This window comes from Dermacentor andersoni, chromosome 1 (assembly GCF_023375885.2).
Source record: "Dermacentor andersoni chromosome 1, qqDerAnde1_hic_scaffold, whole genome shotgun sequence".
NCBI classification, from domain to species: domain Eukaryota; kingdom Metazoa; phylum Arthropoda; class Arachnida; order Ixodida; family Ixodidae; genus Dermacentor; species Dermacentor andersoni.
The window spans coordinates 30,450,689-30,594,867 of record NC_092814.1 but is presented as its reverse complement, the minus strand read 5'-3'; the positions used below and the strand labels follow the sequence as shown (position 1 = coordinate 30,594,867).

The 144,179-nt window shown below is 44.8% G+C and overlaps 2 protein-coding genes across 3 annotated transcripts; both read right to left on the bottom strand.

Moving 5' to 3' along the window:
• Nucleotides 1-8,568: 8,568 nt before the first annotated feature.
• On the bottom strand, nt 8,569-11,577 carry LOC140215360 (uncharacterized). Its single transcript, XM_072285957.1, has 2 exons — nt 11,551-11,577; nt 8,569-10,061 (listed from the first exon to the last, which is right to left on the bottom strand). Exons 1-2 carry the CDS (start codon nt 11,575-11,577, stop codon nt 9,036-9,038), a joined length of 1,053 nt encoding a protein of 350 aa, XP_072142058.1. The 3' UTR covers nt 8,569-9,035.
• A 15,045-nt stretch (nt 11,578-26,622) lies between these two features.
• LOC126546127 (tyrosine-protein phosphatase non-receptor type 23-like) lies at nt 26,623-111,585 on the bottom strand. Of its 2 annotated transcripts, XM_050194226.3 has the most exons (26): nt 111,443-111,585; nt 108,484-108,558; nt 108,287-108,414; nt 106,497-106,623; nt 106,284-106,415; nt 105,345-105,527; nt 104,752-104,910; nt 104,616-104,677; nt 100,133-100,327; nt 96,265-96,330; nt 94,402-94,541; nt 91,192-91,488; nt 81,113-81,276; nt 80,883-81,034; nt 67,970-68,163; nt 66,425-67,836; nt 63,390-63,413; nt 59,589-59,792; nt 59,382-59,478; nt 59,146-59,210; nt 56,278-56,406; nt 56,086-56,217; nt 55,957-56,012; nt 45,722-45,826; nt 34,580-34,779; nt 26,623-27,550 (listed from the first exon to the last, which is right to left on the bottom strand). In XM_050194226.3, the coding sequence occupies exons 1-26, from the start codon at nt 111,527-111,529 to the stop codon at nt 26,967-26,969; spliced, it is 5,169 nt and encodes a 1,722-aa protein (XP_050050183.1). In that variant the 5' UTR covers nt 111,530-111,585; the 3' UTR covers nt 26,623-26,966. The 2 variants fall into 2 exon arrangements, with proteins under 2 accessions (XP_050050183.1, XP_050050184.1); XM_050194227.3 differs by lacking the exon at nt 63,390-63,413.
• Between the last annotated feature and the right edge of the window lie 32,594 nt (nt 111,586-144,179).

The following is a 144,179-nucleotide window of genomic DNA, read 5'->3' as shown; positions in this document are numbered from 1 at the left end:
ATTCAAATAATTTAGTGGACATTGCACTTGTTCTACCCTTATCAACACACCTAAGAGATCGTAACATGTTTTAGTTGGTAAGTAACCTTATCAATACGTCCCCATTCATGTGCATTCTACTGAAAGTGTGGCAAATGTATTCATCTCGAAGTATGAGAAAAGAGACATTGCACACTGTTCTAAGCGGAAATAAATTGCAATTCTTAACGTGATTGTTCATAACTGCAGTCACTATACTGAGCATGTTCGTTCGGCACGGGCATATTGCATTAACACCTGAAAAATGTGCACAGTCCAGCCGGGTATCTTTGTTTCAACAATTATTATTATAGGAATCGTCTGGGATTCTCGCATTTCTTTTATTTTTATAAGTACACTGCGTGTCACATGAACCTGTCTTGAAACGAAACGTACCGTTGCTGGCACCGGCGACCATTACGGTTGTCTAACTGCTTATCATACTGTAGTATAACGAAACGTCATAATGGTACTGATTCATAATGCCAAGTAGTCTTTAGTCAGAGGTAAACAAAGTTAACTAGAGGCAAAAGTGATGAGAGCAAATTATATTGAAAACTACTATTGAACCGTAAAAATAACTCATTGAATAGTTTTCCCTCACCTTGTTGCATTTGCTTTACGTGTGTGTCTCTGTGTCCTTGTCTTCCGTAGTGTTCCTGTAGTCTTCCGTGCTGTACTCGTGTGGCCATCAATTACGAACTTGCCCAAGCCCTTGTCAGCTTTATTAAACAAGGGACTCAAGTCAGTTGGATCTAATACTGCATGTCAAGTGACTAACGTGTTATTCGTTTTATCTAAATATTATGGACTGGCAGTACTTGGCAAGCATTAAACCACAATATTTTTTTATTGCACTTAAGCTGCGGGCCTCATAGACTGCCAGAAAATTTTCATGAAAACAGCCAGGGAAGGCTTGGAAAAAGATCGGGAAATATTAAAATGACCACATAGGTATGCTGTCTTGTTATATGCCATACAAAGTTTCCAGAGAATCTCTCCGGTAAATATATTTTTAAAACGTTTCACCTCATAAAAAGCTCAGAAAAATTTGCCCATTTATTGAAAAAAAAAATGATAGTCAACCATACTGACATGGCATTTCTTACTGAATTTATCTTTTTTTTGCGTTAACTAAAAGTCCTGAACCTCGAAACCCGAGAAGAAGTTTTCATCTTTGAAAGCACCTTAAATAATTTACTGTGATAGAATTCATTCGAACTATAGTATCAGTTCTGTTTCCTAGGAGGTGCATGTCTGTCGTGCCATGTCACAAAGTGCTCGCGTGGTATTTCGGGTGCTCATGTGATATACCTAACATGGAAACCTGTTAGCATGATGCCCAAGAGGCCTCATTACCTGTAAGAAACTAAGTGACCATATCAATACAATCGATCCATCGGCCTTCTGTTGAAGTTATAGCCAATGACCCACTCATTTAAGAGTAGGAGAAAGACATAAATGTGTATTAAGCAAAATAAATTACAATCTTTGGCATGATACTGTGAATACTCCAGTCACGTCTTCTGAGCATATCCCTCTGCACGGGCATACATAACTACCAGCCAAAAAAATGTACAGACAGTCCAACTGGGTAACGTTTCAGCAACAATGATACAGATAATTTGTGATAAGTACATTAATGCATCATATATGAACTTGTCATAAAAAGGAACATACTGTTGCTGGCACGAGCAGCAGTTGTGACTGTTTAGTTGTTCACGATACCATAAAATAAAACATTGTATAATGGTACTGATTTGTATTGACAAGCAGCCAGTAGTCATAGCTAAACCGCATTAGTATTGACTTAGATGGTTTGAGCAAATATATTAAGCTGCTTAATGAACATACAAAGAATACACACTTGTTATTTTTGTCTCATATTGCTGCATCTACTTATTTGCAGCATACACCTGCATCACTTTTGGGTCTAATGACACAAAGGTCAAGGCCAGCCTGGCGACCATGCTTGCCAAGGGGAAGTAGTGCAAATATTTAGTCTCTTTCCATAATAGCATAAGACATGTATTTTAAGAAATTCATCTATTATATCGTGCAATAAAAACAGTTAATTCATTGCCGGTGCAATTGTTTTCTTTTTTGCACTGCATGATTCAGCACTCAATTCTTTCTGTTTGAGCAACATATATGAAAGTACAGCTGGTTCAGGAGCATTATTAATCTACTAACGTTAATGCATAAGTGCAGATGAAAAGCAACAGGTGCACATACATAAATACATTCAAAATTTTTTGCTACCACATGTAAACAAAAATGTAAGCGATCTTGTAGATAGCATACAGCTATGGGCTTATGGCCTTATACACTCTTTGTAGACGTCTATAAAATGTCTGTCGATAGACTGCCTATAGATTAAGGAAAATTCATGTTTGTTGACAAATGTCTGCAGAATGTCATAGAAAGAAGTGTATAGGATTATAAAGTTCTGTTTTTGCAGACTGAAGTCTATAGAATGTCTGTAGACTATATATAGACATTTGTCTATAGACATTCCATAGAGTTCAGTCTGCAAAAGTAGAACTGTATATATAGTTCTACTTTTGTAGACTGAAGTGTTTAAAATGTCTATAGATAGTCTATAGACATTTGTCTATAGACATTCTATAAACTTTAGTCTACAAAAATAGAACTGTATAACTCTATACACTTTTGTCTATAAACATTCTGCGGGCATTTGTCTACAAACGTGAATTTTCATTGATCTATAGACAATCTATAGACTCAGACTTTTAATAGACTAGTCTATAAGAAGTGTATGGCCATAAGTCTATAGACAGTCTATAGACTGGTCTATAGGAATTGTCTATAGATAGTCTGTAGACATTTGTCTATATACATTCTATAGACTTCAGTCTACAAAAGTATAACTATAAGCCTATACACTTGTCTCTAGACTTGCTGCAGACAATTGTCTACAAACATGAATTTTCATTAATCTATAGACAGTCTGTAGACTGACTTTTTATAGACTAGTCTATAAAATGTGTATGGTCATAAGTCTATTGAAAGTCTATAGACTCAGACTTTTTATAGACGAGGCTATAAAAAGTGTATGGCCATAAGTCTATAGACTAGTCTAAAGAAATGTCTATAGACAGTCTATAGACTTCATAGACAACTGTCTATAGACTTTCTATAAAAATTTTTGTAAGGGCGATCTCGTTCAGGTTGGCCATGGAGGCCAAATGTGATGCGAGGTGAGCCAGAAACCAGCTGATTGTGTGAAGAGAAATATCCTTATGACCTAAAATGCGAGTTACTCTAGTTGATACCGATCCGGACGCAAGGCCCTGACCCCTGCTCGTGAGTCTGTGTAGATGTGTCTTAATTAGAATCGTCAAGGAGAACGAGGGCGATAGCTACCTGCTCAGCCTTAGCGGGAGTGGCGTTCCTGATAGAAGCGGAGTGGAGAACAGAACCTGTGTGGTCAATTGTAACGGTCGAGAAGTTGGCCGATCGACCGTACTGCGCCGCGTCTACGAAGCATGCAGACTCCGGGTTTGCACGAACGTTTTTGAGCAGGGCTTCAGCCCTGGCCCTCCGCCTCCCCGCATTGTGCTGTGGGCGCATGTTGCGGGGAGTAGGAGAGACCGTAATGTAAGCCATTTGCTCCTTATTGAGATTATGTCTGCGTTCCTCTTCTAGCATCGAAAAAAAAAGTGAAATGCAGTTAAAAGAATTTTTTTATTTTTTATTCTTTTCCGCTAAAAGTAAGAAATTCTGCGTATAAATGAACTTATACTTCGCGACTTATTTTTCTTGCGTCACCTAGCAACAAGCTAACGGCACGCCACAAGCGCCAGATGCATGCATCATGCGCCAGACACGCCACCGAAGCGAGCCAGGCTGGCTGCGCTTGTGAATCCTAGTTTTTTCCTAGATGTTCCTTACTAACGCAAGCTAGTCCTCTACTTGAAAAGCTGAATTTGCTATCCATGCCTAAAATTTACAAAAAAAAACAAACAAACACAGTGACCTTCCACTTTCTGAAGAAGGATGACCAGCGAAGCTGTGTATGTGGGCCCCTTAATGGCGACCCTCCACCGCAGGTCGGCCCGGCATTTCACTACCTTCGGGATCGGCCCACGTATGGGGAGTGCTTAACGCCTGATTCACCTCTGCCGCGGGTCGGCCCGGCATTGCACTATCTTTAGAATCCGCCCAGGTAAGGAGAGTGCTTAACGCCTGATCCACCTCTGCCGCGGGTCGGCCCGGCATTGCACTATCTTTGGGATCGGCCCACGTATGTGCAGTGCTTAACGCCTGCTTCACCTCCGCCGCAAGTCGGCCTGGCACTGCACTATATTCGGTATCGGCCCAGGTATGGGGAGTGCTTAACGCCTGATTCACCTCTGCCGCGGGTCGGTATATACATACATATATATATATATATATATATATATATATATATATATATATATATATATATATATATATATATATAATTTCTGATTAACATAATAGATAGCTTTAGTATAGCCTAAAGCAGCAAACGCAAAGAGTTAGTGTTGCGTGCACCACACTGCGCATGCGCTGTACGTAAACGGTGCTGGAGCTCTTACGTACGTATGCTATTTTCTAGATTTAGCGGTGAACGCTAACGCACGCAAGGGGAGCCTTACATGCGGCAACATGGCGGAGCCAGTCGAACTGAGAGCTGCCTGCTTCAAATGTACCGAGCCCCCGTCGACCTGCACTGTCTGGCTCATTCGTTCCCCACTAATGCTCGTGTTTGCTTTAGATTTGTGTGATGATGCTTCGACAGCGGAGTACAGGTGACAAACGGGCGTTGTTTACGATATACGTTCTCGATTAGCGGTGCAGTAGGTTTAACGAGAAGGTTTGCTTATGTTTGCTCATGTTTGCTGTATCCGCCTGCAGATGGCGCCCAAGTGTATTTCGCTCGTTTGCTTGGTTTACTGTAAAGCCGCATGTCAAGCCGATGCATGTCACGTTTTCCGCGGCAAAAGAAAGTATTGTGGTCGGTGCTGTGGTCACAATGCGTGTGCGCTTAACTAACGACGACGACATGAACCTCCTTCAGGAGGTTTTTGCCTTGAACCCATTCGGACGGACGTCAAGATGGGCGCCTATTGCAAAAAAAGTGGAAAGAAGTGGGAGATCCGCTTTTTGGAAGCGAAATAGCTGGCGAAACGTCCCCTCCGGAATAACCTCGATGTTGAGCAGGCCGCTTTTTGAGGACACGTACAACCTGCGCGGTCACTCTCGTTCCCGAAGCATGAGGGCGTCTATGTCATCCCAACTTAAAACGGACAGGTAATATGGGTCCCACAGAACACTCGATCGCGACATGCTAAGCACAATCGGTGTGTTTCGCGACTCTCGACAAAACAACACTGAAACCAAACACCTACATGCGTAATTAACGCAGCAACTGTGGCTTTGGGTAAGCTTGACTTAGGGACACACTTGCGGATTCGGCATTGAATCAGCTCGACATTTCGTGTGGATTTGGCTTCCCAGCGCTTCGTGATTTTAAATCTAGATGGCGCCGTATATGTTTGCGTTAACGTTAGCGCTTTTCTCCGTTCCGCTATTCTAAAGCTACCCTGTGCCATGCAGTGCAGCTTTTCTTTGCGTTAGCGTTGCGTCGCACGCTAACGCTAACGTTTTACGCTATACTGTAACTGTCTATTGCAGCGAAGCTGTTAAGGGCTACTTTCCCCACTATTGTGTCCGCGTGTAGAAAAAAAATCCCGAAGATAGTGCAATACCGGGCCGACTCGCGGCGGTGGTGACGCTGGCGTTAACCCTTTGAGGGTCGAATTATTTTGAAAAAAACTTTCCCAGGTGGTCAAATTATTTTTTTGCGGATCTTGAATGTCCAAAATGTATTAAGTCGGGAATAAATAGTCAAAAATAATTAGGAACAGTATTTTGGTGTCGGCATCACTCAGAATTGCAAAATGTTCAATAGTATTTCCGAGCGTGGTACTCCTTGTAACACGGGTCTACGCACAGCGCCTTATCGCAGTCTGCACACCTAAAATGCGTGTCTGTTCTCTTGAAGCGAGGAGTTGTGTTGGCGCACACATGCCATCTCTGCGTGCGGCTGCCTTGGGCAGAGGTCTGAGGCACCCTCTTGCGTAAGCGCGTTGCCGCGGAGAGCGAGAATACCTCGCGAACGGCGCTGATAAGCAAGTGGTGATAACCAAGCTAAGAGAAGTGCCAATCAAGATAGAAATCAACTTCCGCCGCCCCTGCGAGAGCGTGCCGACAAAGAGAAAAACAACGTTTCGCGCGCCTCCGTTGCGATCACGCGGCGGAACCGAAACCGCGAAAGCGCGTTACCACTGAGAGCGGGAATACCTCGCGAACGCCGCTATAAGCAAGCTAAGAGCAGCGCCAATCGAGATAGAAATCAACTTCCACCGCCCTGCAAGAGAGTGCCGACAAAGAAAAAAATGACGTTTCGCGCGCCTCCGTTGGGATCACGCGGCGAAACCGAAACCGCCAAAGGGGCGTTGCCGCAGTCTGAGCGACGCGCTGAAGCTAGCAATCAGCTCTGTTTATCTCCCCAAGAAGGTAGCACCAAGTTCAAACGCATCTTGTAAGTTCTAAGAGGTGGCAGCACCTCCCGATGAGCGCTCATCGTCATTATGGCGCGAAATTTCGAACGGTGGGTCGGAACCGTACCCGTACGGCAAAGACCTTGCGGGACAGAAAACCGCCGCCGTACATGTACGGCAAAAACCTTCAAAGGGTTAAGCACTCCCCCCCCCATACGTGTGGCGATACCGAAGATTATATATATATAAACGACACCCTAGAACGTATCTCCTACTTAATACCAAAGCATAAGGCGGTCAATACATGGAGCTCCGAAATATGGGAATTTAAAATTATGGTGTTTTACGTGCCAAACCCACTTTCTGATTATGAGGTACGCCGTATGGTGGAGGACTCCGACAATTTCGACAACCTGGTGTTCTTTAACGTGCACTTAAGTCAAAGTACCCACGGGTGTTTTCGCATTTCGCCCCCACCGAAATGCGGCCGCCGTGGCCGGGATTCGATCGCGCGACCTCCATGCTCAGCAGCCCAACACCGTAGCCACTGAGCAACCACGACGGCTGAATATGGGAATTATAATTCCCGTTAAACACTTGCACCCTTTGGAGTGTTTATTTGTCCCACAACGATAATCCTCATCTGCCTTGCTTGCGTTTCCTTCAAAACACTGCGCTAGCTACTTTGCTGTCGAGAATGCTGTCACGCTGATAACGCGCGCATGACTTGGAAGTACCGGGCTTGCAACCTTAAAGAAAGGAAATGCGGACACGACAGATAACGATTATCGTTGTGGGACAAGATACGCCCCAAAATGTGCGAACTTTTTCAAGAGTCTACCATTTAAACAAGACAGACATACATAACGTAATGCTTATTTCTGTGCTAGAATAAACATACATCTAGCTGCAAGTGCGTATATAAACGCTTGAAGGTTCTTTGACGAGGTGAAGTTCTTGTATAATGATTTGTCGTACTATGCGTATCAAGTCCGTCTGTATAGCTTCTATATGAAATATTCCATATATTGTGTCTAATAATATATATATATATATATATATATATATATATATATATATATATATATATATATATATATATACTGCAGAATTTTTGTTATTATTTCTTGAGTTCTTTTGTAATGTACTGATGACTAGCTGTATCTATACTCACCATGTAAGGTTTCCTATTTTCTAATACTTCCTCATAGTCATCCTTATTGATAATGGTCTCACGGTTTTATTGTGGAAATCCTAATCTTTTCTATGCTCTTGTGTTAAACTGTGTTCAGCCTTCGTTGTTTTGTTGCTGCCTGTAAAACGGGGCCGCGGACCACGTCAAGGCTTTTTTGTCCACGGTGTTCAACATCACTTGTATGTTAACATAAATTTGATTTGAAGCTCGCCTGTGCGGCGACCCGTCCCTCTCTCTCTTTTCGGATGCAGCCTGGTTTGTTGGGTTCCCGGCGTATTCTTGCGTTCCTTCTGCATTTCGGCCTGGTAGCACTGCACTACTGGCCCACGGCAAGGTGAGCAATCTTGTTCGACAGTCTCCGACGCATTTCAGGCAGGCTTACGGCACGGTACCGAGGCTTGTGACGCAGTTAGTTTCGCGTGTAATTTAAAATTAAATTATGGGGTTTTACGTGCCAAAACCACTTTCTGATTATGAGGCACGCCGTAGTGGAGGACTCCGGAAATTTCGACCACCTGGGGTTCAAAACGTGCACCTAAACCTAAGTACACAGGTGTTTTCGCATTTCGCCCCCATCGAAATGCGGCCGCCGTGGCCGGGATTCGATCCCGCGACCTCGTGCTCAGCAGCCCAACACCATAGCCACTGAGCAACCACGGCGGGTCGTTTCGCGTGTACTGAATCTTACTGGGACAAGTTCGTGACGTTTTCTCTGACCCCCAACATTATTGTAATTAATTTCGTTCCTTTTTGGAATACTTTTGAGGTACGCTCGCCACGCCTGGCGTTGTGATGAAGTTACGAAATGCAGATCGGCCGTGATTAAGTTTGGCGTGTACTGAATCTCAATGGGACAAGTTTGTGACGCTTTTTATGGCCCCGCAACAACATATACCCTCTTCAGGTACTCGCGCTTGTCGAAAACGCGACGAGCGATTGCGAAGAGTGATAACACGGGAGTGTGTCGATTGCGCTGGCATAACGCGCAAAAGATAACGCCGGGGAGCTCAAAAACCAGGAACTTGTTCAGAAGCCAGAATTTTCTACTTACGACTGAAAACAGGCCTTGTACCCAGTATTTGTCTTGAGCATGGAGTAAAGAAAATTACCGACGATTACGTTACTTCCTAATGCGAAATTTGAGCGCAGCAAATAAGCTGTTTCACCTTTTCGATAGATTGAGGCAAAGAAATCGAGCAACACATGTATGCGCTATCACAGAATTTTTTTTTTTATTTTTCACACGTATTCCTTTAACAAAGACTCCACTAACAGTTCTTGACAGTCATGAAGGAAGCTTTGTGGTCGGAGAAATAGACTGATATATGTTCGACTTGGTACACCAATGCTTGATTCTCAAAGACGAGATCTATACAAGTGCCTCGCGAGGTTGTCACAGCCGTGGGACGCGTTACGAGCGAGAGGAACGGGATGTTCTCCCGCATAAGTGTTAGGAAATTGCTGTTTGTCTTTATGTCAACATTAAAGTCCCCCACTACTAACATCGGTGTGGATCGATGGACGGTTAATGCGAGTTGCAGGAAGTGCACGACGTCTTTCGTGAGTGCGGTAGAGGCGAAGTAGGCAGCTACTACCAGCAAGCCGTTGGGCAACTTTGCGGCGCACAGTTCGCCAACTTCATGTGACGTGCCAAACATTTCGACTGGTATTGCAGAGAGACCTGTGCGCAAGTAGATAGCGACTCCCGCCGCTCTGTTGTGGTCTCTGCGAGCACCACAGCAGTATAGGAAATCTATGATTTCGAGAGGCTCTTCGGGATCCATCCAGGTTTCAGCAAAGCAAAGTACAGAGGAATGGCGCAGAATGTGATCGTGGTGTACGTCCTTGGCATGTGCGGCAAGGGAGCGTACGTTAAGAGCGGAGATCAACAAGTAGTGCGGCTGTTCAGTCATGGCGAGGCACTTGGCGGTGATGGTGTCAAGTTTGTGGGACTGCAACCGACGAAATTCATCGGCTAGCTTTCTGTTCGGATTGGCTTTTCCGTGGTAGAATGTGAAGTCGAAGAAAGGAATTAAGTTCGAGCCGGCGCTTTGACAACCGGAGACTCGCAGGAAGAGGGGGGAGGGGGGCGGCGTGTACACCCAGCGGCAAACGATGGGGGCAGAAGCGCGCGCAGCAAGCGGACAACACGATAAAGGGAGGAGGGAAGAGATAGCAGCGACTGACTGATGCCGCTGACGCCGATAGTGAGTCAACCCCAGCTGCGGAGTTGGTTTCAGGGACAACGCCGCCGATGCCGACACAAACAATATGATACCCTCGCTTCCGCAGCGCTAAGAACCAGGTCTAGCCGTGGGAAGGTGGTCACGTATTCGTCGACGTGCCGGGGCCTACGTGAAATAACCGGCGCGTCGGCAACTGAAGAGCACCCTATCCGCCACACAAGAACAGGGGGTGGGGGACCCTTTCCTCCTCTTTCTGCATGGCGGCGACGGTGTTCTATGCAGTCACGTTATCTTGACTCTCTAGCGGCGTCAGCGGCATCCAGCGGTATCAGTCGGTCGCTGCTAGCGCTGGGGGGATGAAAGGGGGGCGGAGCTGGTTACGAGGCCGACGACAACGCCGACGACGACGCGAAACCCAGGAACGGATGCCAAAGAGCTGCGCTCTAAAAATATAGAAGGGAGCATTACGCCACGTAGCCAGCCTTGGCAAGCGAACGCTCCGTGAAGCCGCAGTGGTGGCCCAACACGTGACTTCTTGCGTCGAGATCACGGAGCAAGAATCGAGATTTGCTGAGATGTTCGGCTCCCAGTAGCTATGCCAGTAGTTTTTAGTCGGCGCGCGTTTGTTCGGCTGCCCTGCCGTGGCTCTGCCTGCAGAGCGGGAACACTAAAACCATTGCAGGCAATCGCGCACTTTGATGTGTGATGTAAGGATTGCGGTCGGGCATGAAATAAGTGGTAGCTGGCCCATGCCGTCGTCCGACTCATCCACGCTGAGGACGTTGTTGAAGGGAGGGAATTGTTCTCATTGAAAACGAGGATTATGAGATTTATTTACAATATCTACATTAAGGGTGGAGAACGTTACATTTCATCAGTCTAGCACGACTCAAAGAGAAAGCTCACCAAGCAGCCCGAAACGGCTGCTTAAAAACCCTCTGTCCTCCCTAGATCCCTAGGTAAGGGAAAACTGCCGTTCAACCTTCGTCCAATGGGAGCGTCCAAAGTAATCGTATTCGACCCGCCTTTGAAGGGGAGGGTTCACACACTCACTTCCGCACTTTGGTTTCACTGAACACACTGCGGGGAGTGGGTTGTCGTAGACAGGGGTTGATACGCTTGACTGAAGCAGGCGCCTCTTGATTCCAGAGCTGACCCCGCAGCTAGTCGTCGCGTCTGTCAATTGACTGTGACGATTTCTGGGGCCCGTGAGAAAGCACCGCAAAACCCCCTTTTCCCGGAGTTCCCTTGCTCCAAGTAGTCCGTGAAGGCGACAGCGAATCAACCAACAATACACGGTCCGCCGGACGTGGCTAGACTCGCTGGCGCCAGGAAAGGTTCGAAAGTCGCTTCTTCGAAGATCGCTACTACCGCAGGTCGATCGAAACAATTGCAGCGGGCCGTGAAAGGTTTGCAGTTCAGTACCCCTGCAGGCCTATCGTAACAGTGACCACGTGTTGGGCAACCAGGTTTGGCTTCAATCGCGTTGCGGTATGCTCCGTCCTATCTTTTTTCTTCCTCCATGGTCTTCAGTGCGAGTAGGAGGCATTCTGCGAGCGTCTAGCATACTTTGGCTGAGAGCCTGTGTTGTGGTCACGTCTGTGTACACTCGGCCACAAAACATTGCGGGGAACGAGATCTGAGAAAAAGCTGAATATCTGCGCAGCCTCACAACTCAGCCTAGCTATTTGCATTTACAGTCTCTACAAGTATTTGTGAAGCTTGTGATGTTCGGTTTCATTGACTGCTGTTACAGGCTGATCGGAAATTGAACGTTTTCTGAGATCCAATGGTCCGTAAGCTTTTGTCGTTGAATGCACGTACGTAGTGTACCAAGTTGTTCTGGAAACGCGCAGGAAATAATGCCCGGGAATGGAGAAATGCTTGAAAATCTTATGTTTTTTTCATATTTTATGTTGTTTGGGATGAATCGGGTATTGTCTGTCCCATATGTATGTAAAACCTAATTGCTTTTGTTTGTAATGCCGCGCATTCATCACTTTCGCACGTTTCGCCTCTACACGCAGTGCTCCTATAATGTCTAAATACCAAAGTGACGCATGCTTGTAATTTACTTTTTTCAGCTGATGCCGCCAGGTGGAGCTTCGTACAGGAACTACTGCTGCTTACCTTGTGCCTCAACGTTGGATGAACGCACAAAAAGCCCGGAACGAGCATTTATATAGTGCAAAATAAACACTTCACAAGGCGTCTTGTGTCTGCTTTAGAAATTGCACGTGGCGCATATTCGATGAAAGCTTGTAAAGATCGTTGGCAATCATTTTTGCTGAATAAACGATTCCGCACCAAGACCGCGCGCAGTTGAGCAGTAGAAGCAAAACTAATGCCGCGCCGATCAGTGCAGCCAGCGTGACGCGTTCCAGCTTGTGTTCAAAACGCGCGCGTCCAGATCCGAAACCGGAAATGTGATTCAGGTATTAATACCGTCGGCTTGGTGCGCTACGATTCGGCCGCTGGGCTTTATGGGAGTGTCCGCGGTGTCCACTCTGGTTATTCGTAAGCGACAAGCGAACACGACAGCCATCTCCGTCGCGTCGCTGTCGCGTGCAAGATCGCTTGCATGGGGCGCGGCCGCTAAGACACCTCAAATAGCAGCTGGAAAAGGGGTTTGTGTTAACGGAATTATGTTTTCTCGTATATCCAAATTACAACCCGACGCTATCATGTTTGTAGGTTGTGTACTTTACGAAATTTCTTAGATATCTTACTTTAAGAAATTCAGTGTTCGTTCAGTAACGCGCCTTTGCGCCACGCGGATGGCTTGCGTGGTTCGGGACGCGATTCGGGATGGTGTTATTGCGATAGCAATTATATGCCCACTCCAGGCGCACTGCTGTCGTCGCCGTGATGTTCCGTATAAAATCCAAGGGCGATAAGACCGTCGCCGCGGGCCCTACGCTTTATGTGCGAGGGGAGCAAACGATCGGCGGCTCAATCTCGCCCGCTCGAAACAGGAAAGCTGGGAGAAAGCGCCCCGCTTTCGTCGCGCGTGAGGCACCCGTACGTTGCGAAGGCCAGGGAGAAGGGACGGCGTTCTACGCCGGCTGCAACTGCGTATGTGGCGGCTGCGCGCGGTCGTAGCGATCTGCGTTGGGGGCAGAGTCTAGGTGCGTCGACGGCTCGTAGCTTTGTGGGTGCTGTGTTCTCAGCGCTGTTTTCGTTGGAGCGATAGACAGCACGGAGGTCAGTTCGCTCGTTGCTGCTGCTGCGCTTTTTCACGCCAGCGTTTTCAGTTTCCGCGGTCATCGAGTGAGTCCATGTTTGCTGTGCGCGCTGACACCATGCTTAATTTAATTAGCAAGCGAATGTTTACAAGTTGATACGGGCGATAAAAGTACCATCGTTACTTTGTGTGGCTGTCTGCTAATTCGCTATTGCATCGACGCTTCGCCTTTCGGGCAAAACCACTTTTTCTTTCCCTTTTCCCTCCCGAGAAGTCAGGTAGAATAATTACGTCCGACTGGAACCACAGCCAATCGCACACCGTACCGAACGAATGACTAAGCAGTTTAGTAGCGTAATGGCAGGTAAGTGAAAAAGCGCCACCGTTCCGCAAGCGAACTATGCAGGAAGCAAGTCTTAGTATAGCTCGATAGCGCAAATTTTTGTTCGGGCGCTATTTAACTGCTTTAAGTTTCCCATACAGAATGCACATAAGGGATTTTATCTGTTCGCCAAGCCTTGCGTGCGCGTCCGAAAAGTGCGAGCGGCAGCAAAATGACAGCCGGGAGCACATTATATTTGCACTTCCATGTCTGCCAATCCGTAGCGAAATCACTAAGCCTGTCACCTGCGGCCTCCGAGAACTCCAAATATCAGAGGCAATATGCCGCCGCGCCTATTTCTCGACTTCGGCGATAGGTGGCGCAGCCATCGACGAGAATCGTCGCGGCAATGGAACGTAGTCCCCCGACGTGACAGGAGGGAGTGCCAACAAAGTACGTGGAATGCGTGCAACGCGGTGAGGGGTTAGCTGGCAAGAGCGGCACCTACCTTGAGTCTGCCACGCCGAAAAAGCAGGAGCGTATGGGTCAATGCCCCTTGTCAAGTCCGAATCACGCGGAAAAGGACAAAGGGAAGCAGCGAGAGGTAGGAGTGAAATGGTGATTATCGCCGGCGACTCAAGCCTGGCTGGGTGCTCAAAAGCAATTGTGGAGAGGGTGAAAGGCGACAAGAGTGGCGGTAGGGACATTTCCAGGGCGGACACTGGGTTCTGTCATGGAGCGAGCAAAAGAAAAGCTCGCGGAAAATGCCCACGTGCGCAACCTCGTCATAGTAGCAGGTGGGCTAAATGACGTCCTAAACAGGAAAGGGCCAGGACTAGCCCAGCGCTTGGCGAAGGGGGTGGACGACTTGCATGAACTATCCCCTCAGGTGCAGATCGTGGCGTGCACGGTGCCGGAGGTGCCTGTACGTGACAGTCATGTGCAAAGAGCCGTAGTGGCTGCTAATGAGGCAATATGGAAAATGAGCCGAGGGAAAGGCTTCGAGGTTGTTGAAGTAAACAGGGAAGTGAGAAGTTGTGGTGGTTTTAAACGAGACGAGATCCACTTCAATTACAGGCTAGCATGAGAAGTGGGCTGGCGACTTGGTGGTCGTGCTGTTGCTTCTTTAGGGGGCCCGCGGGCGCTGAGGAGGTCAGAGTAGATAGTAATGAAGAAGGTCCCCTAGGGGTACATCAGAAGAGCATCGCTGTAAATAACAGAAAAAGGAAGAAAGCAAGAGAGCTCGCCATGCAATAGGCTACATAAACATGCAGGGCGGCAGAAGAAAGGAAAAGGGGGCAGAGATTGAGGAGCAGTTACATAGAGAACAAATAGGGGTGTACGCGGTTACAGAAACACACCTTAGAGACTCAGAAGAGCCGCCAGTGATTGAGAATTATGTTTAGGAAGGGTGCAACAGAACTAAATCCGAAAGAAAGGGAGAGGGAGTCGGAATGCTCATCCGTCAGGGAGCCAAATGGCAAAGAGTAAATTCAAAATGTCAAGAGCACCTTTGGTTATCCGATGCAATGAGTGGGAAAAAAACTTGGCTGGGCGTTACGTATTTGTGGACGGGAAATAATTGCACAGAGAATAAAGAGTTAGTGGAATGCATAAGCGCTGATATTAAGGGTTTCAGGAATGGTGCTGAAATTATCCTATTAGGTGACATGAATGTCCACATACAGGATTTATATGGCTAAACCGACAACAATGCGAAGTCAGTGCTACAAAGCAACATAACCTCGTTATTGTGAATACAGGGCCTAAGTGTGAAGGGCAGATCATGTGAGAAGTGGGAAACCGGCAATCAACCATTGATTACTGTCTGATGACAGAAGGAATTCATGATAAGCTGAGAGAAATGGTCAATGATGACGAAGGGTGTAGCAGCATAGGGAGTGACCATAAACTCATCATTTTGAAAATGAGATTTGTAGTTCGGAAAGAGAGCAAGCAATGCAAAATGGCCAGTCCAAATTTGAACGCTGAACACATAACAAATATAGTCACTAGAGTCGAGGAACAATTTGGCAAATGGCCAAATAAGGAGTGGGAATATAATGAGTTTCTAAGTGTAATAACGACAGAAATACAAAAAGAGAAACAACATGTTCGTTGGAAAGGAAAAAAGAAACCGAAAAGCTGGTGGAACAGGGAGATACGAGAAGCGATCGCCAAACGACAGAAAGCATCCCGAGAGCACAGGCAGACAAAGAAGGCGCAGCTACCACAGGATGAAGTAGCCAGTAAATGGGAAATATACCGGGAGAAAATGTCTATGGTTCAAATACTGGTGCAAGCAAAGATAAAAGGTGAAAGTGAACGTTGGTTGTCAGAAATACGTGAGAAACAGAAGGCCGCACCTAGAATATTTTAGACCACATAAAATTATCAGGCAGGAAGTCAATAACAATACAAAAACATATCGTAGACGAAGATGGAAACAAACTGGAAGGGGAAAGTGGCTTTAAATTACATCCGAAAAATAACAACCGAATCTTTCCCAGGCAATGACGAGGTTGTACTTGAAGAAAAAAAAAAGAGCGTGAAAGAGAACCAGATGGAAAAGGAGCTGGTGCTGACAAATTTTCAACTGGAAGAAAGCCGAAGAGAAAATTCCTAAGCGCACAGCCACAGGGCTAGACGAGGTTTCCGTTAGGCTGATTAATGAACTAGGACCAATAAGTAAGGAAGCTCTGGTGAAAACAGTGGAAAAAAACGTTAAAAGATAGACGAATATCAGACAGTTGGCGACAAAGTAGAATGAATTTTATTTATAAAGGTAAGGGGGAGAAAGATAGAATTCACTCGTATAGACCGTTGACCATTACATCGGTAACATAAAGGCTAGCAATGCAGGCAATCAAATTAAAGCTGCAAGCATGGGCAGAGAATAATGGCATTTTGGGAGAACTTCAGAATAGCTTCAGAATAGGTAGGCGTATGGATAACTTATTTGTTCTTACTCAGTGTATTGAAATATCAAGAATAGAAAGCAGACCGTTATATGTGGCCTTTTTAGACATTACAGGAGCGTATGACAATGTAGACCGCAACATTTTGTGGGATATTTTGGAAGGGGAAGGCCTAGGTGACGATTGTCTGCAGCTTTTGAGAGATTTACCTAGAAGATACCGTTTGCGTTGAATGGGAAAGGATGAGGAGCGAGGAGAAAGCTCATATCAACAAGGGACTGAGGCAGGGGTGCCCTTTATCCCCACTGCTATTTATGACACGTACATGGTGAGGATGGAGAGGGTGCTAGAAGGAAGTAATATCGGGTTTAATCTCTCATAAAAACAGGCGTGTTCAGTAGTTGAGCAGCAGCTTCCACGTTTATTTTATGTGGACGACACTGTGTTGCTAGCTAACAAGCAAAGTGATTTGCAACGTCTGGTTAATATCTGAGGACAGGAAGGCAAGAATTTAGGTTTGAAATTTAGTGTTAGAAAAATCAGGTGTTATGGTATTCAATGAAAACAGTTAACAGGCAGTGGCAATACAGGGCCAGGAAATACCTCGGGTAAGAGAATATAAATACCTTGGCATATGGATGAATGAAGGCAATAGATATATGGAAACGCAAGAAAAAACAATAATTGTAAAGGGGAAGGGAAATGTAGCCATAACAAAGCACAGAGCGCTATGAGGATACAATAGGTACGAGGTGCTCTGGGGTATGTGGAAAGGTGTAATGGTTCCAGGGCTTACTTTTGGAAATGCGGTTGTGTGCTTGAAATCAGAGGTACAATCAGGACTTGATGGGAACCAAAGTTCAGTGGGATGCCTCGCATGCTCACGGGAAGACTACAAATGAAGTTGTACAGGGTGATATGGGCTTGACTAGTTTTGAAGTGAGAGAAGCTCACAGTAAAATTGATTATGGAGAACGACTGAGGTTATGGAAGAAAGTAAATGGGCTGGGAGAGTGTTAAGGTATCTGTACAGGAAAAACATTGATTCACAGTGGAGGAATGAAACTAGGAAGCTTACCAGCAAGTATGCGGCTTGTAGGGTGGGCAACACAGCAACAAAGAAGGTCAAGCGGAAAGTCAGAGAGGCTGAAATAATCTTATGGGTGGTGGCAATGCAAAAAAAAAAAAAAAACCGGCCATGAGTAACTACTTAAAAGGAAAAAACGAAATCAGGAAAGAAACAATTTATGATAACCCAAAGGGAAGCTCATTACTTCTTGAAGAGAGATCGGGACGTCTTAGAACACACACCTATAAAGCGTGACATATGAAGGAAGAAGCAGGATGTGCTTGCTGCGGTAAAGCTAGGGAAACGATGGAGCATGTTTTATTAGAATGTGAAGACATCTGCCCAGTGGTCGATTTAGGCACCACTGGCCTCCTTTAAGCCCTTGGGTTCAGCGAGAGCAGGGGAAAAGTAAACATGTCCGCAATAGAGATTAGTAAGAGGCGATTGGAAGATTGGTGGAAGTAGGGAAACGACAGAAAACGGAGACGCACAAAAGCAAAGTTCGCAATAGGTGGTCAGAAAATTTGGTTGTGGGAGTTCATATTGTTTTTTTTTCTTTATTTATTTTTTAACCTAGGTAGGACATTAGGCAGTATAATAGCAAGAGCTTGGGGGTGCAACCCACCGCCCCGTTCCAAAGGGGACGCTCTTAACATCCATCCATCCTAGAATGAAAAGCATGTATAGCGTACCAGTGCCTCCTGTATACTTGTCTCCTCTATAAGCATAAAGGAGGCACTGAGTGTACCTGTACATGCATTATTCATACACACAGTAAACCAAGCAGGCTTGGCGACTATTTGTCCCTACCCCGTTTCAAAAAGGATGCCAACAAATCATCATCACCACTTATCTTCTGAAGTGGCTTGAGGCTAAGCGAAAGCCGTTCACACAGTCATTTCCTATGAATGAAGCAAATTCTAGAAAAGCAATGCCAAATTCAGTTTGAAACGGGCGGCCGGGACTGCCGCCATGTACCACGCAAAGATGGTAACGTTAAATATGAGAAATAGCATGCGTACGCTAAACGCCATAGGTCATTTAGTGTTCTGCACATGCACATTTTGATTCCCGTAAGCCTGCTATTACGCTCCATCTGGTCCATTCGTTGCTGCCATTCCGTACCTGACAACCACTCCTCCCCCACTTCACCTCTCTCTCTCGATATATATATATATATATGTATGTATATATACAGGGTGTTTCAGCGAACACTTTCAAAAATCGTTACAAGTTGCCTGTGGCAGGTATCCCAATTCTAGTTCATGAGCTGGTCTACTCGAAGTGACGGACAATACTTGCACAAAAAATTGAGATGCACAATCGATTAATTAATGAAATTCACTAATTAAGTTTCCAACTAATTACATTATGGCCCATATTACAATTTACAAATTATAGCCGTGGAGTTCGCAAAGCGGATCCACTTGGAACAAATTTTTAAGACTACACCAGGTCCGAGATATAAATTCCCGAACTTTACGGAGAAATGCATTGGCGTTCCACTTAATTAGTTAACAAAACGTCGTTTCATGCAATGAAGCACACGAGTAACTGGAACGCCAATGCATTTCTCCACAAAATTCGGGAATTTATATCTCGAAACTGGCGTCGTCTTGAGAATTCGTTCCAAGTGGCTCCACCTTGCAAAGTCCACAGCCAGAATTTGTAAATTGCAATATGGGTCATAAAATAATTAGCTAAAAAGTTAATGAGTGAATCCTTGTTAATTAGACAACTTTGCATTTCAATTTCTTGTGCAAGTAGTGTCCACCGCTTCGAGTAGACCAGCTCATAAACTAGAATTGAGCTATCTGCCACAGGCAACCTCTAACAAATTGTGAAAGTGTTCGCTGAAACACCCTGTATGTATATGTGTGTATATATATATATATATATATATATATATATATATATATATATATATATATATATATATATATATATATATATATATATATATATGGAGGCTGTAAACCACGCAATGACAATCTACTAGCTATATAAAGGCAGCTTGGGTTTGTTGGTTTTCCAACCTGGTGTTAATAGCGCAATTAGATGGGGACAAGAGACAAGACGACGACACCGTGGGTGATGTGTTGTCGTCTTCTTGTCTCTTGTCCCGGTCTAATTCCACTGTTCACACCAGGATGAAACTCCCAGCACTCCCAGGACAATAATGCTTTAACGAGGATGCACATGTTTGCATTACCAAAACAACTTTGCTTAACTTTTATGAAAAGTTTTTTATTGCTAAGGCATGCAGCCACTTCGCATGATATGATTCTATTAAAGAAAACTAAAATTTTATTGATGCATTTATATGATGTATGTCGATGACTTAGCTGGTACATGACTTGGAAAAACAAGCAGCGCTAAAATCAGGGCCAAACAAAAACAAGACAGCACACTATTGTGCGTTTTCTTGTTTGCAGGCTAGGTAGCAGTGGAGATAACCATTGTTTTCCAGCCAGATCTTCTAGTGAGTGGTACGGCCACGGCTACTTACAGAAGAGAGCGGGCACTATTTTGCAAGTGCCCTATCACTCAATCATGCTTTTGGCATTGTGGGCATGCTTTATTATACTAGATATAAAAATACAAGAATGAAGCTTTGTGCAAGAACTTCAATACAGTAGTATCGTATGATGCAAGTTTCACTCACTTTTGGTGACCTGCCATCCGACTTGTTTGAAGAGATGTTTGGAAGTAACTTGTGATTATGGTATTGTAGTCATCATGCGACACATATTATTTGATCGCACTCGGGAATTGATGAGGCAGAAAATCCAAAGCAGGGCTACTTCCCATTTGGAAGCCTTTGTGATAATTACAGCATTCATAGTTCGCATTACAATAAGGGCCAGTGGCTCCGAGAGATTTGAAAGTGTCGCATCACCTAACACCCATCTATTCTGAAAATTGCCAAGACTTTGAGTTAGGATTGGCTCTCCGCAACAAGCAGCACATGTTACGACGGGGTAGGTGAGCCTCAGCTACAAGACTAGCCACCACCATCTGGAGTTGAGCGATCGGGCAGTGACGCTCTCCCTATGTCCTTAACTATCCGCCAACTTCGTACTTGACGCATTTTATGCTCCCCCCCCACCTCCCCTCTTCGTATCTATCACCCCACTCCCCTTCCTAAAATTGTTTTCCGTTAGTCATTGTCGCACTCTTCAACATTAACCGGGTTGTTGAACGGCGTGGCGGACTCTAACATTCCTATATTCTGTTTCTGCATGGACTTCGAGGCCATACACCTACCTGCCCTCCCACCTGTTTGTTGTGGCGGTTTTTTTAGTGCTGTGTATGTTTAACGGCGCCCCTATAAGATGGCACCGGACCACCAGTGCGACTGCGCACCCACTGAGCTCAAATATCTGGGGCTCAAGTGTGTGCGTCGCTTGGGTGTCCGCGCGCCAAGTGAGAGACACATTCCAACCGTAGAAACCGGTGCACGGCTGATGGTGATTCTGTACCTATACGTGAATAAATGGTTGTATCCCAGTATAAAATATACACAACTGGTGACGAGCGTATGGATCGTGGACGCAGAACCAGCCTGGTGAAGACATCAATCCCCGATGCAAGCAGGTGAGTGATTCTGCTCCCACAAAACAATACCGGAACTATACGGCCTTCCCACACAAATGTGGATATGGCAACGTTCAGCAAGGTGGAGGAATACAGTAACAAAGAGTCCTGGCTCTCATACACAAAATGGCTTGATGCGTTCTTTAGTGCAAACGGCATCGAACGGGGAGGGGGGGGGGGGGAAGAAAAATAAAAGAAAAAGAGAAAAGAAGGAGTGGATATTTTTGTCCAGTGTCAGATCCAGTACATACTCCACCTTCCGCAGCTTGTTGGCACTGGCAAAGCCAAAAGAAAACAAGTACATGGAGCTAATGGCGACCTTCAACAGCCACTTCAGCCTGCCGTCGTCAGAAATAGCCGAGAGCTTTCGACTGAACTTGAAAATGAAAGTGTCATAGTTTTCGTTGCTGAACTTTGGCAGACGGCAGAAAACTGCAACTTCAGCATAGCTCTCAACTGCATGCCGAGGGATTTCCTTGTGTGTGGAATACGGGACAAGACCGTGCAGCAGAGGCTTTTGGTGGAAAAGAACCTTACCTTGGAAAAGGCAATTGACATTGTGAGAACAGCGGAAGCAACGAAGCGAAACGCAAGGGAACCTCAGAAAGGTCTTGCGGAATCACCCACTTCTCAAACACAAGAAGGCGCCACCAATTACATCAAGTACCACCATAAAAAGCGTTCTGTATCAAGTGGACAGAAAAATCTAGCAATAAAGCCAAAGGGGAAACACAAGTCTCGATCCCAAGGAAAATGAGACCCTGCATTCGCTGTGGAAGACTATGACCACAAACCACCAGATTGCAAGCATATCAACACAAAGTGCTACAAGCGTAGCAAGGTGAGACATCTGACAAGCTGCTGTCTTTCCAACACTGACAAGGCAAGAAACCAGTCAGGTCAAGTCAACAGTCTCGAACTAGGTAACAATCTAACCAAGTACTTTCTGCATTCACAGGAAACAAATTCAACTGTAAACCCCATCAGAGTAACCTTCAAGGTGAATGGAGCCTCACTGGAGATGGAGTTGGACTCTGGGTCACTGGTATCCATCATCTCAGAAGACACATACTAACTGAACCAGCGTTCGCTATCCCGGCTAATTGCAATAGACGTCAAGCTAAAATGCATCCGTGGGGCCATCCCTGTGCTTGGTTCCCTACGTGTAGATGTATGCCTAGGCGAGACTACGAGTCAACAGACACTCTTGGTAGTTGGTTGCAAGAGCCCACACTTGTGTGGCCGGGACTGGTTGTCAACATTCAACCTCCTACAAGGGCAGGTGCACACAACACAGCTGCTAAAGAATGCAACAGAGCTCGTGGTGCAAAACATGCTGCGAGAGTTTGAAGACATAAACGTTTAGGCCAAGTTGTGGAGTGCTCAAGGGACCTACAGTTCATGTAGAGCTTTGACCTGATGATCAGCTGCAGTGCTACTGAGCCCGCTCTACACCTCATGTACTGTGAGAGAAAGAAGAGCATGAACTTAAATGACAGGAAGACAAAGGCATCATCACTGCGGTACTGCGGTTGATCACTCAGTTTGGGCATCTCCCATAGCACCAGTGCTGAACGCAGATGGAAGAAGTGTCCGGATTTACAGAGACTACAAGTTAGGCGTGAATCCTGCAGTGATTACAACCCAGTACCCACATCCAAAGGTTGCAGACATTTTCGCATCGTTGCAAGGTGGAGCCAAGTTCACTAAGCTAGACTTCAAGGAAGCCTACAATCAGGTGCCTGTGGATGAGGAGACAAGCAAACTCCTGGTCATTAATACACGCAGAGTTCTCTTCACATGCAACTGCTTAGCCGTTGGTGTGTCATCAGCTCTGGCACTCTTCCAAAGAAGAACAGAACAAACTCTGCAAGGAATCCCAGGAATCTCCATCTATCTAGATGATGTCCTCGTGACTAGCAGGACGTCTGCGGAGTCTCCAAAAAGTCCTGCAAAGGATCAAAGAATCAGGTCTGAAGCTGAGACGGGAGAAGTGCGAGTTCTTTAAGCCATCACTTGGGCGTAGTTTGGTCATGATATCAGTGCAGCTGGACTTCAGCCTGCTAAAAAAAAAACAAAACACAGAAGCCATCATCGAAGCACCAGAACCCAAAGATGAGGGGGAACTAAGATCCTATATTGGACTTTTTTCGTACTACGGAAAGTTCCTACCCGACATGTCGACGCTACTAGTACCTTTGTATGCACTGTTACAGAACAACACCCATTGGAGATGGACAGATGTAGAACAAGACGCGTTTACCGAGAGCAAACAAGCCATTATGGAAGCAAAGATTCCAGCCCACTACGATCCATCAAAGGAGCTTGTGCTAGCTTGTGATGCCTCACCCTACGGTGTAAGTGCAGTACTGTCGCATCGACAAGATGGGGTGGAGTCACCACTAGCATTTAGATCTCGCATCCTCACGCGAGCAGAACAAAACTATTCACATCTAGAAAGGAAAGCCCTTGCCGCAATATTTGGCGTCACACACTTCAGAGACTACCTTATGTGCCGTCGTATTGTGCTAATGACTGATCACAAACTATTGGTGGGGATCTTACAAGCAGACAAGGCAACTCCAGCCATGACTGCATCAAGAATTCAACGTTGGGCTCTTATCCTTGGAGCTTACAACTATAGCATCGAGCACTGTCCGGGACACCTCAATGGGAATGCAGACACTATGAGCAGGCTGCCGCTGAAGACGTTGTACCAAGATCCAACGTAGAACCACCAAAGCTGGTAAATTCAATCTACAACCTCGAAACGCTGACAATATCAGTGAAGCAACTGCAAGATCTCACAAACAGTGACCAGAACCTAAGTCAGGTTCTACAGTGGTACAAAGAAAGTTTGGCCACAAGGCCCATGCCAGACAAGTTGCTACAAACATTCTGGAACAGGGGTGATGAACTGATTGTGTATTGGAATCTTCGCTACTGGGGAAACTGCATGATTGTGCCACATCCTGCCCACCAGTGGTATTCTTCAGCTGCTCCATGGAGCTTACTAGGGTATGGCCGTCATGAAAGGCATGGCAAGATCCCTTGTATAGTGGCCTGGCATAGATGCTGAAATGCAGTACTGCTCTCGACGGTGCTCAGAGTGCCTTCAGATTCTCCAGTGCCACCTAAAGCAGAACCAGTGTCCTGGAGAGAACCACAGGAATTCTGGGAATGTTTGCAATTGGACTATGCTGGACCTTTCGAGGGGAAAATGTTTCTTGCAGTAATTGATGCAGTCATAGTGGCTCAAAGTGCTCATTGTGTCAAATGCCACTTCTGAGAAAACGGTGGAACACTTACATGAAATTTTTGCAAGCTTTGGGTTACCAAGGTGTATTGTCACAGACAATGGAACACCATTTACTGGTCAGCCCTTCCAAGAATTTGTTGAAGGAAATGGAATCAAGCATCTCCGAACTGCTCCTTTCCATCTGGCATCAAATGGCTTGGCAGAACGAGCGGTACAATGAAGGACGGCCTCAAAAAGATGGAAGGAGACCTCAAGCTCCGGCTCGCTCAGTGGCTGCTCATGTACCGCAGAGTGCCTCGTCCAAATGGAACATCCCCAGCAGACCAGATGCTCAGTTATCCTATCAAGGCAAGGCTCGACCTTGTTATTCCCAAGAAGGGTGATGAGGAGGCTATTTATTGCACACTCCGAGCTGTGGCCTAGTTCTAAGAAATGCAGACCATGCTACAAGAAGGGCGATAAGATAGTTGTTTCCAACTTTGGCAGAGGACCAAAATGGCGGCTTGGTGACATTGACGACTCCAGTGGATCGACCATGGTAAAAGTGTCAACTCCACAAGGACACGTACGCTGCCACTATGACCAAATCAAGTGACAGTCGACAAGGGCTCCAAACCAAGTGGGACAACGCCATGCAGTCGCAACAAATTGTGACCACGCACAAAGTGACGTGCCCGCAGTGGAGACTGGAAGGACAGTGCAAATAGCAAGATGTCCCGCTCGAACTATCTGAAAGCCTCCGAATTATACATAGCCTGCTTTCATTAAGAAAGGAGGAGTGCTGTATATGTTTATCAGCGGACCTATAAGATGGTGCCACACCACCAGTGCAACTGCGCTCCCGCTGAGCTTAATTAAATGTCCGGGGCTCAAGTGTCTGCACTCCTCGGGTGTCTGCGTGCCCAGTGCTGATCATGATTCTGTACCTATACGGGAATAGATAGTTATATCCCAGTATAAAATATACAACACTTAGCTTCACTGGCCTAGCACCCCCGTCTGATATATTTTGCCGTGCACAAATCAGCATTCTCAAGGTTTTTCTTTCTTGTCCCAGTTTTTGTCCTCTTTTCATTCTTAACTGCAAGCTCTTCTCAAGTTTATTAAAATAATGAAAGTCAGAGACGAGAGAAAGAAAAAGAAGAAAAAAGAAAGGGGGGGGGGAGGTGCTTATTATGCGTTTCCTAGACAAGCTAGTCGCAATATTTTTGGAAGTTGAGTACCATAAATGAGAAGCTCTTCGATGACACGAAGGCCTGGTCGGAGAGCAACAATGTCTGGAAGTTTTATGCACGTGCTCGCCCCATCTTAATCTGTGTGGAATTTTTAGCGCTGATCCTCCCTCAGCAGTCATGGTTAACACAACCTGGAATGAGGTAGAGGCCTGCCATGAGTGGGCCCGCAATGTTCTGTGCATGGGAAAGGAGATCGCTGCCATGACACTTTGTGCAGCAGCATTGTCCTGTTGCTGCGGCCGTCATTTCGACATGGTTCGAACAAAGCGCAGCAATTCTATTTTACAAAGGCACAGCTTAGTCCAGGATTGGCTGGCAAATGCACGTCTGCATGGAGAATACATGCTCTAAGAGAATGGAAGTTAAGCCAATGTTCGTGATACTGGTGACATCATGCAAGCTATGTAGTTGTCCACTCCTACTGCTGCTATGAATTGGTTACGCAAAGCATGCTACAGAACATGCAACAGCTAAAGCATACAATTCTCGAGACTCTGAGGAAGTGCTTCCTGGAAAGCGAATCTGGCGTTTCAATTGTTCCAGTTGGGAAGAAACCTTAAAACACAAATCACTTCAAGCCCAAAAAAGTTAATTATGCTTTAAGGGCCATATACTAGTCATACCAAATGATGTATCCATGAAGGCAATAACCAAGGCCTTTTGTGAAATGCAGAGCACCGAAAACTACCAACCGAAATGCATCCTGCAGAAAAAAGGGACAGAAGAAAGGTAGTGGGGTTTGACGTGACTCTTGGTTTCGATATGAGAGAAGGCAAAGGAGGAATTCCACTTTTGAAAACTGATTGAGGCAACAGCCTTTGCTGCAAGGAGGGTAGCTCAGCTCCTCACACCATTATCTCGCAACATTTCACTCACTTCAACTGCTGCCATTACTAAACACTTCAGGATAATTCTAGTAGTAGAACACTCCATAGATGGCGCTCCACAATGAAGAAAATTTACAATAAAAATTCAGGCCTGGTGAAAGGCACCTAAAACATTTGTGCAGATGAAGTATCAGCATATTTCATTTTGTGCCATCTTACATTCATACTGGTGACCACAGCATGATGCAGAAAAGCAAATTCAACACTCGCAAAATTTTTTTATTAAATATACAAGCTTATAATTAAAAGGACACAAAATTGGTTACCGTTTGGTCCAAAAGACATCACACCTTCCTGTGCCCATAAAATGGACAGCACCACGCTAGCTCCTTTAACAACATATGTATAACCTCACTCAATACAGCTCAAATGCTCATTCACGCAAGTGCTAATAAGATGATAGGCTGAAACACAAGGTTCATACCAAGCAGCCACACACTTTGTGGCCTGCACAAAATGAAATTAAGTGAATTACCCAACAAAAAGTATGGACCACTACAAGCAACACAAGATCTGCACAGCAGACCTTGTCTGGGGAATGTTCACTCTTTCCCCTTCTTGAGTGACCACAGAGGGTCTAGCTGGCTGAGAGGGTCCTTGGGGTCAGGTTTACTTTGAGCCAGGGTGCCCTGAGGGTTCATGAAGCTCTCACGCGTGATCTTCTGTTTGGCTGGCGTGCCATGGCCAGGATCTAAGGTAAAAGTTGCAGGGTCCAAGAGATCAACCACTGTGGTCAACCCACTGTCCTTGCTCTCAACAGCTGGAATGACCAGTGCTGAAGCTGCAGCTGTAGAACCCTGCTCATCGATGATCTCTGGCATAAATGAGTGGTCACTGCTGATTTCCCTTCCAGCTTCTGGAGCTCTAGGTGTTGAAAGTTCTGTTTCGGTTTCAACTGTCACTGGCTGCACTGCAGCCTCTGGTTGAGTGGAGGTGGCTTGTTCGGAGGTGTCGTCAGCTGAAGTTGAAGTAGTTGCTGTCGCAGCTGGCGTATCAGGCACAATGCTGGTTCTCTGGCTGGTTGCACCAGAGCGCAGCATGAAGTCTTCTGATGGGTGGCGAACATGTGAAGGTGTGCCTGTATGTGCCTTTCCCCCAAAGCTTGGTGTACTAGTTAAGATACCTCCTGCACAAATAAATAAATTTCTCTCTGAGCACCAGGCACTAGGCATGCAGGGACACCAAAGCAAATAACAAAAGCAATACTACAAAACTGAAATCTACAGTAGAACCTCGCTAATTTCAACTCTAAAGGGGTTGACTATTTGTTAAATAAAATGAGGTAGAACTGACAGGAGAACCTTAAATACAGACATACAATACTAACATAAGCCAGCTGCACTGTATCCACATTACCCCATGATAAGCCCAGCCACAACATTTTTGGTTGTGCAATGTGCTGCAACTTCAATGTGGCAAAACTACAGCATGATAATGACATATTTTGTGTAAAAAAATTCACTGAGAATTATGATACTCCCTAATGCAAAATTTGAGCACAGCTCTACACGTGTTTTCATTTCGCGATATATCGGTTGGCGTGGATAATCTGTCTCGTGCGGCACATTGCAAACAGCAAAGTGTGGCGCGACTGCCTCATTAATCAGCAGATTGCAAGAGGCAGCGCGTGGGCTCGATTCACAGCAGCCGCTGCAGACACACCTACGCTAATGCAGTGCTTTGTTTCCATATACGGTATCGGTTGACGTGCTCACTGCATGCCATCGGTGAACAGACGACAGCACTACTGGGACACCATCTTGTAGCAGTCACTGCTGCAGAGCCCGTCTTGCGCAGAACTACGCTTTTCTTCTCACGCTTTCACCATATCCTCATCCTCTGCTTTCTGCCTCATGGTTCGGCTGAGCCCCCATCCTCCGCTTTTCTCCTCGCACTCTTTTCGCTATCGCAGTCTTACATCCTTCGCTGTGCTCGTTCCCTCGGTTACACCGACGGACGCCGCTGACATGAAACGCAGGAATGGGCCCCGAAGAGCTGTGCTGTAAACAACTGGATGTGGCAAAGTACACAGTTCAGTTGAGCTCACTGAATATGAACGAAAGAAAAAGAAAATTCTGGCGTATTATGTGTAAGGCACACCATAGTGATTGACTATGAAATAATTCTGACCAGGTCACCCGAGGTTAAACATTAAATTAAATTCTGGGGTTTAATTTAATTAGGCAGCATTCCGCTCCCATCGGAATGCCACCGCCGCGACTGGGATCGAACATGCGACCTCGAGCAACACCACAGCTGCTAAGCTAGCGTGGCATGTGCACTATGTGAAAGGGGAAGCATGTTCAAAGCCTGATTTGCTTTGATAGTATACAACACATTCATAATCACGCCATGCGCAGTTTGTAATGCATTAAACAGCGATGATGACCAGAGAAGGGTGTTGCTTAGACTAGCAATCATCCAGTCAGAATGCTCCTCGTCAGCCACACCATTAAAGACAGCACACTCGCATTTGTAGAAAATGCTTGCTCATGGGCAGAAATACATTTATTCACAAGATAAGTTTCAAAGAAGTCACGATTTGAACAGTTAAAACAACTCTAAGAGTGTACAAACTGGTGCAAAGCAATGGTGAAACTAAGTGTGAAAGATCCAGTCTGCTGCTGTACAAGCAGTGCTGGGTAAGGTTGCCAGGTCTTCACACAAGAAAGGAGCCATAATATTTCCAAAAGTATCCAAAATAATATAAAAGTTCGTTTAGGAGCTAGGATTGTGGCCTCTCCATAACTGGGCAAGAGAGAGAGAAAGAGGCATTCATTATGACAGAAAAACTGAAAGGTTGGCCTGAATCAAAGTTCTGACCTACTCGGCATTGGGGACAGGATTTTCAATATCAAAATGGCCAACGATTTTTGTCCGTGTTATAAATAAAAGAAGCCACGCATTATAGAAGAGCAGGTTGGTGCCTCTGTATACAGAAAGTGATTGAAGGATGGATGCTGAAAAATTAGCAGTTCAATGGTACTCAATGGACAGAAATTGCTCACAGTTGCAGATACATTTTTGTGTTTCTGTGAAATAACAGTCAGCTTCTGTCAATTCTGTCACTGACGTTTCTATTGGTACGGTATACCTGCTTCTCCAATCCAAGCTCTGTACAACCAAATACACCATGCATATTTGCTTTCTGCAGGGTGAATTACATAAATCGGAGGGACAATGAAGGCTAGCTTTTTGGAAGATGCAAGATAATCAACTGTTGTCATAAGAACAAAGAAAGGGAGAGCTGGGAGGGGGGGGAGGGAGGGGGAAGCCCAGTAGCCAATTTTGGAGCAAGTAATAGAATCGAGCAACCCTCTTGCCAGGTCATTTTGAGTCATTATGCTATGAAAAATTCCTGCAATGGTGCATGTCAGAATATCGGCAGCCTTAGGAGAGTGAAGAAAACATGCTACTGCTTTGAAAAAGCTTTCCAATAGTTCCGTGCAGAATTTCGAACTTGTGTTTTGGTGCCAAATTATTATGACCATGTGTTTTATTATGACCTTGTGTTTATTATTATGACCTTGTGTTTTGGTGCCAATTAAGCCTACAAGTCTTACTTCTTCCCCACTAAAATGCATGTGGCTGTGAAAAAAACCAACAAGTCTGTTTGATTTTTGACATCAGTTCGAATTCCCAGGATTCTACTGCACCATTTTGGAGTGTATGTTACTCTTTTGAAACAGCAAACACGTAACTTTTACAAACAACACAGTTTTGGCGTCCTACAGAACAACTAAGTCAAATAGCTGTTTTCCAGTGCAGCTTCTGATGAACAGCTCTCCACAAGAATTAGGACAGTGTCAGTTACCATCAACAGATTGAAACAAGACAGAAGTACACACGAAAATGTAGGCTTGAAGTGATGATCAGTGGTTGAACAAGGAATGTTGCTGGGGCTAATTTCAACAAGAGTGTTTGTCTTTGTCAGGGCAGCAAGTGCTCTCCTTAGCAGCATTTTTATGAATGTACAGCTCAATCTACCCTACCCTCAATCAGGGAAGAGGAGGAGAATAAGCTGGTGCTGTTGCCCTGTCGAAGACAAGTCTCCTTGTCCAAACGGTGACTCCAGTGACATTCCTTGTTCTTCTACCACTGCTCATCGTTAGAGTGGTTATAATAAAAAGTGAGCTGCTGCTTTAAAAAGCACACCTTAATTCCAAAATTAATTAATGAACATGTGCATAATTACAGGTATGAACAGGCTGTCTAAAAATGCTCTTTTCATGACAGGAGTGCTGTGTTAACAATAATTTTTGTTCTGGTGATGTTCATTTTAATAAAGTAACAGGCAGAGAGGAGTAGTTGGTGTTCAAAAAGGTTCAGAACTCTGGTAGTTTGCAGTGACAGTCGTAACAATAAACAGAGAAGTCTCAGGCATATACCTCGGTATGTCCATAATTATGTTGTACAAGACAGCCTCAAAAAGTGGCACGTCACTAGGAAGAGGTATTATTAGGAGCATGTAAACCATGACAATAACATCTTGAGGCTAGTTTTACTGAAGCAAAATAATGTCAAGGTACTGACAATGCAACATTTTTAGTTAACTTCCAAACTTTTTACTCTATGTGACAGGGACAATCAGCAAGCAATAAGTTACATATAACCACAGCATTACTCAAAGGGCATACTTGCATAAATATATCATTTAAACTATGCCTAGTGCCCATAACTGTCTGATAATTTAAAAGAAAAAGTGAAAGATCTACTGACTGCTAGAAGCAAGTTTTTCATTTAGGCAGAATTGCCAATGAACAAAAAAATCTGTATACTTCATCTGCTGGGACATATAAAGCGCAAAAAATTAATATATATATATACATCCCTTTGAAATGTAGCGCTAATTTGTGAGTAGGACTGCTGATGAGGAAAAATTAGCGCAACAAAAAGACAACAGACACAGGAAGGAAAGACAAAAATATGCGCTTTTCCTTGTCTTCCCTTCTTGTGTGCCTTGTCTTTTTGTTGCGATAATTTTTCCTCATAAGCAGTGCAAGACCAGCTAGCCCAGCAATTACTTATTCTTGTGAGTAGGACCTTAGCAAAACTAGCCTAAATAATATAATAATTTCACATAAGCTGTAATATATAGGATGCTCCATAAGCACCATACCCTGCTAAAATCCCTCAGTGGGATTGCAGTATATATATATATATATATATATATATATATATATATATATATATATATATCATAGTTGTTTAGACAATGTAACATGCATAGTTTACAAAAGTGTGATGTCTCTTTTGGTGCACAGTTAGTTTTAAACTTTGTGCTTTAATTAATTCAAAATTTACTGAGCCATGTTAACTTTTACAAGAAATTTGAGGCTCTAACTAAAGATTCTTCTTGCTGCAACAGTGTTGAACACAGAACCAAAATGAAAACCACAGCTGAACCATTATTTTCAGTTGAAGTGGAACCGAACGGATATTTTTTTTGCCGCCTTAGAGCTGAATCCAAACTGGAACTTTTTGAAGGAACAGTTCTGAACCAGTCTGACCACATGTTCAGCCCAGAGTCGCTGTTGCTGTAATTCTACATGAGCAGATGACACTTCTTGTGACAAGGTTGGGCAGAACAATGTGCTGCCTAGAGAGCAGTCATGTGGCTCGTCACAGTGACCTCATTAGCCCACTCAACAGTGTGCTTGACTGGCTCAACTGTACATTGTGCGCATATGTGACGCCTTTCATTTATACGAAAAATTAACATGTAGAACAAAGGAAGTTAAGCATTAGATCAGGTATATTACTTCATTTTCTACAGGATAATGTGAAAATGTGCCTGAGCAACTTTAATGGAGTACTGATACAAAAGTTTTCTGTCTTGCTTATATGCTCAGCTAGATATAGAGGCTGATCCTGAAACTACAGTTTGGTGCCAGAATTCCTCGAACGTGCAAGAAAACACTAACATGTCCTCTTTAAATGTGACCTGAATGCAGCACGGCTTCTTGGTGTTGGATTCGTTTAGAAGGGTTCCTCGTCCCAAAAATTGCAGGCAGTGGTCACATGGTATCAAAAACTGCTAACACACGAGTTAGTCAGTTTAGTGTAGTGGTTGCAAGACATGGCAGCGGTGCGGTTAAAAGTTGGAGAGACGCTGAATAGGTCATACTTTTTTTTTCACTCTGTGCAAACGCGATGTAATAAACTTAGTACTCTGCAATCTCTTCTTTAAGAATGCACAGCGCCCTTGTCACCTTCTTTCCCTTATTCTGTCATCTAGAGCTTATACAACCATTGCCCACACCCATGCATCACTGATACCCCGTAACCACCACACCCTCAATTTTCATGCTTATAAAGGAGCCCTTCGAAACAAACTCCACCACAAGAAGCTGTGCTATATTTGTCATGTGTTTTGAATTCCTCACTTTAAATAGTGGTTGGTAGAATTTGCGACTGGCTGTGCATTCGAGGAATTAAGGTGTCATACCGTGATTATGGAGAAAAAGAAAAAAAGAAAAAAAAAGAAAAGGCTGGGTGAAAATTTTGCGCTAGTACTCTATTAACTCAATGACGCAGAAAATATAAGAAAGATGGGGGGTAGGGGAGAGGGGGATAATGCATTGTACTGCCTCACAGGGCACCATGAAGTTACCTGAATGCAGAAATTCTGACATGCCTACCATAACCTACTATAACACGACCTATGTGTATATGTAACATGCTCTTCTGTTGCCTGCATGCACATGCAGTTTCATTTTTTGTATGTATGCTAATGTATGCTGTGTGATGTTTGAGTTATTACCTATGTAAGCAACTTCTGCACATACCCCTGCAATATTGCACAATTAGGTGGCAGTATATGTAAATAAAATAAAAATCTATAACAGTGTCATTTAATTAAACATATTTCTTTTCCTTTTGTAAGGTAATGCTTGTAAAAAGGAACAGGGTCTCTGTACTGCTACACAATACCTAAGCGAACTTTATTGCGTCTCTAAATGCACTGCATGTTTTCCCAGAAGCTGGAGGCACGTGAATGTTTTTTTTCTTAGTTTGAACTTGTTTGAACCCAAATTAAATGGTTCAAAAACTCTAAGCCAGTTCAAATTGTTCTAATTTTTGCTCTGGAGCTGAACCTGAACCAAAAAACGTGAACCCGAATCAAACCAGAAAAAATTTCAGTTCAACACCTTGCTTGTTGCAGTCAGTAGAATTTAGCTTTGTCTCTTAAATTCCTACCAGTCAGTGGTTGTCTAATGCGAGCATTTCTGCATTTCACATGTATTTGAATGGGAAAATGGAGTTACCCCTGAGCTAAAGATTCCTCTTAAATATTTGGAGGCGAGGAACAGCACACGGCCACCATGTAAAGCTGACATTGCACATGTATTAGGTTTAAGGGGACACTAAAGAGAAACAATAAATCAGTTTAGAAATTTAGACCAATAAATTATTATTTCGAAACTGTATTCATTAATATTGCAGTAATAGGGTGATTATTAGAAGATGAAGGTAAAAGTTCTATTTCTTGAATTTCATGCCAGAGCACCAACGCCACGTAAACCAAATTTCAAAGTATTCATTTTATTTGGTCTGTTGTTACGTGGCAAAGGTTCTTGAAGCTAGCTTTTCAGCCCGACTAACTAGGCTGAAGCATATGCCATCAAAATCCATGATGCCATGACGAGTTGGTGCAGGTTTTTCAAGGAAGGGTTGCCATCATATTTATTTTTTGCATGTTTTTGGATAACCATGCCTCTTTTCAACCACTCCTTTTTATATTTATTTTTTATTTTGGATTGTAGAAGGGTAATTTACTAATAAAACTCAAACTATTTTTCTGTTTAGAGCCCCTTTAAGGTGTTTAGTACAAAAACAATGAGCTTCCATGTGTCGTAATCGTTTTCTCTTATAACCATCACTTTTATAACCTTAAAGCGGCAATGAAGAAAAGCACATTAAGTTCTTAAACATACGATTGACACAGACAAAAAAGTGAATTTTTTCCCTTAAAATAATAATAATAATAAAAAAAAAACAGCGCGGGAGAAAAATGAAGTTGGTACAGATAGAAGATTATAATAAAGACAAGGTGTACTTAGTAAACAATAGATGCACGCGCACACACACATGCATGCACAAAAGGAATCCAACAATAGTTAATAGACTTTTCTTTTTTTCGGGTTAAACTCACTTTTTATCAGCAAGTCTTGGGCATGATACAAGACGACATCATGGCAGAACTTGAATTGCTCCTTCTCCTGAATGCAAAGCTTGCGGCTCTGGGCCAACTTGATGGCAGTGCTGAGAATGTCCAGGAGGCCATTGCCAGCAGCTATTTCCTTCATGGCTGCTGACACAAGGCAGAACACTCCGCTCCGCCCAACACCACCCCTGCGAAACCACATCACAAAACATTCAACCAGTGCTCAAAGCGCTGCTACAATGCAATTGATGTGTAATAAAGATAGTTTACAAGCAGTTTTAATAGGTGGTGCCTATAACACATGCAACATTCATCACCCATTGCCTCTAGTGCTCAATATCTTGTGTCAATGCCTTGGTCAGCTTGGCCCAGGTGGGCTCGGTGGCATTGCCACGATGTGGTCCACTAACCCGCTGCTGTTCTTCATGCAGGTTTTGACGTCAGTTATTATGTGAATGCTGCTGCCTCTTGTGAAATCAACGAGCGTCAGTTTGGGACGATTGCACCCGTGCTTTGATGATGTGATAACATGGGATATCAGAACCAACAGGGATCCAACCCGTCTGGCGACGCCTGCCAGTGAAAGAATGGATCCTTGACGAAACGCCGCTGGCCCTGCTGCCATCACCAACAACCATCCAGCTGCCTATAAAAGAGGAGGGAGTACCCCTGGCACACTGTGGGCTCGGTGGCATTGCCACGATGCGGTCCACTAACCTGCTGCTGTTCTTCATGCAGGTCTGTGAACCAAGCTCTCTTTACACTAACAAAACCAATAAGTATTCTCTTGTGCAGCTACCGAGTCTGCAGTGCTGCTTGTGTGTTGTTTCTGAGTGCCTTTGTGTAATCAGATGCCTTCTGTTACTCTCTGGGGATATTGAAAGTAAACCCGGTCCGGATTACACCGCGTTACTTGCCGAAATGAAGAAGGTATCCTCGCTGGCCAAGATACGATTATCACCGAGATGCAAGATCTCAAAAACAAATATATGGCTACGACTGCATCTCTAGAGACTCTAAGTGAGAGGCTGACGCACCTGGAGGGCAATTACCAAAGCGTTTTATCCATGCAAGCCGATATGCAATCTATACGGGCAGCCAGTGAACGAACGACGCAGCTGGTTCATAAACTGGATGCCCGTGTAGATGATGCTGAGAACCGGTCAAGGCGAAATAATTAGATTTTTTTATGGCCTCCCCGATCCATCAGCATCAGAGCCATCACACAAATCATAAAAAATTATCGTACGCCATTGCTCGGATCATCTGAAAGTACCGCTTGACCCTAAGCAAATAAGAGCGAGCACATCGAATTGGTCGGTATTCGCTTGATCACAAGCGCCCAATTATAGTTAAATTTGTATTCTTTAAAACAAAGGAAGCTGTCCTTTCTAATGGCTGTAATCTTAAAAGCACTGACTTCAGTGTTGCCAAAGATTTTCTGCCGGCTGTTGGGAATGCCCGTAAACACCTTGTCGCCTTTGCAAAAGTAAGTCTGTGCCGTTTTCCCTGCGTTTCAAAACGATATTCATAGGTTCCAAGTGCTGCATATATGATGAAGCTTCGCAGATGATTAAAGAAGTATAGCAACCACTTCGTATCCAAAAAAATAAATCAACGCCCTCGAATAGCAGTTGTATCCCACACTTCTATCTCAGTAATCTTTACTAACATACGAAGCTTCATTGCAAAATGCGAACACGTGTCTAATCTTGTACTAACATCTAAAAGCAACACGCTGGTACTCGGGGAAACCTGGCTTAGTGACCACCATATTCCAGACTCGGAAGTGCTAACTGATTTACCGAATTTTAACATGTTTCGGAAGGATCACACGACAACACGAGGAGGAGGCGTCCTTATAGCTGTCAGTCAACAATTATCGTGTTCTGTTGCTAGCGTCACATCCGACTTGGAAATCCTTTTCATTCACTGTCACGCCGCTCCACAATCAGTTCTTTTGGGCATTTGCTATAGAGCCCCTCGCAGTAGCCCAGATTTTGCCTGTCAACTTCGCAATGTACTCTGCAAACTAACTCTTCAGTACCCCAAAGCTGACCTCCTTTTCTTCGGAGACTTTAACTTTCCAGATATCGATTGGCACAATATAGCTCCGTCTTTAGTAAATCAGACAGACGCAAGAAATTTCCTTGATGTTTGCTTTAATTTTAACCTCGCTCAACTTGTATCTGAACCAACGCGCGTCACACAAGACGCAGCTAACGTATTAGACCTAATACTAACAAGTTCACCAGACAGTTTATCTTCAATTACCTATCTGAATGAAATTAGTGACCATAAGGTTATTCACGCTTCCCTTCACTTTGCGCCAATTCCACGGCAGAAACTTCAAAAGACAATACAGCTTTTTCACAAAGGCAACTACGGGGCTATACGCGATAATCTGTACAACTTCTTTATTTAATTCGAGGCATCCTTTAACAAACACTATATCCATGCTAACTGGCAAAGGTTCAAAGAAAAAATAAGTGATCTAGCTGACAGGTTCATTTCAAAGATAATGTTTCAAACGCAACTTCAGAAGCCATGGTACACCAATTCTTTGAAGAGACTTGAAAATAAAAGAAACAACTTTTGTACCGTGCAGCAAACGGCAGGACAAACACATGCACCTGGGATAAACACTACGCAATGGAACGCGCATATTTATCAGCTATTCGGGAGGCAAAACAGTCATTCTTTCACGAAGATTTACCAAAAATGCTGGTCACTAATCTAAGAAAGTTCTGGCAGGTGATCAATCCTCGGGATATAAGCAGTATTGCGTTAGTCCACGAGAACGGTGAAACGGTTGACGATGATAAATGTGCTAATCTTTTTAATACAGCTTTTGTGTCAGTCTTCTCCTATGAACCTAGCTTGTCATTTCCCTCTACAGTTAACAACTCAACTAGTGACATGGCATCAGTAACCTTCTTTGCTGATGGTATTTTGTCTTTAATTGACAATCTTAAACTAACATCCTCAGCCGGAGTAGATAACATAAACTCAAAAGTGGTTAAAATACTAAAGGCATCAGTGCTGCTTATTTGTGCTTGCTAGCAAGTTCTCGCAGTCACTCTCAACTGGCATCATACCACATGACTGGAAGGTGGGGAGGGATGTTCCCATCTACTTATCAGGTGACAAGAACTCTCCACTTAACTATTGCCCCATCTCACTAACAACCATACCTTGCAAAATCATGGAACATGTCATTTATACAGAAATTACAAAATTTTTAGATGCAGAAAACTCTTTTCATTTTACACAGCACGGATTTCGCAAGGGATTTTCCTGCGAAACGCAATTGGCAGTTTTCCTTCATGATCTTCACACTAATCTAGATACTCACCAGCAGACAGATGCAGTATTCCTAGACTTCGCGAAAGCATTCGATAAGGTACCACATCAACGACTATTACTAAAACTATCTCTGGCAAACGTGCACCCCGATATATTGCGATGGATTGAAGCTTTCCTGAGTAACCACTCACAGTTAGTCCTTATTACAAACAGCCTATCTGTTTCCCTACCGGTAACTTCTAGGGTTCCACAAGGATCTGTCCTCGGGCCTCTCCTCTTCTTAATATATATATGAACGACTGACCTCAGCATGTATCCTGCAATATTCGCATGTTTGCAGATGACTGCGTCGTTTACCAAACAATTACTAACATGTCTGACCAAATCTCCCTTCAGGAGGATATTAACCGCTTGCAACAATGGTGCGATTGCTGGTTAATGACACTTAACCCAAATAAATGTAAAGTAGTGGTATTCTCCCACCGATGTAACCAACTAGCTTACCCATACACAATAAGTAATGTAGATGTAGAAACTGCACAGCCTTACAAATACCTTGGTGTTACCCTTATTAATGACTTGAAGCACACATATTACTAACGTCATCTCGTGTTCTAACAAAGCTCTTGGTTTTTTAAAACGATACCTAAAGCAAGCGCCCAAGCATGTGAAATTGCTAGCCTACAAAAACATAATCAGACCTAAACTCGAATATGCATGTGCCGTATGGAGCCCTCATCAACCATATCTAATCAATGCACTAGAATCGGTGCAAAACCGTGCCATAAGGTTCATCCATTCAACGTATTCCTATGATGCCAGCGTGTCATCATTGAAAAAAGAATACGGTTTGGTTACACTCGCTAATCGTCGTCGCATCTCAACTCTCTCTCTTTTTTATAAGTTTTATCATACTTCACTTAATCAACCACCATACATTATTTCCACTGCCAGTATATCACATCGCACTCGGCACGTGTGCCAAGTTGGCCGGCCTCGCACTCATACTACCACTTTTTCAGGCTCATTCTTCTTTCGCGCAGCAACAGATTGGAACAAGCTGCCCCACCAAATTGCCACCATAACCTGTGCACCTACATCCATGCAAAAACTAACAGACCATTTTTCAGAATAAAAAAAATATGTATGGGATATGCTACCTATGCGTGTACTAGATGGAATTATGTACCTAATTTTCCCGTGTGTTGTATTTAAAACTTGTGCTCTGTTATCCTTAAACTGATGTATAATAAATATATGTACGCCCACCCCTTATGTAATGCCCCTATGGGGCTTTTTTAAGGTAATAAAATGAAATGAAATACCAACAGGTGTTTTGAAGTTTGCTCTAGAATATCTGAATCTTCCCTGTCTAAAATTTAATTCAGTAGAAAAAGCTCGGCCACATACATTAAAATGAAATTTAATGTACAAAATTACATCACTGTGAAAAAAAAAAAAAAAAGGAAAATAAAAAATAAAAGAAAAAGGGCCATTGAGATTGAGATTATGGCATCATGTGTTGTTAAAATAGGGGAACACTGCAATCTTAGAGGCCATTCAAATCCAAATGCACACTCCCAACTTTGTTGCACTGTTATAAATTTGAGCATCCCTTAATAAGTACACAATGCCTACACATTACTTTGTGGCCTGATTTACTAATGTCAGCAAGGCATGGAGCCAATGAAGAGCAATTGCCACATTTATTATTCTCTGCTTTCACTGCGCTTCAACAGGAGAGGAAGATGGGTGAGTTGGGATGGTATTGTAGGTAGTTTCAGTAATGCGAGATGTGTTCCTGGGATTTGATCATTGTTACTTGGTTGTGACAATATATTGCTTTTATCAAATCCTGTTGTACTCGAGCGTTTGGTTATTAATCCTTTGAGGGTCAATGACGTAAATATACGGGGCCGCGAACAAGCCCAAAATGGTCGATGCCGTATATTTGCGACGCCGTCTGCACGCTTAAAAAGTGTGCCTATTTCCTAACTTTTTCTTTTCTGGCATGTGCTGCCACTACGTGGGAATACAGGGAATTTTGTTCTCGCGCCTCCCTCTCTCGGTTTTCGTTGAATGGTTTGTTTAAGAGCTAGTTTGCTCTGGTGCATCTATATACTACCGCTCGCGCATTGGCGCGGGTGGGCGGCAGTTTGGGTTTGGTTCTATGGGTGGTTTAGGCTTCTTGCGCTTGCAAAACCTGATGGCTATCTCATTACTAATCGCTCAAGGGGCAACCACCTGTTTCTCGCTCGTTTAGTGCTCCCAGGGGTGCGCATAGGAATGATGCCACCGTGCATGCGTTTCCTTTTCTCTTTTTCTTTTTTGGAGACGTACGAAAACTAATTGCCTCTGGTTGGCGATAACATGAAGATTAGCAGAAGTTTGTCGCACGTTTTGCTTTTTTGATGGGCACACAACCACACATTTTTCTTGAGTGCGCTCACCTACGCAGTTCGATTACGCTATGGATGTAAATATTAGTGTAAGAGCAGGAACATTTCAGAGTTGCGAAATATTCTTGTGTGCGCATTTTCTAAGCCTTGAACTATGTGTATAAGAATGCATCAAATTTTTCATTCTTATAAGTTTATTTCCTTTTTTTATTGTTGTTATTCATGAATAAACAGTACATATATACCAACACAAATATTTTTTTCTCCCTTTACGATCACTCTACAAAAATTACGGTAATTTTTTTTTCGAAATAGGTCCCTCAGGAGAATTAGAATTTGCAATAAAGGAAATCGACCCTCAAAGGGTTAAAAAAATTCAGTAGTGAGAACAGAACATGTACGGTCAAACAATTTTCTTTGCCCTCATGCTACAAAAACCAGCAATGAACCCCACTTGATTCCACCACTCTGAAGGAGCTGTTGCTGGGTAGAGGGTTGCAATGTGGACACCACCTATTTCCCTAACATCTGATGTCTCAATGCATGCTGGCAAACAGGAGCTCACAGATTGATGTTTGCTGTGACAGCTTGGAAAGTTGCGTCTGTTATGTTGTGTCTGAAGCCTGGACATACATTGGAGTCAAGGGTACATTCATGGTTCATTTACCATGAAAAAAAAAAAAGTGTTCTATGAAATCAGCTGTGCTCTGCAGCAAAACTATGCTAAGTGACTCAATTAACAAATGCAGAAAACTACAGCTGAGGAACATTAAATATATGGACTAACTAGTTACAGAGAGTTGCAAGGCAATACACAATATGATGGGCACTTACGAATAGTGATACTGATTACATTACGTTATGCACTACAGAAAACACTTTTCAATGATTTGTGGACATCAAACAATTAAAATTGTGGAATAGAATGAAATGGTTAAGAGCTAAAATAAATAGTAAAAAATCCATGGCACAAAAAAAAAAAACAGCAGCAGCACATGCGTTGGTGCACTACGTCCATCACTGAAAACGATACATGCACTGACAAAGACTTAAAGATTAACCACAGGCCAATACTTAAGTAGACTTGCACTATGCTAATGCTCCCCATTATTCAAGAAATTAATGGGGCATTACAAATGTTGTATACGCCGAGTGCTAATTATTGCTCAAAAACAAAATTCTGTATGTAAAAAAAGCTGCTCAGCATTAACTCTTTCATTACCATGCCTATTCAAATCGATCACTGGTGATTGATGCTTTAGATTGCTGATTTTGACATGTTGGAGCCTTTTCTTATCCATTTAAGGCCATCCAGTAGTCAGTACAGGCACTGAATTTTCAGAATCAGTTTAAATTTCCGCACTCCAGCGATGTGATTTTTGGCGGACCTTTTTGCGAACTACTATGTATGTTGTAGCGAAAAAAGGCGTGGCCGTCAAATTCTGTTGCGTTCCGAGAAAAAAGAATGCTGCTCAAGATCAAGCTGCACTAGCATCAAAATATTGTGATCAAATGACTCTCAGCAAGTGAATAATTAATTTATATCGCCATCTTTGCCGTTCCACAGGGCTGAGCACTGATAATTAACCGGAAATGACGCCAGCTGTTTCACTAGTGAGCTTTGGTTTGGAGTCCGGGTCGTTTTATTCCGCCAAAGTGTATTTGTAAAGATCCGCCGCATCTCCAACATGTGAACCTAGCATTTCCAACCAGTTTCCAAGAGTTTCGCTTTCGTTTCTTTCATATAATCCAGGCAAGGGGCACTGCCGGTGTCACTGCGCAGTTATCAAGAGTCGCTCCCATGACGTCGTCCCGCGCTGCTGCATCACGAGAAAAGCATTGTGCTCGAAACTATGCTGCACCCGCAATTCAATTTAGTGATGAGGACTCGAGTTATGATTGTGATGATGACAGCAAAGCAGATTCAAGCGCTGACGGCGATGATGTTTTGAGTCAGCAAGGGGACATGCGCAAGCTTTTCACCAGCGAGTTACCTTTATGACCTTGAACGGTCTGCCGGCTTATCTGCCGATCTTTTTGCACGACCTGAGAGCTCTACTGATTATCTTCAGGGTGCATGCTTTGCTTGGTCATGATGTGCTGCCATCGGTAGCAAAGAAATTTCCGTTCACGCCACGAAGGCCGCCCGTAGCACATTTTGGCCCAGCACTACGGATCAGTGCAAGACAGTTTACAATGGCGTGGGATTTCTTTCTATTCTTCTCTGTAGAGGCAATAAAGACAATCTGCAAAAATGCAAAGCGATATGCTTGGATGCATAATCTTGTAGTTGCCCAGCTACGCTGAGATCAATCGGTCCTAGAAGAGGTGCTTGACTCTAGACGAACTGGTGAAGTATAGTCCTTGGGCTTCTCATCGGACCATCCTCAGAAGATGCCGAAAAGGTGGAAATGCAAAATGTGTTACGAGGACCGCAAAGTTGAACAAAATCCAGACGCTTTGCGGGAAAAGTGCTGTATGCACCTATGCTTCACAAAATTCAGGAACTGCTTCACCGCATAGCTTGAGCGATGAACCGGTCTTAGTTTCTTTTTTGTATCCGAGCAGCGGTGGTGTACTGAGCATTTATTTTTCCAGACACTATTCCTCGGTCTTTTTTATCTTTGAGATGTATATTCTGAATTTCCTTTGATACTAACGTTTTTGTAGATATCATGCTTTTTTATTGTTGTTTTTATGAACTGGCCCCAAAAATGGTGCTTTTTAGAATTTTTTTTTACTTTATTAATTTTTTTTTTGTTTGGCAATGTATGTTTTTGGAAAGAGAATTTCATTATGCACAATATGCTATGCTGCAATGTGTGCTGGAATATTATTTGTAGTGGTAAATAATTTTGTTTCCGTGACCTATAAAGAAAGGACCATTTTCTCGCAATAACGAAAGAGTTAACCAGTCTATATATATATATATATATTTAATGTTTCACCAATTACATATTACTAGGATAACAGCTCCAGTGCACTAGTTTTCATAGTACACTGCAATGACGAACCATGCTTCCAGACAATTTTTTGTCACTACAACCATTTCTGTAGTATGTGTTGCTAGTAAGGTAATGCTTAAAAAAAAGCAGATGAGAATCAAAACTATTTTAATCACTGAACTATTCAAGACAAAACATTTATATTGGTACATAATGTCTTTAGTCACATTTTCACTTCGTAAGTTGAATTGAAAGTGTCTCTGGCTGCCTTATGTCGCTTCATGCATTGTCTAGAACATCATGCTCAGTTCTATTCTCGATGTCCTTGCTCTTAAATCTTCAATTTTATCATCGTACCATGTGTTGAAGTGTACCACACTTTGCAGTTTGTATTGCCCGGCGCGTTGTCCAGAACAACATGCTCAGTGCCTTCCTTGATGTCATTGCTCTTAATTTTCTAATTTTGTATAAACCATTCGATGTCTTTGCTAGTTGTGTACTCCTTTTTATATTCTAATGCACTGTATAGCATTCTGTAAAAAAACGCTTCTGCTTAAGGCCTGGAACACAGACTAGGAGTATGAAACAAATAAATGTGAGATTGATCATCGGAGCTTGATCAGAAAGTGGATAATTGACTAACTGTGTCTAGGAGAGAGAGAGAGAGAGAAAGAGAATAAATTTTTATTCTCAGCAAGCGCAGTCTGCACCCTAAATGGTCGGCCTCTTTATTTCAGGTCACTGTGAGACCTGGCCATCTCCTGTGCCCATTCGATCAGGCTGCGCTGTCTCTTTAGGTCCGGGTCTGACAGCTTGCCAAAACACAGTCAACCCTTGATATATTGAACACGGATATATCGAATTATTGCGTATATTGAACACTTTCTATATCACCTAGAAAATCACATGCATTTTTATTTTTTTATTTCGAACGGGGTTGGACGTAAAATGATTATATCGAACTCCGCCACCCGAGACCACGTGCGCTCCGTTGACAGGCGGTGAGCTTTCGCGCAACACCCTCAAAGATAGCGGTGGCGTGACGGGCGTTCCCGACTACTGCGATCGCGCCATTTGAACGTAGAGGCATACGCACACAGTGGCTTGGCTAGTTTGACAATGTCAACCATAGAGTTTCATACAATAATAGGAAACAATGTAGGAAACTCTATGATGTCAACAACGCATTGCATTTGTCGCACTGACTCCTCCTCGGTGCCACGCTCTGCGACTGCCATGCCTAGCGAGGATTGGCACTTTGCACTTGTATCCACAAAGACGCGCAACAGCGCACAATCACTGGGCTCACTCATAGACGCCTTGGCAGACGCCACTCAATACTTTGTTACTGAGAGTGTTTCAAAATGGGTGTTTCAAAATGCTTCGATTGACGGACTTGGAGATCGTAGCAGAAGTAGTGGCCAAACGAAGACGCTGCCGAGGTTGATCCCGCAAGTGCTGATGTTGCCCCATTCCCGACTTCAACTCGCGCTGTAGCTGCTTTGGCCCTTCTGTGGCCCTTCTGTGGCTTCTGTGGCTTTGGCTACTGTGGCGCAAGGGCACCGGCCTATCGCTTGTGGATCGTTTAGACTATGTTGAGGACTCCGTGTTTAAGCATGCGGCTGCCAATAAGCAGCAGGCTACACTGCTGCAGCACTTTCAGTCAAATAAATAACTACTTTGTGTGAAGCTTCAAGTGCGTATTACCTGCACCATGATTGAGCGCGCATTCGGTTGCATCACGTGCATTTGGCCTAGGCCGCCCCTACTTCGCACGGCGGACGAAGTCGGTGCTGCCTAGGCTAATTGCGTGTGGCACAATCGACCGCACGTACCCGGCTGACTAAGTCGGCGTAGCCTAGGCCAATTGCGTGTGGTGCAACCGAACGCACGCTCTGAACAATGATGCCCGATCACGCCCTTGGTTCATTGATTGATTTACAGAAATTTTTTACGCATTTTTTACGTGATTTTATATATAGAATTCTGGCTATATCGAACTATTTCGCAATTATTGCACCGTTCAATATATCGAGGTTTGACTGTATATAAAAAGAAACCTAGACATCTTGTAATGAGCAGATATTCTTATTTTTGGCACATCATCCCAATAGAGAAGCTGAAGTTTATAAAAATATACAAGGCATGACGGGTCAGCTTCCTTCCACAGCATAACAGATTTGCAGGCATCACCATTACATTCTCTGACACTGTCACTAATCAAAATTTTTGTGCTTGATAACTTGCTAGGAAGGAAAGTGGGCTATCTGAATTAGTACATGTGAATGTTAAAGAAAAGTTTGCCTCATTTTGCTTATGTGGACTAGTTAAATGTACAAAAAGATTAAAACAATAATAAAGGGTTAATTAATCATAAAGAACGATAAAAAAGGATTTCATTTTAAAGGCCTTTCATGTAGAGGTTCTTATCGCAAGAATAAAACTAGAATTCCTTCAAATAAGGTAAATATCAAACTTACAAGCAATGCACTACAATGGGCCGTGAGCGATTCCGTTGTGTCTTATGAAAGCTGTGCACTTCAGAAATGAAGTTCAGCATCTGTGCTGGACTAGCTGGGCTCCCACTGAAAAACATAAGGCAACGAGTCAGGCAATGATAATGTACATAAACATATGCACTCATCCTTGTTTAAGCTGCATTTTACGTTGCTCCATAAAGCAAAAAACCTGTAAAACTTCTGGGAATTGTCAGATGACACTATCTAATAATGTCATGCACACAATGCTTTGCTTTCACGTTCCGCTTGCAGTATTGGGAAGGCGCTTTTAATGTCATGCATACATTGTTTTGCTTTTTGCTGATGACTGTTTTTGACCAAATTATCACTGTTATCCACTTATCACCGTGCATCCAAATTTTCTTGAATGTCTTCGCCGATTCTATAGCAAAAGAGTTTCACCTAATTCGATTGCGTGCAGTACTCGAACAGTGTTGTACATTCTCAAATGTACGGTGACATGTATAAATAGAGAATGGCCTTGACCCACGAGTTTAGATTCGAAAACTGATGACTTCGTCTAAGTTTTTACTCACACCTTTGGCAGTGTTTAATTCTTTAGTCACCACAATGTGACAATACCATTAGTGCACCAAGGCGACCACAACATTGCTTTTAACGGTAAAAATATTTTCCATAAGCGATAAAATGAAAACATAAAACAGTACTGGCACCACCACCGTGAAAATGTACCAGGTCCCATGCTGTAACATGTCCCGTTTATAATTGGTAAATTGCAATCCACCACTGGTGATACATTTTAAAATGAAATAAATGCAACTTGACCATGATTTTTTTTCCAACAGGGTAACCCATTGGTACTTCAAATAATGACCACAACGATACTGGCACAGCTGTATAATAAAGCCAGTGATTGTGGGCAATTTCAATCACGGAAGAAATGTGCAGTCCTCTTAGTTGCAATTTTCTCTTGCACTAAGTAATCCCTTGGCATTAATCTAATGCTGTGAGGTTAAAAAAAAAAAAAACACAATCAATCTAGATTAATTCAACATTTGTTTTAAGCATCCCTTTAAAAATGCCACTGCTCATCCACACTGGCAGCACCAAAAGAGAAGCTGATGAGGTAGTACATCATGTTGTATATAGAAATAAGCATTTTTTTTTAAAACAGAAAAACATGAATAACAAATATGAAAGGGAAAATTGTTATTCACCTGAGCATAGCATGGAACTACAAAGGAAACCTGTACGCAATTCCCTGAAGAAACTTTGTAGTTTTGTGTTACTATCGCGTGGATAGCAATTTTCCCCCTTTTATGAATCTTTTTTCACCTTGCAGATTTCCGCATAACAAGTATGTCATGGTAAATTCAGTTTTGAAAGAAGGTCAGTATTCAATGGCACAAATTAGGAGTGCTGAGGAATCAAGCAACTTTCATGCGTACACATGGAATAAAAAATTATATATTCAATACATCCATGTCATAGCACTAATGAAGCAGGCACTATTAAATGTATAGGTGGCAATAACAATCATAATTTGATAGCAATAAGCATACAATTGAGCAAATATGGGATGATATAACGTAAAACTACTCCAATCTGTTTTTATTCCAAATTGGCCATTGCCCCTCCATGATAGGTCAAAATGACTCGGGCTCTGCCCATATGGGTGTGGTGCCTGCCCATATGGGCTGGACCCAAACCATTCTGACCTATCAGGGAGGGAGCTAATGGCCCATTCGGAATAAAAACAAATTGGAATAGTTTTACGTTATAGGGCCATTGGATGCCTTTTATGGTCAGCACTGAGTGAAATATACAGTGCCTACATCTAAACTGTTTGTATATTTGATCTATTAATTCTTTTTGTTAGAAATTGTAAACTTGCACCTGGCATACATTTGCCATGGCGTTATATACATAATACACATAAAGAAAGGAAAAAAATTAAACATTACCATAGTATTTCATAGAGCTTGTTGCAATGTTTTTTTGGGTCCTGTGTATCGGCAACAAATTGGTAGTGAAGGTGCCATTGGAGTTTAAGTGCTCAGAAATGTAAACATAGAAGTGTATCTAAGTGCTGCAGCATCCTGAAAATTGAACGCAATGTGGGGGTGGTAAGGGTGATGCATAGTCAATGTTAAAAGTGTGGGGGTGAATTGAGTGTAATGTGGGAACTTGTGTCAGTTTTGGCGATTACTTGCCCAGGACCATTTTGAGGCTGTATAGACACTACGCAAGGGGGCTACTCGGTGTTACGATTGGGCTGCAGGGGTTCTGCTCTGCAAACCAATCTCAGCTCGCTGCAGTTGTTTCGACCGACCCGCGGGGGTGGCGTCCTTTAAAGAACCGGAGACGACGACAGCGCTAACCGACCATGCACTTCCTTCGGAGAACTGCTGACCATGGCAGCGTTAATCCACCATGCGCCTCCTTCGGAAAGTCGGCGACGGCAGCAGGGCTGGCCCCGCTTGGTGGACTGTGTATTGTTGGTTGATTTGCCATGGCCTTCATGCTCTATTTGCAGCAAGAGAGCTTCTCTAACAAAGGGTGTTTTGCGATACGTTTCCTCGGGCCCCAGGATTCGTCACAGTCTGCTGACACTCGTGGCGACTACCGAAGAAGTCAGCTCTGGAATTAAGAGGCACAGGCTGGGGTCAAGCGTGACGAACTGGCTACAAGGACCCGCTCAACTCGGTGGGTTCTGGGAAACTAAAGTGCGTATGTGAGTGTGTGAGCCCTGCCCCTCAAAGGCGGGTCGACTACGCCCCAACGACTGTGGACGGTCCGTTTGAACAAAGGTTGGACAGCAGTTTTCCGTCCCCTAGAAATCTAGGGAGGACAGAGGTTTTTTAAGCAGCAGTTTGTCGGCTGCTAGAAGGGTGCTTGGAGCTTTGTGCTCGTGTGCTGTGTGCTTTGTGGTGGGAGTTTCGTGCTCCTTTTTGCAGCCATGCTAGGCTGTTGAAATGTATCTCCTGTTTTAATGTAAATATGTTGTGACGCAGCAGTTATCACGACGTTTATTCCGCGTCAAAGATTGGGCGAACCGACCACGCCCACAGCACGGAGCACACTCGAGAGCCAGCCCCACAAGCGATGATGAAGAAGAACCCCATATGAACCCCACATGATGATGATCATGTACAGATGACAAAGAATAGCGTATAAATTCCCACAATGTAAATAAATCCTGTACTCCTAGTTCTCGATAAGAGCAAGTTCCTCCATACAACAACATCCCAAGCGTGGGTGAGTTGGACGACGGCATGGGCCAGCTACCACATAGTTCATGCTACGTCTAATCCCTACAACCCCGACCACAAACCTTACAACTGGATGGCAGCGGTGAGATCGTCCTACAACTCTGACATCGGTCTATCAGGTAGAAACCATGTACGAATAGAGTGCAAAGTCCTTTGTTTTAGGGGTAAAACCCAATAATTCCCAATTTCGCACCATGAAACCCATGAACAAGCTTTTTCTAAATTGGCTTAAACCGGATTTCTACCAAAAGTTTGCCTATTAATAAGGGATAATATTAAATACAGGTGTTACAAAACTAATGCTGCCCATATTGTGTGAACAAGTGGTCAAGATATATCATAGTAGTAATATTATTTATATATAAGTATGGTATATGATTATTTTTCGCTGAACACTTCAAAGAAAATTGGCATGTATAAGATATCCAGCGCCTGCCGGCTTTGAGTGAATGAAACGTTGTTGCTTTTTCAGTAGCCATGTTTACATGAATTACGACAATGGTCCATGGCATCGCATTTCCTGCACATCGCATATATACATATACTATATATACTCATGTAAGGGCCACATCCCCACTTTGGAGGGCAAAATTTTATAAAAAATTCAGGACGTCCAGGTGGAAAGCATAGTTAGTTCTGTGGCCGCTAGATGACGCTAGCTGCTTTTTCATCGACGCCGCTCAGGCCGGACGCTGTGCTATTATTTCTTCATGTGGAGAGTTATCTTAGCTGTGTTGGCAGTGTTTCCAGTCAGATCGGTGGCACTTTGCCTCTAGAGAAGGGAGCCCTGTTTGGGTCAGTGCTGGTCAGGGACGATAGGTCGGCCTCTGAGGTCGTTTACTGCAGCACTATCTCAGTTGCGCCTCTCTTACCCTTTTACACGAGTATATAACAGCCCTTACACGAGTATATACAGTACTATGGTCGGATACAACTTAAGTCTGCAGTGAAGCCCCGCCCATGGCCTCATAACTGCCAGCCACTATTCCTCTGCGAAGCTATAAATAGTTTGTACTTCAAACTTTCTCTGTTACCTAAATAAGGTGTTAACTACAAAAATAATATTATAAGCACGTAATTTTATACGTTTTCACTCGTGGAAAGGTGAAAGCCTAACTCTTGATTGAACTGAAATAAAACGCTTGCTTCACTGCAACTATTTACTGTCAAGTTTCACTTCAGTTGGCATTGAAGTTTCATGAGTAAAACGGACTCAGCAGTGAAATGAACTGTACCATGGACTTTTGAAGAGTGAAATGTTCAGACTCCCTACACTTTGTCTATGTCTTTTGCACACCTCATCGCTTCCATCGATGAAAAGACTCTTCAAGAACAGCAGACGCTTTGGAGGTATCAAGTATGACGCCATTTTGAAAACGTCGCATAACAGCAACTTCGTTTGCTTCTGTGATTGGCTAGCAGAGTAACACAACCCCGCGCGGTCTGTGTGCCTTGGTTGCCGATTGCTGTTTTTTAAGTTGTATCCTACTATAAATGGTGGTAATGCACTAGGAAGTGAAGGAAACAGTGCCTTTGCTCTGCATTGCCACTGGTAGCTGTGACATTAAAATGATGTTTACTCAACTATGTTATGCACAAAGAAAGGTGGTAGATTGAGCTAGTTGGTATACCAATAATCTTGGTGCAAGAACGTATGGTGTGAAGCAGTAAAACAGGACAACAGACAAGGATGAGAAGCCTGACATCTAGTATGGACACAGATATGCTCAAAATGCATATAATAATGTATGTCAACAAGGACTTACCCCTGTATTCTAAAATGATCACAAACTCGAAGCTATTCCTCCCCTCCACCAAGTCGAGCACAGTGCTGTCCCTTGACAGAAAAAGGCACTATGCTTCTCAAGAATTGCTGTGAATGATAACGAAGCGCAGTGACCATTTCTGTCAATGGATGGCATGGCACTACTACCGTATTTACTCGCATAATGATCACACTTTCTTGTAAAAAAAAAAAAAAAAAAAAAAAAAAAAAAAAAAAAAAAATTGACGCAAATTCAGGGGTGCGATCATTATGCAGGTTAAATTTCCCACAAAAAGAAAAAAATTTCTTTTTCATCCTGCGTTTGTTGCGGGATGACAACAGGTCAACAAATAGGCGGCTGCCGCTATATGTAGTGCGGGACACCAAAACAAAAATAGCTGCCGGTGGAGCAAGCCGAACGCGATTTTTCTTCTCGTGAGTACATTACGTACATTGAAACAGTTTCTCCCGTATCAGTAATGAATAATATTGTTAATATCGGCAAGTTTGCGGCAATAACGTAGCCATGTCCACTTTGAGGACAGAAAAAGATGGGCACGTTTAGCTGCCAGTGACATAGGAACACAGTGTGGGCGTGCTGCGGAAACTGCGGCATTTGTCTTCACTACTATCCTAATATGGCAGGTTTCCGCTAAGGGTGGGCGAATATCTTAGTTGTGTTACAAGCGTCGGCGTATGAACGGGGTACATTTCTAACGTATCGGTGTAAACGTGGTTGCTATCATTGCCGCTCACGATTTGTTGCGTGCCCACGAGTGCAGACGGGAAGCATCTAAAGGCGCCTTTTTTGTTGTTGTTGACCCCAACTATTATAAAGCCTACACATAATAAAGGCAAGTTTAGTTGTAGCTTTTTTTTTGTCATGGAAGTGCAGAAAATGATAAAAGGGATGAAATGGGGCATCTGCTTAAGAATATTTGGTACGTGCAGACCGCTTGCTTTGTCTTGAAGAGTCGTTCGCGTAGCATTCGACAGATGGTAAGTGCGATCATTATTAGATAGACTTGGCACATGACACATCGCTTCGGCAAGTTTCGGGTGTGATCATTACACGGGAAAGAAAAAAAAATCGAATTGTGACGACAAAATTCAGGGGTGCGATCATTACGCGAGTGTGATCATTATGCGAGTAAATACGGTATCTACTTTCTTGAGTAGAGGTGGAGTGCAGTGCTGCGGAGCTACCACTTCGAAATTAAAATGACTCTGGAATCATTCTACATTTTTGCGACCCCGAAATGGAATGGTGACAGCACTTGTAGGAGTGGAATGGCAATGGAATTAAGCGCCTTTTGCCCAGAATGGAATGGGAATTACGCCTTTTTCCGAAAATAGAGCGCATTTTCGCCTATAAAGCAGTATTTTAAATGGCTTGGCTGATTACAAGCACGCTACATTTATAAGCAACGTGCCTACTGTCCTTATAGACAGAGTTGTTTCGAAGTTTGTCTCGATTCTTTGTGTAACCGTGGAACTATGCCATTGGTATCTGTCGTGCGGAACTACGGCGGCGGCATACTTCTCTAGGATGATTTTCTTTTTTTACTTCGGCGGCGCCCTCACCCCGGCCACCTGCTGTCTCCCCACCCATCACTTTGTTTTTGCTTGTGTTGCAGTCTGCAACTCGGACGCATATTCGAAAAAGTGCTTCTTCAAGTTGTGGTGCGTCGTATTGAAGCTGGTGCAATTCTTGTGTTCAGTGTAAGCTTTTGCATATGAGCTTGCGCGCCGTCTCACCTCGTATTGAACATTTGTTACCTCTTTCGTACAATGAGCGTCCTGCAACTGCGCCTCAATCATCTGAACATCTCAGGCTTGCAGATGTGCACACCTTTTATGGAAGTCCGACCTTTGAGCGTTTTTTTTTTAAGCTTACATAGTAAATTGTTTTCTTTTCTCCTGAATGCACTTTGAAGCGGCCTTCATGGGTGGTAAGAGCTGCCGCTCAATTTCTCTTCGCTTAGTGCAGTTACTGACATCTCTGCTATAAGCTGAAGTTTTTGTCCGTTAAATTATTCAACATGTATTTTTGTGATTGTATCATACGAACAATATTTTTATGGCTAAATAATATGCAGCTTTATATTAAACTACTTTACAAATTTCGCCATATTTTAAAGGAAAGTGATCACTTGCTGGCATCCGTTATAATTAGCCATTTATGTCTACATGGGTAACGAGTCAAGGGTGCCGGGAGGAGGTCTACCAGTTCTTAGCGGACAAATTAAAACTGTGATTCTATGGCTTGGTAATGATGCTCACTTCGGATGTTTATGCCATGCAGGAAATCACCTATGGACGATTTTTCAGTTTTTCACTGGCCCTATCGGAAGCACATTCCCCTTGCTCTTGCGGCAATGAAGTGCTGCACTTCAAAGAGGACCCAGACCCAAGCATCGCGGCATTTATTCACCACAATTATATGAGCAAGGTGTTCGCACATTATAACACAACCTTTCTCTCCAGTGCACACATTCAGCAAGTTTTCAGTGCTGCTGCAGATGTCTTCAAAAGAAAACAAAGGAAGACATGATCTTGGATTGTAGCGCGAAGTGAACACGGATACAGAAAGGAGCAGAGTCGCCCAACTTTCTATCCTTTTGCAAAGGAAGACAACCGAAGAAAATTTTGAAAAGCAAGAGCCAGGTCAACTTGTTCCGTTTGCTGTATTTGTGCCATGTTAATAAAAGTAGGGAGGAAAGTAATGCTAAAGCGATTACATTTTAGTAATAATTCAAGTACTCTCGTGGGGCAGGAATTGGTAACTGTAATCAATTACATTTTAGAAAGAAGTAGTTGTAATTGTAAGTGGTTATTCTTTGCTGTAATGTGTACAAGTCTGGCCCGTACCTAGTGGCCCATGTCAGCAGCCAACTTGGGACACTGAGTTGGTGCAAAAGGACAGACGGACGGACAGATGGACGGACAGATGGATAGATAGATAGATAGATAGATAGATAGATAGATAGATAGATAGATAGATAGATAGATAGATAGATAGATAGGCTCAAAACACCTGAATATAAGTAGGCAAAGAATGCTAGTCGCATTAAAACACTGGCTAACACCGCAATAAGGCCTTGCATGATCATGCCGCATGCTTGGACCATGCGCTATATACAACAAACAGTTTTTAAAGGGACACTAAAGCGAAACAATAAATCAGTTTAGACTGATGAAGCATTGTTTGAGAACCCTGCAGGCAGTCATTTCAAAAAAATAGTTTGATTATTAGATGAGAAAATAAAGGTCCAAGTATCAGTATTTGAATTTCGCGCTGAAACCCCAGCGCCGGTACGTCAGCGTGACGTCAGGGATTCCAAAGTATGTTTTCGCATTCGGGCCGCGTTGGCTGAATAAAGGTTCCCGAAACTTGCCATGTTTAATATTTGGTCCCTTTAGAACACAATGTAGTCAATCTGTACCGCTATATATAATTAGTAGGCCCTAGAAGATGCCATCAAAATCCAACACGTCACAGCCCCCAGGTGTGGGAACTTAAGTAGGCGTCGCCACCCGTATTTCGTTCTTGCGCTTTTTCTGGCTTACCAAACGTCTTATCGTTGTAAGAGTGGTGTTTTCGGTGTTGTAGAGCGGTAATTTACTGACGCAGAAGAAATTATTTTTCCCTTTAGTGTCCCTTCAACACAGCATCTACCACCGTCTCAGAAACTCACGCTGTCTGCAGCCAGTCGCTCGACCACTTGACAAGCGTGATTCAGACAGTACGGTATGCTGTTGTTACTATCCAAATCTATTTTATTTGTGGGCAGAAACCTTGTCCAGCAAACAAAGTAGTCACGCAATGTACTTACAGATAACAATTTGAATGTTTGTCAAAGTAAATAGCACAACTTATTCTGCAGCAGAACGATACCAATGCTGTTAGGATCATCATATGTTTCGTAACTATGCATTGCTGCTAAACCAGTGAGATCACATTCACGTGCAGTAGGGCCACATTCCTCAAACAAATTTTCAGAAACACACAATTGATCTCCAAGGCTGACTGTAGGCTCAAACACAAGTGCACACACCATGCTAGGTACTCCGTCTGCTTCAACGGCAGCAGAAACTCTGGCCATGGCAACTTAAATCACTTCAGTACATCTCACAGAACAGTTTCCCACGTAAAAGACCCCATGTTATGCTATTTGACAGTGTGAACGTAAAAAAATACCACCAGAAACTGCTGCTGACCATATACCATGGCATATGGCTGGCCCAAGCCAGCCTGCCAACTGCCCATAGATGGTGCGCCTATGCATATGGTGGTGTCCACGGAAATAGTCTACAATATATGGCGATTATGAAAGGTCGCACAAGTCTGCAGAATTTTTTGACAAAGCTAAATAGAAATAAAGACCAACACTTTTTACTATGCCGAACTGAAACACTGCATATTACTGAAAAAAGCTAGTATGGTTTCATGAGAACAGAAAAAAAGAGAAAGAGAAGAAAATGCTGATCCAATGCAATGTTGGGATTTGAATGACGTGAAGCTTGTTTGATTTGGTGAGGTAACAGAAGTATCGAATGACATGAGCACAGCCTCATCGCTTGTGGCTGTTAGCTGTCTGGATCACAAGGACGAATGTTGACGAGACGTATATATGCACAGAGAAGCATGGCATATACTTAAATCCACTTAAGGCTTCATAATCCTTAGGTTTCAGTGGCACATCCATTCTGTAAGATTGGCCAAGAATGGATGCACACCCAACAGCAAATACCCAGTGGCTGAAGTTCTCCCCCCCCCCCCCCCCCCCACACACACACACAAACACTCGAATCCACTTATATAACAATACTGGTTTTAACAATATATTGGACATAACAATGAGTAGCCGATGCACACGTCAACATTTTTATGTGTTCTATGGTAAAATAAACTGCTTACGACAATGCTCCCATGCCACATTCTCCATTATAACAATAAAATCTGGCTATTGGGTGTGTGCACCTAAAGAAAAAAAAAGCTAAATCCTCAAAAAATTCAAGCCCTTTTGTTACATCTGGTTTTGTGCCATAAGCGCACCACGCATGGCATACCGTCGTCATATTGTATCACACCACAAACAAATTATGGATTTCCTTAGACATATATACCTAGTGCCAAAACCTACAACTGCGATCAAAACTTCTGTTCTTTGCACACTGCTCAGCAAATTGCTTACCTGAGGGGCCAGTCTAGCAGCTGTAAGTGGATAACTACTCGAGACACCTTTGGGTTCTGCAAGACAAATTGCATTTATTAAGGGAACAAGCACAATTTCAGCGAGCATTACTGATGGTTTCAAACTCACATCACTGTTGGTGATGTTCATCATACGCTCAATGTAAAACTGTTTCTCCTTGACAGACTGTAGGCAAAGAGTAAGTGCTCCATGCTTGATCTGTTGACCTTTCTCCACAGGCCAGTAGATGTGGCTCTTCAGCTGCGTAAAATATAAAATGAATTGGCAATGCCAGAACTTCTAAAAAAAAAAAAAGCTCACCTCAAGGTTATTTTGAAGACACACTACTGTTTCTGCTTGTTGCTCCCACACCATTGCCCAAAAGTCAGAGAATGTTGCTGGCAGAGGGGCTTGAGTCAAAATGTAGCTTGGACAAAATGGTGTCAGGTCCTGAGAGTGAATTAAGAAGATTGAAACAACGCTGAGCAGCATACAAATTTTCAGTATCATTATTTTATTCTATTACACATTATATAGCATTGCATGGCTGGTGTGAGGAATTAGGGCACACGAGGAGGCTTTCATTAAGCTTCCACCTAACTACCAAGCAAACCAATTATAATTAATGCCAAGAAAAGTGTAACCAAAGTCGGCATTAATTCTTCCGCATGCAGTTCATAATTGCAATAAAGACAGTTGAAAGAAATGACCCTAATACTAAACTAGTAAGATTTAAAGCAACGACATTTCTATGACACGCATAATGCAATGGTGTGTGTGGCTTTAACATAGAGTTAGTATAACACGATAGGTAATCTGCTATTACATTGAATGCTCATGCAAACCTCAAGTAATGGATTCTCCACTATGTGAAAATGCTCAATTAGGGGTGCAGTGTGCTGCACAAAGGGGTCAGATTTTTGTGCACCGGGCAACTGGGTTTATCACACACTCTTGCAGCGAATTGGATAAGCAGCCCTAACATAGATCAGCTTTCTTGGTGTGGTTGGACCATTTTGTGCCATTGGCCCTATGCCTCTTAGCTGCACTGGCTCTCCCTACTTGCAGACCTGCACTTTCCATCAATGAGAGGTTGGCTTTCCTATGCAGCTTGGTCGCTTGGTGGAAGGTGTGACCACATTAGTGGAAAAAAGCGCAGAGAGCCACTCGTGTTAAAACCTGCAAATAATGGCATGACCACACTGGTCAGCGCCTCTACTGCTGTGGCAGTCATGTGATAGCTTTGCTCTTCGCTGCAATCTCTGCAGCTGTGATCAGCAATGGGTCTCAATGGCACTGAGATAGGGCATGGCATTACTTGCGCCACTTGCTCGTGCAAGTGAAACAGCTGCTTCTCACTGGTCTCTTTGGTCAAAAGTGCACTAGCATGCCACAAAGAATAGTCCTGGGGCTGATTAACCACTGACTAATCTTGAGTTATGGGAGCAAGTGAAACTATCAAAGCAAAAAGAACCTTAGGCAATTATTTGTAGCCGCAATCCTCTCAAAGGTGTGATTAAAATATCATCACTGCCACAAACTTTTTATTGTGATAGCAATTATACAGACACTCCAGGTGCATCTTCACCGTCGCTGTGCTATCCCATATAAAGTTTCAAGCGCAAGAAGAATAAGACGACCACACTGCATGTGAGGTGCTCGCAAGGGCAAGCATGCAAGGATGAGCCAAGGAGAGTATTGGTATTATGTGCGGTCTTTATTCTGTGCACCCAATGTTGGAGGTCTCGTGATTGAGCCTGTGCTGCACCACGGCCAAGCTAGAGGAGGAGAGCATGAGTCTTCTCCTCTAGCCCGGCCGTGCAGCCGTGCAGCCGAGCGCATATGTGACCTGTGCACTGTACGTTGAAGGTCTTCTGCTGCAGGTATTTAGGATGAAGGGCGAGCATGCAGGCTTCATGTGTGCTGTTTTCCCACGCGCCTAGTGTTGGACATCACATAATCTGAGCTTCGAATATGTGGCAAAGTTGAAATGAAGCGAGTGGCAGCATATGTTCCGTTTGGGGACAAGCATGAGCAGTCCCCACTGCTGGCGTTCCTTGTCCCACTTGCATTATGACAGTGAGTGCTTGCAACCATTGAGCGAGATCTGTTGATGTTTGTCTCTGCACCTGTGACATCAAGCCTATTAGTTAGTCCTATCTGGTCTAATGATTCCTGTAGAAATCAATGTTTTGTAGAAAATATTTGAAATCACGAAAAACAAACAGAACTTTTTTCAGAAATGTGTGTTGGTAGTGCTAATTACATAATTTGTTGAGTTTGTGCCGCAGATAAATATAGCTCCCTGAAATTTCTCAGCTCACAGTGAGGTTCGGCCTCTGTGTTCTATTTTTGGAGTGGCAGTGCGCTGCCTAATTTAGTACATAACTTCTCTAGGATGCCATAAAAATGGCCTTCTAAAAGTAATTGTGGCTGTATTTCACACCATTATGATTATGAATGAACCCTGTAATAACAGTTTCACATCAATGAAAATTGAAATAAATTGTTGACATTTACTTGTGGCATTCGTTAAATTTTCTTTCAGTTAACTTAATTAATTAATTAGTGATTGATTTGTTAAACTATCCACCAGTGAAACTTTACCCCAGCATATCAATAATGCAATTATGAGCTTTGCATTAAATTTCCTGTGCTCAATCAGCATTTTGAGGCATCAAACTCGGCGCAGAATATATGATACATTGAGCATTACAGAACCATAAGCTGCTTACAACATAACACACCGAGTTTTTGGCAGTTCATGAGAAAAACCTCTGATTCATTGCCACATACTTCAGTAATATATATTTTTTAATCCCCCCCCCCCCCCCCCGACTCTTGTCATTCAGATGCAGCTAATATAAAATTTTCACTACATTTAAAAAATTCAAACCAGAAAGAGTTAATAACAGCATATTTACTGCAATTTATATGGCCTAAACTAGGAACCTTCATGTAATGACCCGATACTACTTTGCTGTCACTACCAATTCTTCGTCTTTCGGGTGAAACTGACTTTTTGCTTATATATAGGATTTTAAGCACAATATTCTCCCTGCACACCAGCCATCAGGCAGCACTGGATGTTACAGCAGTGCAACATATATAATGGTTAACTGGTGCTGTTCCATTGGTAAGACACAATACCATTATAAGCTTCACAATAGGAAAGGTTTGCAATCTCACTTTGACAAAAGAAGCATTGATGTAGTCATCCCTCTGTGATATCATGGCAACTCTGTTGTGGTCATCTGTGATAAGAGTAAAAAAAGAGAGAATAAGTGAAGCGGCTACTTTTCTTTAATGTACACAAAACAAACTGCTGCTCCCTTACTCTTGTGATAACAATCATTTCCTCAAACAATGAATAACAACAAAGTTCTTGGCTAACTGACTGCTTAACTTTAAAGATGCGAACTTACATGGCATTACATCTGGAATGCGGTTCTTCATTGGGTAGCATCGTGCAACTGAAATTGACAGTTTCCGAGACTCCCTATCTTGAGCATCTAAGTATTCCTGAAAATTGTAAATTATGCTTTGTAAATACAGCAAAGAGGTTGCAGTCAATGTCTGTAATACACATAATTGTTCATATGCAACAAGCACCCATATTAAACACAGCTTACCTTCCACTTCTGTTCCAGGAGAGTGGGACCATTAAGGGACTTTTTTGTGAGGCCTTCAACGTACTTCTCAAAACGTTCTACCTCTGTAATAAACTTTTCCAAAGCAGCAGGGTCCGACAAAGGATCTTTACCAAACATGCGTGCATCCACAGATTTCTCCTCGACTTTGCTGCTCCGGTCTTTCCAGTTTTCACTTGAAAGCACCTGAAATGCAAAGCACAACTACAATATTCTGCGAACCATCTGCATCTTGTTCCACATCACTCTTTAGTGCATCAAAAACAAAATATATGGATTACAAAACACACACTTGCACAGCAGTGTTACAAATGCACCACTCTTTTATAAATGCTTTTGGAATAGCACTGTTAGTTGCTGAATAGCCGAACACTTCTGGAGTGGAGTTGGACTACATACATTCAGATAAAATAATTTTCAAATATGTACTGGGCTTTAAAACCAAAATGACTCAAGTGCTTTTTTCTATAGCAATAATGTGTTTAAGTGCAGCCTGAAATGTGGTTACATTGTTAGCTTTCTGGTTAATAAGGTCAAACCTAATGTATGCTCATTAAAGAGGGCTGAAGATTTGGATATACAGTGAATGCTCGTTAATTCGAACTTCAATAATTCGAATTTATGGATAATTCGAACTGTACGATTTGGTCCGGCCAAGCTCCACAGAAGTCTATGTATAAAAAAGCCCGTTAATTTGAACGCAAGAAGGTTCCGCCACAGATAATTCGAACTAGGCGCCACCGTGCCGGCGGCTTGGCGCCTGGCACACGGCCAGAGAAACGCGCCTACTGCCTACACACAAGGCTGCGTCGCCTCCGGAACGGAGAGAACGGCGAGAGAAGGCAAAATCTGGGAAAATCTAACCGGCGCAGGCTCGGCCAGAAGGTAGCGGCGGCTGCCTCCTCTCCGTTCTATGTGACCTCTGAGACTTCTTGCTCGTCGCGAACCTTGGAGGCTTTGCAAATCTTGTGTAGCTGCTAATGTGTGGCAGATGGCGCGGCAAGCACCAAAACACAGTGAATCAAGTGCGTCGCAGCTGCGCTTGCAATCAAGAACTGACGAATCAGGGCCTTCGCCACCTTCACATGTTCAGCGTCTTTGTCTTGGCAGTCTTCATCGATTGTGCACGTCTGTTTTCAGCTTAGGAGGTACCGGCCATCGCCATTCTTTGTGATGGTGTTAAGCATCGGCTAACGTTTGTTTCAGTGGACATTGGTGGTGTGACACAGTCGGGCCCAGAGCTGCGACTTGAAGATGACGGGTGCCCGTGGCACACGCCATCACTTTCTGACGCGCCAAATTTCTGACATGCCCTACTGCTTCCAAATCGCAGTGTACTGTTGTTCTCCTTCACTTTCGTTAGTTCAAACTTTTGTTAATTCGAACTGAAGCGGCTTCCCCTTGCGGTTCAAATTAACGAGCTTTTACTGTACCAGAGAATATGCAAAGGGCACGAAAATTAGATTAAATGATGAAACAAAAATATGAAGTGATGTTTCAGCTTTCAGCTACAGTAGTATTATCAGCACCAATAAACAATGCCATACAACTCTGAATAAAAATAAACAGCTTATGAATTTGCATAAACTTCTAGCACAAAAAAAAATATGCAGATCAAATTCATGTTTCGAATTTATGGGAAGCGAAGCTTAAGTAAAGCAGTTAATTAAATGCTTCACAACTCACGACAATCTGTACAATTTGTTTACTTGCATCTTATGCAACGTGTAAGGTCATGGAATGTATATGGCTAAATCAAAGATAGCAAAGTAAATAAAAAATCTGTAAAATATAATTCACCATTCTATAAACAGATTTGTGTGCTTTATAGACATATGTGAGCCGACATTATATATTCAGGTTTTATGTAGGAATGGCAGTGGGACATGCCCATTCTGAAGGATTTACCAAGAACGCATACACACTCAGTGGCACATACCGAATGCTTAAATCAAATAATTTGTTAAACTTATTTCACCAATCCATTAACCCCTTAGTCATTTTGTAAAATCAAGAAATTTCTTACCCGGAATGCTTATTTTGCTATTGCTGATTGTGAATATTCTTGTATAAAAAGCAGGTCTTTGAGGTAGACAGAAGTAACTAACTTAAAGAATAAATAAAAGTAACGTACTGAAGCTTATTGTGCACCATACTATAAAAGCACCAGCTACATGCTAGTAATCAACAAAAATTGTGGAACAAATATATACAGTGAGTTTTAATCTTTCTCACATTAGCTGCGCATGCTAACAGTGTGTTATTTTACTAAGAGAGCTTTGGCAGTGTGTGGTACAGCTCAAAACAAGGCATTACACAGAGTGACATTCCCATTGGATTCATTGACTATCATCAAAACCAGTTCATCATCTAACAACATTCAATATATTCGAACAATTCAGCAGGCGAGCTTACGGTAAGCTTCCTACAGGGTACAGCCAAGAAAGGAAACAGTGGATACTCCAACAGAATGCTGTTCATATAAATTTTAGTCCAATAGCATACAGATGCGATATTGTGCTAAGAGCTTTCCTGTTTGTCTTCTCCACCACTAACTTAGAACTGCGATCAAATTAGCGTGATCAAGGAACCCATACGGTCTCTGAAAAGTCTGTTCTTCACCTTGACTTGGTTAGTGGCCACCACTTCATCCTCAGCATCTTGCAGAGCATGCGACATGTAGGCGCAAAGGTATTTTTGCTCAATTTCCCTTACCACTTTTCTATAATAGCTCTGTGGAACTGACACAGAACTTGGACATTATGGGCACCTTTTATAGCGTCTTGAACGGCTCAGGCACCTTTAGAGTGACTTGGGTGGTAGATAATCAGTAGAACACGATGCTCATGCCCGAAAAAAAGCTTACTGCCATAACCTTTCCTGAGAAACTATTCAATTTTATGGGCAAAGGAGAAGTCGCATTTCCTCTTGTTTATTTTGGAATCCTTGTGATAGAGCCAGGTTTCATCCCCTGCCACTAGCATTCCATACTTATTCTTACTCTGCCAATTCAAAAGTTAATTAGACTGTATACATGAAATGATGTGTTAGTGTTAGACAACTAGGCTTAGAATTGCAGATGAGAGCACTGGTAATCGTAGCTTCGGTTACATATGTTTCTTATGAATGGCGACTTCAAACTATTATTACTTTCTATCCATATGCTGAGCACTGGTAATGTAAATAAAAACATGAATTGTTCACTTTTTTCTGTACACCCTATGAGCTACTTTAGCCCTTTGACTGCCAAGTTTTTTTTTTTTCAAACTGCTACACAGCCTTGGTATGTCATTGCAGCATCACAAATTTTAATGTACTTTCTGCTATTTGGGCTGTTTTGGACAGGAAAGGTTCTTGAAACTTGCCAGGTCTTGTCTTTGGTTGCTTTAAAATTCAATGTAACACTTCTTTCGTGATAAACAAATAACTGGATTCTAGCACACACTGTTAATAACAGTCATAATAGACACTGTCAATAATAGTCCAACTAAGTGGATTTTCAACCTATCTATTTCTGGATACTTTGAAAATCCACCTAATTGGACTATTATTGACAGTCTGACAATTTTTTATGGGAAAGGAGCACAGAACATCGGTACACTTTACCTGCTACACAGTTACATCAAGCATCAATTGCTGCAAATGTGAGGGTGCTGTCTTCTGTAGTTATCAGCATAGTTTTCTTGAGATGCTGACAAACCCAGTTAATTAGTTGGTTTTACTGTACAAAAACAAAGAAAGGTAACAGAAGAGGAAAGGCCGTGGGCATCACAACTGTCTCACCTGTTGGTGGACATCTGAACTGTCCTGTGGCCAAGAAAAGGAGAAAAAGAAGGAAGGAAGGACAACACTAAAGGGTGAGGAAAACAAACATACACTTTGAATAATAGTAGATACAAAAGTTCATGAAAAAGAAAGAAAACAAGAATAACTTTAAAGAAAGGAACAAACAAATAAACAGATAAATAAAATCCTGCACAGCATTAAGAAATCCCCATAGTTGTACACAAGTAAGGTCAGTGTTGCACAAGAGAGCATTTTTAGGCAGTAATATTGACATGTTTTGGCTGTAGTTTTGATGTAGGCATTGCACTGTGTATGAGTATGCATATTAACAGTGTCGCATCACTTGTCCATGGTGTACTTCCAGTCAGGAAACATGACAGCACCTATTAAAGGGCCCCTCACCAGGTCCGGCCATTTTGAGCTGACAAGCTCAGAGCATACATTGCGTGATAACGATCGTGTCTGCAAAGTATTACATTGCTACGCACCGTGGAAAGATCTGAAATTTCAAACCGAATGCCGTTTTTCTTTCTCCTCGCAGCCGCCGCGCTCCAAGCCGGAGGACAACATACTCGCGTCCCTGCACCTACGTACTCGAGTCTGCAGTGTGACGTCGTGCGTGGTGACACGTGACTTCGAGAATTATTTAAGGCACCATCTGTTATTTGTGTGATTTGTTGCTTGAATTGACAAATTGAAGTTTAGAGAAATAATAAAACACAAACGGAATGTCAGCGTGTTTTTTGCTTTACTTCGCATCGAAGCAAGAGAGATGTACTTCCGCTTCTTCTGCTTGTTCCTACGGTTGTGCGGTCACTTGCGTAGGTACCAAAACTATGCCATTTTCTACTGTGCTCCAGTGGCGTGATCATGCTCTGCGATCTGCTTGTTCTGCCTCAGTATTCGTACAGCACTGAATTACACCGCTAATCATGTTTTCTTGTGCACAGCATGCAAAATCGTGCGCTGCGCAAACAAGACAACAGTTCACGTGTGACGCCATCAGCGGAAATGCAAAGCACCGGGGGGGGAGGGGGGGGGGGAGTGAAGGCACAGCAGCCCATGACGCATGTGTCACGCTATCCTTGAGGTCTGGCATGGGAGAATGCAGGGAAGGAATTTAACTTGCGAAGGCTAGACAAGGCGAGTGGAGCGGGAGTCTCGCTATGCAGTGGAGCCCACCTGCTGAAATCAAGGGTTCGCGGCACTGAAATATTTCTATCTCGGCTATTAATGAGCAGACTTGAAAAATTTTTGCAGCAGGATGCTCCCTAGAGGTCACGTAACAACCTCCAGCGTATAACCAAAATTTGCTATGGGGCCTGGTGAGGGGCCCTTTAAAGGAACAGGTGTCCACAAGGCGCTGATATTGCCATCTTGTCCGCACTACTCGCAGCTCTTGTTTGCCAGCACAGAGAACTCCTCGTACCACTCAGTACGGTCGGTCTGGGAAGCCACAGTCCAAGCAAGAATGCACTGGCTATCTGAATTATCTGGCTAAATCTACATTGAGTGTATGGGAATGTCGAAATTTAATCCATTGCATAAGATTTAGAATAAACTGATATTGAATCAGTATTTCATGTTTTACTGTACTTGGGTATTTATAGGGTTCTACATTTTAACGTGATAGCATTAATGAGCCTGTTAAGGCCAAGATATTTACGCGCACGCCGGCGCATAACTATCTCGGAGCCCACGGAGCGGCGTGATGGCGCTCGCTTACGCTGCATCGCGGCCCATGCAAGAGGCCGCCTTTCTACCAGATAGCCCGCCTTCGTGCATAGCATTCGCCGCAAGCGTTTACCGGTAAACATTACAGTTACATACGCTGCAGTTGCTGGGAAGTGTGAGAAGCAGTCAGGGATCTTTGAATGCTATTGCATTCCACTCTTAAAGGCAAAGCTTAAGTGTCCTCCAAATTATTGGTTTAATAAAAAACATCTAAAAAGCACTCAACAGTAAAAAATCAGATTTGTATTTATCCAAAAAACTTGGACTTTCTGAGGCCTCACTTGTGATCATGTGACCGTGCCCCGACTAAATTAGCGGAAAAAAGTGTAAGAAACTGAATGTGCTCATTGCGACAGTGAACTCCTCCCGTAACCTATTATCAAGCTGAGGTTCCTAGCGAAAAATTCAAATGAACTCACAATAATTAAGGAACCAGAAGCTAAGCCAATGGAATGGTGCATCTGTGTCAACCTTTGTGTGGACGATGGCTGCATGCAAATGTAAATGTAGCCGAGCTAGCGAGACATTCCTCACAACTTGCACTACAGCAACGATTTATTGTGGTACAGTGCTTAAATTGTGCAGTCAAACTTGAAGGTGGAGCTGTTTTCTGCTGCGTTGTTTTCTGCTGTTTTACCACACGGACGATTTCTCAGAATATCAGGTGTGAATATAGGAGGGTGTGTATAGGTGTGAATATAGGAATAAATTGCTGCACCCCTAGTTTTAGGGGCAATGCAAGCCCAAGACGGGGCTGCCCTTTCACATACTGCTCTGGACCTACTGGCCTCTCCTGTATACACTACAAATGTTGAAAGGGTATTCTTGATGGTTCATTGAATAAGTAGGAACAGCACTGCAATGACTGATTCCTACATTGGTAAATATGCATTCATGTATACACGTATTACAGTAAATTGTAGTGGTGATCAAACATTTGACAATTGTATACAGTGACTGTAATTAAAGAAAAAATTTCCTGCTGCTACAATGTTCTTTCTTCTTTTTCATGCAGTCAAGGCTGTTTTTGAAGCATGGGCGAAACTAAAGAATGAATAACAAAGAAGGCCAAGAACCTTGAATTTCATTGCACCATCAAAAAAGAAAAGCTTCAATAAATTCTTATATTTTAGAAAATAAAATAGAAAAACAACCTCTGTTCTTGTCCTAAAATAAACTCTGAAAATGTAGAAACATAGGCAATTTTCAACACTTACCAGTGCCCTCCATGCTGTCAACTATGTTTCAGCAACACATCAAGTCTGCCAACATACTAATACAGCAGCTCATACACATACCTGCGGTTGAAGGACAGCTGCTTGAGCTTTTACATCCTGTGTGGAGTCAAGTGTCGCGGAAAGCAGGTCTTTCTTGGCTGCCTCAGGCACAAGAGGCACAGTGGAGTCCATCACATAGGTCCCAGGCTGCAGAGGCTGTGGTGCATGGACCTCCCCTGCAGTGCCTGGTGCGGCTGCCACTGGCTGCAAAGGTACCACACCTGCTGCCTCGACTGCGGCCATTCCAGAAGCTGATCCCACTGCAGAAGGGTACTGCATCATCTGAGTAGACTGGTAGTCCCACGAGCTGTTGGCATAGGCCTGTGCTGCAGGCAAGTTTGACGACTGTGGCACTGCAGCTTGAAAGGCCAGCTGCTGCTGTGCATCAGGCTGATCAGCACTGCAAGCATAATAGCTGCCAGGGTAGGCCCCACACATAGATGCCATTGGAGCACGATGATTGTCTCCAGATGCTGGCTGTTGGCCGGGTGTCAATGCACGTGTGCCCTGCTGCTGAGGGTTGTAGCTTTGAGCATATGAAACGGGGGCCTGAATGCTTAGCGTTGACGGGTGCTGGCCATAACCAAGTCCATGGTACATTGACTGGGCAGGAAGAGACGTGGAAGATGCTGATGCATTGGGATAAGACTGGTAGGACATACCCTGTTGAGCACCTTGCTGGGGACTCATCACACTCTGGCCATAGGCATACGTGTTGTTAGTGGAGGCCAGGAAAGTGGAGCTCTCAGGTGGTCGGTAGTTTTCAGGGCCTTGTGATGGATGGTTGTTATTGCGAAAAGTGTAGGTCAGAGTAGATGCAGGGCTGGTTGGCAGGTTGTACATGCCTGAAGGTGTGTATTCTGTGAAGCCATGATACTCCAACATGGGTCCCATTGCTGTTCTCTCACGTGGTACACCAGCACAGGTCCTGCCAGGTATGGCAGCATTCATACCAGATGCTACACTTGATGCTGCCTCAGTATAACCTGCATGGTAGGCCATTGATGGGTTGTTTGAAATGCCAGGCTGCAAGGAACTGTTTGCAGGCATCTGTGACAACACTGGCTTGCTGTATTTATCAGAACTTGAGTAGTTTTCAGAGAAGGGTGCTGTTGAGTAGGAACCAGGCATGTAGCCATCACTTTGGACAGAAAGCTGAGGAGAAGGCTGCTCAGATCCAAGTGGTGTGGGACGCACGCCCATACCCACAACATCTGCTGCTTTATCTGAGGTCTCAGAGGTGCCTTTGTCACTGCTTACTTGCGGTATGACGTGCGGTGTTTGATAACCTGCATAACTGGTTGTTGAGTAGTAGGCAGATGTACCAGTTGTTTCTGCTGGCAGTGGCATGCCTTGGCCTGTCATGTATGGCAAGAAGTCCTTCAGCTTCATGCTTCCTGAGGATGAACTGGGAAGGCCCCCTAGTTTCCCAGCTGGAAAATACAAAAGTGTGTAAAATATTAACAATTTAATGCCACATTCCAATTACTGTAATGCCAAGTGCTGAAATATGAAGCACGCACTGCTACGTGAAAGATTTACACACAGCATTTCAGAGGCTCATACCTTTACGCGCTTGTGCTTCCAGCTGGAGTGCACGCTCTTCATCCTGCACTTTGATAACACTGCGAAGTCTGGCCAGGAGCTTGCCCACATTTGTCTGCATCTTTTTATAGAACTCAACACCCTTCTGAGTTTTAGCCACCAAATCTTCATAAGCTTCAAATGATGCAATCAATGATGCCACCATGGCTTCCCGCCTGCAATGAGACCAAACACAGTGAGTAGAAATTGTGCCTAAACACCTGATGCAGCCAAACGTATTAATAGTGAAAAATGGGTGAGTTGGTATGGAAGCATGGCTAAATTCAGAGCGCGAACTACTGGGACACAGGCACAAGAAAAGATTCTCTTGAGCGCCGTGTCCTGTCTTTTCTTGTGCCTTAGCTCGTGTCCCAATAGTTCACGCTCTGAATTTAGCCAAACCTATTATTTATGTACAATATAAAAGCTTGAGGATATTTTGACCTGTGCCTAAACAATTCCTGCTAACTGTTCATTACAGAAAAAGCCAGTCACAGCAAATGACAAAATATTGGGTGAATTTAGTGTGAACACAAAAATTATGGTGAATACCACCATGTCCCAGACCAACCGAACATGCCACATTATTAAAAGCATAAACACCATTGCCTTCAATGCCCTTGCTGTGCAAAACCCTGCTACCATCAAGGATGTGATCACTACTGGCCAGTGACTTGAGGAACTCCAGACCCTTCAGCTATGCACCGATACCTTGGTCATTCGTCTCCCTTCGGCCATGGACTTGAGCACGTTGATCCGCGACATTGTTCGTGAAGGGCTTCACAGGTGGTGCTCTTCTTGCACTCCGAAAAATACCATCCCTTCTTCACCGACTGGCTTGCGTGACATCATAAGGAAAGAGATTAGATCCGCTTGATGTCTACTGTGCTCTGATGGCCCCTGCACTTGTCAAGTACCAACGTATGCCAATATTGTGGTGCTCTCTACAGCCATTACCGCCGCTCTGCCTATAGCAGAAGACCATGCTCCAGTGATTTCGTCACCGCCAGTGCAGGTACAGCGTTACTAGGCCACTTCATGTCATGCCAGACCAATCTGCTATTACTGTGGCTATCGAGGACACATCTCCCGATTTTGCCGAAGGTGTCAACAGGATGAGCAACGTGGCTATGCTCCTGAGGAACATGCAGGTGTGCGCCCAGCAATGGGCTATCAGTGCACGTCCTACCACTCTTCCTATCACTGGTCACCTTCTCCTCCCTACCCTACTGATATGCCTGTGAATTCTTGTGAATCTCGTCGCAGGTCACCTTCTCCACGTCGTTGTTCAGTGTCGCATCTCTGGACCGCTTCTCATGTCACGAATGCCCATTCTGAAAACTCCTCAATGCAGCTTTAGGAGGGGAAACTGCATCCACTGGACGGTCTACAATTTCTCCAGAGTGACCACTGAACTTGTTGCCAGTGTTTATAGAAGGTGTACGTGTCGAAGCTCTCGTTGACACAATTCAATTTCAATTATTTGTGCAGACTTTTGTTCCCGCCTCAGAAAAGTGACCACCCCTTACTCCGGCCCTTCTCTTCATGGAGCATCCAACACTATTATTTGTCCAATCATGCAGTGTACTGTTTGTGTCTCCACAGACGGAATTTGTCACCACACTGCTTTTGCGGTATTTCGTGAGTGTACCCACGAACTCATCTTAGGGTGTGACTTCTTATCTTCTGCGTCCGCTTCTATTTCTTGTCGTCAGCGCCTCATACAAATGGATACCGCTGGCTATTCTCTTCATAGCTATGAAGAACGCGTTCCATCTCGTCACCTCTTCCGATTACGTTCTTTGGCCATCTAGAGAGGAGATTATAAGTGTCAACTCCAACAACATTGCGGATGGCGACGTACTCATTCTACCTTACGGTCATACCCTATCTCGAGGGATTCTGATTACCCCTGGCCTTATTCGCTCCTCTGAGAAATCTGTGTTGCTTACCACCTTAACTCAAACTCCTGAACCTCAACTACTGCTTCATCTTCATCAGATTTACCCATCGCAACACTCGATTGGCTAAGGCCTGACAGCCCATATGTCCTTGTGTCCCACCAATGTGTCCACCCATACTGCTGAACTACTGAACGCGCGGAAGGTTTTCTTCACCTCTGAACGCCCGACTTCGTCGACATCTTAATTCAAGCTGCACAGTGGGGCTTTACATGGCTACATTTACCATGTCAATGGCAACAAATGGATCCCAATCATATCACATTGAATGAATGTGTGGTGCTTAGTGGCGCAAGGGCCAGGTATGGCCAAAGAGCACCATGCCAGTATTAATGAGTTAACAGTGGAATGATGTGTTCTATGAAGTTGATGTGACGTGGCTGCAAAGGGGCCTAAAAATGGCCGCTGTAAATTGGGCAAAATCTACGTGTAATAAGATTATGGCAATGACTAATGACATGTACTATGAGCATTAACGTGCACTGCGAAAGAATGATGCGATATATAAGATACATCAGGTGCTAACATTGGCTAGAGCACTACTGCCTCACCAGAGCCCTCGAAACACAGGGGCCTGGAGGCATGTGCTATACAAAACAACTATCACAGCGGCATCCCCTGGAAAGAGGACGGGCTACGAATTTAATGGGCTTATAACATGTAGGACAACTTCATTCAAAAAAGTGAGGACTGCTTTCGTCTCAAAAAGTGGTCCTTTACCAAGGAACATAGCCGGATGAAGAGGGACACAATAGCGGTATGCAAGAGGAAAATGTTTTTTTTTTCCCTCTCTTTCGGCTTCCCGACACTCCAGGAAGATGTGGAGGACGGTCGGCCTGACACCACATGTACCACAGGTTGGAGGCTCGTTACCAGTCAACAGAAAGTTATGAGTGCCAAATGTGTGTCCTATTCTGAGTCGAGTGAATAGGACATCTGTTCTTCGTGTTTTTGTAGTTGGGGGCCAGAAGCCTAACTTCAGCTTGATTACGTGGAGCTTATTGCTCGCTTCAGCATCCCACAAGCGTTGCCAGTGGCTTCCCAGTTAGTTCAGTAAGAAAGGCTTCATGTTTGTGGCAGGGGCAGCAGCAGAACGAATATCTTGCAATGCTATTGATTTGGCGATTTCGTTGGCAAGCACAATACCCTCGATTCCTCTATGGCTAGAAACCCAGCATATTACTACGTGTCTGTGAGATAAATAAAATGTTGCACAAGAGTGAGTAAAGTTCAATAAAAACAGGATTTGCATGCTTCTGTAAAGAGATTAACGCTTTTACAAGACTTAACGAGTCTGAATATTATTGCTCTCTCAAGCTTTAATTTTTTAATATGTTTTACCACAGACAGTACTGCATAGGCTTCTGCAGTGAACATACTTGTTAGGGGGTTCAATACGTCAGATTTAGAAAAAGAGGGACCAACAACAGCGGAAGATAGGCCAGCATGTGACTTTGCACATGCTCCCAGCACTCCCAGGGCGGTAATAGCTTAGCTGGAGGCAGCAATATTTGAGAATCGGGACATGCATTTCTTTGCCAAGTTTTCTCGCACACAGTGAGAAAGCTAGTGCCATAGAGGATCTATTACGAAAAAGTGTTGCACGCGTCAAGTCGCTTACAGGTGGAACACGGAAATTCCTGATTAGAGTACAGTTTGAGAAAATAGGTGAAGCTGATGTATGTTCTCTGAAGATGGAGTGACCACTCATCTGACTATGTATAGGCTTTCGACAGGGCTTGTTCTAAATGCGCTAGTGGCCAGGCGGATACCCAGATGGTGGACGGGATCTAGCATCTTTAGTGCGCTCGGGTTGGCAGAGTGATATACCATGGCACCATAGTCCAATCCTGATCGAATTAGGCTCCAATAAATATTCAATAAACACTTCCTGTCGCTACCCCATGTTGTGCGGGATAGGTTTTTCAGTAAGTTCATTGTTTATAGATGTTTCACTTTAAGATATTTTATGTGTGGAATGAAAGTGAGCCTGGAGTCAAGTATAACACCTAGAAATCTGCGCTCTTTGTTGACGGGTATTTGTTGTCCATGCAGTTCTACAAAAGGATCTGGAACCAGGCCTCTCTTTCTTGTAAAGAGAACACAAGAACTTTTGTGGGGGTTGATATTAAATCCATTTTTGTCTGCCCCACCTTGTTTAAGCACTGCTGTATCTGTCTCTCACACACTGTAAGGTTGCAGGATATGAAACCTATTTGTATGTCGTCTACATAGATGGAATAAAAAATAGCTGGTGGAAATGATGTACGAAGCATGTTAATGTTAACGACAAAGAGCGTGCAACTGAGTATGCCTCCCTGGGGTACCCTTGTTTCCTGTATGAATGTACGCGACAATGCATTGCCTGTTTTTACACTGAATGTATGGTTGTGTAGGTAGCTTTCTATAATGTTTAACATATTGCCGTGGATGCCCAGCGCCGACAGGCTGCAAAGGATTCCATAAAGCCAAGTTGTATTGTACGCCTTTTCCATATCAAGAAACACGGATAAGAAGGCTTGTTTATGTACAAAGGCATCATGAATGTTTGCTTCGATGCGCACGAGATGGTCAGTTGTAGATCATCCTTCTCTAAAACCACACTGATATGGATCAAGAATTTTGTTTGACTCAAGGAAGTGTAAAACGCGACAGTTTATCATTTTTTCAAAAAACTTGCAAATACAACTTGTGAGGGCGATTGGGCGGTAACTTGTTATTAATTTGGGGTCTTTGCCTTGTTTCAGAATCAGGACGACAAGGGCTTCTTTCCATGCAGTAGGAAGGTACGCGGCAGTCCATACAGCATTGAAAAGTGCGAGTAGAGTTATTTGAGTATCTTTGGGGAGGTGTTTAATCATGTCGTACATGATCCTGTCAGGTCCAGGTGCAGAGTTCTGACATGCAGTCAAGGAGGCTGTCAACTCGGTCATGTTAAAAGGCAGGTAATGGGATTCTTTTTGTCTGCATTTGCAGTCAATGACCTCGCGTTCTGCTATTTGCTTGTCATACCTGCCAACCTGGCGAAATAAAAAATCGGGAGGCTTTTTATTCGTGCCAATGGGGGGGGGGGGGGGTTACATTCACTGTTTCAACTTCCGGTAGGACTGGGGGGGGGGGTTCAAATTTACGGGCATTGTTCAGTGTTGGATGAGTCCCTTTGCAGGGACCTTGCAATTTGCTCACTTCAAAAATTTATCGGAGTAGCTTTGCTCAAAACATGGTCCAGACTGACAGCCCTTCACTAGCAGCAGGTGTTGAAGGGTTGTGCTGCACATTGATGAGCAGAATTCAGTCCTAGTTTTTCGCGCCTTAATAAAAATCCTCTCACACTCTGCCTTGCTATGCGATATCACGAGTAAATAGAGCATCACCTTAGCAACTCGGTGAAACATGTTTTCCATCAGTGTTTTTCATTTTTCCAACCATAGACCACTGCACGTCCCACCTTTCTTCATTCAGAATGTCCTCTTGAAGACTGTACGCGTGTAGTGTGGCAAACTCAGCTTTGAGAGCTTCTAAACCATCTTCAGCAGATTCCTTGGAATCTCAGGGCAGCAGTTCAGGTAAACTCTGAATAAAGAAACGAAGACTCGAGAGCGATGCCTGTGAAATAAATTTCAGGTTGGCCACCTCCGCATTCCTCAGAGTTGCGTCCACATCCATAACACTTTGCCTCGTTGCATTTCGGAAACATTTTCCATAGAAGAGGCCCAACATGGTCGCTGACACGAAGGGGTAGGTTGTGTTCGACGAGAAATCCCATAAACAAGCACTCCCCACGCATGACACTGTCGTCGCAGTTGTTCCGGAGAAAGTTCACTATGTTATTTTGCTGCTCAGCGGTGCAAACATAGCTTTGATGCTTCGCCGTGGAAACGTGCAGTTTCAAGTCGTCTTTGCCACCGTGAGACATGCTGACGTCGCATCCACACGTTGTACAAAATGCAGAATGTTCTCCTTTTCTTGATATCAAAAATCACGGAAATTCAGAAGTATAAGATCGCAAAAACTTCTGCAAATACCTTTTCTTGGGCTTTGATAGCGCCATGGCATCAAGCACACGAGTCCTGCAACTTTACACGGTGCACCGCACACACACACACGGCCTAGCCAACACTAATCATACACACAAGCAGCAGCAACAAGAAGCACCATGGAGGAAACATGCATGAAATGCAAGAGCAACATTGGCTCTGGATCGGTTGGCTTACTAGACACCGTAATCGGTGATGCTGACGATTACGATGTGGCTGTAGATTCCGCGGTGCTGGTTTCGCAAAAACCATTATTACGCGAACAGAGACCACTTTTCGGGAGATATAAGACAGTGATCGTATAATCGGAAAGCTCAGTAAAAAAATCAAGAGTCTCCTGGGCGAATCAGGAGGGTTTGCAGGTATGGCTTGTGCTTTAGGAATGCCTCGGAATAATGATTAGAACTGAAAATCCGCTCAAAGTGTTCCCCAAAAGCGTCAGCTTGGTCTTCCAAGCTGAACCTTCATTGTTCACTAGGGGCAACGGATGAATTTCTTGTCCCTTTAGCCTTCTCAGCCCATCCCATACTTTAGCTTCTTGAGTATATGAATTTATACCCGAGAGAAACCTCTGTCAGCTTGCCCTCTTTGCCTGCCGGCGCGTCCTTCTTTCTTGGGAATTAAACCTGTTTAAATTCTATTAGATTTTCGGCTGTAGGACTTTCACGTAGTTTGCCCGAAGCTATATTTCGTCTCCTCCGCGCCTCTTTACAATCGTCATTCTACCAGGGGACCCGTCTTTTGAATGGGGTGCCACTTGTTTGAGGAATTAACTTTTCAGTGGCGTCAATGATAAAAGCGGCAAAGTATGAAACAGCATGATCTATACTAAAATTAACAATAACATCTTGTGATAAATAAGTGGACTCCTTAAAACATTCCCAGTCAGCTGAGGCCAGTTTCCAGTGAGGGACGTGTGTGTGTGGGAGGGGGTCATGTTGGTTTACGAAGTTCACTGTTACAGGGAAGTCATCACTTTCGAATGGATTTTTAATTACACCCCATTCTAAATAAGGAAAGATAGAAGCGGAGCTGATCGACAGGTCTATTGTCGAGTATGAGTTATGATGTGGATTATAATATGTTGGTTTCTTATTGAAGAGGCATGCACCATACGTTAAAAGGAAATTTTCAATGAGTCGACCTCTCGCGTCACATTGCGAGTCTCCCATATCGTGTTATGGGCGCTAAAATCCCCCACGAGTACGTAAGGCACGGGAAGCTGATGAACGAAGTTATAGAAGTTCGTTTCTTCAAGATGATGGTTCAGGTGTATGTAAATAGAACATACAGTGACCAATTTATAAAAAAGAATGACCTGAACTGACACTGCCTCAAGTGACGTCTGAAGGGCGAACTGTCGGCAAGCTACAGACTTGTCGGCTACTATGGCTACACCGCCGGAGGCGTTAGACTCGCTGCGGTCTTTTCGGAAGATGCTGTAGTTACAAAGAAAATTGGTGTTCGTAGGTTTCAGATGTGTCTCTTGAACACACAGCAACTTTGAATTGTGTTTGTGTAGTAGTTCTATAATGTCGTTGAGGTTATGAAGAAGTCCTCTGAAATTCCATTGTAGCATTTGTGTTTCCATTATGATAAATGTGTTTTGTGCTGTGTGTTTAAGAGACAAGGATTAACTCTCGGGCCCTTTCCAGGCGCTGTGACGTGAGGCTTGTCTTTTTTGGAGTGATCGCGAGAGTCTCACCGCTCCTTAGGCACTGGCGCTGCCATCTGGCTGGTTGTTGTGTCCATTGCCTCTTACGAGGCACTGGACACGCGTTCTTTCGAGCGCTGTGTTTGACGTGAAGGCTCGACACATCAGACGAGACCTTTGAGGCCACTGGCCCGGAGGTCGAAGGTCCCTTCTGCTGGCGTGGCAGAACAGCGCTAGCTTTAGTCGCCGCAGGCTCACTGCGTGTGGGCCGGACAGCCGCCGGAAGCCGTTGTGTCGCCGCCCCCTGATGCGCCACATGTGCAAAGCTGATCTTGGGCAGGTACAAAACCCACCTGCGTGCCTCCTTGAATGATATTTCTCTTTTACTTTGATTGCTACTATTTCTTTCTTTTTCCATGATGGGCAGGACTGTGAGTGCGCGGCGTGCTCTCCATCACAGTTCACACACACAGTGGAGAGAGTTTTGACATGATTCAGAGAGGTATTCGTCAGCACTGCATTTTGCACAAGTCCGACTGCCTCAGCAGTTCTGTGAACTGTGGCCGAATTGCTAGCACTTAAAGCATCACAGAGGATTTGGGATGTATGGTCTGACTCGGATCTTACACCTTGTCTCGATAGTGTCAGGCAAACTGCTTAAGCCAAATGTAAGTATTAGGTGCTTGGTATCGATTTCTTTTCCATCACGCCTCACTTTAATTCTTTTGACATTGATCACGTTCTGATCATTCTAACTCTCTAGAAGTTCGGCTTCAGATAATTCTATCAGATCAGCATTGGAGACAACATCGCGGCTAGTATTCATGGTACGGTGTAGGGTCACTGTTACTGGAAGACCCTAAAAAGATACAATATTGAGCAGTTTTTCATGTTCTTTCTGATCGCGGAGCTTTAGAAGTAGATCACCGCTTGCCATTTTCGATGCTTTGTAACTGGGACTGAAAACTTCAGTCAGAGATTTCGAGACGACGAAGGGCGAGATCATTCTCATCGTCTTTTCAAGTTAATCAGAGTGGATTATGTGAAAGCGGGGAAAGTTCTATGTTCGACTGCCAAAAAACTTGAAGACATCTTCTGTGCGCCCTCGTTTCTGAGGGCAATCAGGAAGTGGGGGTAAAAAAGTTGCCATGAATGCACATAAAAAATTCGGCAACAGCGCCGACCACCCACCACGGATCTTAATGAGGGGACACGGCAGAGTTTGCACGACACCAGTTGTACACCGCTACTATAACCAAATATAGTGCACCCAAGGTAGGATAGCCACACAGGGTTAACCCTTGCCGCCAGGAAGAAAGGAAGTAAAATGAAGTGAAGAGAAGACAGGAGAGATGGCAAGCGAGAGAGAAAGACAAAGGTTGGAGAGGGAGAGAGAGACAGGAAAAGGCAACTACTGATTTACCCCAGGTGGGTCAGTCTTGGGGTGCCGTCTACGTGAAGCTAAGGCCAAAGGGGCACGTTGCCTCTGCCAAGGGGCCTCAAAGGTCCAAGCACTCAGCATCGGCTCAACCCCCAGGATCCCCTTTTCCGCGGACACGGCTAAGCTGTGCACGGTTCGATGCGGGAAGTTCCGAACCTCGTGTGCTTGGCCACGTGGTGTCGCAACACAGCAAATGTCTGCTGACGCAGATGCCCCTGCGGGGATCATACCACATTCTCTGCAATGTGAGGTGCTTGAAGCCTTTTACGATCATCCGATGGCTGGTCATCTAGGCTACCACAAGGCTTACGACAGAATATGAAGTCGCTGCTCCTGGCTTGGCCTCTCTTCCGCCGTTGCACAGTACATTGCATCCTGCGTTCATTGTCAAAGCCACAAATGACCGACAATAGCTCCTTCTGGCTTTCTGCAACCTCTTTCTTGTACCGCTTTGCCTTTCGAAGTCACTGGAATAGACTTGTACGGCCCTCTTCCCATGACCTCAAATGGGAATCGTTGGATTGTGATGGCCGTTGACCATCTAAGATGATATGCGTAGACAGCCTCTCCACAATTGGGGACTGCCGCTGAAGTCGCCGATTTCTTTCTACGCAACATTTTTTTTTATGCCATGGAGCTCCGCGCGTTCTCTTCAGTGACCAGAGAAAAGTCTTCCTCTCATCTATCCTTACCGAAGGTCTGTGTGCCTCAAACACCACTCAGAAGACAACTTTTAGTTACCATCCACAGACCAACGGCTTGACAGAGCGTTTTTACTGTACCCTCTCAGACCTGATTGCAATGTACATCCGCCCAGACCACACGAACTGGGATGCAATCCTGCCATTCATGACAATTGCTTAAGACACGGCTACGCAACATACCGTCGGCTTTTCTCCCCTTTTCCTCGTCTAAGGCCACTCACCAAGTTTTGTTCTGGATGTACCGTTCCCTTCGACACTTGTACCAGTACCAGTTCCTTTCTCAGAACAATTTTTGTTTCGCCTTGCGGAATCCTATAACCTCGTTTGCATTAATACTGGCATCTCCCAGGACGCTTGGATGTCCTGCTATGACTCAACTCGCCGTGCTGTGACTTTTTCTCTTGATCAAGTTCTTCTTTGAACTCCTGTATGTGTTCCTGGCTTATGCGAAAAATTTCTCACTCAATTTGTTGGACCCTACACAGTCATTGAGCAGACATCTCCTGTTAATTAGGGCACCTCGCTCCTTGGAACGCCGTCCAACCACCGTTGCACTATCTCAGTCGTCATGCGGCTGAGATACAGTCGAACCCGACTATATCGAACCTGTTTACATTGAATTATTCAATATATCGAACAATTTCTGGTCACGGTATAGTTACAATGGGTATATATAGCAAAAATTACGCTTACATCGAACAAAAATAGCAGCGACTCCCGATATATCGAACTTCACGTGGCGGAAAGTGCCCCCGGAAGTTGGCTTTCCCTTGCGGTGGCGAGAAAACCCGACGGCGCGGCTCCATCCAACCACTCTCCCTATGGTGACCGCGCTCCCTCGGACGAGCCGTTGACACCCCCTACAAAATATGGTCCTGGCCTGCCCGCAGCACCTGCTCAGACAGCCAATCAGAGGCTCTTGTGCCCTCGTCGTGCAAGATGGCGAAAGTGCGAGTTGTCTCGCTGCTTTTTTGGTTCATTGTGTGAGCGCCTTGTGGGCCTTCTCCCACAGTGTTGCCGTGATGAAGCGGCAGAATTCGCCTTTCGTCGTGAAGCTCGAAATCTTAAATCGGGTCAAATGTGGTGAGAAGTCGGATGCCCCCACAGCGTACAAGATTCCGAGGAGCACTCTCAGCACAATCTTGAAGAGTAAGGGGGAGATTAGGGCTACTATTTCTACAGGTTTCCAATCGGAACTCCTCTGCTATGCCAAATAATTGTGACCATAAGAGGGAGAGCGAGGAAATTAGAAATGCAGAGAGGATGGCCTGAGGTATAACTACCCTAGCCTGATACTCTGGTCAGAGGAGAGAAAAAGGGCGGTGTGACAGTGAGGATGTGCAGTAGGATGACTTCCCTGGCTGACCTTTGCTGGCTGCGCGGCGGCGGACCATTTTTGATGCACGCGGCAGGCCGCACCTTTTTTTCTGAGACAGCTTTCTTCAGTCAAAGAGAGCCAGGCTGCTGCCACTGCAGTAATTATGACTTTTTTCCTGATCATAGTGATGTCACCACCTTTCACAAGCAGTTGCATTGAGGTCACTTGAAGTTCTCCGAATTCAACGGTTAAATGTCTGCTTGATATTGCATTTGACATGCATTCAACCACTTTGGCACCCATTTTAATGGTGTTTTCTGTACTGCAACTGCTCAAGACTTTAAAATGCAATGCAGTCTACCCACATATATGGTGCTTGAACAGGTGAGTTAGAAAACACTGAACTGTCTGCCAAGATTGAAGCATGGTGGTGACTAACAGTTTTAGAGATTGCTGTTGTTGAAGGACATGCCGATTTTGCCAAAATCAGTCAGAAATTCTCCCTGTTGAAAATTTGCATCATGTGACATAAATACTACCAGTACCGAACATGCCATAAAACAAACAGAACAAGAACAAGCTGTCCCATCTTGCCCGCTGGAATTATTTTTTATGCAAGAGAGAGAGAGAGAGAGAGAGAGAGAGAGAGAGAGAGAGAGAGAGAGAGAGAGAGAGAGAGAGAGAGAGAGAGAGAGCAAAAAAAAGAAGAGCTCAATACAAGCAAACTAGTTGTTGCTGGAATGATGAGCTGTATTTTACAAATAAAATAAAATTGCTTTACAAAATTTTAAATTACCGCAATGGCATATACAGTAAACTACGTTACAGGACTGCAGACTTCCACTTCACTGTAGCCACTGATAAAATTTTCAGAGGAAGGGCTACCAACAGGCGAGGTCAAAAGCTAAGCATTCTCAGCAGGAGGGCATCCACATAATCTCCCTCATGTCTTCCTCTTCCTGCTGCATTGCTATTTAAGTATTCTTTCAACTTTGCCTCCAACTCATTGAGAGAAAGAGGGAGAAAAAAAAAATGTGGACTGGAAAAACAAAGTGACAACCTTTTTTTTTTCGTTCTTGTAGGAGGTGACATTTCCCTGCATTGGGATTTACTCAGTGCCGGAGCTACTAAATGGTTTGACGATATCCCAAGGCTTACAAGTAAAGTTTACGTAGGGTCTATGAGTTTTGACAATTCACTGCGAAAAATTTTAGGACTCACATTTTCAAGATACGCAAGCTCAAGTTAACAAGAGAATTAGTGTAAAGGTAGGCTCTACACAGAGCACAAAAATACCATCAGATATCTTTTTTTTTTTTTTTTAGCAACCCACCATGGTGGTTTAGTGGCTATGGTGTAGCGCTGATAAGCACGAGGTCGTGGGATTAAATCCTGGCTACGGTGGCACCACTTGGATGGGGGCAATATTTAAGAACACCTGTGTACCATGCATCACGTAGTCAGAATTAACCTGGAGTCCCCTACTATGGCGTGCCTCATAATCAGGTCATGGTTTTGGCATGTAAGACCTCACAATTTAACTTAATTTAAAAATTTTTTAGCAACATCTTAGTTTACACTGATAAAGCTTAAGAAGTTCTTCAAATGAGTATAATTCTTAGACTGACTGAAAGTTGAGCAAGTTGGTGCACTGCAGTTAACGGCTTTTGTTTTCAATCCTACTTTTGTCCGTGTTTGCATGCCTACCTTTCAGTAACACAAGTACATTTCACTGCCCCATTTGAAGTTCAGTCTAATAAACTTTCACTCAACAACTTACCTCTTTAGGATATCAGAGGCAGCTTTCCGTGTCTCTGCAAATCGGGCATTGGCCTGTGTCAATGCTTTCAGGATGTTGTCTTGTGCGGTCAAGTTCTGCTCCAAAAGTGACACCTCCTGATCATGTTTTTTCAGTTCAGTTGCGAAAAATGCCTGCAAACAAAAAATAAAATTTGCCAGTGCCATATTAATCATACATTGTGTGGAAACAACCCTGCTATGCATACACACCTGAAGATCTTCGCCTTTGTTTCTGGTCACAATTTGCCTGGTGATATCATCCTTTTGAAGCGCATCCCTCAGGTGTGAATGTAGCATCTGCCTCTGCTTCTTCATCTCTTCGACTTTGTCTAGCAGATGAGAGAGCTCCTTCACAACAGCTTCGTTGTTGGGCACTGAAGTAAAGTTTAAAATAAGACTTAAGGCAATAACACAGGCTTACTGCACTTCATCCCTCTGTCACATGAGAAACCAACTTGGGAGGCTTGTAGAAAATGTGGAATGTCTACTAAATAGCCACAATTGCTTAGCCTTTAAAACTTGCATGAACCGTGAATTGCGCAATTATCAACATGGTGAACAGTGCAAATGATGGAACAAGAGAGAGGAGACACAGGACATATATACTACGTGTCCTGCTTGTATTTTCTCTTCTGCACTATTCAGTATGTTGAACAAAAACCAACTAGTCCATTTATGAATTGATACACATAGAATTTCACCTATAAGGGCTGGAGACATTATGTGCTGTGGATATTTAATAGTATCAACAAAGAAGTTTCTCTCAACTGAACAGTTTCTTTAGATTTGGCCAAGATCTGCCTTGAGCAATACAAAAAGAAGAAAAAGGCTAATGTGTGTCGGTGGTTTTGCATAACCATAGTCAATTATGCTGCAACTGCACACTTGTGATGAAAAGCACTGGTACATTCCCTGTATCATTTCCCCACAAAGCCTTGTTCCATGTCTTGCTTGAATAAATCCTGTGCACCTCTAAATAATGATGTACTTTGTCACTGATTTATAGAACAAAACTGGAGCTAGTCTCAAGATTTCTACTAAGTGGACATGCATTGAGCTCTGACCAGCTTCAATACAACTGCAATACGTCCATTAAATTTATTGATTATAATTTGTGAAATGAACCTTTGCGATTTCAGTCACCTGTCTTCTTTTAAAAGGAAGAGTCAAAAAAAGAAAAGGCTTATAATAGGGCTGTGCGAATACACAGTTAACCTTTCCATTAGCTGGTTATTGCTTAAGTTGTAATCAATTTAGTCAGTTACCTCAAGGGCTTAAAGAGGCCCGAACCACTTTTTATCAAAGTTGATGAATGCATTTGAAGTTAAATTAGACTATTTCAGAAATACTTTGACACAAAAGAAAGGGGGTCAGCTGAGGGGCTCGATTTTTATTAAGCATATCATAAGAAGCCAACAAACATTGACACCATAGACAACATAGGGGAAAATTACTTGTACTTAGGGAATTAAAGAAATGATAAATTAATGGAGATGAGAGTGGATGAAGAAAATAAAGTAAAGTAAGGAAAAAACACCATCATTCCTGTGGTGTCCTGTCCTCTTCATTGTCCGTGTTCCTTTGCGCTACAATGGCTTCAATACATATTAACCAACTCGCCCAAGAAGAAATCTTATTGAATAGAGAAATTGGAGTTCGCCCTGAGCTAAAGCTTCCTCTTAAGGGGCCCTGAAACACTTTTTGAACATAGTAAAAAAATGTTGTCAATCTGTTAACGAGGCTCCTGTGAACACGTGAGCCGAATATTATTGCACTACATGCAGCACAAGATTTACAATCTCGTGACAAAAGCAATAAACAGCCACTTGCTCTCGCATCCGGAATGTTGTCATCGAAAGCAGTTGGCCCACCAATTGCTACTGGCTGGTTTCGTGATCGCGAGAACATTCTCAGTAATATATAATTGCTCATTTTGAGTTAAATAAATGAAAAATATATGTCTGCGACTCAAGAAGACAAAAAATCATTTCATCTTTGCACTGCACAGAGCTGCCTCTGCTATGCGTGACCTCCAAGATGGCAGCAGCATGTTGCATAGAGTCGTCTACCGCAGCTGCTATGAGGTGCCACAACGAGCTCTTTGGCCGTCGCGACACTAAACTTTTGATCACGACATTGCTCTCTTGGCTGCTCCGCTGTGTAGCTTCCAGCGCATTAGCGCAGATGAAAAGGGAGAGAAAGCTGGGTATTAGTGCGATAACTGCACTCATAGGTGAAGGATTAAAAAAACGTTTGTGGAATGAGATTCCAGGGAACAACATACTTTAGTGGGGCCATACTACGATTAGTTAGAAAAGTGTTTGAGGGCCCCTTTAAAGGCACAGAGTGTTCTGTTGTTCCTGTCATTCCTTTACGGTTCCCACTGATAGCTATGCCGATGCAGACTTTGCTGCTTAGTTTCCATGGACGCTAGCACCACTTTTGCTCTATTTCAGCACATATTTGCAGCGCTCCCCGTGCGGTACCCTCCGAGGGCTGCCTGAATTAACCAGTGTGTGTCCAGGTACGTCCGAAGTAACGTGTTGATGCCATTAAATAATGCACATGTTTGCAGGGACCAGAGGGTGAACCTGAATTATCTGATTTGCTGAATTAACGAGGGTCAAGTTAATGAGGTTTTACTGTACAAGAACAGACTGCTGGGCTCGTTGGTTCAAGCAATTCGAGCAGAATAGTTGTAGTTGGTATGACTCCATAGCCGGGTGTAGCACATAATGGAAAAACGAGACAAGACAAAGAAGGGATGGATGCAAGTGCAATTGGTTGGTTCATGATCACAAAACTGCAGTGCTTGAAAACAGAAAAAAAATATAGACACACCTACAAACACACACAGTGCTGTGTGTGTGTTTACGTAACTCCCTCTATCCTGTTTCAGACCACTGTAGCTTTGTGTTTGCCAACACAAACAAGGTTGGTGGGAAGGATACGCACAACATAGTGCTTCTACCACTCTTTGTTTAGTCTGCATTACTTTTGCTTCAGCTTGCTTTTCCCCATAAGTGATCAAATGAGCAGCTTACTCACTGCCTAGCTTTTCTGCAGACCATTTCAGTCATCTATACTATAGTAAGTATTTCATTTTAGGCAGCTTGGGAGGAGAGAGAGAGAATAAACAATTTTATTAGGTAAATGCAGCTTTGGAGAGGCATCCTCATTCCAGAATGCCTTGAGCTCGGGCCGCGTCCTGGGCCCTCGCAATCAGCCCTTGCTGATCCTCGAGATTGGAGCTGGCCAAGGCTCTCTCCCAAAGCTTGTTGGTGTGTGGTAAGGGTTCAGAGGATCTAATGGTGCCTCTCTGCAACCCTCTACTATGTGCCTGAGGGACCTGGGCTCTGCGCAGAAGCAGCATTGCGGAGAGAATTGTGTAGGGGCTATGAGGTGATTTCTGGTTGGGTGGGGGAATGTATTAACCTGTAGAGCTCGGAGGAATCGCTCCTGCTCTCTAGGTAGCGACTTGTGTGGGGGTGCATATGTTCTGCGGGTTAGCTTGTAGTGTTGTGTGATGTCTTGGTACGAGACTAGAGGGTGCATGCGCTCTGGTTCAGATTCCTCGGCGTCAGCTCAGTGGGTCAAATCTCGAGCCACGTGGTTGTCGACCTCGTTGCCAGGAATGCCGTGATGAGCTGGTGCCCAGATGACCATGACTGATCTCGTTGGCGGCTTTTGATTGATGACCTTGAGCGTAGTGGTACTAATTCTGCCGCTAGCAAAGTTGCGGCATGCTTGTTGGGAGTCGGTCACTATGACTTCAATCTCCGTTTGAGAGAGCGCGAGGGCATGGTCGCTTCCTCGGCTTGGAGGGGATTGTTTCGGGTGAGCGAAATGCTGCTTCGATGTTCTTTGCCGACGACTACGGTGGCTGTTGCGGTTGCGCGTCTGGGGTAAGACCCTGCATCCGTGTAGGCTGTAGAGGGTAAGGTCCCGTATTGCTTGTGTATGGCCAGAGCCCGGGCCTCCCTTCGCTGTGCATGGTGCACTGGGTGCATGTTGCGAGGTAGAGGACGTACGGTGATGTTGCTCCGGATGGCATGGGGTAAGTTCACAGTCTGAGGCAGCGGATGGCTGAGAGGGGCAGAGAGCCCCAGGCGTAAGAGGATGGACCTCCCTGCTTCCGTAACCGCCAGCCTTCTTCGCTGACTGGATAGAGGTGCCTCGATCAGCTCCTCGGCCGTGTTGTGCACTCCTAGTCGTAGTAGGCTTACTGTGGATGTACTGATCGGCAGGCCCATCGCCTGCTTATATGCCTTTCTGATCATTGTGTTGATTTTCTTGAATTCCGTCGCGTTGAGTAGTGTGCATGGAATAGCGTAAGTTACCGTATTTACTCGCATAATGATTGCACTTTTTTGTAAAAAAAAAAAAAAAATTATGCAAATTCAGGGGTGCGATCATTACGCGGGTTAAATTTCCCAGGAAAAGAAACATTTTCTTTTTTCATCCTGCATTTGCTGCGGGATGACAAGCAGGCAGCTGCCGCTGTCAGTGCGGGACACCAAAACAAAAATGGTGGCCGGCGGAGCAAGCCGAACGCGATTATTTTTCTTCTCGTGAGTACATTACGTGCCTTGAAACAGTTTCTTCCATATCAGCAATGAATAATATCCTTAATATTGGCAAGTTTGCAACAATAACGCAGCCATGTTTACTTTGAGGGGACAGAAACAGAGATGGGCGCGCTTAGCTGCCAGTGACATAGAAACACATGGCTGGCACGCTGCGGAAACTGCGGCATTTGACTTCACTGCTATCCTAATACGGCACGTTTCCGTTAAGGGTGGGCGAATATCTTAGTTGCGTTACAAGTGTCGGCGTATGAATAGGGTACACTTCTAACATATCGGTGTAAACGTGGCCGCTATCGCTGCCACTCGCGATTTGTTGCGTGCCCACAAGTGCAGACGAGAAGAATCGAAAGGTGCCCTTTATGTTGTTGTTGACCAAAACCATTATGAAGACTACAAATAATAAAGCCGAGGCAAGTTTGGTTGTAGCTTTTTTTTTCGTGGAAGTGCTGAAAGTTATGAAAGGAATGAAATGGGGCATCTGCTTAAGAATGTTGGGTGTGTGCAGAACGCTTGGTACGTCTTCAAGAGTCGTTCGCGTAGCATTCGACAGATGGTAAGCGCGATCATCATTAGCTAGACTTGGCACATGACATATCGCTGCGACAAGTTCAGGGTGCGATCATTACACGGGAAAAAAAAAAAAATCAGATTTTGACGACAAAATTCAGGGGTGCGATCATTATGCGATAAATACGGTATTTGAGACACGACGAAGGCTTGGACAAGCCAAAGCGTGTCCGCCTCCCCCATGCCTCTTGCCTTGGTTGTTACTCGCCGGATCATGTGGGTAGTGTGGGCTGTTGTATTTTTAAGCTTGTGAATTAATATTGTGTTGGTGCGATCCGACTGGAAAACTATTCCCAATATCTTTACGCTCTGAGATGGAACGATGGTGTGTCCCTCCAGTTGTATGTTGATAGTGGGCAAGTCACATGCATACTTCTTTTGCGGTGAGACCAGGAGTAGCTCCGACTTTTGGGGGGCACAGCTGAGGCCGCATGACTTAGCATAGTCACTCACCATGTCTGCCGCTTTCTGCAAGCGGCTCTCCATTGCCCTGATAGACCCTGTGGATGACCAGATGGTAATGTCGTCAGCATATAGGCCATGCCGGATCCCCGGGATGTTATCGAGGAGCGGCGGAAGGCCTGGTTTATTAGGGTGATATTGAAAAGGAGAGGGGATAACACTGCGCCCGCCCAGTAGGAAGGGGTTTGTGGCTTGGTCACCGACCTTTAGGATGGCTTTTCTATCTGAAAGAAAATCTCTGATATAGAAATATGGACTGGCCCCACAGCACAGCATGTTTAGCCTCTATAAGATTAATGTATGCTTGACGTTATCGAATGCCCCTTTAAGATCCAAGGCGAGGATAGCGGTGGGGGAGTTGCGTGCCGCTGGTACAATCACATCCTCTTTCAGCTGAAGTAGGATGTCTTGAGTTGAGAGATGTGGACAGAATCCTATCGTTGTTGGAAGTTTCCCCGAGTCCTCCAGGAATGGTTGTAGCCGGTTGAGAACGATGTGCTCTAGGAGCTTTCCTACATACAAAGCGAGGGAGATTGGTCGTAGGTTCTCAGTGGCTCGTGGCTTGCCTGGCTTCGGTATCAGACGAACCTCGGCCATTTTCCAGTCCTTGGGAAGGTTTCCTTCCCTCCATACTTCGTTAGGATGAGTGGTAAGCTCTAGTAGCGAGGGGTTGTCAGGATTGACAAGTGCCTTATTGGTGATTTGGTCCATTCCCGGGGCTGTGTGGCGTCTCAAGCCCATTATCGCCGCTGTTACTTCATGTAGACGAATGTCCTCATCTAGGAGCTCGTTTGGGGTGCCGGTACACCAGCTTGGGAAGAGGGGTTAAGCACAATACAGTTGATGCTCATTACAATGGACTGTGATAACAGGAAAAAAGGTCCGTTATATCCGAAGTCAGTTTTATCCAGAATTTGGGGTTGCAGTATGCTGTGAAATGGTGTAACTTTGAATATACAGTCAAACCCACTTATAACGATACCAGTTTTAACAATATATCAGTTATAACAATAAAAAGCTGTTGCATCGCCAACTTTTGCATGTTTTCTACGGGGAAATAACCCGCTTACTACAACGTCTCCGTACTGCATTATTGGTTATAACAATGAAGTCTGGCAGCTGGGTGTCCGTGCTGAAAAGTGATGGAATGCGGCATCCTTGAAAAGAAAAAAGAAAAAGTGAAATGCAAGCCCCTGCACAATCGCTCGCAACCCCAACTACCACCACGCACTTCTCTTTATGAGGGGTGCATGCCAGCCTCGCGTACATCTCTCCCGTTGACCTTCCACCCCTCCAAAAACGAATGGGCTGTGCCCATAGCTCTGCATCGTGCCACCCTCCGAAACACGAATGGACCGTGCCAACTGCTCTGCCGGCGCTGCTCCCAGATTGTTTGCTGGGCCCTCACAGTTGGTTTTTTATTCTATGGCCCTCATTCTGTGCAATTCTGCTAACGCTCGTGCTTGATTTTGCTCGTTGTGTCAAAGTCGGTCCTGGCCACGTTGTTTCTCAGCCTCGTTTGACTCACCGCCGAAACAGAAGATGGCTGATCTGCCTGCTGATCATCGGCAGTACATGATAGTATTGCCGGTGAAAAGAAAGTGCACTGCTATTTATTTGGAAACAAAGTGCTTCTAATCAATGAGGTGATCGTTGCGAACCTGCTTGCATCGGATAGCGACAGTGACAGCCATGATGGCAGTGCTGATGTGGAAGGGCAGGCTGCCTCAACATTGTCCTTGCGGGAAGTCCTGTAGATGATTACATCCCTCATGGGACTGTTCTTGCGAGGGACCTTCCGCTTCACTACATGGAGTAGCTGGATGCCTTGGAGATGGATGTCGGCAAGCTTTGCGTAAAGCAAGCAAGGCTGACGGACACGCGATTTTCTCGTGCAAGCCAGTGGGAAGTACGTGGCGAGATGCTTGCGGTGATCCCGTCCAAGCACTTCTTCTGGATTTCCCAAGCTGAGATGCTGCCGCAGCAACCTTCCCGCATTTTTTAAAAGCCAACTTATGGGGCCACCAAAGCGATGCCTCGGCAGAGCTCGTATGTCACTTGCTGCCCGTCTTTGCAGTTGTTATAGCAGTTCCATTTCATTCTTTAACGCCGACAGCTGAGGCTTGTTAACAACACGCGATTGGAGCGTGCAGAAAGCAGAGTTAAACAGTTAAACGAGTCAACACAATCAGAAGCCAGATGGAGGAAGGTGGTGGGGAGGAGAACTCGCCTCCCCGTCGTTATAGTTTTCTCGGAACAGCTACGCCATCCCCCATTTTGATTTTTTTTTTCATGCAACCTGGTTATACCAACGGAATTTTTCTGGCACTTGAATACTGTTACAAGTGGGTTCGACTGTACTGCTATTTAGCCCATAGGCGATTACAAAAATAGGTAAAAAAAACACACACACCGAAAATAAGTAACTATAGATAAACTGGTTTTGCGTTAATTGTACAGCCCCGTGGCACTGCATCTTCCTTTCTGCCGTTTTCTGGACAGTGGTTGCTGACAAATGGCAGTTTCCCTGCGCTAGAGTATATAGACACCCACATAACGGCAACATTAAAAGCCAGTTAGCATCGCCGTGTTGGCCACCCAGCCTGAGTGCATTGCTGCCACCGATGACGCAAACATTGCTTACTGTTTATTTTTTACACAAAACAGTAGCCGGTAAAATAAACTGATGCCTTAATTTTATCTTTGACAGCAAGCAATGACCACTGTCAAATCTGCAGTGCAAACGAAAGCCGTGGCACAAGGCCAGTTTAGAGGCCGCAGCTGGCTGCCGCCTGCACTGCACGAGAGACAGCTTGACTGCATCATGTGCCTCCACTGTGGATGCCGTGAACAGCAGCCTATCTTATTTTTTGTGCAAATTTAAGCAGCAAGAAATAAATCATTTCAAAACAATGCATATTGCGATCATTGGCGGTTGTTTTTGAAGCGCTGTATGCTATAGCTTTGCTTTGAAACTGGTTAGGCCTAATGGCGCCCTCAGCACTTATTTGGCACCGAGTCGACAGCGGTGAGTGGCAATGGGCGACTTACCCAGTCAACACAAAAGCTACCCTCTGGTGGGGCATTGCGTGACATGCTGTTGCAGAAAGCTTGCCGTTAGTGTATTCGTTCCTTAAGAAAATACATTTTCCCAAATTCTGCAAGTGGCCGGAAATAGTGTACACTGCCCTGCTGCACACATGTACAGTAAAACCTCGTTAAACCGTACCCGCTTAAACAGTAGTTTCGGTTTAACAGTAGTAAAGTCAATTCCCCGACTCAGCGGCCATTGAACATAATGTATTTTGTATCCGCATAAACCGTACCAGCTTATTGCGTACGCATCGGTTAAAACGTAGCGTTTCCACTCTTCGTCTCGCAAATACGGCGGTGCGTCGTCTCCATCGGGCGGCCCAGCAGAACAACGAGCCTCAGAGATCGGGACAACGGCCTCCAAGCGCCCTGTGCGTTTGCAAGTGAAGCCGCATCAACATCAACATCATTTCGACGCCGTGCCAGAGAGCGTTGTGGCGTCGTGCAAGCGAGGACTCTCGTCATTCCGAAGCTCGATAAAAAAAGACGCCGGGTGCTCAGCATAGAAGAAAAATTAGACATCGTCCGTGCTATCGAACGTGACACGAAGAAGTCGGCGCTGGCCCGCGACATGGATCTGCTGTTGACTACAGTGTGTGGCATTTGGAATGCGAAGTAGCTCGGCAGCGCTGCTGCGAGTGCGAAGAGATGTCGGCTACGAGGTTTGACTTTTCGCCATCGTTGCCTCTGTTGTTGCCGAAGTGTCGACTAGCGACAGTGATGAGGACGACACGGAAAGCGACAGCACGGGTGATTCAGGCCCGACAGTGGCATAAGCTGCGCGCTACGTCAGCCTCATGAATGCAATCGTCGCAACGAGAACAGGGGCGCGATAACGGAACTATTCCAAACAAAAAGTTTTCCGAACTTCGGCACCCGGCAATGAAAAAGTCGCCCCGGGACTTATGCAGCACTACTGCGCGCGTGCACGGAGAATACGTAACGCCAACGAGGAATCTGCCGTGCGAGTGTTTGCCGAGAGGAGGGGGCTGGCTGAGAAGCTGGCACGCAGCTTCAGTAAGTTTGAGGCCGCTGTCGTCGTACTAGGCCGCCGCGGCATCAAACGAAAATAACACTTATGTCGCGCGAAGTGAATAAATACTGCACGTTTTTTCCACTTTCATCGCACTCTCTCTGAGTTCCGTTTTCGACAGGTAAGTGGGCGATCTCATGCTATTTCGGTTAAACAGTACTACCGTTTAGTACGTACCTTTTCCGAGCTCCGGCCAACTACGGTTTAACGAGGTTTCACTGTATTGCCGCAGCAAAGCATGTTGTATTTATACCATCTAGACAAAATTTGGCTAAAAGTTTGTCTGCTGTAGCCGATAGTCTACTATAGCCGGGTCTGTTAAAGTGGATATTGTCTCAATGATAATATAAGCAGACCAAACTAAGCGAGGAGAATGCTCTGTTATATTCTAAAGTATGTTGTATGCAGATCTGTTGTAACAGGCCGTACATTCATTTCTGTGAGAAGGTAAAGAAGTCAGAAAATGCTGTGGCTAAAACAGTAAAAATTTGAAGATCTCATGAAGGTTCCACACAAAACAGCCAAGAGAGTCGAAAAAGCCTGACCGTCAAGCAGTGACACTGAGGGCAGTGCTTTGTCCACTTCTTCCAGAGGGCTAGCCAGCAGTTTGAGGTTTGCTGAGTGGGCAGCCAAACTCTTCTGCAGGGCACTGTTAGAATCCGCAGTGCGCTGGTGCACCTCCAGGTACTTGGTAAACTCGGCCGTTAGTTCGGTCACCAGGTTCGAGGGTGCCCGCTTGCCAAACGCTGTGCTATGGGCTGCTTCCTTTTCCCGCTCCTCCTTCAACAGTTGCTCAACTTGTGCAAGGTCCTTGTCTACATTGTGATAGAGCTCCTTCAGGCCTGCAGTAAAGCCGTTGCATAAGAAAGTGGAGAACTGCTCAACTTTGATATACAAATAATAATATTTAGCTAAATTACAACATAACATTTTTGTTTTCCAATGTAAGTTACATTGAACACCATGAATTTTGTTCCCCCTAAGATAATTTTGTCCTGCAGTTTTGATTTAATAGCACATGCACATTAAATGCGTGTAATGCCGTGAGATACAGCACACAGACCAGGGATTCGATGATAAAGCAGATTTTCTTCTCCGCTTATGTGTAACTTGAAATTGGGGACTGGATTCCTAACTTGGCATTGCAAACTATCCAGTGCACTCGTAGCTTTTATTGGTTTCAGTGTCTGAATGATGAACAAATTCAGTTTTTCCGGTGAGCCCACGGAACACATACTTTTACTCACAGGTGTACCTAGAGCCTGTGTGACAGGTGAAAGAAAAATGAATTCATTTGCATGGATCCATAAAATTAGCTCCATCCTTGCTGCCTGTGTTGACAAGGGCCTCAAATGAGGTGACGAAAATACTAGACAGTGGTGATGGCGATAAAAGATAGGGCAATCGTTTGGCTACTGGAAAGTGGCTGACCTCAGTTTAAGGTTACCAGGAAATGAAGACTTGGTGCAAGCACTGACTGCACTTTCGCCTGTCTGTACAATGACGGCACGATGATGGCCGAAATGCCGACCGACTTTGTCACATAAGAGCATATGTGTGTACGCAGTGACAAGCTTTTGTGGTCACTTGAGGAATAAGGACATCTTTTCTATTAGATATGTTTCCTATTTCCTTAGAGTCCCTACTCCAATTTATAAGCAATCCCCACCAAGTTTGCATTACGCTTCCAGTGGCTGTATTGTGCCCTTCCCAATGCAAATAAGAACTTAACATTTTACTCCAAATTAGAAGAATAGTGATAGTCTATGAACACATAACAAAGGCTGCCACTGACTTTACGAAGCTCTGATTGATGCACTTAATAATATGATTTTGTAAAAATTTTTGAATGCTTTTATCATGTCTTGTACAGGGATTCAACTACACCTGTTCAAAGTGTCAGTTCTAATTCTTTATTCTCATGCTTAATGCCATAGATATAAATTAATTTTGTGCCTTTGAGAGATGTTTTAGTGGGCTCCGTTACTTTGACAACAAATTTCTTGTGCTTCCTCTAACTGACCCATGCACTTAAAATTTTTTCACATGTTAATGGTGTGCAATAAGCCGATATTCCTACAAGGTTTTATTCCAATCCAAATTTTAGTGTTCATTAGGCTATCTTTTTGCACCTCAATGATCTCTGCAGCGTGCTCCAATTATTATGACTAATTTCTTGCAATTCCTCCAGTATGCTGCAAATTACCCACTTTATTCCTCAAATATTTCATTCTGATCTGACTTTTAGTTCTCTTACAACAATCCTTTCATCAAACATCCATCCCAGTGGGTGTTAGGTGCAATTAGAAAGACTAATAATTTTTTCGGAGTCCCAAGATTACCCTAGATTTTCACGACTTCCAATGTAGATGATGTACTTTGTCTCCTATACAGTAGAACCCCGCTGTTACGTTCTTCACTGCTGCGTTTTCCCGGCTGCTACGACGTTTTCATCCGGTCCCGGCATAGCTTCCATAGGATCCAATGTATAAGGAACCCCGCTGTTACGTAGTAGCTGTGAAAACGTTCCCGCATGATGCGTCGCAACCCGAACCCGCCTGGGCTAAAGTAGGCAACGCACTCCAACCGCCATTTTGGCTTTTGACGAGTTTTGACCGGGCTTGGCCGGGCTTGGCTATGGAACTGGCTGCAAAAAGCCGCGTGCCAGTTCGAGAGAAAAATGAAAAATGCTCTCACTATCATCACTGTGATTACGGTCACCGCATGGTTTGTTGGACGGGTCGACTCACGGAGGAAGGAAACTCGGGAGTGGCCCTGACGTCACTCTTTGTAAAGCTATAGCTAAAGGGAAGCCGGAAGTTGGCGTTGCTCATAGCGTTGCTCCGCCTATCGGGCCAGCTCTCCTCTCTTGTTTACATTTCTCGCGAAACCACGCCGCGCTGCGTGCAACTGGGCTGCTCGGACGCGCGCGCTCCGCAGCAATACTAAACAATCGTTAGCACATTAGCATGATTGCGCCAAAGAGGGCAACATTTCCCGCGGATATTCCTTCGTCCGTTGCCATTGCCGTGGCGCGGTGACGACGAGGAGCACGAGCTGCATGATGCCGGGGAGTTTCCAAATCCTAGCTTTGGAGAAGCCGTCGCGGCTCTGGACCTCCTCCGCAGGTACGTTGCACCTCACAGTGACGCTGACAGCAACGCGGCCTTCCAGGCTATTGAGAAACGTGTGGCGATTTCTAGCGAGCGAAAGAAACGGCAAGCCACCATTCTAGACTTTTTTAAGTCCTGAGCGCACTCTGTGGAAATAAATTGTCTATAGTTGAAGCTGCACTTTTTTCATTCATTTTCGGAGCTTTCCTCACTGTTGCGTTTTCCCGGCTGTTACGTTTTTTTTCCTCGGTCCGGTGAAAAACATATGAACGGGGTTCCACTGTATTCATAGTTTCATCCCAATTCGCAGTAGACCACGTAAATTATTTCTTTGCATGCTTTTTCCCATTACAAAAAATGATCCTAGTAGCATAAGTGACATGCATCGCTGCAGCCATGAAATGCCTGTAATAGTTGCCAGGGTCCAGGAAACCATTACAGGTCAAGCTGCAATTGTGGCTTTTAGTTCACCTGACCATCCAACCTATATATGGTCAACAGAGTCGTTGATTGACTTCAATTCACATATTTGCAATGTGCAGCCAGCATCTATTACAGCAAAGCTCAAGCAGCCTACAAGTTACATAAACTCCTTCTATGATGGCAGTGTCTGGCTCAGCAAGCAATAAGAGAAATGCTCACCTTGAATAGTAAGCACCAAGTCACTGACAGCTGTAGGGCACACACTCAGCCTGGCACAACACTGGACAACTTCCTGTGGCACTGCTTGAGGATCCATTACCAGCATGCTTTTGTCCAGGTTCAGAGATGACAGGAAGGCCCTGTTGGCAAACCACCACGAGTAGCCACTTCAGTGTTTAACCACTGCTACCAATGCTGCACAGTAGAACAGTAGAACTTCGACAATTTCCTGAACTAGCATCACACAATCCAAAACCGAATTCAGGGCGAACCAGATACAAATGTAATCTACACTTTATCTTTAGCTGCAGTCAAGTAATTTTAGTCAGTCCTTTCCAGTGTTGTAATGTTTAACAAATAAGAATATGTGAGTACAATAGACTCCACTTAAAGGCGCACTGAACCACCCCTCGAGCTTAGTAAAAAAACAGTCTGCAAATAGCATACGCTGCTGTGAACATCTCAGCCAAATTTTGCAGTCGGGTGCGGTGAGTGAAGCTCACAAGTGGAGCATCAAGCTATCTTACAATTTGTTTTCAACAGAAGCTTTCTCCTCACTCTTTCTGGGGCTGCCATATTTCTACATAAAGCAGATTCCCATACGCGGCAGCTATTGGTCAATAGCTGACACTCAAGAAGGGTGTTTGGATCAGTGTGCTTCTTCCTACTGTTACTATGAATGCAGTACTTATAGACACAGTTTAATAAACAGGCTGAAGTAAGCAAAAATTTGCATTTAGAATTTCAATAAGAATTACATACTTTCACAAGTACAGCTATCGTACTACCACAGACTATTGTCTGCTAACGCTCGGCCGCGCTAACCCCTGTAGAATTGAAACTTTGGCCACGCTGCTTATAAATTTTTTAGCCATCACATCTCACTAATTTCAATTAGATTTGAACACTCAACTACCCTCGAACCATGCGGACCTCAGTTTCAGTTTATTCTTCATTCAAAAAAACAATGAGTAAATAACAAATAGTATGCAGACGAGGGTCCCTAAGTCAATGACTGCAACGGGACCCTCGGTTCAAAAAACGTTTGTGCTATCGAACATGGCACAAAGAAGTTAGTGCTGGCACGCGACAGGGATCTACCGTTGACTACGGTGTGTGGCATTTGGTAAGCGAAGAAGTTGCTCGGCAGTGCTGCTGCGACACCGAAAAGATGTCGGCTACGAGGTTCGACTTTTCGCCATTGTTGCCTCTGTTGCTGAAGGATTGCCTAACGACAGTGATGAGGACAACACAGAAAGCGACAGCACAGGCGATTCAGTCCTGACAGTGGCAGAAGCTGCACGTTATGTCAGCCTCATGAATGCAATCGTCACAACGAGAATAGCACTCCGCAATGAAAAAAGCACCCCGTGACTTCTGCAGCACTACCGCGCCCATGCACGGAGAATATGCAACGCCAACAAGGAATTTGCCATGCGAGTGTTTGCCGAGAAGAGGGGGCTGGCTGAAAAGCTGGCTTGCAGCTTCAGTAAGTTTGAAGCCCCTGTCGTCGCTGCTAGGCTGCCGTGGCATCAAACGAAAATAATGATACTTTTGTCGCGTGAACTGAATAAATACTGCATGTTTTTGCCCTTTCATCGCACTCTCTCCGAGTTCCATTTTTGATAGGTAAGTGGGCGATCTCGTGCTTTTTCGGTTAAGCAGTACTACCTTTTAGTATGTAATTTTTCCAAGCTCCGGCCAACTATGGTTTAATGAGGTTTCACTGTATGTGAAATACACCTGTAGGTATGACATGACATTAATCATGCTAAGGATGACAGACCAGAGAAAGCCAGCTGCCAACGTAATAATAAATATAAATTTTCAACCCTAGAGGTGATGTGTTTTTCAGGTACTCACTGAAGCTCTTCATTCTTCCTCTCTACATGACTGGTTACTGAGCGCAGAAGCCGTGCTTTCTCTTCACTGTGGAAAAAAAAAAGTACATGCAATCATAATTAACAACATCATATCAACAACCTTCTCGGTGCTTGTGCGACGGCATAGTAGGTAGAAAGCCAGTTGGTTCAAGTTAAGACATATGCATGGTGTCCTACATCTAAAATATCCAACATATATTTTGCAGGCATCAACAGACTACTATAACCTTTACACAAAGATCTTCTTGGATATGGATTTGACACCGAATGTCTCGGATGACACAAATGATGTTATAGGTGGCTTGTTACCCTTTGTGTGCTTGTAGTCAGCTGCTGGCAAACAAATTCTACACAAAGGCCTGAAGTGTTCAAGGAATATGAAAGTGCTAGAGAAAAAGCCAAGCAGCATGTCTGCCATCATGTGCCGCTCTGTGCCTGACAATTTCAAAACTGTGTAAAATATATTACCATTAACTGCACATCATCATATAACTTTATGCCTTATTCTTTAGTTAGTCAAGGTTTGCCAAAGTCAAGTCAAGGTTTGCCAAGGTTTTATACAACGTCACTTTTAAATGGTATCTTCGACTGGTTGCCTCCATCCCTCGAAGCAGAGTCGGGCAGATCCAGCGTTCCCCAAACTCACAGGTAGAGGTCAAGTGCGCAAGCCGAACGTGTGACTCGCTCTCAGAGGAGAAAATGGCAGATGCGAAACCATGCGACTACTGCCAACGTCCAATGTTTTGCTGATCCAAAGCGCTGTCGGGAAAACCGGCGAACGCGCCTTGGTACGAGCATTCGTTAAGATGCTAGCATGCAGAGGCCTAGGTTACGGTATACTGTTGCCAACAGCAACGATGCTGTGCTGTGATGACGTTGCGGCAAATGCTTCAATCTCGATGACTGCTCCGACGACAGGGCTCGGAGCAGCGCTCGAAGATGGGGGAGAGCGATCGAGAAGAACCAGCCGAAGACAAGGCCACTCGCGAGAGCTCTCAGAAATGACCAGCCGAAGATGCCAAAAGTGTAAGAAAGCCAGAAAATCCCTTCACATAACACTACCAATCAGACAGTGAAATTTTGTCGGGCAAGTGTAAGAAAATTGAACCATGTACACACAGCAAAGTGCGCAATTTATACTCTCTTGAAATATGTGCTACGAGAGCTTATATCATTTGAAAAGAGTCATGCTATGTTATATAAAAAGGACAGAATTACACATACTACAGAGCCTCACAGCAGTGCAATACGAGTTGTGACACAAAAGAAACGAGACTAAGTGTGTAGCTTGAAAAAAGACGAGTTGGCTACAACTGTTTTGCTGACGTCATCCCACACACCTCCTCTATTATGCGGGCAGTTTTGACGGAACCGATCACGCCAGTTGGGAGTGCTGCGTCATTGAGTGAACACGTGCAACTACATTCTGCCGGAAAAATGTCTGATGTAAAAACCGAACAGCGAATCAACATAAAGTTTCTTGTGAAACTTAAGAAATCAGCCACGGAAACATTTCAAATGTTAACCAAGGCTTATGGAGATGAAACTTTGTCTCGTGCACGTGCGTTTGAATGGCATAAGCGGTTTTCAGGGGGAAGGGACAGTGTGGAAGATGATGAACGTGCTGGGCGCCCAAGGTCAGCGATTACAGACCAAAACATTGCCAAAGTTCGTGATGTGATCCGTGGTGACCGAAGATTAAGTGTTCATGCAGTGGCGGAGTTGGTTAACTTGAATAGGGAAGCTGTTCGACGCATTTTAATGGACAAATTACACATGAGGAAGATTTGTGCGAAGATTGTTCCAAACGTTCTGTCTGATGACCAAAAACAGTGCTGTAAGGACGTGTGTGTGGACATATTACAACGCATTGCAAATGAGCCAAATTTGTTGGAATCTGTTGTAACATGTGATGAGACACGGATTTTTACCTATGACCCAGAAAGTAAGCGCCAGTCAATGCAGTGGAAGTCTCCAGGGTCCACAAGACCCAAAAAAGCACGCATGTCAAAATCAAAATTCAAGGCAATGTTAATTGTCTTCTTCGACATTAATGGAATTGTAATGATTGAGTGGGTTCCCAGTGGTCGGACTGTTAATCAACACTGCTACATTGAAGTACTAAACAGACTTCGTGAAAAAATTAGAAAAAAAAGAAAGGTCACAGTTGCGGAGTGTTGAATGGCTGTTGCACCAGGACAATGCACCCACTCACATGGCCCTGTCTGTCAAGCAGTTTCTGACCAGCAAAAACATTACTGTGATGAGGCATCCTCCTTATTCACCTGATTTGGCTCCATGCGACTTTTTTTTATTTCCTAAAGTTAAATCTTGCTTAAAGGGAACCCATTTTACCTCAGTTGAAGAGGTTCAGGCAAAAACGGAGAATCTCCTGAAGGGCCTACCAAAAGCCTCGTTCCAGAACTGTTACCAGCAATGGCAGCACCGAATGCAGAAGTGTGTGAATGCTGAAGGGTACTAGTTTGAAGGTGATAACGTCACAGAGAACTGATTCTGTAAGTACAATAATTTTCCAGTCTCTTTTTTTTTTTTTTTTGACACACCTCATATTACCACCTCTTTTTCAAACCCTGTGTGACTTTCACACCTAAAATGGGAAGCAATGACAAACAGCACATATAGCAGTAGTAAACTTCATCAGAGAAATGATAATTTGATGCTGTAATCAATTGAATAGACAGCCATATTGTTCATAGCAAAGGGGGTGGGGAAAGGAAGTTGACTGTGTTTGGCTCACTGGAAGAGATACAATGGAAGAAAACAGCGCTGAAGATAGATCACATTTACTAAGAGAGAGAAGGTCCTCATTGCTACACTTCTGAATGCAATACAGGAATTTAAAGATGCAGTGAAAAACGCATTAGTGCATGCAATGGTTCAGCCCATCAAAACAAGTTAGCAAGTGAGGCTTAGCAACATGTAGTAATCATGACACAGCTGTATGCAATCAACAGAAACACTGGTAATACAGGCTTATTTAAAGGTACACTAAAGGTAAATACTAAGTCAAGGCGGACTGTTTAAATACCATTCCAGAAACCTCGCAACGCTTGTTTCGTGCCAAGAAAAGTCGTAGTTTATGAGAAAATTGCATCTCAAGGGTCCAAATACCTTTTTCGGAATTCAAATCTCCCACCACCCAACCGGGGGAGTGGCGACATTGCATACGCCATCACCGCCCTTTGCTGAGGTCGGTGAGTAAAACGGTGCCCGACAGACGGGGGTACAGCTTTTTGCGCAAGCACAAATGCGCAGCCATGGAGAAACTCAGCCAAGACAGAGTGGTAGATTTACAGCTGCAGCTGCAAATCTATGTATGGACCATTCGGGCATCCCGCAACATCACATGGAAGTTGAATTCTCTGGTACTTGAGATTTGTGCGAGTTTTGCAAGTCGGCAAAACCAGCGCAGCACTGCGTGATAAAGACACTACTGAAATGTAAAAGCACGGGTGGCGCAGAGCAAAAATGAAACCTTTCAACTGCCTGTGTCGTTGTGATGGGTAATCTCAATGCGTTCTTTTTTCTGAATATGAAATAGAACTGGACAAGTAGCATTTTATTTCGTCTTATAATGCACTACAAGGATGTTTTGTAATGAGTGGTTGAGTACTAGTGACAGAATTTAACAGAGGAGTGCTTTCGTCTTCAGGCAAGTACTTGAATGTCCCTGGGGGGGTCTCTAATCATGTTCTGCATTTACTTGAATTTCTCAATTATTAAAGTTCCGTTTGCGATAATATAGTGCTCGAGAGATTCTCGAGCACTGACCTATCACTTTAGCTTGACTTAATATTTGCCTTTAGTGTCCTTTAGATCATAGTCACCTGTATATAGAAGATGCTTCATGGGCTTCCATTGGAACCAGCCTTGCAAAAATGTCAGGGCCACTGATTTCTGGATCCGTAGGGCTGAATGAAATGCCTTTGACAAGGTTAGCTCCTTTAACTTCTGGCAAGGACTCCATGGGTGGTACTCTTTCATGGTAGACAAACTCATTTTCCTTCTTCGCAGCTTTGAACCTGAAACAGTAGAAGCTTGTAGAAGACTGCTACATTTACTGCATCAGAGGCACATGTACAACTTCTTCCACTTGAAGTCCAGTAAAGAGGCAGTGAACTTTTTTACAGTCTTTCTAAATGTAGATTACAACTTCATGCAAAAAAAATGTTTATGACCGAGCAGTTAGTAAGTACTGGGCTTAAGCAAAATTATTTTCCATTATTTAACCAAAGCCAAAAAAACTTGATTGAAAACTAAGGCTTCGTAGTCAATCACCCCAGCTGTTAACAACCTCTTCTTGATGAGCACAAAGATAGTGGACTTTGCTGACCTAAAACTTGATGAACATTGAGTAAATATGAACTGATGAAGGGCACCTTGAAGAGCTACCTATTTTACTTAATTCAAAAAGTGCTGCAAAGCCTGAAATGACCGATGAAATGGCATCAAGCATGAAGAGAGTGACAGATGCAGTAGGATATACAGCACCTGTAATGCCATACATGGTGCCATTTCACCGAGACCACCTAGGTGAAATTTCTAGAGCCATTATTTTTTTTTACATATGACTACACATTGTTCAAATGTCTAGAGTCCCATGTATAGCTTTTGTTTACCAGCTGCTCATGGACAAACTGCAGCTGGTTGCCGTAGTAACCAGCAATAAACGTGGTGACTTGTGGAAGAATATCAAAACACCTGTTGTATCCTAACCTATCATATGACTAGTGCTAGCCTGCTGCTAGCATAGTTTTCTGGCATTGCTTCTTTGTCGATATGATGATGCTTCTCAATGATAACCAGCCTATGTCATGTCCACTGCAGGACAAAGGCCTCTCCAAGTGACCTTCAATTACCCCTGTCTTATGTCAGCTGACTCCATCCTGTGCCTGCTGATTTCCTAAATTCATCCCACCACTGCTGTCCCCTGCTGTGTTCCTCTTCCCTTGGTACCCATTAGTGCAATGATTATTTGTTCTATGCATTACATGGCCTGCACAGCTACATTTATTCCTCTTACTCTTGCTAAACCACTACATTTCGTCATCTTACTCTCGATAAACCGTGCCAGGCATGGTTTATCTTAGATTACAGAACGCCATTATCAGTTTCTGCTTTGTTAGACAAACTCGGACTGGATCTGCTCCACATGTGTCGTAACATCACCAGGCTCGTACAACTTTTTCACTTGATGTTCCATAACCAAATAGGTTTGGCTAATGCTACATATATTTCTCATGCTGTACACATATCACACACTTTTCATTCCGAAGTAGGACAATCATACTTTGCCCTCACAAAGCTTTTGCAGAAATCATCCTTTCCACTTACGAGTGAAGAGTTTAATCATATACTTGAAAGTGTTGTTGAATGCACATGCAAATTTTTTTTTTAGAACTGTTTCAGACAGATCTCATGTAATCCTCTCCTGCTTGGGCAGCACTGCTGCCTGTAGTACTGTGTAAATAAATAAATAAATAAATAAATAAATAAATGAATAATCAAACAAACTAAAATACTAGCTACCCTTGTTTGCTAATTCCCACTGCTGTCCTTCTACTTCTGATAAAATGCCTATCATTTTTTTTGTGGCATCACTTCTTGTGCAGTCTTTAGCTTCTTCTCACTTTGTTAGCCTCCAGGTTTTCTGCCCCATAAGTTACCACAAGTATAATGCAATGATTGTACACTTCTCGTTTCATGAATAGTGGTAAGCTGCCGGTAATGACTTGGTAATGCCAGCCTTAAATGCTTTGACCGATCTTTAGTCTTCTGTAAACCTCTTTCTTGTGATACGGCTCCCTTGTGAGCAACTGGCCTAGATAAATATACTCTTGCACAGATTTTAAAAGCTGAGTGCCAATCACAAATTCCTGTTCTCTCACCAGGCTATTGAACGTTGCCTTGGTCTTCAGCATATTAATTTTCAAACCGACTCTAACAATTTCACGTCTAAGGTCCTCAATCCTTTGTTGCTAGTCGCTGCCATCATTGTTAAAAATTATGGGGTTTTACGTGCCAAAACCACTTCCTGATTATGAGGCACGCCGTAGTGGAGGACTCCGGAAATTTCGACCACCTGGGGTTCTTTAACGTGCACCTAAATCTAAGTACACGGGTGTTTTCGCATTTCGCCCCCATCGAAATGCGGCCGCCGTGGCCGGGATTCGATCCCGCGACCTCGTGCTCAGCAGCCTAACACCATAGCCACTGAGCAACCACGGTGGGTGCCATCATTGTTCAACAGGACAATGTCATGCTTGCGATTAGTTGTAAACATGAACCAAAGAAAAAAAAAAGTATTTTGAGCTATACTGAAGGTGGCACAACCAGCTGCAGCTTTACCAACAGCTTTTGGTGGACAAACACAAAGGATTCAAATCACGCAAACACATGAAAAATTAAGAGTGCAACAGACCAAAGTATGCCCAGTGGCGAGTCCTCATACAAGAGTGACAAAGTGGAGGCCTCGCAGGTCAGCAGTACACAATGAACTTGATAGACAGCTTGCACACCTAGTGACATTTATACACCTAGCCCATTAAGTACACAACACTTACCCTACTGCTCCCCTGCTCACGACATCTAAAATAGTGGCTGAACATACTTCAGTGCATTGACGTGTGGTCTTGAAAGCATGAGAGTTCTGCACATGATGCATGCATAAAGACAGCAAACTGTTCATTCAAAGGGTTCATCCAGCTTTATGCACCTTTACTCTCTCTCTGTGTGCACATACATTGTTGTAGTAATTTTACTGTGTTAAAGGGCCCCTCACCAGTTCTGAACATTGCAAACAAGCATGGCACATAGATCACATGGTGACGATTATGTCTGCAAAGGATGTTTGTTGCTAAAAAAAAAAGAAGAAAGCAGAAAAAAGAAGAGCCTTAGTGCACTCTTCTTCCTTGAGGAACCGTTTACCCTGCTATCAGCAGTGGCATAAAAAGCAGTTTTCTCTGCATCACACACGCTACTTACGGCACACAAATAGCCAGCAGTAACAAGAACTCTGAAATTTTCATTAAACACAGGGCTCACAGAACTGACACCAGATATGTGAATATATTATCACAAAGAGAAAAATAGTGAGGAGGGTAAAAAAAAAAAAGGACAATTTTGTAAAAGGAATAGACTTTTGCTAATCAGACTATGGATAATTCAATCCCTATCGAAGGCTCCAACCAGTGCCCATACATTTCTATTGGCGAAAACTTTATTTCAACCCTGAAATTGGCTCTCACCAGATAATTCCAACTTAATTGGTCAGTATGAATGCGTTTGACCCCAATAGTGACCTAAATTGTAACCCTAACAGCTGCAGTGTCTGTACTGGTGGCACTAGCAGACAGTGAATGCATAGGATACACACGTCATCTCCCTCAAAAGAAAAAAAGGACATATTTTTGGCCTGCCCTAGGAACATATTCAAGTGAAAGCAGTAGCTCACAATGAATAATTACAGTATGTGTTGATTATAATGCCCATCTTTTTTTAAAAAGAACTGCTTCTGGGCCTAGTTGGTATTTGCTGAAAGACATATCTGCCGCTATGAGGACACACACAAAAAGGGAGACATATTGACGATGACACGGGTGGCACTTCCAAGTGATTTATTTAGGGTGCAGACTCATGAATAAATAGACAAAAACGTGATGTGCAGGTTAATCGCAATAATTGAAGACAACCAGCGGTCGAACAATCTCATCTCCAACATTTTTGTGTGCATGCTATTTGCAGCAAATATGTCTTTCAACATCTTTCTTTTCTTAAGAAAATTAATCCAAAAGCAGCTTGGGTGGTGCAATTGGTTATGAAACTAAAACTTTGTGCATGGTATTTCCAATACCCTACCATCAGAGCCAGCCTAGCCAGTGTTAACACTACTGTCACCACAAGATGGCAACAGAAGTTCCTGCGCAGCATGGCAATGATGTGCCATTTCCAGCATCTGATTATGAAAGTAAACAACAATCCACTAATCAAAAGTGCTGGGGATCTCAAAAAGTTGAAGGAAAGACCAGGTGGTCTTCGTGAGCTTTCTGTAGCATTTAAATTAATATTATTTGGTTCAGGTGTTCTGACAGCACTGACAAGCAACTAAGCAGGCCATTCATTTAGCAGATGTCCTAGGAAAAAAAATTAAGAGAAATGCTTCACAAGTAATCATAACAGTCAACTGACTTTCAATATTGCTAACAAAATTGAGCAAGAAAATGTTTATCATGTTCACTCTTGATTGTTCTATTATTTTTATCACTTCAGACAGAAAAATCATACCGAAGCAGGCAATTCAAAATTCCTTACTTTCCACCGATTACATCCATGGCAAATGAAAGTGTTTCTCCGAGATTTTCCTCTTCCAGGCCCTAGTCAGAAAATGAGCAACCGTGTAAGTCAAAAGTAACAAGGAACATCAAGTAGTATTGGTCAAATGGCTTGCCTTCGCAATCGAAGTTGCCTCGTTGAGATGCTGTACAGCAAGCTGGTACCAGGCCTGGCGCTCACCCATTTTCTGAGCCTCTTCAGCTTGGTTGCCCATGTGCAGGCATGAGACACTTGAGTAGTATGCCATCTTGAAGTCCAAGATCTTCTTCCAAAGCTAGAAAATTGAAATGACAGCCATTAAACAATAGCCTTTTCAAGGTCCCTTGCATGCTAATCCTTCAACATGCTGGAGCAATGCAAAGTAGTGCCATTACACCAGCCTGATTAAAGTTATCGGGACTAATTCTATCACGTATGTAGCACAACAAACTGAATGCAAACTTTCCAGCCAGGAAGATTGTGGCTTAAGTGCAATTAGTTTAGTAAAAAAACTTGCATTATCAAGGTATGTTGTAATAAACATTTCCCGTGTTTCCAATGTTGTTCCTCAGTATTCCTCTTCTGCATAGCCTCAACACACACATACTGAAGCAAAGGTGCCTGGATATCCCATTTTTTGTGTACTGCCTACAGCTACAGAACATTTCACAAGCATTGTCAGTGTATAACTCAGCTAATGCAGCAGTAGTCTTTTCCCTATCAACGTACCTTCATCAATTTCGTGCCAACAATCTCTTGTATGGAGCCGGAGTCAGAACTTGCCGAGCCAGCAAGAAGAAGTGACACAGCCGCACGGAAGTACTCAACTACCTGAGCGGCGACTTTGGCAGTGATGGAAGACTTGCGACGGTCCAACATTGACTTCTCCAGAATGCATTCCTGAGCCTGGCCCTAATGAACAAGCACAACTGTACATCACAATGATGTCAAAGGGAACAAGATGGACCCAATTTCATAAAAGAGATGCTAGTTTGCATTAACGTGATGAAGTTTCAGCTGTGAAAATTTCAACTTCGCACCACTACTCCCATTTAACTATGTTAAAGAATAATCAAGCAGAGGAATTGGCAGATTGCATTGTGTTTAGCCAAGCAATAAGTCATGCAGCCTGTTCTCTGTTGCACAAATGTGTGTGCATGTCTTATAGTGGATGCTGCACAAGAAATATGGGCACCCAGTGCCATTTCATGCTTTTGATAAGAAAAAAAGATATATATATATATTGTCAGCAGAGTGGCTTGGCTACAAGTATAAAAACCTCTTAGAAGAAGGATGACAAGTGGGAAGAGCAAAATAGTGGTGTGTTTGTAAGGTCGCTTGCCGGGGTTGTCCTGAATAAACAGGTTGAAAGTCCTTCCCTTATGGAGTCGACTCCTTGTTGCCTCTTGAATGTGTCTTATTGATGCATTTTTTTAAAAGTAATGTCTAGAGCACATTCTTGAAAACATTTTTTAGGGTGATTCAGATTCTTCTTGTTCTAATAAAGCTACTTCCGATACATACCACACCTCTGATAAGAAAGTGCACTAATCACATCAGCTTTACACAAATACAGAACAGACAAGATCAAAATTTCTCTGAAGCTTCATTCAGATGAAGTGCTAATTGTTGGTCTGTACTTTTTAACACAATACGGAGGTTACCCACCAAGAAAATGTTAACGAAGAACAGCAAGAGGTCATGGGACATGTCACTGCCCTTGGGCTGGGGGAAAAGGTCTTTCACTTGGCTCAAAGCCCAAGCAGCACACTGAAAGTGAGTGCAGGCTATCTTCATGCCCTGAAAACAATAAACCAAAAAATAAGAAAGATGCCAGGAGCAATACTGAACTCGGTAAGCTCCTGCACAGAGCCACCATACCTCTGAGCTGCTCCGATTCTCGAGGGCCCCCAGCTTGGAATGTAAAGCCCCAATGTTATAAAGGATGCTGGCTTGTTCATATTTGATGTCCATGATATTGAACACCATTCCCGAGTAGATATCAGTCCTGTGTGGAAACTCTTGTTACATACTGCTACTTACAAGCCCCATTTACCAAAAAACAATAGCAGCAAACTGAGTGCCATACTCAAATGTGCATGCTTTTACAATACTGGCTTGCGGAGCAATTGGTGAAGCATTTTGAAAGCTTTAGTGTGGTTTTGAGCACCCCTCGGGCTTGGTGAAAAAGACACAGTCCGCGGATAGCATATGCTGCAGTGAAAATCTCAGCCAAATTTTGCAGTCATGCACAGTGAGTGGAGCTCGCAAGCTAGGCGCAAAGTCACCTTTTTCTCAAACATTGTCTTTTCAACAGAAGCCAGCTCCTTACTCTTTTCTGGACGCTTTATTTCGTAATATGGCAGATTCCCATATGCGGCTGCTAGCTGACCTCAATCAAGAAGGGTGTTTGGATCAGTGCACTTCTTCCTATTGTCACTGTGCATATTTATTAACGCAGCTTAATAAAGAGGCTGAAGTAAGTGAAAATCTGCTTTTGAATTTTCATAATTTCGCACTTCCGGATGAAGCTGACTATTGTCTGCTCACGCTAGGCCGTGACCGCTGGCGTAGGAATTAAACTTTGGTAATTCTGGTTATTGGTGTCATAGCCATCAAGTCTCGTTAATTTCAATTAGGCTCGAACCAAGCGGCACTTAAGGTCAGACCACACGCACGTTTGCCAGAACGTGCTCACTCCTGGTTAGACGCATCGGCAAACTTCGCTTCGTATTGAGCTATTGATAGCGCTTCAAAGTGTGCAAGTTGGCTGTGGCTACTATCCGTTGGTCAAGCTGGTGCAGGACAAAGCCAGTTCGCACCATGTAACACGGCCAGATTGGACCACATGAGCATGAGTGCGCACTATTGCCCTGTCGTGCACAAAGCAAACGCTGTTCCTATGCTCTACAGTTGCATGTTGCATACAGTTGCATGGGGTGCTGCGACGAGTCTTCTGACTGAGCACACTGTGGCTTGCTGAGGACAATCACTTTTGGCATGCCGTAGGCACCAAAATCAGAAGTGAGTAGCATCTACGTGAACAACCAAAATCAAATTCGAACTACGCGCCATGGTGACATTCAGTAGGCGGAGCATTGTGGATACGCCCTGCTCCATCGTAGCCTTTGCAGTGCAAGTCATTGAAGAAGGAGCAGAAGCACCACATAGGAGACGTTTCATTGCCAATAACTCCGCTTCTGCTGAATGCACTGAAGTACTTTTTTGTGGCAAAGTATTTCTGAAATAGTGGATTTTAACTTGAAATGCATTTCTCGACTTCGATAAAAAAGTGGTTCAGGGCCCCTTTAAGCAATGCAAAAATTACACAAAGGGGAACATATTGCTGAACTTGTCTCCTTCCTTAGCCTGTACCTGTACTACTACAAACTTTATACAGTTGCACACTGTGAATGGGTTAACAATGATAATTATTATGACACAGATGTTAGGTCATACAAGAAGCATGGAGTAAGAGCAAAATTACAAGCCTAATTTACAGGCTTTGCACAACAGGTATACACAACAATTCCTGCACCAAGAAAACAATTGCATGAAGCCCACAGTTATATATAAACAGAATTTAGAAAAAAGAAATGACCATGTAAATGTCTACACAGTCCATAACTAAATAGCTGCCTTTCTTAGAACCTTCAATGAAAGAAACACACCACATGAATGGAACGCAGGCAGCTCCTTCATCAGTCATGGGAAATCGACTTTGGAGACAGAGCAGCTGTGAGTAGTACCGTTTAAGTACACTGCAGCCTGTGAAATCTCTGGAAACCTTGATGGCGGCCTGAAATCATACAAACAGTCGTTTTCAGGACATGCTGTGGCTGATAGCACACAAGCAAGGCAACCTCACCATGCGCAAGGCTTCCAGTTCTCTAATCTCATTGCTGTAAGAGTCGGGGTCTTCAAGGTAATGCTCTGCAATGTACTGAAAAGGCAAGAAAATCATGTAAACACTACTTGGTCAAACCTGTCAGGTGTAGACTTGGTCTGTAGTCATGCTCCATTATATCAAAAAAGTGCAAATGTCATAATGAATACAAAACCTGCATGTAGCACATTAGAGGCATTACCTATAACTTATTAGGTACTTGTAATCACTTACATTACAGATAACTTTGTAACTCTTTCTTTTTCACAGCAGTAATGCATTACTAGCTACTTTACTTAGCCAATACTTTGTCATAAATGACAACACACTTCCAAGCCTGTGAACTTTGTGCCAAACACTAATACTGATGGTGGGAACATCTCCTTCGTGGCAAAGCAATGGCAATGAAGTTACAGAGAAACCTTCAGTATGAGCACATACTTTTATCAAAAAAGTTTTGTAAAGGCTACACAGGAAACAAAGCCAAGCTCACTGAACAAGAACAATCAGACTTGGTGTTGCATAAAAAATGTGAATCATTAAATGTGGGGCTACCATGTAGTCATAAGAAAAAGTTTGGAGACCAATGGTTTAATGATATTTTTTTGTTATCAGCCTGGGCATGCTGGCTGAAGGCAAGTGCTACAGCCTACGTGCACATCTTAAACCAATGCAATGTTCTGAAGCAGTGCCACATTGCAAAGCTGGTTTAGAAAAATTTTTTCAATATTTTGTTGATGCCGTGTTTCCAAAATTTTTTATTATGACTGAACACTGAGTATTCCGAGCCACAGTCATTGCAAAGAAATGTCAGAAAACCACAGCCTAAAGCTTTCAAACCCGCAATTCATTAAATTCGTTGTCAATTATGATAAACACCAAATCAAGAAATCTTATCTAGTTACATAAGGTGTCCATATATTTATATAACAAATGATTTGAGAAATTAACACAAATTGAGAAGGTTACTTCTTCTAAAGTTTGCAAACCTTTTAAGGCTGTAACTGCAGGCTAAAAGTAAGTTACATTTCATTGCAGGTAGGAACTACAACTTTTTCTTTTTTTATAATGCATACATGATTGATGAACAGTGGCAAATGAAGCAGACAAAGAGTAACTGCAATGACTTAATACCTGCCTTAAAAGCTTGTTCTTGGGCAACACTGTGAAGGCTACACAACAAGAGCACATTATCCTTTTACTACACAGCTGAACCCTGATGACATTAGTAGGTCAATGTTTCAGCACTAAATATTAGCAACAAAAACTAATGTCATGACTATAAACAGCTTGCACAAAATTATCACTAGGAGGCAGTGCCTCACTATAGAATGCTTTCAACAAAAAATTAATTGCAACATCAGCAGTGTGAAACCACACCATGATAAAACAGGCAAGAACATTTAATGTGGTCAGCCTTCATTTGCCCATAAAGTGAAAACAAACGAATTCTGACACCATGGCAACTTAACTGCACTGCTCTGCAGGGAGAGACATACACAATATCTCTCATCTTTGGTTTCTCTTCACTGACAAGAAAAGATGACCCCAAGTATATGCTTAAAGTGGACTTTAGTCTTAAACGTAGTTATCAAGATTCCCTCAATCAGAGAAGTGATCTGTTGAAAGGCTATGTGCTGTTGCAGAACCACAGGGTTTGGAAGAACGGAATGTAGCCTTTACATGGTCAGTTTTCACACTCTTAAAGGGATACCTTTCTTTTTATTTCAGAAGCAGAACAACCAGTTCAAACACTACTATATTATATAGCAGCAACATGCAAATTACTCGTAATATAACTAATCACAGCAACCATTTCTGGAAAAGTGTTAATACCGTGCAAGGAAGTATAGGCCAGGAGTAAGAATTGCACTTCAAAGCAAAAACTTATACTCATTCATCATGAAATATCACTGCTTTAGAATGAAAAAAAAAAAAAAAATGCACGGAGTACCGTGCACAAGTGTTCATTTGGTCAAGAGAGTCTTTCCACTTCAGGCATGTGAAAACACGATCCCGATCAACTTGCTTGCTCAAAAAGAAACTAGCAGGGAACGTATAATGAAAATTTGGATTAATGACTGAGACAGTATAGCACAGTGGCGTAAAGTAACAGGGAATCGTCCGTTTATAGTTCGGTGTAAAACTGATCTGAGTGACAACTGAAAACGTGATCAAATGAAATGTACGCGCACAATGTTCGGCTACCTAGTTCGAAAGTCGGCAAGAATTATGGTAACGTTAATGCTGCCCCAGGGGACAGAATAATTACAGTAAATAACCTGAAATGTCAGAAAGAACACGAGAAGAACGATCAACACCTTTACGATGTTTGGTGCTCCCAACGGTGGCCGGCAAGCCTTCGAAGTAATTAGGGAACTGTATCATTTTATTCCCCATGCGTATTACTGTGTATCAACAAACCGTCAGGTATCAGCAACGATCATAAAACGCCGAGACAGCGTCACGTGAATCTCAATTGGTAACCACCGAAGGAACGACTTAAGAAGCGTGCTCTTTGCAAAGGTTGCTCTCGAAATGGACAAATCTCGAAACACGATGGATAATCGCCGTTATTAACGTCAGTGAAATGCCGCTCCCTGTAAAGAACAGCCATTAACTAGAGTAAAATTTTTGGACACCAACAATAACAAGTGCACGGAACAGCCGTTCGCGTTATTTTTTGTGCGGATCACGGGCTCCGAACGATTTACGCTAGTAAAACGCCCACCAAACATGAGATCGTAAAGCATGCACTAACGCAGAAATATATTAACAACACGCATCATACGCCTGGGCAGCGCCTCGTGAAGCTGAGATCATCTATTCGTAAAGACGCGTAACCAAGCGCAATGTTTACTCGAGTTGTGCTCACAGTAAACAAGGCGCGAGAAGTAAGCGTCACAAGTTCAGCTGCAGTTATCAAAACGACGATGCATACCTTCTTTAGAGCTGGACCGAATTCAGCGTTCGATGGACTACTTTTCAATTCACAGGAAAGCATCGGCAAACGAGGCGCCGACTCCATAGCTGTTTCGACGCACTGTCCGCCTCGACAGCGGCGAAGGTGGCAATGGCCAATAAATAGATGGCATAGAGTTGGCTAATGACTTCGTCTATGGATGCATAAAACATTCGATTTGCTTTGGATTGGCTTGGGGAACTGTTCATGCACACTTTACACATTGTTTTCACAAAGTCCGTTTAAGGCTACGTGAAATCGAATTGCTCTTTTTCAACGTTGCTTAGAGCTAAAACCTGCCGAAACGCTCATCTGTTGGCTTCATGGGTGGCTTGAACCTTACGCACGCACTGGTCAGCACATAGAGGCAATGATAGAGGTTCCTACAACATGGGTCAGCAATGCATGCAGAACAAGCGGAACCACGAGCGGAACTACCGTACCGTACCGTACGTGCCACGTATGGCGGCATATACATTCAGAAATTATAACTTTGCCTTGCGTGGACAATCTCCAAAGTTACAACGCCCAAATGAGTATATAGCCTCCAGTTACGACTGGTGTGATGGGGTAGGTGGTGCTGCAAGCTCCACTTGCGTAAAGCGCTTGCGTGACGTCAGCTCACGGTTTTGCTCTTTTGTCGTCTGCTACACTACAAGAAGCCCGGCACAGTTTGAAATTTCAGGGCGGTGCGCCGCAAGTACATGGCTTTAGCATTCAGATAGAATGAAGGAAGTGAAGAATTTGCAGAAGGTTTGTTATTCAGCCGATAGGACTGTTGTAAGCTTCGCAGTCCTTGTATGTTTCTCAGTGTACAGGGTGCATTTGGCAGGCATTCTCAGATCATGAACAGCAGGTTGCCATTATCCCTCAAGAGAAAAGTGTATAACAGCTGTGTCTTACCAGTACTCACGTACGGGGCAGAAACCTGGAGGCTTACGAAAAGGGTTCTACTTAAATTGAGGACGACGCAACGAGCTATGGAAATAAGAATGATGGGTGTAACGTAAGGAGATAAGAAAAGAGCAGATTGGGTGAGGGAACAAACGCGAGTTAATGACATCTTAGTTGAAATCAAGGAAAAGAAATGGGCATGGGCAGGACATCTATAATGATGAGGGAAGATAACCGATGGTCATTAAGGGTTACGGACTGGATTCCAAGGGAAGGGAAGCGTTGCAGGAGGCGGCAGAAAGTTAGGGTGGGCGGATGAGATTAAGAACTTTGCAGGGACAACATGGCCACAATTAGTAAATGACAGGGGTAGTTGGAGAAGTATGTGATAGGCCTTTGCCCTGCAGTGGGCGTAACCAGGCTGATGATGATGATGATGTAAAACTGTTTACATGCTTAAGGGTGTTTTCCTGTCGCACTGCACTCTTTAAAAAATGCTACATTCGCAATACGCCCCGCACTCGGATAGACCTTTCTGTGGCTCTAGTGACGTACTGGAAGTCTAAAGTATTTGTATCTCAGAAGACAGATAACCAGTGGCGTAGCTATGTTGTCTGGCACCCGGGGCCCATAGGTCTTCTGTCACCCCCCCCCCCCCCCCCCCCCCCCCCCCCCGGTGTAGTCGAGGAAGGCGAGGATATCGACAATTTCCGGGTTTCAGCACCAGTACAGCCGCCTTGCATACCTCGCACGTCCCCCGGGTCCCCTTCTCCTTCGCTTTCTTTCCCAGAGATCGCGAATGCAGCAGGTATTGGCGGCGAGGAGTTACGGAGTCGCCATCTATCGGAAGCGCCTCGAAGGCGTAGTTTGAGGGATCACGCGGCGCGCTCCTCATAGGTTTTGCTGTCAGTGCTCAGTGAAAACACCACGCGGGAGCTCTCCCGGACATTTCTGTGAGTACTTTCGAAACGAGAGAAGGTTTTTACTGTCTAAATAAAAATATTGGGCAAACTGAAAGCACAGAATCGTTTACAGACGCTATTTCTTTACCGAATACGTAATGTGAACGCCACTGTGCGCAATTGCAGCAATGGAGTCTCCCGAACCGGCTTCTTGCGTGAAAGGTAGGCAAACGCTGAGAGCAAACTATGTGAAATATGTTCTTATAGTGTTGGTATAACTAAATGGAGCGTAATAGAATGAAGCCTCAATGCAGCGATCGCACAGCTTCGCAGCGACCGACAGCGCGTCTGCATGCTTGTCCGCGCCCTGTTTCGCTTTCGCCGCGTGCGCGTTTTAGCACCGTGCCATGAGCTTTAGGCCGCAGAATATGAGCATTTGACAATATAAAAGCAACCATTGTTGCGTGTGCGCTATCAGAGCTGTTCAAAAATAATTTCGTTGTAAAGACTTCGACGCCTATATCTACGGCGACTGTGATGTGCCATCGCGACGATTGAATCTTTTTTTTTCTAAATTCTTGGACGTTTCGATATTATTTCTCGAGTTGCGTCGGACTATATGTTTATCGGTGTCCTCAGTGTGTGATTTCCCGCTGCTTCGTTTTTTGTAATCCAGTGCATTATTTCATAACACAAACATGACCATATGCCATGCTTTTCTTTAATGTGCTTCTTACCGCTCTCTTTCCACTCCAGTGAACTTGCCAGTATCTATAGCATCGAAAAGTTCATAAACCAAATCGTCATGACATTAGTCGGGCAGCGGACTCGGGCGAGCGTCTCCGGGCGCGTTTTTCGAACATCGCAGACCCGGCGCCGTGGCATAAATCTTCCTCGCGTCTGCGCTTGCTGCATACCCGAGTATTAGCCGATGACTGTTTGCCGGTTTTATGTTTCGCGAGCCAAGCTTCACGCAGCTTCTTTTCCTGCGGCTACGTATGAATAAGGATGACACCGGGCTCCGTTGCGTACGTCCGGCACTGCGGCACTGAGCAGTAGCCTACCATGTTGCGCGCCTTCAAAGGCAGCCACTACCTATTGTAATGTTTTCAATCGTTGTAAAGGAGACACTCGAAGCGGGAAAATCTCGCCACTAAATGAAGACCGCAGCGTACGAGGGAACTTAAACTCTTGTTTCCAGCTCGCTTCGGCGCTCCCGAAGCAGCCGACGCGGCCGCTATTTCCAAGTGATCCCTAATAGCACGTCACGCCGACGGTGGCGCCAGCTTTACAGTGGTGGAGCTCGAGGCCAATACACGCAGTTTTTTCTGCACCAAATAACACAGGGTGCTGCACTGATAACTTGTGATAAGCGCATGTGCACATCTTCTGTCGGGCTGTAAGGCTTGACAACCAATACAAATGCGGCATCGTGGCAAATACGGCTCACGTCACACGAAAAAAAACACATTTTTGTAAAGTTTTAATTACCAATTTTAACGGGAACATTGCATTTGCAAAATTGAAGGCCGACATTCATATCTTGCCCAACAACAACTTCACAAAAATCGTCGTAGGTACTATGGCCCGCAGTATTTTGGCTGTGGGCAGCCCTGAACGAAAACGAGAATTAAATTGTGTCTCAGTGACGCTGATCTCCCCACCATATTAGAAAAACGGAAAACGCCAACTGCCTCCCTGCTGCGCGGGCGCCAATGCTATGACAATTACTAGTTCTCTTCATTCTGATCAATAAAGCCTTGTTTTATTTGCTGCTATACGGACAAACGTGATTATCCGAGCTGCGGTACCACCAAAAGATTGGGAACAGATTAGAGCAACGCTTCGCGTCGATTCTTGGCGTCACCATAAAAAAAAAAAAGAAGACCGCGATGAAGCCCGTGCCAGCGAAACCTGTTGGTCTGCACTCGCAGTGGAGAGGGTTGAGGGATCAACGTACGTCACTGGTCCACTATTTCGTATTTCTTTCGCTGCTACCATATACTGGGCGCCGCCCGCAGTGCCAAAGTACTGTAGGTTGTAGCACCCAAAACGGTTTTGATTAAGTAGTTTTTGTTGAGTTAATAATATGACTTTAAGTCCTCAATTCTCGAATTGAAGTGCTTCCTCTATAAGTACTAATTACGGAATTATTAAGGATATGGTCATTACTTATCTGCCATATTTTTCGCGCTACCGAGTTCCTAGTAATCACAAAAAGACATAACTTCATAGAATCTCGATCGGGAAATATCCTTACAAAATTCACCTTTCTTTTTATAAAATTCTGTGCAGCTGAAACAGACACTGTACTTGTGACATGAAGTCACACAACAACAACAGTTTTCTGAAACTTTCGAGGGTAAGAAGGAAAGTGTGAAACATAACGGCAGGTTTCGCAACGGCTTCTCGGAGCGAGCGGGATAGGGGAAGTAAAAGCGAGCCGGACATCGCGGCGGGCCCGCGACTACAGCCTGTCGAGTCATACGCCGCCAAACTCTTCGGCCGAACCGAGTCTGAAGACGATCCAGAGAATCCCATTCGCGACTTTTGACGGCCCCACTTATGCAACGTCGCTCTCAACGAACGCTTCGCCGTAAACGCGAGCGCCGGGCGCGCTGGTTGAACGCCCTCTTGCTGCTGTCTTTGTTCGTCTTCGCTTCGCGTTCTGAACGGAAGAGGTACCCAAGAGCCCCAACGCCTTACAACGCCTCACTGTATGTTTAGCGACTCCTGCTCCCAGCATGAACGCACAGCACGAGCGCACCCCACATGAAACGTTCCGCTAAGGCGAATAGTTTAGTGACCATTTTGCGAATTAAATTTTTTAGCCCGAACATTCGTGCAATTGTTTCGTGGGGTGTTGGATAGAGCTGCAGCCGACAATTCTGCGGCGCAACGCATCGGGTACATGAGCTCGGGCTACTGGATACTGGAGCATTCTTTGCCATTTGCGCCCAGTCAAGCCGGCGGAAAGAGGGTTGTCTTCAGGCGTATGACACCCCCCCACTGGACCCTTGCACCCGGGGCCCACGGCCCCCCGGCCCCCCCTGTTGCTACGCCACTGCAGATAACCATCCGGTCAGTGTGCCAAAATTTTGTTGAACTTTGCCAGCGTTGGGCCACTCGGCGGCAACTCTGATCGCCACTGCCGGCGCAGCTAAGCCTAACTGACACCATGAACACCGATTCTCAAAACTCAATAACCACCTTGACTGTCAGAATTGAAGTGGACGCTCTGCTGGAGAGCCAATTGCCCACATCAACAAGAACAACAAAAGCACCGACTGAGAAGAACGTGACCACCGATCAGCCCACGGCCTTTGTTCGAGAAGAGTTGCGTGAGAGGAAGCGTCCGATAACGGAGGAGGACTCCGACGAAGAGACGCCCCCTTCGCGAATCACTCAGCCGGTGATTTCGAACTACCATGCATGTGGAATGGCCGGCATGATACCAGTCACAAGATTCACTAGATGCCGCAGACAAGAACGCTCTGTGGTTTGACGTGCCACGCAAGGGACGCCGTTATCGAGCACCTAAAGCCGCAGCTCATCAGGAGAGGCAGACTTCGGCAAGGGCGGTACTAACAGTTCGCCCCGCTGAGCGACGGTCCGTGGCGTCGCTCGCGGCTTACGTGGTGGAAAGTGCGCTCGCGGCCTTATCGCCCACGGGACGGCTGACGCCGCACCTCACCTGGAAACCTGAGCGTTTCATAAACACGACCAAGATTCATATCTACAACGAAAAGCATGCTTTATCCATTATGAATGGACTGAAGATGATCGACTGGCCGGGACGACCATCAATGCCCGTAACCGTTCACCGCGCCGCTACCGCGAATATGTGCCACCTCGTCATCCACGGCACAGCGCCCGAGGAGACTGAAGAGAGCCTACTACGCTCGATCTGTTCGGGACAAGCGAGCATGGTGGCGGTGTCGCATGGGCAATAACGGCACAGTGTTAGCCACCATGGACATTCCGTTGCCGCCTCACCGCGTAGTGTACCACGGACAGTTGTTGCCGACCCACCCATACGTACTGCGCGTCCTGGTGTGCAAAAACTGTCGTCAGCTTGGCCACAAACAGGACATCTGTTCCCATCTAGATGTATGTGCGTTGTGCGGCACAGCTCATTCGGATGATAGTGAACACTACCCAGCCTCCGGTCCTGATTGCCGCTTGTGCAATGAGTACGGCCGCCTGTCCACCGACGCAACATGTCCCACGAAGATCGCCAGAGAGGACAAACTGAAGAAAGCGGCGAAAACACATCGCTCACGCAGCAGGTCGAGACGCCGGACAAGCAGTAGGGCCGGGCGCAAGTAATCCCACTACCGTAGACGCTCTAATGTGAAAACTGTGGCAGCTGAAACAGTCCCTGTGAATAGCGAATCTTCTGAGACATCGCTTAAGAAAGTGTCATATGCACTGGTAGCACTGGCAGGGAATCAAAAGCGGCCTACCCAGATGCATGCAGAAACTGCTGTAGACGCGCAATCATCACAGCTAGCAAGACTACAAGCAGAAATCAGCCGTATCGAAGTGGTCATGAAAGAACTAATATCACAGCTAGCTAGAGCGACAAATGCGTACGAGGGGGAAACCAAGCGAATTCAGGCCGACAAAGGAAGACAAACAACCAATCCAGACGATGGTGAATGTGAAGAAAAGCAAGCGCAACAGCATGGCACACCTAACCAACACCTGCAGCGAGAGTCCAACCACTCGGTCTCGAACCCGGACTGATGGAGCAAAAGTGCAAGACGCCGCGTTCACAGAAATTAGGAGAGCAGCAGACGGAACAGGACGTATACAGAATAGTGACATGGAATCCCTGGTTAAGATGTTAACTGAAGCGGTAACCGCAGCTCTGACCGCCCAGCAACAACGCACAACGACAGCTATATTGGGGGATGGCGATCGACGGCATGTAAACCTGTTATCGACACCATTTGCTTACCCCCATTTTCCGGCAGGTGAAGGGTTGGTCATTTTTTAACCAAAAATCGCACACCATGGCTTGTGCGAGTTTCGAACCAGGGCTCTAAATTTTCGCCGGGCACTGTTGCGTACTCCAGGGTAGCGTACCGTACTGCTGCCGAGTAGTAGCGACGCCTGCCTATCGAAGCTCGACCAACGTTACTTATTGGGTAGCGTGGCGTTGTCGGCGGGCTGCAGGCATCCGGTAGACCATGGCGACCGAGCAAGGGCCAGACGATTTCTAGTGCGAAACTTGCACGGTTTATTCAAAGGTAGATGAAAGAAAATGAGAAGAGCATGAAGTGATTAAAAGTACATTTCGGAGCCCTTTAAATAGGCTCTCTACAATCCTGGGCGGGATCTTGCTTCCGTCGATGTCACGTGACCGGCACAGAAAGATGGCCCCTCCCCCTCTTGTTATACCGAGCCTGCTGAAAGGAAGAAGTCGTCCCGCCTCCCGGAATTGTAGACGCCTGTCCGCCTCTTCTGCGCTTTGCGGGTTCGTGGAAGTTCTCTTCTAGGTCTCCACACACACACACACACACACACACACACACACACACACACACACACACACACACACACACACACACACACACACACACACACACACACACACACACACACACACACACACACACACACACACACACACACACACACACACACACACACACACACACACACACACACACACACACACACACACACACACACACACACACACACACACACACACACACACACACACACACACACACACACACACACACACACACACACACACACACACACACACACACACACACACACACACACACACACACACACACACACACACACACACACACACACACACACACACACACACACACACACACACACACACACACACACACACACACACACACACACACACACACACACACACACACACACACACACACACACACACACACACACACACACACACACACACACACACACACACACACACACACACACACACACACACACACACACACACACACACACACACACACACACACACACACACACACACACACACACACACACACACACACACACACACACACACACACACACACACACACACACACACACACACACACACACACACACACACACACACACACACACACACACACACACACACACACACACACACACACACACACACACACACACACACACACACACACACACACACACACACACACACACACACACACACACACACACACACACACACACACACACACACACACACACACACACACACACACACACACACACACACACACACACACACACACACACACACACGCAAAAGGCCTGTACACTGTGGGGCTTCCGGCAGACAGGTAGACACTCTAAACGGTCATTGCGAATTAGGAAGTCACGCTTTATTTTGACGAGGCCAGGTGGAAGAAGGTCGAGTGAGAGAAAGTTCTTTGTGCGCGAGGTGCGGGACGCCAACCCTCGCAGGAGAAGTCACGCCTCATTTCGACGAAGATGGTCGGATGAAATTCCTGTCGCCACGTGGTGTCAGACGCCAACCCTCACAGCACGTAATCTCCATCAGCGTCAAATCAGCGTGAACATCAAGCGAGGCTTCGCTTAAACCAATTCCCGCACCTTGCGGGATCCGCATGAGATTTACATGCGTGCCGCATCCGCGTTCTACGATACTCTTTGAAGCATCGCGAACTACAATACCAAGTTAGAGTGGTGAAAACAGACGTGTGGTATTTGTTACAAGCGACGATTAAAAGTAGAAGCTTCGTTCCTGGTTGGAGGACAGGATACATTATCTGGAAACAAAAAGGTGATTGTGTTCCACATTGCTTTGTTCCATTATGCTCCTTGAAGGATCGTGCGCTCAGCTCTAACCGTACCATTTGCACCAAGCATTTCGCAGAAGATATCAATGTAAAAAAACAAGAACAAAAAACAATGCGGCAGGTCCAACGTACCTTGTTGCAATCTACATACACCGAAGCTTTGTTTAAATGCATAAAAGAGTGCTGAACCTCGGTTAGTTTTTGTTTTATTGCATTGTCAGTGAAAGATCGTACCGAAGGCCCTCGTCCAAAACACATCGTACACCTTACAAGCTGTCCAAACGCAGCCTCTTCGCAACTACTCGGGTGCGCGCGCATGTGCTCTCGGGCACCCTAGCTACGCAATGTGACATTTGCGAAAGTCTCTGGCGCCCCTTGTTCCTTCACAGCTTTGGTGAAATACTCGAGCATCCGCCACTGCTGCGGGAGGCAGACGAGCGCTGCCGCCGGGAACACACACTTAAGCAAAATTACACCCTTTTGCCACACAATCATCACCGTCATCTGTCTAGTTCGCATTTCCTTTCTTTAACGCGGCGAGCCCGGTACTTCTAAGTCACAAACGGCATGCGCGTTATCAGCATGACAGAGCATTCTCGACAGGAAAGTAAGTAACGAGCGCAGCGTTTTCAAGAAATGAAACGCAAGCAAGACAGATGATGATTATCGACAGGTGATGATTAAATATACACCCCAAAGATTGTGCATTTGTTTAAGAGTGTGCACTCTAAAAACAATTGCACCATTTGGGGTGTATATTTACCACTCAACAATAATCGTCATCTGTCTTGCCAGTGTTTCCGTTCTTTAACGCTGCAAGCCCAGTACTTCCAAGTCACGAACGGCATGCCCGTTATCAGCATGACAGAGCATTCTCGACAGGAAAGTAGCGAGCGCAGCGTTTTCAAGGAAAGAAACGCAAGCAAGACCGATGATGATTATCGTTGTGTGACAAATATGCACCCCAAAGGGTGTGCATTTGTTTAGGAGTGTGCACTCTAAAAACAGTTGCACCCTTTGGGGTGTATATTTACCACACAACAATAATCGTCATCTGTCTTGCCAGCGTTTCCTTTCTTTAACGCTGCAAGCCCAGTACTTCCAAGTCACGAACGGCATGCGCGTTATCAGCATGACAGAGCATTCTCGACAGGAAAGTAACGAGCGCAGCGTTTTCAAGAAATGAAACGCAAGCAAGACAGATGAAGATTATTGTTGCGTGGCAAATGTAAATGTACTCCGTGCTTTACCTGCCCGTAAAGCACGGAGACGAGGAAGTCCGGTTTCCTGACTACCTCGACCCGGCCCATCCGGAGTGGGACGAAGACTTCACCGCGGCGGAAATCAGGCAAGCCATTTTCACACTCAACGGCAAGTCTGCGCCAGGTGCCGACGGCATCATCAACAAGATGCTGCGGAACCTTAACGACCGTTCGATCGAATACCTCACCATGAAGATCAACGGGATGTGGAGAAATGGCAGCGTCCGAGAGCAATGGAATACCGCCAACATCGTCCTGATCTAAAAACTCCATAAAAAAACTTGAGGATGGAAATGCAGCAAATGCTGAAACAAAACATGGATTTGAAGGCTGAAAATGCAAAGCTAACACAGAGGTGCGAGGAACTCGAGCAATATCAGCGCCTAAACAATCTGGAGGTGAAAGGAGACCCCGCTGGCAGCAACCCACTGACCGTGATACAAAAAATAGGCGAGAGAGTGGGTGAATGTGTCGAAGATGACGACGTTGACACGTGTCACTGGGTTCGCACGCCGAAACCGAGCGTCCAGAATATAATTGTGCGCTTTGTTAGAAGAAGCAAGCGAAATGCTCTGCTGTCGAAAAGTAAGAAGCAAAGGCTCAACAGCTCGCTGTTTGGTATGGAAGAACGACGACCAAGCTTTGTAAATGAGCACTTGACACCTAAAAAGAAAAACTTGCTTGCGGCTGCGATTCACAAAAAAGAAGGAAGCGCACTGGAAATTTGTATGGACATCCGGAGGCAGGGTGCTTGCACGAAAAAATGAGGAATCCCCTGTTATCCACATCGCTGATACACCAGATTTGGAGCAAATCCACAGCGAGTAGGAATAGTCTTGCCTTCTTCTTTTTTCTTTTTTTGTTTGTTCGTTTGTGCTGTTCATATCACATATGGCTGAACTGATCGACAACTGCAGATATTATACTGTCAATGAATTTAGTAGCGCGTTATCCACAAAAGAAAAAGGGTTTACAATAATACACATAAATTGCAGAAGCATAAAGGGAAAAGCAGATAATATTGCAGTATTGCTCTCGTCCATATCTTCTGATATTGACATTTTAATCTTTACGGAAACTTGGATAACAGATAAAACACACGCACCACACTTTTCAGGCTACCGTTCAGAATACCTCTGTCGTGATGGAAAAAAAGGGGGAGGAATAGCCATTTATTTCAGGGTTACTTTGTCTCATGAGATCCTTGAACACGTATCAGTTACGACCGCAGACACTGAGTGCCTAAGCATGCGCTTTAGCAAATTGTTAATTATAGCGCTTTATCGTCCACCCCAGGGGCACAAAAATGAATTCTTAGAATTTCTGGACACATTACTTGAGACCACTACTTCTCCTAATATTCCTTGTGTCGTTATGGGCGACACCAACATAGATTTCATTTCGGATGACCCATATGCGAAAAAGTTAGAACTTGTTTTTTTCCAATTACGGTTTAACAAACTACATCACAAAACCAACCAGGATTACTACGCACATTGCAACAGCACTAGATATTTGTGCTTCGAATGTAAACCCATGCGAATATTAAAACTGGGATTCTTTCCTATGACTTAAGCGATCACCTCCCTGTAATTTTTGCTTCATTTGCTCCAGAAAAAAACAGCCAACCAACTAAACAGCTGAGAACTGAGCGACTAATAAATGATGAAACGAGGGAAACGTGTTGTCATATAGTTAAAGAAGTTGATTGGCACGATGTCTATTGCAAAGAAAATGTAAACGATGTGTATGATACATTCATAAAGTTGCTTCGGGCTTGGTATGTTGCTGCGTTCCCAGTAAAAATATCTTCTAGCAATAAAAAAGAAGCAAAGGAAGCCATGGGTTACCTCAGATATATATTATCGTATCAAAGTAAAGAATAAGTTATATAATGACTTTGTGAGCACGCGGGCGCCTGATAAACTCGAACTATACAAAAAATACCGAAACGCCCTCACGTCCGATCTGAAAAAAGCAAAGCACCAATACTACGAGAAAACGTTTAAACGTTTGAAAGAATTTACAACGACCAAAGAAAGATATGGGTGGTGGTGAACTCGCTCACTTCAAGGAAAAAGGTTACTAATGTCTGTGAGGAGCTTACCATAATGGAGAAACGCTGCGCGAGGAAAGATTGGCTGATGCTATGAATACTCACTTTATTAACGCCGGTTCCTATGTATCTTCTTGTGAAACAGAATGCGATTATGACGCTCTCAATGCAAATACAATCTTTCAATCTATCTGCATGCAGCCTACAGACCCGGTAGAAATATCAAATGCAATAAAACAAAGAATAACGTAGCGCCAGGGATCGATGAAATATGCCCAGCTGAAATAAAATTGGTTGCGCCGTTAATTTGTGGGTACTTAGTCACATCGTTAATCTTTCTCTGGAAAAAGGCATTTTTCCGAGCCAGTTAAAGACGGCGAAAGTTACTGCGATGTACAAAAGGGGTGGTCTAAACAACTTATCGAACTATTGTCCCATATCTGTACTTCCCACAATATCAAAAAGTTTTGAAGCCGTTATTTATGAAAGACTCCTGGTATTCTTTGAAAAACATCAACTAATAGCCGAAAATCAATATGGTTTTCGAGAGCACAAATCAACTGAGCAGACTCTAGTAAATATCAAAGACAAAATCATCAAAAATATGGAAAATAGGGAATATACGCTTGGTCTGTTTCTAGACCGCAGGAAAGCTTTTGACTCTATACAATTCGATCTATTACTAAACAAATTATCCCGGTGTGGAATCCGAGGCGTTGCTCTTGATCTTCTCAGAAGCTACTTATCTGATCGTTTTCAACTTGTAAAGAATAACGGAGCTTTTTCAACGGAAATGAAAATAACACAAGGCGTCCCTCAGGGCTCCATACTTGGTCCACTATTATTCATCGTCTTTATAAATGATATTGTCTCTATCCCTGGTATCTCTGGCGTCATCATGTATGCAGATGACACAAATATATTTTTTTCCTCCCATAACCTTGCAACAGTTGAACGCGATGCCAATGCATATCTTTTTCATCTATCCCGATGGCTAAAACAGAACAAGCTGACATTAAATGCCTCCAAAACTACATACATGATATTTCGTCCTACCAACAAACCATTGTAGAGAAACATAATGCTAAAATTTGAAGAAAGCCTAATTAAACATGTTGAAAAACAAAAATTTATCGGGGTATGATTTCAAGACAAACTAAGTTGGACTACACATATAAATTATGTCATTTCAGATTTAGCACGTACAGTTGGATGTTTGTACAGGAGAACCCACCTTATACCAATCTGTAGCGAACTCTTTATTATTCTCTTTTCTATTCCAAACTTACATATGGTTTAGTGTCTGGGGGGTACCACCGCAAAAACAAATTACAACAAGCTTGTTATACTTCAAAAAAGATTTTACGGTGTTTTGAAAATTATTATGGTAAAATGCAAGATTTAAGAACGGCTCCCTTATTTATAAAACATGGTATACTGCGGGCAGACCAGTTATATTATTTCAAGCTATACACAAAACACACATTAATACACAAAAACAAACTCTACACAAAGATGGAAAAATTCCTAGCTATTGTCTAAGATTCCAAAAACGACGCACTTCTAAAATACTAACTGAATATGGACGACCGAAAACGGAATATCAGGTAGCTGATGTATTAAATAACGTCGAAGAAAAATTGGATTTCAGTACCACTATAAATATTTTCAAAAATAACATAAACAATGTAATAATAATTTCAGAATTAAAATACTCTCAGCAATAATGTTCGCTGTGGTTGTTTATCCACTTACTATTTGAATTCTTTTGGTGTGTGTAAATATACAAAGGCGTGCGATATGTATGTGTGTATACAAACATCTTCGTATGTTGTATGAATATAGTTGCATAATAAAAAAAACAAGCACGTGAAATGTATGTTCAATGTATATATGTACTTCATACATTATGTATGTAATATAGACATGCATAGACATATATACTGTTCTTATAAAAATGTAAAATGGTTATATTCTGTGTGTTTTTCCATGTTTTTTGTTTATTTGTTTGTGATGAAAGCGTGACTGTTATCTTTGACTAAAACCGCTTGCCAAACTGCAAAGGGTCAGAGGCCTTTGTCAGGGATTTTAAGCCTTTAGCCTCTTCCCCTCTAGCAGGCTCTGTATTAGGCCTGTTGAAAAATAAAGCATTCATTCATTCATTTATCCCCAAAACCGGCAAGGCACCGAACGTGGACACTTCTACCCATATCTCTCTCACGTCCTGCGTCAGGAAGGTGGCGGAGCATGTCGTCCTCAACCGACTAAGCAGATATGTCGAAGACAACAACGTCTACACTCGCAACACGATTGGCTTCCGCGCCAGCCTCTCGACGCAGGACGCCATGAAGATGACCAAACTTCAAATCATCGACAGCAGTACCAGAGACACCAGGGACCTGCTCGGACTCGACCTCGTGAAGGCGTTTGACAACGTTCTCCACGAATACATCCTGGCCCCCGTCGTGGACCTCGAACTGGGCCCCAGACTGTATAACTACTTCCGTTCGTTCCTGACGGGGAGGAAAGCGAAGCAGCGAATCGGCGACATTGTCTCCGACGAGGTGCTCATGGGCCCGCGGGGCACGCCGCAAGGCTCGGTCATTTCGCCCACTCTCTTCAACATCTGCATGGTCGACCTCTCGAGGAAGCTGGCCGAAGTTGAGGTATCAAACACGCCATCTACGCCGACGACATCACGTTCTGGTGCACCGGCGGTAGCGAAGGGCAAGTGGAAAGCGCCATGCAAGAGGCCGTAGACGTCACGGAGCAGTACCTGCTACCCAGCGGACTCAGGTGTGCCCCGACCAAATCTGAGCTTCGGCTTTACAGAAAAGAAAGAGGGGGCCGACCCAAGGGCTGGAAACCGGTCTCCGGACGTGACATTCACCTGTTCACTCGAAGCGGCGACCCGATATCCAAGGGTCGACACCATCAGAGATCTGGGTATGTTCATCGAATCGGGTGGCGGCAACGGCTCTGCCTTGCGCAAAATCATTGCAAAGACCGACAACGCTTTTCGCTTCGTGCGAAGGGTCACGAACAGACATCGTGGCCTCGAGGAGGACAACCTGCTTCGGCTCATCAACGCCTTTGTGCTGTGTCACTTCACCTACATAGTGGCCATGCACAACTGGCTCAGAGCCGAGCGGACAAGCTCAATGCCCTCTTAGAAAAATCGTCAAGATAGCCCTCGGGCTGCCTGTCAGAACTCATATCGAGGACCTTCTCTGGCTCGGCATACACCTGCAGCACCATGGAGAAGATAGCCGAGGCTCAGGAAACGGCCCAGATATATCGGCTGTCCACCGCGCCGGCCGGCAGGCGGATCCTCGAGAGGATCGGACTCGCCCCCGCCAAGAACTTTGCTAACAATACCAAAATCTCCAGATAAATAGGGGAGAAGCTCGTTGCTGCCCCGTTGCCCCGCTTCATTCATCCCGTGCACAACGCAGGTCGTCACCAGACAAGAGCGTCGACGATACTAAAGCAAATCTACAAGGACAAGATCGAAGCAAGCTTCGTGGACGCCGCCGCGTACCGAGGCTTTTGCGGATTCCGTCGTTGGGCACTCTGGGAAAAGTCATCAACTGTGCCTCGGTCCGGACGACGGTGGCCGAGCAAGTGGCTGTTGCACTCGCCATGCAGGACGGTCGGAGAGAAAGGGTGTATAGCGATTCGAAAGCGGCCGTCAGGGCATTCCAGAAAGGCCGGGTAGCCCGGCAGGTAGTTCAAATTCTGAAAGGCGCCAAACACGGCGACAGCTCCACACACTCCATCCTTTGGTTACCTGCCCACGTCGGGGCGATCGAGGGGGTTCCTCTGAACCTCAACGAGTCTGCATACGAGGCTGCGCGTGGCTTTGCCGACCGCGCTACCCTCGGATCGGGCGACTCTCCCCCTGGACAAAAGGACGCTCCACACATGTAACTACCACACACCATTGCGTTTCCTAGTGATAGCGGCCACATTGTTTTTTTTTTGCATTTTAATGCCCAATCGGCAAGAAACAAGCAAGACCAAATAATTGATCTCCTAAATGAATTTACTTTCTCTTTTGACGTCGTCACGATAAGTGAAACGTGGTACACGTCTGAAGATGACGTCTTGCACTTACCTGGGTATCAAAGCTTCTTCCTTAATCGACAACATTGTCGTGGTGGGGGCATACTGCAGATTGTATCAGAGCGGCTTTCATGCAGTTTGCTCAATGTTTACTCAAAGATTACGCTAGATTATGAAGTGCAACACTGATACATGGATCCAGTCTTTTCGTAGATATATACCGGCCGCCCGAAGGCAACAATGAAAGCTTCCTTGGCTTCTTAGAAGAACTACTTGAATATGCTTGTTAGAATAAGCTAGCCCTTAACATAGGCGGTGATTGCAACATTAATCTGCTAGTCTCATGCGGCTACGCGTGATCTCCTATTGTTTCTCGATTCCTATACTTGTTCGAACGTAGTAACCGCGCCCACTCGCATCACAGATGTCTCGGAAAGTTTAATTGATTTATTTATTACGAATGATTTCATTAACTATGTGAAAGCCGGAGTCGTAGCCGACATAGGGGACCATTTAACTGTTTATATGTTCTTAAAATAAAACGAAGCATTTGGTGCCAGGGCTCATTCAAACACGTTTATTATCCAAGAAATAAATGGAAAGACATTAGCAAATTTCCGCAATCGGCTTCAGGCAACAAGTTGGAGCTCGGTATTTCAATGCACAAACGCCAATGAATCGTAAGCCGCTTTTATACGGCTACTAAAAGAAATATACAATTTTTTTAAGTACAAAATGTACGTAAGTCTAAAAAGCTACGCAATATCATGGCTCACAAAAGGAATGTCTGAGGTTGATTCGTAAAAAAAATCAACTGCACCATCACTTTGTGCGCACAAGGAGCCATGATGACCTTTGCGCTTTTAAGACGCACCAAAATTTTGTAACTAAATTCCTACGGGACGCAAAAAACAATTATTTTGAAAAGCTATTTAATCAAGCAGATCTACGAAGCGGCATTGCATGGCGAGCCATTAATAGGCTCCTAAACTGCTATACGGGCCGAAATATGCGACTAGAATAAAATGATAATGGACGGTACTTGAAAGGCACAGACTTTGCAAGCTGCTTTAATGAGTACTTTACGAACCTTGTATCTAGCGTGCACGACATTCAGGCTGCGAACTTTCTAGGTGCACCAAACTCGGAAAGTGCATTCTTTCGACCTACAACTCCAGATGAAGTGTGCGCTATTTTTATGTCTCTAAATAACACCCAAGCACGCGATATTGATGGACTTCAGATAAAGCCGATTAAATTTGTTATCGACACCATCCTCCCAGTGCTCACCTACATATACAATGTTTGTCTGTCTACTGGAGTATTTCCGTCTGGCATGAAGTGTGCAAAGGTTACTGTGTTGTTTTACTGCGGCGAGAGAAACAGCCCTTCCAATTATCGGCCTGTGTCAGTATTTCCAATAATTTCAATAGGTCTCGAGAAAATCATCTGTAAGGGGGTGGTGTCATTTTGCGATAAACATTCTCTGTTAACTGAGCATTAATTCGGCTTTCGTCGAGGCATGTCAACAGAAATGGCCGTGCTAATGTAAAAAGATCTCATATTGAGAGGGTCTGAGGAAAACAAAATAACACTCGGTGTTTTTGTGGATTTCTCCAAAGCATTCGATAGGATTAATCATATCACGTTGTTCATGAAATTAGAGCATTACGGTTTTCGCGGTTTGCCTCTTGAGCTTCTTAAGTCGTACTTAAAGAAACGAAAACAATGTGTCAGTATTGGAAATGATCGCTCAGGTTTATTAAACATACACGCTGGGGTTCCTCAAGGGAGCATACTAGGGCCTCTACTTTTTATTATATACGTTAATGACTTCATAAACATTAGCGACAAAGCCCAATTTATAATTTATGCTGATGATACAGCCCTTTTATTCCAGTCATATTACACAGAAAAGCTGACACAATTAGCAAACACCGTATTGTGTAATCTATTCTTGTGGTCTAAAGCAAATTCATTAGATATAAACACACACACACACACACACACAAAAAAAAAAGAAAAATGGCAATATTGTCTACACCTGTACAAAAACGGGTAAATCGTGATGTGAAAATCTTTCTTGGAAATGAAAAAAAAATGATGTGTGAGAACACTGGCGGTAACCTTCAATCAACATTTAAGTTTGGATGAACATGTTGAGCGCGTAACGGCAAATATGGCTAGATCGTGTGGTATACTTTGCAAATTGTGAGACACTCTTCCCCTCAAAATAAAGCTACTGCTTTACAACTATATATTCGCTTCCCATGCAAACTACTGCTGCCTTGTGTGGGGAACGACGTCAAAAAAAAAAAAAAAAAAAAAATTGGCTGAAGGCTTAGCTTGGTTAAGCCTGGAAGATTGCGTTCCGACCCTTGGCTGCGCCTGGGTTCGGCTGATGGTATGGACATGGTTGCCCTTTTTTAAACTTATGGATATACATCATCCGACATAGCGCAAGGCAGCGCGCCGACCACTGCGAGGAGCCGAGCTGTAGCCCCATTTATCCTCCTAGCGTGATGGATGGATGAATGGATGGATGTTATGAGCGTCCCCTCTGGAACGGGGCGGTGGGTTGCACCACCAAGCTCTTGCTAGTATACTGCCTAATATCCTACCTAGGTTAAACAATGAAAAAAAAACACTATGAACTACCACGCCGAAATTTTCTGATCCCCTATTGCGAACTGTGCTTTTGTACGTCTCCGTCTTTTGTCGTTTCCCTACTTTTCTTCCACCAGTCCTCCAATCGCCTCTTACTAATGTCTATTGCGGACATGTTTGCTTTACCACTGCTCCCTCTGAACCCAAGGGCTTCAAGGAGGCCAGTGGTGCCTAAATCGACCGCTGGGTAGACGTCTTCACATTCTAATAAAACATGCTCCGTAGTTTCCCTAGCTTTACCGCAACAAGCACATGCTTCTTCTTCCTTCTTATATCTCGCTTTATAGGTGCGTGTTCCAAGGCATCCCGATCTCGCTTCGAAAAGTAATGAGCTTCCCTTTGAGTTATCATAAATGGTTTCTTTCCTGATTTCGTTTTTTCCTCTTAAGTAGTTACTCATGGCAGGTTTCTTTTCCATTGCCGCCACCCATGAGATTAATTCAGCCTCTCTGACTTTCCGCTTGACCTTCTTTGTTGCTGTGTTGTCCACCCTACAGGCCGCATACTTGCTGGTAAGGTTCCTAGTTCTTTTCCTCCACTGTGAATCAATGTAATCAGACAGTAATCAATGGTCGATTGCCGGTTTCCCACTTCCCACGTGATCTGTCCTTCACACTTAGGCGCTGTATTCACGATCACGAGGTTATGTTGCTCGCAAAGGTCTAGCATTGACTTCCCGTTATTGTCGGTATAGCCATCTAAATCCTGTATGTGGGCATCCATGTCACCTAACAGGACAATTTCAGCACCACTCCCGAAACCCAGTGCTTATGCATTCCACGAACTCTTTATTCTTCTCTGTGCAATTTTTTCCGGTCCACAAATACGTAACGCCCAGCCTAGTTTCTTTCCCACTCATTGTAGCTGATAACCAAAGATGTTCTTGACATTGTGAATTTACTCTTTTCCAACTGGCTCCCTGATGGATGAGCGTTCCAACTCCCCCTCCCTTTCTTTCCAACTTAGTTCTGTTGCACCCTTCCCAAACATAATTCTCAATAACTGGCGGCTCTTCTGAGTCTCTAACGTGCGTTTCTGTAACCGCATACACCCCTATTTGTTCTCTGTGTAACTGCTCCTCAATCTCTGCCCACTTTTCCCTTCTTCTGCCGCCCTGCATGTTTATGTAGCCTATGGCATGGCGAGCTGCTTTTCTTGCTTTCTTCCTTTTTCTGTTATCGACGGCGATGCTCTTCTGATGTTCCCCTAGGGGACCTTCTTCATTACTATCTACTCTGACCTCCTGAGCGCCCGCGGGCCCCCTAAAGAAGCAACAGCGCGACCACCAAGTCGCCAGCCCACTTCTCATGCTAGCCTGTAATTGAAGTGGATCCCGCCTCGTTTAAAACCACCACAACTTCTCACTTCCCTGTTTACTTCAACAACCTCGAAGCCTTTCCCTCGGCTCATTTTCCATATTGCCTCATTAGCAGCCACTACGGCTCTTTGCACATGACTGTCACGCACAGGCACCTCCGGCACCGTGCACGCCACGATCTGCACCTGAGGGGATAGTTCACGCAAGTCGTCCACCCCCTTCGCCAAGCGCTGGGCTAGTCCTGGCCCTTTCCTGTTTAGGACGTCATTTAGCCCACCTGCTACTATGACGAGGTTGCCCACGTGGGCATTTTCCGCGAGCTTTTCTTTTGCTCGCTCCATGACAGAACCCAGTGTGCACCCTGGAAATGTCCCTACCACCACTCTTTTGTCGCCTCTCCCCCTCTCCACAATTGCTTTTGAGCACCCAGCCAGGTTTGAGTTGCCAGCGATAATCACCCTTTCACTCTCTCCTACCTCTCCCTGCTTCCCTTTGTCATTTTCCGCGTGTTTCGGACTCGACAAGGGGCATTGTCCCCTGGGCTCCTGGTTTTTCCGCGTAGCGGCCTCAAGGTAGGTGCTGCTCTTTCCAGTTAACCCTTCATCACCCTGCCTGAGTTCCACGCATTTCTCTGACCCTCCCTCGCCTGTCGCGTCGGGGGTCTGCGTTCCATTGTCACGCACATTCTCTTTCACAATGGCGGCCCTGTTCAGCTTTTCCTCGGCTGCTTCAAGTCTCTTTTCAACTACCTTCCGTGCCTCACGCTCCCTGTTTAGCTCATTTTTGAGCTCTTGCACCTGTGTATGAAGCTCTTCCTGGAGAGCCTCCATTTTCTGCAGCCTAGTATCGACATCACATTGTGTGCCGGTTGATTCGACGCCCTCTCCATTCTCACGCGCTCCTCATCTGCCTAGAGGGACCTCCCCCCCCCCCTCCCCCCGTACTGCCTGCTTTACCGGCTTTCTTGCCATGTATTGCACGGCTTTTTGCAAATGCTATAATACTATATCAATGCAGAGCTCGTGCCTTTTAGAAAAAACCGATACGCACAGGATCCGAATCCTCAAAATGCCGCAAAGCTACTCTCACCACTGTTTCAAAAACAATCAATGCCGCGGAGACCGAAGGTATGACACGCTCTCGCACGCGCTCAACCACGCGGCCACGCTCTCACTTTTCTACGAAACACGCACAGTAAAGCCACTAGTAGCTATTTGTCTTGCCACTTCCAAGCTACTATTTAAAGACTACAAACACTCAACGTCCCACCCGGCTGCACGTGTTGGAACACGTGGCACGAAAGGGCGCTCTAATCATCCTGCAAAACAAATGTACACGAAGCACACCCGCGCACCCGAAATACGAGAGACAAAAAGAAAAGAAAAGAAAAACCCCCAATTACTATTTTAATGCAAAAAACCAGCAAATAAAAAACAGAAGCAAGCTCAAAGCATGCACAAAAACGTATGATTTCGTCGTCGCCACGGAGCCCCGAAAAGCACGTCCATTCGCCACAAAGAAAGAACTCCTCGCCAGCGAGCGTCCACACCAGCGAGTCCACACTAGCGAGCGCCCTCTCTCGGTAGCGCCGCAGCAGCGGCGCTACCATCGATGCCACAATGGTACCACTCCACCATCGATGCCGCGAGCTGGGGCCCCGTCTCTCGGTCTGGTGTGACGTCACACGGTCACGTGACGCGCAGCTGTGTAAGGAGGCGCCACGACCACCGATGGGCCGAAAGTGCGAGCAGTATTGCTTTCGCAATAAAAAAATGTATGTAGGCTATGTCTTACAACAAAAAGCTTTGCGCCACGTTTCTCAGGTTGCGCATGACGCTCATACGGGACATCTATTTTCATCACTTAACGTGCTTCCCTTTTATCAGCTGTATGATTTCAATCTTACAATAAGATACGTGACTAGCGTGAGACGCAATGATACGAAGTTTCTTAGTCTTCGCAAGTTAGAAACATCTGGTGAAGTTCAATACGACATTCGATATTGCGAAATATGGGCGGTTCCTTTTTCACGGACCAAACAAGGCCGTAAGAGATTAGAATGCAGAATGTCGATGCTACTCAACAACTTTCTAGAAAAGAATATCGACATAAGCACAATTATCCGGCAGAAATTAAAAAGGCATTATACTAACTATGAATAAACAGGCGCATATACCATGCAAGTTTATAACGCATGTTATCTGCAGAACTCTGCGAAATTATCAAAATAAAACATCTAGGTTGTATTAAAATTGCGTCGCTGATTTGAATGCATTTAAATGCGTACCAGTAAAGTGTTCGTATAGCCACATGTACGCATACCCCTTGATATGCTTTTTTTTATTGTTGTTCGACACACGTTAAAGACGTTTATATGAGATTGTGATGTGTGCATTGTATCTGAAGTAATATTGTTGATATCAATGTATTGTACTAGGTAATCATCACGACTAGAAATCATGATTACAATGTAAATGTATGTTCATATGTTATATTATACTTAGTTATTGCAATGTCAGATATCATGTATATGTTTCATTTATATCATGTATGTTTTGCACTGCCAAATACAATCAGGGTCGGAGCCTCTGTCAAGCTGCTGGAAAGTGGCTTTTTGCTGCAGTCCTGACATTTTTTCTTCTTTATAAGAATTGAATGCGAAATCAACCGTCTGTTACGTACATGTACACTACGTGAACACTTACGGAATACACGTTCCCCCCTTCCCCCTCCCCCCCTCCCGCCTCACTGATCTGCAGGTCAAGGCGTGGGTTAATCAGACATAATTCATCGTCCATCCCAGCGCAATCCCTGGCGCTCGCGTTTGATCGGGAATGTAAGCAAGTATGCGCTTCACGCGCGCATTATGACTAGATAACACTTTTTCGCTATGAGATATGCGACAAAATTCTGGATATTTCGCATACATGCAGGCGCATCTTGCGCCAAACGATTACATTGTAACAGTGATTAAACGCTGAAGAAAGGTCACCGGAAAAAAAGAAGAAATCTAGTAGAGTCGCCTTAAATATTACCTGAAGCATTGTCGAAGGGGCTCCCAAGACTGCACTGAGGCACCGACATACCAAAAATCGAAGAGCTGAACACTGTTCCGATTACTGGTAAATAATAAACCAATATTTAATGTGCCAATGCAGCCGTGCGGTTTTGGGGCTGCTTGCACCGCGGGCGCCACGTCAGATCCCATATTTAACGCACGCATATCAGTATTGTCCCAATATCCCTGTATTCTCTTCTTTTGGTGTTAGCATCAGACAGTCAAAATATATGCCGCAAAGCACTCATCACAATACTTAAGTACTTTTCGTTCTAACGCAGATATCCGCGCTGCTCCATCTGTTACGAAGTACGAAAAAAAAATATCCAATGCTTTTCCCTAGGCAGCTGTTTTTATTCCTGATAACGCGGCTGATGACACCAACGCTCAGAAATCTAATCGGTAGCGAGCACAATGTTGTCGAATACCTTATGTGATATACCCTAGCGCTGAGGTGCTTCTTGCATAATCCAAGAGAATCGATTGTAAAGGCGGATGTGCTCGGTTGGGCACATGCATTTAAACTCACGAACTTGATTTGCGCCAAGATAACCTCTCCAAGCTTTCACACTGGCTCTATTGACCCCTTTCGCGTAACAGTTCGTTCTAGAGAAACGAGATGGCGCTTTCGGCGGCGCGCCACACGTGGCTTCAGCGACAGCGCACAAATACGAAACCACTAGCGCTTCCACCCTGCTTCTGTGCGATCAGCTGTCATAAATGCAACTGAGTTTTTTCTAACGCATTGTACTCCAATCATGCTAGATTGAATCATGTGGATTGAAGACGTGTGCTGCAGTTGGCTGCAGAAATAGTGACTGGCATATTAAGGAATGGAATGAATCTGTGTGGCCAAGTTCGCGGACCGCTGCTGCGACTGTCTGTACGTGTTACCGGTACTTCGAGATGTACGGCTTTCCTCGAGGATGTAGAAATTTGCGCATCCGCCAGCGTTGCATCGCTAACCTTCAAAAAAAGTGCTTCGGACCCGGAACGTCGGCAAGAGTGAGTACCGCTCGTTAAACAATGACAAAGACAGTAGCGCCGCTTCCTGTCATAGTAAGTTTCGCGCACAGTATCAACACGCATCTACCCCAACTGGCACGGAGTCTTACGCCCGCTCCATCGCCAACGTGTCAATGAGTGAATTGGCGCGCACTTGAATATATGCGCACTATATACGCATAATGAATGACGAACTACACGACAGCGCAAGAATGGTCGAAATTGAATGTTTCGTGCTGGTCCACGAGAGTAAGCGAGTTACTAGCGATAATACATCCTTGCTACAAGGTATTACAATGTACAAAACCGGCTACGTTTCAAGCCTTCCGCGTAGCAATAACAAATATATCGGAAGTAAGCACACCCGCGAGAGATTAGGCAGGAGATAATCAGATAGTGACCGCACCGAGGAAGTCAGAAATGTGACAAGCTGATGCTTCAAAATATTTTGCCAAATGAAGAACGAAAAGCAAAACACACTAATCCTGATTCAATTCATGAGCGGAAAGTTTGGATAGCTTGGAATACATGTTTAGCCTCGCTTTTAGAACAAGCACCATATACGCTGCTCGCGCCGTTTGAACATAGCTTAATCAGCTCCGAAAGCGCTTTTGCATGTTCTCTGAAGCTGTGGCCAAAGCTTCGTGTCGTCCACCCAGTCACCGTCTATGTACGGTATCTCCCAAAACAGAGGTTTGCTAAGCCGCACCGGCGTCAAACACACTCATTGTAAACACGGAGGCAGTTGAGGCAAGCAATGGTCCCCGCCGTGATTGCTTAGTGGCTGTGGTGTTGGGCTGCTAAGCACGAGGTGGCGGGATCGAATCCCGGCCACGGCGGCCCCATTTCGATGGGGGTGAAATGCGAAGACACCCGTGTACTTAGATTTAGGTGCACGTTAAAGAACACCAGGTGGTCGAAATTTCCGGAGTCCCCCACAAAACGGCGTGCCTCATAATCAGGAAGGGGATTTAGCACGTAAAACCCCATAATTAAATTTATTTTGAGACATGCAATGGACGTTTCACCATGTGATCTAACATGGCAGCGCCCACTGGATCGCCACAAAAAGGCTCAATAAGAAGCCTAGAGCACCATCAACATGACGGCTGTTTGTAATTGCACCAAATAAATATATTATTAAACCCATATATAAATTTTGGTGACATCCTCTTATTAGTCGAGTGTTCAAAATTGTAACCTCTATATACGGAGTATGTTGATCAGTTGCTTGCGTAACAAATGAAGCTACGGTAATTAACTTTTCAATAATTGACCTTAGGTGGCTAAAGCAAATGAGTAGCTTGGAGCCAGTCCTCGAGATTATCTAGCTGAGCGAATAAATTTTTATTAAACATGCTTCTGTAAGAGCCACGCGAACAAATATTTTGCAAATAAACTATTTGAAAGCATAACTGATGGAGAAAAAGAATGTCTGTAAGGTCGACCTGACCGCGCCCACTCTATTGCGATATTGTCATCAATGGTATGGCTCCGTGAGTATGTTCCTTGCGGCCAGTTCACTTTCGAGTTTTATTCACGTTGTTGTTTCGAAGACAAACAGTTTAAAACTTTAATGTTAATATAGCAGCGAACGTGTGCCGCCGAAAGCTTGCTTGGTCGCAGAAGTGATGCATGATGGAATGATGGCGCAGATCGAGCGCGTCGCTGGCATCAAGACAGTGCGCTTCCGCCGAGGGAAGGAATACAACCACGAAGGTGAACAGCTAGGTAGTGTCGATGGTGCTTGTGCCATAGTGACGAAATCTGAGGCCACGATCTTGACACCTCAGGCGCTTTTCTTTTTTTTTTTTTACAGCGAAGCTGTATATGGCTAGGTTCTGGAAAAAATTGCACGCGTCTATCGGACGGACTTCGGGATGAAAAACTTGGGAAGGTTTATTTTACATTATTTACAGTGAGACGTCAATGAACAGTCGTACAGTCATTACGGGCCGGCAGCAACTCGGACGCTGCGGCCCGCGGCAGAAGTTCGAGAGAGGTGAATCAGGGAATGCTCTGGTCTCTCTGGAATGCTTCTTTTAAACCCTTCGAGGACTGGAAGTTACTGGCCACTATACTAACGAGGAGACGACTGGAAGTCGCGTCATGTTCGGCCAATGGGAGAGTCCGCTCAGATGACGCCATTTTCGGCCAATGGTTGGCGCCCGTGTCGCGGTGTCACACCCGGCGGCTCTCTGCGGTCTTGCCTTGCAGACTTGCAATGCGCTCTTCAAAGGCGGAGAAGGGGGACGCTTGGGCTCCGTTGTCCGAGGGCCCACCTACTCCCGGCGGTACGGCCCCGCTGTGGTGGCAAATGCCATCTTCAAAGGCGAAGAAGGGGGACGCTTGGGCTCCATTGTCCGAGGGCCCACCTACTCCCAACAGTGCCGGGCTATCCCCTCGCCATCTGGAAGAGTCAAGCAGTGAATAGCTACCGGCGGCGTACGAACTTGTTTGCACGTGAACTTGTGGCCTTCAACTTGTTTGCTTGAGCGCTCCTCTGGAATGTGCTTTCCGTGTTTCTGCGCTTCTCAATTAGTTGTGCTGCGATTCGATGTGGTCTGGGGGAACTCGAAGTAGGCGCAGGAAACAGCTCCATATCTAACAGCTCGTCCTCGCCCCGGTTGTTCTGAATGGCCGGTGAACTCAATTTGCTGGCCATGAGGAACGCTGAAAGAACCTGCAGGGTATTGGTGTCGAGCCTCGTTTGACGAACTTCGGGATCCTGGGCCCTGGAGAACATACGTCAAACAAACAAAACAACACAGCGCTGCACCACGCGTAAGCGCAGGCTCTTCACCCCTGACTCGCCAGGCTATTACTGAGTCAAAATCAACCCTGATCTTTTATTTCCCCAATTTTGACAAAGCAGTTCCAACCACCCTTCCAAACAGCTATCCATTTCTCCTCGAATGCCGACAAGACCAGAGTACTATTGTTGTTGGAAAACAAAGGGTCGTTGACGTTGCAAACAACAAATGAAAACAGCCGAACATAACTTAAGTGGCCTAACTACACGAACAGCATGTTTCCAATCTATCGCAGTGGCGTACTTATCGCACGTATTGGTGCCACTGAACAATATGGTCAACCTCACAAGTACGTAATCACAAGCACACTAGCCTTGTGGTCACAAAAGAGAACGCGTACTTGCGTTGTAGGCAAACTTTTCATTTACGCTTACTCACGTTTCTTCCCTGGAAGTCCTACAGGACACGTGACTTAAACGAACAATTAAACTTGCGGGACTTACACACTCCGCAGAACCCTTAAAATAATGCGTCTTCTAATAACTAGTTCCAGGCACGCTAACCAAAAAATTTAGAATACGGCTGCCCTCAACACACAAGCAACCCAGTCATAAATCTGCTTCCTTCCGTCCACACAGGACACGCGCTAATGGAACTAAGGACGCTTCTCGGTGCAAATCATGCACTCACTGAAAACCCACGCAGTTAACCTTAGAAAATAAAAAAAAAACACAAAAAAAGAAGGTTAACTAAAACACACGCGCGTTATGATAGGCCTCTCACCGATAACCTTGACCCTCAGGTTACTCACACACACAAAAAGAAAGCCTATTTACTCATTAACTAACACTCGCGAGACTACATGTTTACACAAACCTCATCTTTCAAATCTCGGAGCTTCTCAAACGAAAACACAAACAAAGCTCAAACCTTACACATTGAAAGAAATCCTAGTCTCAATTCGCGAAAACTTTCCGATGCTCAAAATAAAAAACAAAACAGAACGTTTTACTTCTACGGAAGCTCTGTTTGCCTCCCGTTCCAAACGTTTACGTCTGACTCATACTTTGAGCCGTACCCGAGGTGGTCGCGGTTTGAAAGCTACTCTGGCTACCGGGGAACAACAAAAGGGCTGACTCACTATCAGCTCCCCCAAGACGTTACGGTCTCCTGCCAATTTGCGTCCTGGCGCCCCGCTTTCCTCACAAACTCGATTGACCGCGTCGCTACTCCCCACCTGGTCTCGTCCTGCCACCTTGCGCTTCTTCGTACTGCACGCTGAGCTTTGAAAAGAACTACGGAACGACGAGGAGTTTAACTGCCCCGTGCCCTTTGTCCGCGTCCGTGCAGAACATGCTTCGCGGTCCCCCTTTGACCTGTGGCTCGAACGTTTAGGATGCGTCAACATCGTCAGTGACGACCGCACCTTTCTCCTCGCGCCCTGCCCTTTTGGGTTTCTCGCCATCTTTGGCGGCGCTACATTAGTTACCGTCTTTCGGTCTTTACCGCGCTTCTTTTTACGGCGCTTTCTCCTTGCACTCGCTTTCATGTCGCCTTCTCGTGCCTCGTGCTGGCCGGTACACATTTCGTGGGCCCGGATCGGTCTCTTACTCGCACAGTCTGAGTGATTTACATTTAAATCAACGATCTCTCTGCCTCGACTGGCGGACAGCTCAACCGACTCTGGCACAATGCAGCAGGCTTTACTCGAGTTATGCAACTCGCACTCTTGCGAACTGCCCTCTACTGCATTGCCCAGCTCACGCTGTGCATCGGCACACAGCCTGTCGGTATCGAGCGCTGTCTCACGCGCACAGTCCGAATGATTAACAACGGAATCATCCCTATCTAGGCTAGCTAGACTGGCGGAGAGCCGCACCGATCCCTGAACAATGCAGTTGTTCTCTCGTGAACTACGGAGCTCGCCATCCCGAGAACTACTCTCAACTGCATCGTCCAGTTCGCACTTCACTTCTGCACGCAGATCTGGCTCTACATGGGTGCTCGCGTCTATCGGGTCAGCAGTACCCTTTTCTTCGCTAGCAACCTCGCTAACATTACAAGCGACGCACACGCGCGGTAACTTTGCCAATTTGTTCGCAGCTGGCCTAGCTGTCTCTACAGTCATCTGTTGGCACAGCACCTCGTCGCTCTCCTTGCGGCCTTTAACGGCCTCTGTTGCCACTAAGGCATCGTTAGCAGCTAGCCTTTTCCCTTCACTTATGAACCTGCAGCCAATCTCACAGGCACTACTCTTCTCGTCGGCTTTTGGCGAAAATCCGCTCGATGCTGCCTCATTCTTTCGCTCTGTACTACCTACAGAATTCTCAGACAGCCGTTGTCTCTGTGCCATTAACTGATCACAATACTGTATCTCTTTGATCAGTGCTGCCTTCTGTCTCTCATACTTTTGCTCACGCTCACGCTTACGTTCCTGATACTCACGTTCGCGTTCATTCTCACGTTCGTGACGCTCACACTTAAGAGTAAGTTCTTGAAGCTCACGCTTCCGTTTATTCTCGCGTTCTTCACGCTTACGCTCACTCTTACGTTCACGACGCTCACGCTCACGTTCACGACGCTCACGCTCCCGTGGTTCCTGTATCACCTCCCAAGCAAGCTCAATGCTTTTGTCATCATTGCCACTATCGTTAATCGCCTTTATGATAGCTGGCGTTTTCATCCGTTCGTCCGCCTCAACTCCCAAATCGTCGCACACCAACAACAAGTCCAACCTCGTCAACCTTCTAAGATCCATGGCAGCTGCCCCGACAGGTGGTTAGAACTGTTTTCCTTAATTAATTTGTGCAAACACACAATGCAACAAATTCCCGATTCCCAGAACTATCAAAATGAACACACAACATTTGAGTCTGGCGAATCAAAAGGAAAAAAACCACGCGCTCACTTACGGTTGCAGCACCCTGCCATCCGGTTCATTGGTCCGCTGTTCCTGGTTCCTCAGGAATCCCTGGGTCGAAGGCTCGCTCTTCTTCACTACTCCCAGCTTCTTAGGACCTCTTTTGACGAAGGCTCTCTCTTCTTCGCTCTTCCCGGTTCCTTAGGATCTCTCTCGACGAAGGTTGATCCGTAGCGCTGCCACCAGCTGTTGCATTCGGACGCGATCTCACCGCTGCCAACCAGTTGTCGGAGTTGGAGGAAATCCCACGGCTGGCGCCTGTTGTAGGAGTTGAGGACGGACTTCGGGATGAAAAACTTGGGAAGGTTTATTTTACATTATTTACAGTGAGACGTCAATGAACAGTCGTACAGTCATTACGGGCCGGCAGCAACTCGGACGCTGCGGCCCGCGGCAGAAGTTCGAGAGAGGTGAATCAGGGAATGCTCTGGTCTCTCTGGAATGCTTCTTTTAAACCTTTCGAGGACTGGAAGTCGCGTCATGTTCGGCCAATGGGAGAGTCCGCTCAGATGACGCCATTTTCGGCCAATGGTTGGCGCCCGTGTCGCGGTGTCACACCCGGCGGCTCTCTGCGGTCTTGCCTTGCAGACTTGCAATGCGCTCTTCAAAGGCGGAGAAGGGGGACGCTTGGGCTCCGTTGTCCGAGGGCCCACCTACTCCCGGCGGTACGGCCCCGCTGTGGTGGCAAATGCCATCTTCAAAGGCGAAGAAGGGGGACGCTTGGGCTCCATTGTCCGAGGGCCCACCTACTCCCAACAGTGCCGGGCTATCCCCTCGCCTTCTGGAAGAGTCAAGCAGTGAATAGCTACCGGCGGCGTACGAACTTGTTTGCACGTGAACTTGTGGCCTTCAACTTGTTTGCTTGAGCGCTCCTCTGGAATGTGCTTTCCGTGTTTCTGCGCTTCTCAATTAGTTGTGCTGCGATTCGATGTGGTCTGGGGGAACTCGAAGTAGGCGCAGGAAACAGCTCCATATCTAACAACCCACACGCACAGATACGCAAGCTGTGTGTGTGTGTGTGTGCGCGCACGCACGCACGCACGCACGCACGCACGCACGCACGCACGCACGCACGCACGCACGCACACACACACACACACACACACACACACACACACACACACACACACACACACACACACACACACACACACACACACACACACACACACACACACACACACACACACACACACACACACTGTTTTTCTCCCCCGTACCCACGCGAACATACACTCTCTCCCTTCGTACGCACACACACGCGCTCCACCTCCCTCGCACGAACTCAAACACTTTCTCCTTCGCACGCACACACACACGCATTATCTCTTTTCCTGACGCGCACACACACACACTCCCTCGCACACAAACACACACTCGTTCCTGCTAGACGCCATCTCCGACCTGGGCCTGGGGCCACGATTCCATGCGTATACGTTAGCTCCTTCCTGAGGGATCGAAATGCCACTGTCAAAATAGGGCAAATCAAGTCCAAGGAACTTACATTGGGAGCGAGAGGCACCCCGCAAGGGGCGGTCACCTCTCCCCTACTGTTTAACATCGCCATAAAGGGCCTCTCGGACAGACTGACCACAGTAAGAGGAACGGGTCACGCCCTCTACGCGGATGATATTACCGTGTGGTGCATGGGAGGGTCTGACGCTGCAGTTGAGAGCGCGCTCCAGGAGGCGCTCGATATCACAGAACACTTCCTACTAGACACGGGCCTGAGTCTGTCACCAACCAAGTCCGAACTTCTATTGTATAGGCCCACCCGACGGGGGGTTAGGTGCTCCACACCTTTAGATCAAGTTCCCATATCCTTCTATACGAGGCACGGACAGCAAATCCACAGAGTGGATACCATCAGGGTCTTCGGATCTCGCGGGGGCAACTCACAGACTATAGCCCGCATTACCTCCAAGACGGAGAATATGCTTTGGCTTATCCTCAGGATCTCGAACCGCAGAGGGGGTTTAAGCGAGAGCAATCTCCTCAGACTCTACCACGCGTTTCTGATGAGCCACGTTAACTATGTAGCCTCCGTGTTGCGCTGGTCTAAACGGGATGAGGCCAAAATTGACGCCCTCATGCGCAAAAGCATCAAGCGCGTGCTGGCTTTACCACTCTCTACCAGCACCGCGCGTCTCATGCAACTAGGCATGCACAACACCCTATCAGAGGTGATCGAGGCCCAACTAGTGGCCCAAATAATGCGACTCTCATCATCGCGAGCGGGGAGACGCATCCTCGAATCCGTTGGATGCGGTCACCAGGAAATCACGGAGCGCAACGTGGCCCTATCACCCGTGGTCCGAGATTCGTTCAAGGTAGATCCCATGCCACGTAACGTCCACCCTCAATACAATGTAGGGCGCCGGGTAGCCAGGGCTCGTTCCTTGCTAAAAGCGGCTGCGGCCACTCCGAATCTGGCATGTTTCGTTGACGCCGCCCAGTACGAGCGCTCTGATCACTATGCCGTAGTTTCGGTTGACTCCAATGGATCTCTCATTAACTCAGCATCCGTGCGGAAGGTTTCTGCAACAGTAGCCGAGCAGGTTGCTATAGCTATCGTTGAAGGACCCTCTACGCCCCAATATCTTTACAGACTCCAGGTCTGCAGCCCGAGCTTTCGCCTCCGGCTCGATCTCAAAGGAGGTGGCGGCCATCCTCGGCAGCGAGGGGGCTGCTGGTTTTCATAGAATCAAATGGTTCCCGGCCCATATGGGAATCAATGTGCACTCTGAGGTTGTTAACGCCAATGAGTTGGCCCATGACTGTGCGCGAGGTCTTACACACCGCGGCGGTTCAGGTGGACTCACGGGTGGCTACTTAGGACTGTACAGGGATTCACTTCCCACCTTCCATGAAATCTTGGCACATTATCAACTTGCTCGGCGGGCCTTTGCACTCCCACACCCTAAACTTAATAGACCACAATCGTCGGCTTTTCGCATGCTACAAACGG

What these genes read in the sequence shown, in the direction of transcription:
- LOC140215360 (XM_072285957.1), bottom strand. Translation starts at nt 11,577, where the DNA reads ATGTTTTGTGGCCGAGTGTACACAGAC. An exon ending in GTGGCCGAGTGTACACAGAC is followed by an intron (nt 10,062 to 11,550) that starts GTGACCACAACA and finishes CCTGGTTCTTAG; the next exon opens with CGCTGCGGAAGCGAGGGTAT.
- LOC126546127 (XM_050194226.3), bottom strand. Translation starts at nt 111,529, where the DNA reads ATGGAGTCGGCGCCTCGTTTGCCGATGCTTTCCTGTGAATTGAAAAGT. An exon ending in TCTTCGTTAACATTTTCTTG is followed by an intron (nt 105,528 to 106,283) that starts GTGGGTAACCTC and finishes CTTGTTCATTAG; the next exon opens with GGCCAGGCTCAGGAATGCAT. An exon ending in CTTGGTGCTTACTATTCAAG is followed by an intron (nt 91,489 to 94,401) that starts GTGAGCATTTCT and finishes GCTTTACTGCAG; the next exon opens with GCCTGAAGGAGCTCTATCAC.